At 38.7% G+C, this 144,179-nt stretch overlaps 4 protein-coding genes, 1 non-coding gene and 3 pseudogenes across 6 annotated transcripts; 5 read left to right on the top strand and 3 right to left on the bottom strand.

Moving 5' to 3' along the window:
* Positions 1-66,954: 66,954 nt before the first annotated feature.
* On the bottom strand, positions 66,955-69,690 carry LOC113282020 (purine permease 1-like). Of its 2 annotated transcripts, XM_026530949.1 has the most exons (3): positions 69,369-69,685; positions 68,806-69,056; positions 67,087-67,575 (listed from the first exon to the last, which is right to left on the bottom strand). In XM_026530949.1, exons 1-3 carry the CDS (start codon positions 69,511-69,513, stop codon positions 67,228-67,230), a joined length of 744 nt encoding a protein of 247 aa, XP_026386734.1. In that variant the 5' UTR covers positions 69,514-69,685; the 3' UTR covers positions 67,087-67,227. The 2 variants fall into 2 exon arrangements, with proteins under 2 accessions (XP_026386725.1, XP_026386734.1); XM_026530940.1 differs by having other exon boundaries at positions 66,955-67,575; positions 68,806-69,690.
* Positions 69,691-73,972: 4,282 nt separating this feature from the next.
* Positions 73,973-76,327, top strand: LOC113272697 (annotated as a pseudogene).
* Positions 76,328-98,770: 22,443 nt separating this feature from the next.
* On the top strand, positions 98,771-100,524 carry LOC113282011 (tryptamine hydroxycinnamoyltransferase 1-like). The gene has a single exon (XM_026530929.1). The coding sequence runs from the start codon at positions 98,973-98,975 to the stop codon at positions 100,323-100,325; it is 1,353 nt and encodes a 450-aa protein (XP_026386714.1). The 5' UTR covers positions 98,771-98,972; the 3' UTR covers positions 100,326-100,524.
* A 575-nt stretch (positions 100,525-101,099) lies between these two features.
* TRNAP-AGG lies at positions 101,100-101,171 on the bottom strand. The gene has a single exon. It is a non-coding gene; the product is annotated as a tRNA-Pro (tRNA).
* Positions 101,172-102,259: 1,088 nt separating this feature from the next.
* LOC113282004 (chlorophyll a-b binding protein, chloroplastic-like) lies at positions 102,260-103,271 on the top strand. The gene has a single exon (XM_026530920.1). The coding sequence runs from the start codon at positions 102,348-102,350 to the stop codon at positions 103,140-103,142; it is 795 nt and encodes a 264-aa protein (XP_026386705.1). The 5' UTR covers positions 102,260-102,347; the 3' UTR covers positions 103,143-103,271.
* Positions 103,272-104,199: 928 nt separating this feature from the next.
* LOC113272635 lies at positions 104,200-105,569 on the top strand (annotated as a pseudogene).
* A 6,688-nt stretch (positions 105,570-112,257) lies between these two features.
* LOC113272562 (tryptamine hydroxycinnamoyltransferase 1-like) lies at positions 112,258-113,760 on the top strand. Its single transcript, XM_026522397.1, has one exon. The coding sequence runs from the start codon at positions 112,258-112,260 to the stop codon at positions 113,641-113,643; it is 1,386 nt and encodes a 461-aa protein (XP_026378182.1). The 3' UTR covers positions 113,644-113,760.
* Positions 113,761-123,886: 10,126 nt separating this feature from the next.
* Positions 123,887-130,226, bottom strand: LOC113281994 (annotated as a pseudogene).
* Positions 130,227-144,179: the final 13,953 nt, after the last annotated feature.

Below are 144,179 nucleotides of genomic sequence, written 5' to 3'. Positions count from 1 at the left end.
CAGTTCAGCGCTATCACCAGAGGAGCGGACCGAGCTGGTAAAATTATTAAAAGAATATCAAGATGTCTTCGCCTGGACGTACGAAGAAATGCCGGGTCTAGACGACAAACTCGTCACCCATCACCTGCACATCGTCCCTGGTTCCAAAGTTGTCAAACAACCGCCCAGACAATTTAGACACGAAGTCGAGGAGCAAATCAAGGTCGAAATCCAGAAACTGTTGGCAGCAGGGTTCATCAGACCTATTCTTCATCCAACGTGGCTAGCAAATGTGGTACCTGTTAATAAGAAAAATGGTCAAATCAGATGTTGTGTCGACTTCAGGAACTTGAATAAATGTTGTCCGAAGGATGATTTTTCTCTACCCAACATTGACATGCTCGTCGATGCAACCAGCGGTCACGGTATGTTCTCATTCATGGACGGCTATAGTGGGTACAACCAGATCAAGATGTATGAACATGACGCCAACAAGACTGCGTTCCGTACTCCCATTGGGAATTTTCACTACACCGTGATGCCCTTTGGATTAAAGAATGCTGGTGCCACCTATCAACGAGCCATGACTGCCATATTCCACGACATGATGCACAAGCAAGTAGAAGACTATGTTGATGACGTGGTGGTAAAATCTAAGACTCGAGCATCTCATCTCGAAGTTCTAAGGAAGGTGTTTGAAAGGTGCAGAGAATACAAATTAAAAATGAATCCTTTAAAGTGCGCATTCGGAGTTTCTTCCGGAAAATTCTTAGGATTCCTGGTCACGGGTGAAGGGATCAAAGTCGACCCCGACAAGGCAAAAGCTATTACCACCATGCCTCCTCCATGTACCGTGAAGGAACTACAGATATTTATGGGCAAGGTAAATTATATTCGACGCTTCATTCCTGGATTAACTCAATTCATTGCTTCGTTCACGCCTCTGCTGAAGAAAGGAGCAAGCTTCGCATGGACAACTGTTCAACAAGAAGCTTTCCATAAAATACAACAAATATTATTGTCATCGGCCATTATGAGGTCTCCAGTGCAGGGACGAGCTCTGATTCTTTACAGAGCCTCCAGTGACGTCGCCATCGGCGCACTCCTTGCTCAGGAAGATGACGAAGGCGTCGAACGACCGATTTACTACTTCAGCCGCACAATGAGAGATGCTCAACTCCGATACCCAAAGGCCGAAAGGCATGCCTGGCATTGGTACATGCAATCCAGAATTCACACATTACTTACTATATAACAGGGTCGTACTCATCTCCAAAGCTGATCCCATAAATTTCTTGCTATCAAAGCCAACCTTGATAGGAAGACCAGCGAAGTGGCTACTTTAGATGTCAGAATTTGACATAGCTTGCACGCCACCTAAATCCATCAAAGGTCAAGCGGTCGCAGACTTACTCGCCGCTTTTCCAGAGGAAGACACAACAACACTACATGAAGAAGTACCTGGCGAATTCCCAGACATCTTGGTCATCAAGGAAGAAACATGGATTCTATACTTTGATGGATCTGCCACCCCTAGTACTGACACCGGAGGAGCGGGCATAGTGTTGGTGTCTCCATCTGGTGAAGTTTTCTCACATTCGTTCAAGTTGGATTTCCACTGCACCAACAACTCAGCGGAATATGAAGCCTTTCTATTAGGATTATCCTTGGCCAAGCAAGCAGGAGCAACACACCTCGAGATAAGGGGAGATTAAAAATTATTGGTCAACCAGATGAATGGAACGTATTGTCTCAAAGAAATCACACTTGTTCCATTCAGAACCGAAGCTCAGCGATTGTTGACCTATTTTGCTGACGCAACGATCGCCCATACTGGACGGACTAACAACAGGCATGTTGATTGCCTATAAACTCTCTCCTCCAAGCTGCAATTCGAAGGAGCACAGAAAACGATCACTGTACAGAGACGTACGGTATCATCAACTTGGCTCACTCAGCTCGAAGACATTCTAGCGAACGATTGGCGAGCACTCATCATTCATGAATTGAGCAGCTCTATTTCAGAAGTCCAAGTCAGCCTCAAGGAATTGAAAAACTACTTCTTGCTTCATGGAGGGCTATACTATCGAAACCCTGATGGATTTCTATCACAATGTCTTGGGAGTGACGAAGCGGAAGAATAGCTCAAGCGCATAAATGAGGAAGTCTGTGGGAAAACGTTAGTGGTAACACTTTACAGAAAGCTTCAAAGAATGGGGTACTACTGGCCATCCATAGAGACTCAATCGAGAGCTTTACAAGGATATTGTCCTGATTTCCAAACACCTCCTCATCACTTGGAGATTTTGACGGTCCACCATAATGGGGACTGGAGGGATCCTTACATCAAATACCTCCGGGACAACGAACTACCACTGGAAAATAAGCAAGCAGTCAAACTCATTCAGAAAGCTAAGATATTTTTCCATATCGATGGGATCTTATACCGCAAAAGATTTGGTGGATATTTACTAAGGTGCTTATCCGAACATGAAATCCCTACAATCCCGAAGGAAGTACATGATGGAGAACATCAAGGAAAGAAGAAACTATTTCTTCAAATTCATGAGAAATATTATTGTCCAACCATGGAAGATGATGCAGACGCACACGTTCAGAGGTGTCACCAATGCCAAACTCATGGTAATCTCATCCACACTCCTTGTCTCCCATTGAATTATGTGAATAATCCGTGGCCTTTCTACAGCTGGGGACTAAACATCATTGGGAAGATCAATCCAGCATCTTCAAAACAACATGAATACATCATCACTACGAAAGAGTACTTCACCAAGTGGGTCGAAGCTATTCCTCTTCGAAGCACCACTGGAGTTACGATTGCCGCCTTCATCAAAGAGCACATAATATGCAGATTCGGAGTTCCTAAGCATATCATCACAGATAACGGAACTCCTTTTGCCAATCAAGATGTTGAGAAGATGCTCAATAAATATGGGATCAAACAAATATTCTCCACGCCTTACTATCCACAAGGAAATGGTCAAGCAGAAAGTACCAACAAGACTTTGGTCAGGATCATCAGTCGGACGATTCATGATAATCCTCGATCATGGCATGAGCAATTACCCATGGCTCTATGGGCTTACAGAACTGCACCAAGGAGCTCGATCGGTACTTCGCCATATTCCCTTGTCTATGGAGCTGATGCCATACTTACAGCAGAATTCAAAGTTCCCTCAGCCAGGATTGCAGCGTCCAGTGGTGTACAATGGGATGAGGCCGAAATCTCCATATCAAGAATCGTTGAGCTAGATATGCTGGAATCAAGGAGGACCAAGGTGGAAAAATATGTGGAAGTTTACAAACAAAGGATCTCCATAGCCTACAACAAAATGGTAAGACCTCGAACATTTCAAGTAGGAGATTTGGTATTAAAGACGGCAAAGCACATTCAACAAGACATGTCCGCTACTAAGTTCTCTCCTAAATGGGAAGGGCCATATGTTGTTATTAAAGCAGTGTCTAGAGGATACTACAAAATTTTAGCAATCAATGAAGGAAAGGAAGGAAACATCATCAATGGAAAATGGCTCAAAGCTTATTATGCTTGATCCATGAAACAAACTACCTCTTCATCATTTCAAGCATTTTCAAAAAATGTAATTTCATTCCTCCAAAGAGCATACAAATGCTCCTTTGTTCATTAAAAATTTCATAAATGAGCAAAATTCGTTCATACCATGATCAACTGTTTCACCTAACTAGAAACTCAGATTTACTCAAAAAACAACAACCACAAATGCTCACTCAGAGAAAACCATCTAGCAACGGATAATCCCTGTAAGAAGCCTCGTCAAGCTTCTTCTGAAAAATCTTGGTCTTTGCCTTCAAGTCTTCGACTGATTTCTCAACCCTTTCCGACTCCAAAGCCAGTATCCTCTCCTCATCCAGTAAAGCTGCATTCATGGAAATTGCATCAGCAGCCTCTGCTGCCTTATGAACCTTGATTATCTCAAGACAATGACGGAGCCAGCTTACATTGAACTGCAGTATCTCAGAATTCGAGATCATTTCATCTCATTGGTACAGCTCATGGTTTTTGACGTCTCGCAAGTGCATCTGATTCATTTCCTCGATGATCGTAAATAACCCCGCTACCGTGGTTAAAAGGGTTGGAAGAAAACCTTTCCACACTTCTGTGGTGGCAATGTGACCATACTTCTTCCAGATCTTGGTGTACAGAGATACATGACATTTTGGAACCACGAATCCACCGACCATTTTATTTTCTGGGAAGGTATTAATCAATGGGGCTTCGAATAAAAGTCCAGCAGTTGGGTGTTATAGTTTTGAAAGTGGTAGTAAAAGTTCGTTGCTCGGACTTGTAAAGATAATGGATTTTTAGATTTAAAAATATATATACAAAAATATTAACAACGGGTGCGAGAGGTAACCAAGACACTAGATTCCATTATTAGGCAAAATTGATTGATAAATATTTCAAATCTCTATTCAATTCTTAAGTCCTCTTTTATCTTTAATTCACTATCAATCACACAGATTCTCAAACATTATTTGTAAACCTTAAGCATAGATTATCAAGAGATTAAACCAAGCATAACCTATCAAACTGAATAACAAATAATTAAAACAATCATTCAAACAATTTAAAACTCTACAAAAGCAGCGAGTAGGTGAATTATATAATTAAATGAAATAGTTACCCATTTATGTTGCGTGGATAGCTTCCTCCATTGCCTTGGTTACGAGGGAATTATCTCATCATAGTAAAAATGCTCTCAAAGAATTTCATTGATGCTCAAAAGTGTTTTACAATGAAGAGAAAGATAAGTAAATAGTATAAAACAGGATTCTGCGACCCACAGAAGGCGTCCAGAATCAACGACACAGATATAGTGTTGTTGGTACAAAGACTCAGTCGCGGAAAGGAGTGGAAAAGTGTCGCAATAAAGCGACAGTTTTTAACGACTTTCCTGCCTCGTCCAATGTTCTTTGTGTTCTTTAGTTCCAGCAGCAGCAGGAACTTCTTCACAACGTCTGGTTCTTTGATTTTTACGTCTCTAACTCTCTCCCAACTCTCTACAGCCTCTTCCCAATGACCGATACTTGTATTTATAGTGTTTTGGAGCAAGAAATCCTAACATCAATGCGTATAATTTTCCATTAATCCTCTAATTGTTCGCTGCCCAGAAATAGGAATAATTACCAAATTTAGATTCTCCACACGTTAACTCACTCCCTGTACGCTCCTAATCAGCTTCTCCACGCCTCAGAAGCTTTCCGCGCCTCCACATCACTCCATGCATAGCAGAAACACGATTGAGCTCGTGTTCAGTTCACGTTGCTCTGTTTTGAGCTCGTGAATTAAAACGAGCTTTCCAGCCAATGTCGATCAAATTCGATGCCCAAAATGTCTTCCCTATGTCATATCACATCTTTATGCCAATTTTCAGCGATTGAATCGCATTCCAACTTCTTCATTTTCTCGATCGAACATCATGCAGAACTGTTCTTCGTTTCCCGCCAATTCTCAGTTTTCAAACGAATAAGAAAGGGTGTCCCCCTATCATGAACTGGGTTGCGAATAGCAGCTGCCTTGGGGTGACCTGGGGGTTCTCCTTAGTAATTAGGTTACCCCTTATCCAAAAGCGAGATTCCGAATAACACTTGTCCTCCGGGTGCCAAAATCAACTTTTCGAGCCGAATTTTCCAAAAATATTTATTTCCAAAAAATACCTACAAATACATAAAATAACAAAATTAGTACAAAATCGAGTGCCAACAATATATAGTATTGAGATCAAATTAGACACAAAAATATGTCTATCATTGGGTATTCACGATCATGGACACCGTCTCCTGTCTCCACGGATCCTACAAAATCTTCACATGACTGGTTACTGCTTTCCTCAACCTCAACCACGGTCACATACTTCCCACTCTTTCTTCGTCTAGCATCGACGACGACACGGACATCCGCCTACGATGAATCGAAGAAGTGTTAATCCCGGGGCTCAGTATAATCTCAAGAGTCATAGGTTTACTTACAGAAGATCCAGCTTCAGCACGAGCCGATCCATATCGGGCAGGAGCTCTAACAGTCCGCTTAGGCCTTGCATTATGAGGAGTAGCATTCTTCTTACAGTCCTACAACAAATCATTCTCTTGTGATCAACAATCTCGATTGAACGGAGACAAGAAAGGAGAAAATAAGAAGTGCACAACTTACTGAGATAGACGATGCTATTTCACGCTTCGACTGAAGATCATCTTGAGAAGAAATGTTATTGCTCGACATGGCGGCAAGAGGGTAGGATCAAAACTTCTCTGCACGATGAAGCTAACTCAGGAATGGAAGAAATGTTTGCGTGGATCATAGATTTGGAGTCTTGAAGATATATATATGAGGAAATAGTCGTACAGTCAACTCAATTACGAGTTTCAATGAAACCCTAGGCTTCAAGGATCGATACCAAAGACGCGGAGGAAAATAACACACTGGGGACTGAACATCACGGTCAAGGGATGGGCCACGCGGCCTTGTACACGTCGTGAATTCTCAGCCGTGTTATGTTACTTCTCGTGAAATCGACAAGTCATGATGAATTTGGATATACGGACATTGGTCCATGTCATGGATAAGAGGAAATCGACGATTAACAAAATGTTCATCATTCAGAAGAAAAGTCTAATTGAAGTAAAGTATTTAAAAAAGTCAAAAGAAAGATATACACTATGAAGACTAAAAAGGGAACGCTCTACCATCTACAAGAAGATGGAAGTAAAACTACTCGTCAGACTCATCTGAATTGTCAGCTTCATCGTCACTGCCCTTCTCGGAATCATATTCTTCAGAGTCACTGTCAGGATCATTGGTGAAGTCCGATGGACGGAAGATAACATCATCATCTGAATCCGAATTATCTTCTGCCGCAGCTTCAGCTTCAATTTTCTTCATCGTCCTCCGATGTTCTCTTTCATATCGATCAGGCTTAATGTAACGCTCGGATGGTTCCCATGTGATCTTTCCTTCGGAAGCATCAGCATCAGAATCAGAAGGCACTCCATCCAAGAATTGACGCTTCTCCTCAACCCTCTGTCTCTTACGCCGGATGCGATCTTTTTCACGTTGACGGGCATCCTCCTTTTTGTCTTCGACTCTTTTCTTTTCGAGTTCAGCAAAAGAGACTCTTCGCTTACCCAAAGGAATATTAGTCTTCGCCACTTCCTGGATAACCCTAGCCTTCGATTTCGCTACAGGAGCGTCGAAATCCTCATCAGAAGAGACAGAGGAAGAAGAGGAATACCAGTAATCATAATTGTTGTTACTGTTGGTCGACATTTTCTGGAACCGGAAGATCAAAGATTACTACTATGTAGACAAACCAACATCAGCAAAAAATGGTAACTCTTAACTCTTACCTTTTATACTTCCACTAACTATAGTGATAGTAATGCTAGAGTTAACACCCCAAATCGTTCGTCTCTTCGAAAACTGCAAAAACGAACGAAACTTTATTTAATTTCCGAAACTGATTTTTTTAATAAAATCACGGAAACAATTTTCATAATGTGAACATTCATACAACTGACCTATGAAGTTTACAACAATAAAATATTTCATCGTAAATATATTGTCTATCTTCGAAAGTTCCTCAAAACCCACGTTTCTGATTTTTCGAAAAAAAACAGCAATTAATGCAACTTGCATATATAAATTCTCAAAGAATTTTATCTAATTAAAACAAATTCATGCAAATAGAATATACCATCATATTTTACACAATATATGTCACGGCTACATATATATAAAAAAAAATATTTTTCCTTCGTATCGTCGTTCTTTGTCTTTAAAACGAAGGTTTATTTCAAAAAAATATTATGAAAGCTCACATCTCATACATATGATAAAGTTTTGTATTTACATGAAAGCTCATAAGAAAATTTTTATCACTGGACACATGTTCATCATACATTTTTCCTTCGTGTCATTGTTATTTGTCTTTAAAACGAAGGATTATTCCGATTTCATGAAAATTCACTTCTTTTATGATGAAACCTTGGTATACATGAAAGCTCATACACTAAGTTTTATCACTGGACCTAGGTTCATATTTAAAAAAAAAATCTCTCCTAAATCAGGGATTATAGTTAGTTTTCAAAACTAACGATCGAATGAACATACGTTTTCAGAAAACGAGGGCTTTTTCATAAAAAGTTACACTAATATACACACATGTATATAACTTTATCATTATCAAAGAATGAAAAACTCATGAGGATCATAAACATCAGCAAAAAAAAAAAAAACGAACCTGGTCGGCCGGAATTTGGCCGACGGAGACGGACGGCGGCGACTGGCGGCGGCAGCGCTGATCCCGGCGGTCTTCTCCTGCTGCTGGCGTGAAGGTGCTGAGGCGGTGGAGAACTAGTTTTGGAAAAAAAAAGGATTAATCCCTTTTATATCAATTTTATTTCCAAAACCTAATTTTCTAAGGATTTCCTTATTGGGCCCGACCCGCGAATCCTAACCGACCACGGACTCGTCGTCCAAACCAGCGGTTCAACACCAATTTATGCTCATCAAACGACGCTCCAATCATGACATTGAATCCTTCATAAAGTCGTGACTTGCTCATGCTCTCTAAATCCGGTAACATCTCAACTTACGACTAAGCTCAATTACTGGTATTATTATTTATGGCCGGAAAATCACCATTTAATGCTGACTGAGGAACACAGCTTTCCTCAATAAGCAGGGGACCTAATGTAGATGGTGGATTTTCGACAAAGGCTAAGTTCGCAAACTCATAATTATACGAAGCTCTGATTCAGCAATCAGACTTGAGTATCGAGACATGGGTCTCTCATCGAATTCTCAACGGAGAGTACTTTCTCTCAGAGTACATGTAAATATGTAGTCTCACGACTGGACAACGGCATATCTCATGAATACTGAATACTTTCAGTGATTATTTCTATATAGCATCACGAGATGGACGGCTCCTAGAAAGCTTGATCTGCTAGTATAGAGCGATAACGTCTTCAGGAACAAACAACAAGTTTACCCTGAATATATAAAGGATATGACTTATCGGCAAGCTCGTATCAGGATAATTAATGCTCCTAGACATCTTGCTCTGCTAGTATAGATCCACAAAGTTAATTATTCCTAATTACAATCGCTCTTATTCCATGGTCGAATCCACGACTGGTCCCATGGAATGACAATAACAATTGTTTTGATTCTATGATCGAATCCACAGCTTGATCTCATAGAATAACAATAATTATATTATCTCATTACTCCGATTTTTTCATGATCGAATCCACAACTGGTCTCATAAATGGTAATAGATAAACCTTAATTACTCTGATTCTATGGTCGAATCTACGATCCCATGGAATGGTAATGCTCACTTTATTATTCTGAATTCGTAGTCGAATCCTCAGCTGATCCTATGAATTAATAATAAACATCTTATAACTTAGTTTTGTGAATTATTCTCCAATAAATTCCACAATTAGTAATAAATAATCAACAACTGGGCGTCTGAGCTACCTCTAAGTAAGCCCCGATTCAAATGGTGAAGGTGTATTCAACGATGATACACTAACAGTCACCGCACGAACGAGTATTTCAAAAATACAACGAAACGATGAACCTATGCAAAATAGAGAAGAAAATAATAAATAATTAAAAATATTGACCAGGGTGCTGGGAGCACGGACACACGACCGACCGACCGTGTCATGGTCAATCCCACGCCAGTTTTATATTTTTAATGCATTTTTATTATTTTCCATGATTTGATGAAAATCCTCTCATTTTATCAAATCTCCTTCGTCTCGAGGAAACTCCTCGGTTTCATGGTACTTCCATAAATCCATAAAAAATAATATAAAATTAAGGAAAGGAGTGTGGGCGTGACTATTGGCCAACTGGCCATGCCTTGGTCCCAACCGGCCTCACACCCGCGGTTCCTTATTATTTTATTATTATTATTATTATTTCTCTAATTTCATGAAAAAACTCCTTGATTTCATGGTATTTTTGCACAAATCATCAAATAATAATAAAATAAAATAAATTATGAAAACTTGTGGGACCGGGCCTTGGCCGGACGGCCATGCCCTAGCCGGTCCCACACGCCCCTTTGTTTTATTATTTTATTATTAGTTTTCCTTGAATTCATCAAATTCCTTGATTTCATGGTATTTTTCTCACATTAGGAAAAATTACCTCAAATCATCAAAAATACCTAAAAAATATTAAAAAAATTATGAAAACTCGTGGGACCGGGCCCAAGACGGCCGGTCATGCCTCCATGGTCCCACACGCCCTTGTTTTTATTATTTTAATATTTTTTGCTTCCCTGAACTCATGAAAACTCATTCAGTTCATGGAAACTCCCTAAATTCATCAAATTTCTCAAAAATCATTATAAAATTAAGGAAACTTGTGGGACCGGGCCCTAGCCGGCCGGCCATGCCTTCCACGGTCCCGCACGCCGTTGTTTTATTATTTTAACATCTTTTTCTTCCTTGAACTCATGAAAACTCCTTCAATTCATGGAAACTCCCAAAATTCATCAAATTTCTCAAAATTCATGAATTTTTCATAAAATCATCAAAATATTATAAAATTAAGGAAAAGGCACCACGGGACCGTGGGCACGACCGGCCGACCATGCCTTGACCACGGCGGTCTCACGCCTCCTCATTCCTTATTTTATAATTATTTTTCATCATCTCATGGTGTTTTCCTAGTTTCGTCGAAACCCTAATTTTGGCATATTTTCTTGAATGGATGCTCAATTGCACGCCAAAAAATATCAAAATTCTCAGGACTGAGACGTGGACGCATTGGGGACACGAGAACGCTATCTTGACCGACAAAGATTGGCTCTTTGGCTCACGGAAGCCGGTCCCATCAATTTTCACAGTTTTGACCTAATTTGCACAATTGCTCGTATTAGGTCCAAAACTCTCCCAAACACTTTGGATTTTCATGAAGTGATCGTCAGGCGGTCACGGGACAACCCAGGTCCGGTTTCATGATTCCATGGTCGGTCCCTCGCCTTGTCATAATTAATTAGGTTTTCTCACCTAAGGCTCAGGCAAGCATTTTGAATAAATGATTAAACCAGCATTTAATCATTCTTCCACCAACAAATCGTCAACTCTTCAGGAAATCTTCGTATTTGCTCACGTGAGCATATGGACACTACATGGTTGATCCACGATCCCGTGTAGTCGCTCCCTCCTTCGTCCCATGGTTGAAATTCTGACAACCATGAATTGATCATCAATTGATCAAATTAGGGTTTCTGAATCCAAGGAACATCATTCCAGATTCCAACCTTAATAATTTTACGACAGCCTCATGGTCATTAATTTTATTAATTATGCTTGGTTCAACAACCAGTATTCTAATTAATATTTTTTAGTACGCTGCCAATAATCCATCAGATGAGCAACACATGCTCAGACGATCAAATATTCAACAATTCATCACATGAGCAGCACTTGCTCAGATGAGGAATATTTTCTCAATATTGGTTCAACAATCAATATTCAACGATCCATCGAATGAGAAACACTTGATCACTTCATCGTAAGAACTATACCTCTGTCTCATGACATGTTCAATTCATGAGTTTCAGAACATCATGTTCAACTCAACGACTACATGGACTCATCGTCCTATCAAACCTCGAAGTCATCAATTGACTAACAAACCACGAGACGTCAATCGTGTCACTTGGGGGATATCACTTAGGGTTTTGGTCTGGCGGTCTACGGCACGTGTGTTCAAACACACGATGGAATGTGAGCAAGTCGTTCAATCATTTGTAGGAATTCACGAGGCAGTGGGTGGAAAATCGACCAAATCTCTACACGTTGAGTAACTGGTTTCAAACACGATCTCCACTTCCCCACTCCTTGATTCCATCAACTGTCACACTTCATGGAATCATGGTATCTACAATTCCAGAAATATAAATAAGTCTCTGAATCATGATTGAATCATCATCAGTATCATCAATCTCACGTCTCATTGACAACACGAGATCATCAACTCGTCAATTGAGCAACTACTCTCAATTGAGCAATTTCAATCAGTCAGAGCTTATCGTATTCAGAATTCACACACCCACAATCTTTGATTACCATCGATTCAACACATTTCCCAGCTTCCCTCCTACAGATCAACCTATCCTCTCTTGTGACCGAATTTACTATGGAACGGTCATTGTCTTGATTGAGGCCAGAGTACTACAGATTGATCTCTCGAATCTAAAGCACCCCCTTTGCAGCGGTGCATCTGTGTGAGTTTTAACATTTCGCTCGGTTCGAGGAGTCTCCTCCGTACGGTCGTCCCCTCAATTCCTTAAAAACTAGCAAATCGTTTTTCCCCATCTACACTAGGGTACCTTTTTTTAATGTGTCATATTCCACGACAGAACCCTTAACATTGACCGACATCATCTATGTCAAACCCTAATTCTCATGCTACCATGCCAAGGCATGCCAACCATGCCAGCCGAACCACTGTACCAATGGAAAACCGTGCCAGCCACATCTCCGCGCCAAGGCATGCCAACCATGCCAGCCGCACCACTGTGCCAATGGTGAACCGTGTCAGCCACATCTCCGCACCAAGGCATGCCAACCATGCCAGCTGCACCACTGTGCCAATGGCAAACCGTGCCAGCCACATCTCCGCGCCAAGGCATGCCAACCATTCCAGCCGCACCACTGTGCCAATGGAAAACCATGCCAGCCACATCTCCGCACTAAGGCATTCCAACCATGCTAGCCACACCATTGTGCCATTGGCAAACCATGCCAGCCACATCTCCGCGCCAAGGTATGCCAACCATGTCAGCCGCACCACTGTGCCATTGGCAAACCATGCCAGCCACATCTCCGCGCCAAGGCATGCCAACCATGCCAGCCGCACCACTATTCCAAGCCGTCCGTGCCAAACCCTTCGCCCCACTATACCAAGTCGTCCGTGTCATTTTCCTTGGCCCCACCATGCCAAGCCAACCGCACCTTTCCTTGGCCCCAACCATGCTAGCCGCACCATGCGCCAATGGCATGCCAAACCCTTGGCCCCACCATTCCAAGGCAACTGCACCTTTCCTTGGCCCCACCATGCCAATTCGTCCATGCCAAACCGTTGGCCCCACCATGCCAAGCCAACCGCACCTTGCATTGGCCCCACCATGCCAAGCCGTCCGTGCCAAACCCTTGGCCCCACTATGCCAAGCCGTCCGCACCATTTGCCTTGGACCCACCATGCCAAGCCAAACACATCTTGCCTTGGCCCCAACCATGCAAGCCGCACCATGCGCCAATGGCATGCCAAACCCTTAGCCCCACCATGTCAAGCCAACCGCACCTTGCCTTGGCCCCACCATGCCAAGCCGTCCGTGCCAAACCCTTGGCCCCACCATGCCAAGCCGTCCATGCCAAACCCTTGGCCCCACTATGCCAAGCCGTCCGCGACATTTGTCGCGCCATACAATGCCGACTTTCCATATGCGGATACCAAAACGAAGGCGTGCGACGATGAACGGACACCCTTCTATCCTAGATGCAAATCCTAGCCGTCCAAGGTTGAAAAACAACACATGGTAACCTTTGGCCCAAAACCCTAGTTTGGCTGCGTCTAAGCCGCGCCAAGGCATGCCGACCATGCCACATGTTCCAATGGAATGCCGCGCCTGCCACCTTGTCGCGCCTAATCCATGCCATGATGAATTTCCCTTCACGGCTGCTAAAACGAAGGCGTGCGACAATCGACGGCCACCCTTCCATCTTAGATGCAAATCTTAGCCGTCCAAGGTCACCAACCAACGCATGGTAACCTTTGGCCCAAAACCCTAGTTTGGTCGCGCCTAAAGCGTGCACAATCATACCGACCATGCCACCATGCCGCTGGCTACCAACATCCCTCCCGAATTCTTCCTGAGTTTTACTTTCAGGCTATTTTCACCTCTCGAAGGAGCTCAAAACCAAAATATTCCCGCATCGAGAGATAAAAAATTCTTTTCCGTACAGAATGGAGGGGCGTACCATCAATATCCGAATCCGCACGAGAATTCTACAATGATTCTAGTAAAGGGAGCTAATTATGGTTTCAACATACCAAACCCTAATTTAGACAAAGCCGCAAGCGCTTCCCGTTTTCCTTCCAAGCCGCAAGCGCTTCCCGCTTCCCTTCCAAGCCGCAAGCGCTTCCCTTCCAAGCCAAACGAAGGGTTGCATCAATCGACGGCTACCCTTCATTCTGAGATGCAAATCTCATCCATACAAGTTCGCCACCAAACGCGTGGCAACTTCTAGCCCAACGCCTAAACTACACGGTTTGTACCAAACCCTAATTTTTTGCTGCACCTAAAACATGCAAAAGCATGCCAACCGTACCACCATGTTGCTGGTCTCCAAACAAAAAGTATCCACGATTAACGGTTATCCTTCCTCCTGAGATGAAAGATCTCAGCCGTGCAAGTTCGCCACCAAACTTGTGGAAACTTTTGGTTACGGCACTATTTGGCTACGATACCCATTTTTTGGTCACGACACCAAACCCCAATTTTGGTCGCGCTTAACACATGCAAAAGCCATGCACGATGCTGGCTTCCAAAACGAAGGGTTGCAATAATCAACGGATGCCCTTTCATCTAAGATGCAGATCTTAGCCATCCAATGTCACCAGCTAACGCGTAGAAACCTTTGGCCACGCCCAAACTATGCCAAAACCCTAGTTCTTGATCGCGCCTAAATTATGCCAAAATCTTATCTTGGCTACGCCTAACCATGTCAAAGCCATGCCGACCATGCTTTCATGCCGCTGGCTACCGAACGAAGGGTTACAACAATCAACGGCTACCCTTCCTCTCAAGATGAAAAATCTCGACCATCGAGGGTCACCACCGAGCCGGCAAGTCTCCCAAGCTTAACTTGCCAAACAACAACAACATGCCTGTGAGTGGGGGAAAACAATTTGCTGGTTTTTACGGAATTGAAGAGTCGACCGTGTGGGGACTCCTTGAACCGAGAGAAATTTTGAACCTCACACAGATGCACTGCAAGAAGGGAGTGTTTTAAGTTAGATAAATCAATCTGTAGAACTCCGGCCTAAACCAAGAACAATGGTCGTTCCAGAGTTAATTCGGTCACAAGAGAGGATGGGTTGATCTGTAGGAGGGAAGCTGAGAAATGCGTGAGATCAATGGTGATATGAGATTGTAGGTGTGCTTTGAATTCAGCGTGAAAATGCTCTGAATGATTGAATTTTGCTCAATTGAGAGTAATTTCTGTGAGTTCGTGTAGACGAAAGATAGTCTGTATGAACTTTGATGAGAAATTGCTCGTCTTGGCGAATGTTGTTCGAGTGTTCGAAAACTTCTCCCCTTTAAATCAGGATTCAGAAACATTTTATAATGTCGGAGTTGAAAACACCATGATCCCATGAAGTGTGACAGTTGCTGGAATCAGAGAATGGGGAAGTGGGAAATCATGTTAAACCAATTTCTCATCGTGCGGAGGACTTGGTTAACTTTCCACCCACTACTTTGCTGACTCTTCCAAATGATTGCACGACTTGCTCACATTCTCATCGTGGGTGAATACACGTGTTGTAGACCGCCGTACCAAAACCCTAGTTAATATCCCCCCATGTGACACGATTGAAATCTCGTGATTTTGGAGTCAGTTGCTGACTTTATGGGATGATGAGTCCATGTATTGCTGAGTTGAACATGATTAGCAAATGTTCCGAAACTCATGAATTTAACGTGTCTGCTGAGATGAGGTATCATTATAACCTAAGACGAGCAAAAATGTGTTGCTAAATTGTTGAATATTGATAGTTGAACCAATATTCTTTGATTTGAGCAAATATTGCTAGTCTGAGCGAATATTGCTAATTGAGTAAATATTGCCGGTTTGAGCAAATTGTAGGTGCAGGAAATCCCACACTACACCCCTCATATTATTTCATTATTATTCAACCCATTTTTAGGTCTAAACTCTTAATTTTATTGATCAATCTTAGAATCTTCTTACAAGGAAAATTTCTTATTTTTTGCTCTAGACTTTGTCTCTCCCATTTGCTTATTTCTTACTTCAAAAAAGATCTCTCCCTCTTTTCACAACTCGAACGACTATTTATAAGGAAATACATAGTGGATGACAGCTAATCTGTCCTTTATTTTCGGGTATGGTCTGCGACATTTTCGCAACCTTACAAATGTTAATTTCGTAAACTCTCTAATCTTCGCAGGACTATCATATCTTTCTCGTGATCTTAGCTGACGTCATTTATTTTATCATTTCTGAAATTGTTCTGCGACGCTGTTGTGCCGTGTCATTGATAATTTTGCTGAAACATTGTCATTGCGAAATTCTGATCCTACATCTTGCCTCTTCTCATATATTCTCTGCAAAGTAGAGAATGATGTGAGAAATGCCGCAGCTGTTCATCTTTTCATATTCTGCATTTATCACACTATTCTTTCTTCAACTTGTTTCTTGACACATCTTCTGTAACCGCTACTTTTCAACCGTTCACGTCTCTTCGTCTTAATGGTGTTTATTTCTTCGAGTAAAAAAAATCTCCTTTATATACTCTTCTCACTCTTCTTTTCACTTTTCTTTTTACTTTCTCTTCTATTTTTATTCTCCCATCTCTGCAACTATGTTTTTCTTCTGCAAATTCTGCTGCTGTAATTTTTTCCTCCTTCAATTCTCTTATTTTTTTATTCATTCCCATACTCTATATTCAAACATGTCTCCAAGTGGTCATAGATATGATAAGAATTTACAAGATGTCCAAAAAGATCTTGCTGATAAAGGTTTCACTCTCTCTACCATTCCTGGTGAAAATGCCAAGTCAATTCTTTCTGTCAAACTTTTTTCTGATCAATATTGGTATGATCAATCAATCATAATTTCTCTACGTCAGATTCTCGCAGGTCTCCCTGTTCCTCTTTATAACCCAGATCTTCCTTTATTTTATGAAATTCTCGCTCATTCGGGATTTTCGCGAGCTATCTTTCAACTGAGTGGGGACTGCATCCGTCTAATGCTAGAGTTCGCTAATCGTGGTGCTGGTAAAGGATCTCTGTACTCCAAAGAACTTAGGGATCCTAAATTCGCAAACCTAGAGATAGTTGCTGAGAAATATACAGTAGCGAATTTCTTTGAGAACTATGAACTTATCTCCATGAAGAAAGAGAATACTCGCTGGGGTATTCGCTTAAAAAGGAAAGTTAACATTGATGAAGTCAAAATTCTAATGCAATATATTGACTGGCATTCTGGTAAAAACACAACTCCTCGCCAATCCAAAGATGATAAATGATGTGTTTTTCCTTTAATGCTAAAAGGACCCTACATTGCTGGGTCAAATGTTCTTCCTGCGAATTTCGCTGCTTATCAACCTTGGGTTTTCTCTTGGCCCGAGAAGGAGAAAGAGGTATGTTTCTTTCCATTTAACTCACTTTATATTTCTTTATTGATTCTTATTATTCTGTTCGCTAACTCTTGTGATATTTCGCAGATCCAAAAACTGAAAGATAGTTATAACAGAACTGGGAAATCTAATACTCTGTTAGCTCTTCGCTCATACACAGATGAGGTAAGAAATTTTCTCTTATGATTTTAAACAGTATACTGTTACTTCCGTGCTTCCATTTCTTATTTCTATCTGTGTGTGAAGATTATTGCTGAAGTAGAAGAATCTGCCGATGTAGTGAAGATTGGTGATAAAGGTAAAGGTGCTCTTCGTAGGGAAAAATCAACTGGTCCTCCTCCAAAGAAAAGGAAAGTTCGTTCTTCTTCTCCTTCAAATATTCCTTCTCACGAAAATTTTGAAAGTGACAAGGGTGATGAAGACAACGATGATCTTGCTGCAAGTGAAGATTCTCCACCTGAATCTTTTATGGCTAAGCTCTATGGCCTCTTTTCTGATTCTCTACAAGGAATGGGAGATAGAAAATTCGCAAATACCTGCAAATCTCTCGCTACCCTTTGCGATGTCCCTTTACTGGATGGTGATAGCTCTCTTCGTGGAGTTTCTAGATCAGTGACTCCCGACTTCTTGCATTTTCTCAATAGTCTGATATACTTTTATCCTTTCACTTCTTCATTGTTATGACTCAAAATTTCTTCCTATATTAATATTTTTTATAATTTTCCGCAGGCTGGAAAAGCTTCTTTTGCTGTTGCCTCAGATCTAGAGAGAAGACGCGAAAATCTTGAAAAGAAAAATCTTCAATTTTGCAAAAAGAATGAAGAATTGGAAGCTGAAGTTAAAGGTCTTCGCGAGAAAAATATACAATTAGAAATTGATTCTTCTTCGTATAAGAACAGCAAGCTAATAATCAACTTTACGGTATGTTACTTTTCTCTTTTCCCTTTATTCATTCATCCTGTTGTTTTATCTTATTTAAATGATCCTTTTTGCAGACATTTATGGTCTTTCTGATGAAGCTACCCTTCTTCGTTCATTTCCTAATGCCTTGGATAATGATACCCTTCTTGAGCGTCTTAAAAATTCCTTAAGTAGCTTTTCAAATGATAGAATTTCATCTCTTTCTCTAAATGAGCTTAGGTCTAAATTTCGCCTCTTGGAAATTGATCATAGATCTAGTTTAGGTTTAGCCAACCGATTTAAGCGTCTCCTTCTTGATTCTAAAGAGAAAACCAAAGAGTTAAGAACCAAAATTAGCGGTCTCATAGATGATAAAGATCGCATCTCTGATCAAGGTGCCAAGGCTTTGGCGAAATTCCAAGAGGCTCTTCTTGAAGTTCAACTTGAACGAGATGAAGCTAACCGCAAGAATATTGAACTCTGCAAAAAGGAAAATCAAATTCGTTCTCATCTTCTTATAAGTAGTGAGGATGAATTTGTTTGGGCTGCGAAAATCTTAGATGATGATAGGAAAGATTTAGGTGTAAATGTTAGTCTCCAAGTTGAGCATACAGCCTTGATTAGAGATGTGATTTCTGACAGAGAAGGTTACTAACTGCTCTTCTTTACTAATTTTTTGCTTCTTATGAATTCTCATCAAGTTAATAATTGATTGTCTTTTGTCTCGCAGATTCTGAAAATAGATATCGTGAAAAGATTGAAGAACTCGAAGCTAAAAAAGAGGAACTTGCAAAGAATCTTTCTTCTCGCAACGACAAATATTCTAGATTAAAGAATCAAATCAAGATCACTGTTGCGAATTTTAAGACTGATGCTATGCATTTTCGCAATCAAACTATCCAAATGATTTGTGACGATGATAATATCCCACATTCTGATTATCCTTGTCTCTTGGAAAAAATCCCACAGTACACTCCCAGTTTGATTATCTCTGATAGCGAAGCTGACGATGAAGAATCTGATAGTGATGGAATTTCTGTTGGTGATGAAGATTCTGACGCAGACGAAGAAGGGAACAAGTCTGATGAAGATAATGAAGGATTAGCTAAGAAGTAGTATTTATTTCTTTCTTTGAATTCTTTGTAATACTTGTACATTTATTTCTTCTTTCTGTATATTTGTGTTTCTTTCATTTTGACCTGCATTAATTAAAATAATTCTTCTTTGCAATACAATTAATCAATATAATCATTAATCTTTGAAGCTTTGAGTAAATCTATCATATGGAGACAAATAACATTTTATAATTTCATACATTCCCATACTTGCCTCTGTTATTTGAATCCAAATGAGAGATTTCATAAAAAAATTCTTATTGTATAACTTCGCAATCTTATGCGAACTAAATTTTGTTTCTTTCCAAAATCTCATTTTTGTGTGGTCTTATTTTGCCTCCCTAATTAAAGGTCTTATTATGCCACCTCTTGTCATTGCTACAAAATCGCAGGACATCCTTGCACTTTCATGCAAAAACCCATTGATTTTGCCTTAACTTTTTCTTTTGTATTATGGCCTCTTCAGGAATATTGCGACAATATGATAGGCCTAAATATTCTTGCGAAAATGAAGCCCCATGACATTTCCGTCTTGCGACGAAATAGCAGGACGTCTTCGCACTTTCATGCGAAAACCCATTGATCTCGTCTTATCCTTTTCTTTTGTATTATTGCCTCTTCAGGATTGTTGCACAAATATGACAAGCCTTAATATCCTTGCGAATAAAAAGCCTCATGACATTTGTGTCTTAAGACACTTATCATCTCCCTAATGGAGGGTGCCGCCCTTATCTCCCCCCTGGTTGCCCCTTCAAGGAGGCGTACTTCTACCATTCAAGGTTAGCTCCTCCCATCCAGTCTTAACGACAACCAGTTTTTTTTGCAGCCTCTTATCCCTTTTACCTATAGGGCTTATGGTTACGAGACTGCACCCTAAGTGGGGTTTTCTTCAGGCCGAGTGCAGTATAAGCCAAGACTTTTCAAGAATGGCAAAGTACACTTCAAACGTCTCTGGCACTCTTGACTCAACCGTGTACCTCGGTGCCTTGATCAGATATGCACTCCTTGGGAGAGTCCTTATTACCTTAGTCTCCCAACCTAAGTCATATGCTTAAGCTGGGAATCCAAGGTGCCTCTCCCGGATGGGATTCATTGACCCCAAATCTCCATGACTCAGGTTCCGGTGGCGGTGTAGCCTTTCCCTGAGTCATGCAATAGGTACCCCCTTATATGACGTACTTTAGGTCTTACATTCGCCTCTTGCGAAATTATATTCGCGAACTAGGGTGTACGCCATAAAGGTTCGCCTTTTTCTCTTTTGTCATTTTTCTCTGATTTCTTTCTGTAAAATTCATTATCTCTGCGAGAGTCTCGCAAATCATCATATCGTATCTGAATTTCGCAATATCAATTTTGTCATTCAATCAAATGTATTTTTGAGAATTTTGCTTATTGCGAGAGTATCGCAGCAACTTAATCCTCATACATTTCTTGTTTTTATTCTTTGCATCCTATGTTTCTTTATTATTTCTGCTATTGCTTCCTAGTAGTGGTTATTTCATTTTTTATTCTGAGCTAGCATTAGTTTCGCAACATCTCTTCTCCTTTCCTTTCGATTGTCCACCATCAACCTCTCACTTCTTGTGTATCTTTGATTTTGTGTCGCCAGTTTTCCTTCTTGTTTGCTCTTCCTTCGCAAGATTCTATCTCAGTTTCGTAACACCTCTTTCCTTCAACCCAATCTCCCTTTATGATTCCTACACCACTGGGGTGAGGGAATTTGATGCACTGGTGGAAAGTTGAAGCTACACCTAGAATCCCATGTAGCCAAGGTCGACCAATTAACGCATTGTAGGGTGATTCTACATCAACGACACAGAATAAGATTTCAGAAGATATTCCCTTCAATGGAATTCGCATAGTAACCTCCCCTTTAGGCTTGTTAGCAGTACCATTAAAACCATATATCTTATATGTTGATGGTATAAGATCATCATCTCTTCCACCCATGGTTTTATAAGTATGATAAAATAAGATGTTCACAGAGCTTCCAGTATCGATTAGAATTCTATTGATTGCCCATGAATCTTCAGCTTCATCATCCTCATCTTCTTTCGGTTTTGGATTAATTTCTAATTTTACCAATGGATTGTCATGCACCTCTTCTCCTTCGGGAATTTCTTCTGCGGTAAAAGAAATGATGTTTGTTTCCCATTCCTCTAGTGGCGAGATTTTCGCAATATTCATAATTTCTCTTCCATCATTATCTCTTGCGAACACTCTACTCAAAACATTATCATGAAAATCTTCAATTGTCTTATATGAATGTACGATAGAGTGACAGAATAGATTTTTTGCTTTTGCACCAACTTCTATGAAGAATGTTTCTTCTTTTTCATCGTATTCACTTTGTGATGTTCTGGTGGTGGTGGCAGTGGTTGAGATTGTGGATGCCCTACCAGAAAGTCGTTTAGTTTTCCTTGATCTATCATTCTCAAAATAATTCTTTTTACATTTCTGCAATCATTTGTGGTATGTCCATGAAAATGATGATAAGAACAAAACTCATGACTTCTGTGGTTTGGAGGTGGTTCCGTTCCCATGTTCCATGGTGTTGGTATATTCTCCATCAAGATTATAGCTTCCCATATCTTCTCCACACTTGCATTTAGAGGTGGCATCTTGATTTCTTCCCATACTACCTTGTGACCTCCTTTCCTCTATTATAGTTTTGTCTTTGACCTCCATAAGTTTCTTGTTGATCGAGTCTTTGAATCTTGTTATTTCCTCCACGATTGTAGAAATTTCTTTCTCTTTCATACTCTTCTTGATCTCGGCTTCCCATAGCTACCAGTTTTGTTGATTGTTTTGTCACCTTCTCTTGTTGTACTTGCGAAGTATTCGCCACTGTGTTTATTAGCTTGGGTAATAAGCTTGCATTCGCTGTTTGTGAGCTGGTGTTCGCAACTGGATATGATTCCATTTCATTTTGCCTTTCCTCTAGAGCAATGTATTCTTCTTGAAGTTCTCGCAATTCAGTCATTGTGATCGTATTCTTGACTCTGAAAATTTGGACATACAATAGGTTTGTTGCAAACATAGCATTGATAAATGATAATATAAGATATCTCTCATCTACACGGCCAGCCATTTCGCTACACATAGTTCTCCATCTTTTAGTCAGGTGTTTCAAACTTTCGCCAATCCTTTGTTTTAATCCAAACACATCTTCTATACCAGGTCGCGAGGAATTATTACTTATATATGCCCCCAAGAATGTAGTCTGCAAATGATTGAAGGAGGTTATTGTGTTCTTTGGTAGACCTTCAAACCATTTTAACGCTCTCCTGTTAAGCTGGATGCGAAATATTTGCACAATACACATCATGATTTTCCCATTGTAACATGCACCTCACATAGGCTTTAATGTGTTGAATTGCACAAGTTGTTCCATCAAAAATGCTGGTTAATGCGGGCAAATTGCATTTCGGTGGTATTCCTCCTAATTGTACTTCCCTTGTAAATGGAGTTTTCGCAGCTTCTTCTATTGCTTCATCCAATTGTCTTCTACCTACTTCTCCTCTATTATTTAGCATTCCTCTCATTTCTTCTAATTCTTTCAAGATTTGTTTATTTACACCTGAATCTTGATCCATTGGTCTCTTTAATTTCGCCTCTCTTCTTCTGCGTTCATGTCTATCTTCTCTCGCGAAATTTTGCATTTCTTCTTCATTATCCTCATCTCGTCTTCTTCTGCGATTCTCTTCCTCATCTCTATCTTGAATTCGCAATGATGATGCCTTTCATTTTCCCCTCCATGATTTTGTTCATTTCTTATCAATTCAATTCGCTGTCTTTCAGCCATCCTTTACTCTATCATACTCCTCATTGAGATTACCGTTATTCCGGTTTTGTGTACGCCTTCTTTCTCGATTGTCATGATTGTTCTGGCGAATTGTCTCCTGAAGCTCTTGTTCTTCCATTTCCGCTCTCAATATTTCACGTTCGCAGATTAAACGTGCTTGTTCATCATAATGTCTTTCAATTTCTTCTTCAATCGTCTGTTGATTTCTTTGAGTTTCTCTCACATGTAAAATTCTTCTTCCTTCCTCTCGATTTCCTTCGCCATCTTGGTCATTTCGTCTCTGATGTTGTCCGTTCTCTTGATTTCCACCATTTTTCCCATCATCAAAAGTTTCATTTTGTGGAACGTAACTATCATCAGCTCTTTCTCTATTTTCGCGATATTCTTCATTAGGATTTGACGTTTCTTCTTGAATATTGTTTCCAGCATTGATTATGGGTGAGTTTCGCCTCATTTCTCTTCTAGTCGATCTTGAATATGATTTTGTAATACTTCTTGATCTTCTATTCTGTAGTCTTATATTCTCCATCCTTAACTCGTGATTTTGCCTTGTTAAATTTGCACGTTCTTCTGCTTTAGCTCTTCTTTCTTCATGTATTCTTCATCTCATCGTTTCTAATGCTCCAATTAATTCATCTCCATGAATTATTCCTTCATCTGCTTCTTGATTTCTCTCTTCCTGTCTATAATTTCTGTTTTGTTGCTCTTCTTCTACTTCTTCTGCCGAATTTGATTGCCAAGTGTGTATGCTCACCCTATCATAATCTGTATTCCTTTCTTGAACTGCATTTGTTGAATTGGTGGTTGAATTTGATTTTCTCTATTACTTCTCATTCTAGTAGATTCTCCCATTTCACTTATTTCTCTTCCAGCAATTCTTTTGCTTCTTCTAACAGTAGTCGGTTGTTCGGATGTATTTCTTCTTCTAGCCATTTCTTCAACGTTAACAATGTTGTAAGAAATTATGGAAAATTCTTAATCAATCACTCTAATTTTTCACAAATCTCAATATCAATCTTCAGTTTTTTCTAGAATAATCTTCAACACCTCCATGTTTCTAGCGCCATTATGTAGTTGCAGGAAATCCCACACTACACCCTTCATATGATTTCATTATTATTCAACCGATTTTTAGGTCTAAACTCTTAATTTTATTGATCAATCTTAGAATCTTCTTACAAGGAAAATTTCTTATTTTTTGCTCTAGACTTTGTCTCTCCCATTTGCTTATTTCTTACTTCAAAAAAGATCTCTCCCTCTTTTCATAACTCGAACGACTATTTATAAGGAAATACATAGTGGATGAAAGCTAATCTGTCTTTTATTTTCGGGTATGGTCTGCGACATTCTCGCAACCTTACAAATTTTAATTTCGCAAACTCTCTAATCTTCGCAGGACTATCATATCTTTCTCGTGATCTTAGCTGACGTCATTTGTTTTATCATTTCTGAAATTGTTCTGCGACGCTGTTGTGCTGTGTCATTGATAATTTCGCTGAAACATTGTCATTGCGAAATTCTGATCCTACACAAATATTGATAGTTCGAAAAAATATTGCTAGTTTGGACAAATATTGTTATTTTGATGAATCGTTGGTAGATGGACCAAATAAAATATTAATTTAAGTTACTGACTGCTAGGTCGAGCAAAATAAATATGAATGTTAATCATGGAATCAACATAAAACTACCAGAGTGTTTGAATCTACTCATAATTACGTTTCAGTAGAACTCTGAATTCAAAACCCTAATTTTACCGAAATTATGATTTTATTGCAAATCGATGCGGGACCGGCTACATGGGATGACGGGTTCACCATACAATGTCCAGATGCTTGAATGACCAAAAAATACCAAAGTCTCTTGAGGACCAGTTGGTAAAATAATGATTAAATGTTGGTTTAATCATTTATTAAAATAACGCTCGTGTGAGCGACAAATAATAAAACTTGATGTAGACTTGATGTGGGACCGGCCAAAAGGTCATGGGACCGGCTCTTGGTGGCCTTGGGACCAATAAATGGTCTTTTGAGCGAACTTCCAATTGTTTGGAAAGAGTTTGAACCTAATATGCAACTGAGCAAATTAGGTTAAAATCATTAAAACATGCGGGACCAGCTGTTTGCAAGCCTCAGGGTCACCCTTGGTCGGTCAAGGGGATGTGCCCGTGTCACCATGATGTCCGCGCTTCAGTCCTGAGAATTTTGATATTTTCTGGTGCACGTTTGAGCAACATTTGGAGAAAATATGAAAAATCCATGGTTTTGCTGAAACTGGGAAAAATAAATGAGATGATGAAAATAATAAATAAAACAAGGAATTACAAAGTGTGGGACCGGCCACGGCTAGGGCACGGCCGGCCGACTGACACGCGGTCCCACATGCTTTTTCCCAGTTTTATGTGATTTTATATATTTTTCTCTGATTTAAGGGAAATTCCATGAAACTGGAGAGTTTGGCGAAATTAGGGAACTTCCATGAGATAAGAGACATAAATTAATAAATATAAAATAGAGAATGGGAATGTGGGACCGGCAATGGCCACGACATGGCCGCCCGGCCAATGGGCGAGGATCCCACCACTCTTCCCAATTTTACTAAGTTTTGCTGATTTTAGATAATTTTAATAAAATCAAAGGGATTTGTTGAAAACCAAGATATTTTGTTGAAATCATGGAGTTTTTATGAAATCAGGAAACAAAACACCAAATAATAATAAAATAATGGGCATGTGGGACCGGCTAGGGCATGGTCGGCCGGCTAGAGCCCGGTCCCACAAGTTTTCCTAATTTTGTAATATTTTCTATGATTTTAGAGAAAATACATGAAATTAGGTAATTTTAGGGAAAATTCATAAAATCAAGGAATTTTCATAATTTGAGAGAAATAATAAAATAATGGAGACGTGAGGTGTGGGACTGGCCACGGCTAAGGCATGACCGGCCGGACGGTCGGTGGTCCCATGACACCTTTCCATAATTTTATTATTTTTGATAAAATCATGTGATTTAGATAAAAATACATGAAATTAGGTAATTTTCATGATATTTAGGGAAAATTCATAAAATCAAGGAATTTTCATAATTTGAGAGAAATAATAAAATAATTGAGACATGTGGTGTGGGACCGGCCACGGCCAAGACATGGCCGGCTGGTGCTCGGTCCCGCGACACCTTTCCCTAATTTTATTATTTTTGATAAAATCATATGATTTAGATAATTTCTTTGAAATAAAGGAAATTTGCTCGAACGAGAGGATTTTCATGAGATCGTGAAAATAGTAAAAATATGATAAAATATATAAAATTGAGTGTGGGACTGGTCACGTCATGACTGGCCGGCTGGTGAGCCTAGTCCCCTGATGCTTTTGCTTAGTATTTTATTATTATTATTTTCCCTTCCTATTTTGCATAGGTTCCTTGTTCGTTCGTATTTTTGAAATGCTCGTTCGTGCATTCAAGATGCTGGTCTGTACATTATCTGCTAATTACACTTGCACCATTTTTGTCAGGGCTTATTCGATGCTCAGATGCCTGTTTCGTTGAATATTTATTACTAACCTGTGGAATTCTGCTGGGAAGAACCACAGATTGAAGTAACGAAATATAACGAAGAATCGTAGAATATTGCTGGATATTCAGGAGATTAATTGACGAATCGTAGAATATTTCTGGATATTCAGGCGATGGCTCGTAGAATATTGTTGGATGTTCAGACGATTTAAGATAATTAATTGCTGGCTCTATACTAAAAGGCTTCATATCTAGGAGCATTAATTATCTGAGGCTTGAGCAATATGAACTTGCTGGAGTGTCATATTCCTCTTGCATAGTCGGGGAAAACCTGGTTACATCCCGAAGACGTTATCGCTCTATACTAGAAGACATGTTGTCTAGGAGCCGCCCAATCTTTCGATTCTATTCAGTATGAGATGTGTCGTGGCCTCAGCTGAGAGACTACACATCTACATCTTCTCTGAGAGACTTTCTCCATCAGAGGTGGCATGAGCTTTCATGAATAGAGACATGAATCTAAATTACTCATCCGATTGCCGGATCCAGAGTAATTACTGAAATTGCTCAGTATTCATGAGATGTGTCGTGGCCTCAGCTGAGAGACTACACATCTACACATACTCTGAGAGACAGCCTTCTCAGTCAGAGATTTATGGCATGAGATTTCATGCTTTGATGAGAGACATGAGCCTCAATACTCATCCGGTTTCCGAATATGTAGTATAGTTTTACAATTTTACCCTTTGTCGAAAATCCACCATCTATATTAAGTACCCTGCTTAGTGAGGAACAATCATGTTCTTCAGTCAGCATTGAATGGTGATTTTCCAGGTACGGACAAAAATAAGTAATTGAACTTAGTCATAAGATAAGAAATTACCGGATTTCGACTGAATGAGCAAACCATGGTTTGAGCAGAAACCTATGTGGCATAATAAAAAATCATCCAGTGAACATAAATTGATGTAGAACCGCTGATTCGATGGTGGAACCTTGGTTGGTTTAGGATTCACGGGCCGGGCCCAAAAGGAAATCCTTATGGAATTAGGTTTTGGAAATAAAATTAGGTATAAAGGGGAATTAATCCCTTTGTTTTTCTTTTATTTCTCTCACGTCCACCACCTCCTTCATCTCCCTCACGTCCGTGCATCAGGAGCAGCAGGAGATTTTCCGCCGGGAGTTGCCGTCGCCGCCGCCGTCCGATCATCATCCTGTCAGTTTCCGGCCGGCGCCGTCAGGTGAGTCGAATTTTTTTTCTTTTTTTCAGAGTTTGCTGATTTCACGAGTTGCTCATGTCGAAATTCCATACATTTGTATATGTTAGTGTGAGTTTTGTAGAAAAACCTTATTTATTAAACATATGTTCGTTCGATCGTTAGTTTTGAAAACTAATAAAAACCCCTGATTTATGAGAGATTTTTTTTTATATATGAGGACTTAGGTCCAGTGATGAAACTTAATGTATGAGCTTTCATGTGAACCAAGGTTTTACCTTAATAGATGTGAGCTTTCACAAAACCGAAATAAACCCCGTTTTAGAAGATAATGCTCATTCGAGGAAAATAAACATATATATTTTTAAGTATGTAAACTTATGTCCAGTGATAAAACTTTATTTATGAGCTTTCATGAGAATTAGTATATTATCACAATAGGTGTGAGCTTTCACAAAACTAGCATAAACCTATGTTTTTAATAAAACGCTAATACGAAGGAAAATAGATTTTTTTTTTATATGTAGCCGTGACATATTTTATGAAAACATGATGACATATTTTATTCACATGGATTTGTTCTTATTAGATAAATTCTGAAAATTTATATGAACAAATTGCTTTAATTATTGCTTGATAATATGTCCAGGAGGATGTCGTCAAAGACTTGAAGAAGAAGTCACCGTGAGTAATTTCCTTTATAATCGGACATAAATGTTTCATGTGAAAATGATAATTACTTGATAATATGTCCAGGAGGATGTCGTCATGGAGGTGGAAAGTGCTGATGTTCGATCTTCCTCTAAGAATATAGAAGAAGGCACTTCCAAAGATTCGGAGCCAAATAGAAGTAATGAGCCCCTTGTCGTTAATACGGACAATCATAATTCCTTGAGTACTTCGGAGACCCCAAAAGTAAGTATATACCCTAATATCCTCTTCGTAGAAGTATGAAAGTGCTGATTTGTGAATGAATGAGAATCCATGTATATATACGAAAAACTTGGTCGAACTTCGTCGTCAGAAAATTCAGAACCCAGGTTTTTACCAAAAACGCCGTAGAATCTTCATCTGGAGTCGGATTTTTATGATCTGCATATGCATATTTAAGCCTGGAAAATTTCCAAGCTCTAGCAGAGAAGCTTTTTAAGTTTTGAGAACGTTTATGGCCTTAAAAAGACAAAATAGTAAACTTCCAGGAGACTTTCAGAATTTTTTCAGATTGCATGTTGCCCGATGTTTTGACCACACCTCCTAGCTCGTTCGCACAATTGCCATGAAATTTTGACACGTTGTAGAGGACTTCCATACGAAGAAAATGGTATATAAAAAAACTCTAGAATTCACACCCATTTCTCCCAGTTTGTCATTGAACATAGGGAAGTGTAAAATTTCTTCAGCCGAGTTTCTTTGAAAACGTGCTTCATGACTTTGATGCTACTTGTACACGTCTTAGATGCATGATAACGAACTTAGATGATGTTAGTTCACTTACTTTCTTAATTTGATGATTGTATTGGATTTCCACCCTTGAATCATTATAATCCCATGTAATCTTCGCATTAGGTGCCGAACAACGAAGTTGGGAATCATGAATCCAGTAATGATGGTTTGGGCAATCCAGGAGTTGTTGGTGACAATGCTTCCATATATGTGCCTCAAGATGATGAAGTGTTGGTCGTTGATGTCGTGGAGGTAGAAGAAACTCAAATTGTGCCTCAGACGGTGGAACCCGAACCCGAAATAACAGAAGCTACTTCCTCTGAAATCGTTTCTATGATTATTGATGCTGCTCCAGTAGCTGAGAACCAGATGATAGTGCACGAGTATCCTACTGCAGGGGTTTCCTTTGATCCTCAATTTGGTGAGTTACTCCCATATCACCAGCTTGTTGGAGGATTTAGCGTTCCCATTGGATATGCTGCTATGTACGAGGAACTGTGGGAAATGTATGGACACCTTGTTGTTACTCAGGATCCAGGACGCAGTTATTTCTTGACGAGACAAGTAGAAGTCATCTTGCGTGTTATAAATGATATCCCGATTACAGCCAGAAATGTCGTTACCCAAGATGTACTCTTTGATTGGGAGTACAACTTGAAGACTGCTGAAGATCTTGGCTTCAATGTGAAGTGGCTCCGTAAAAGACTTGTAGTTATCAGGAAAGCACTAAAGGGTGATGTTCCCTTCCCTACTAGTGATGCCGTGTTGAAGAAGATGAATGAAGTTGTCGAACTAACCAGGAAGCTGGAGGCGGAAAAGGCAGCCTTGAAAGTCTTGGAGGAGGCAGAGGAGCAGAAATCTTTCTTTGATGGCTTTCTTTAGTTTCTTTTCCATGAGTTTCTGAACTTCTGAGAGATGTGAGGTTTACATTTGGGTTTTGATATTAGCTGGTTTTGGATTGCTAGATGGTTAAGGACTTTCTTTTGGATTTGATTGAGATTTTCTTTTAAGTAAAGTGAACTGAATTTATGATAAATTGCTGAATTCAAATACTGATTGCGAGTATTTTAAACGTTTTGGAGAAATTGAAATACACTGAAATAAAATCCTAAATGCCAAGTCCAGACATCATGAGTGATCAAACGCCCAGTACCTCAAATACCCAATAATTTTAGACAAACGCCTTAAGCCAATTATCGTGAATTACTGGCAAGGTTCTACCATCTGTGTTGATCAATTTGTAGTATCCTCCATTTATGGACTTAGCAACCATAAATGGTCCTTCCCAATTGGAGCTCCTTGCAGAGTGGAGATCTCGTTTAGCCTCCTTGAAAACCAAATCCCCTTCCTAGAATTTGTTTGGTTTAGTAGTTCGCGCCTTGAATATCTTTTGCTGATTCCATGGTTGTGGAACGTATGGACATTCATGTAGAGGAGAGTACCCAGCATATTGTCTGTCGTGGTTAGCTAGGTCCTCAACAATAAACCTCTTGATAGAATGACCGACTTGGAGAAGCTCTGAACCCAACCATTGGGTATAATATTGGCGAGGTGAAGTTATCCATTCATAACTTTTGGTAATTGCAAATCGTTTGTATGGAGAAGTCCTTGAATCAAAGTATCATATTTGAACATTGGTAATATTGGAGCATGAAGATGAATAAGACTTTCCTGAGCTCGAAACCTTTTGACAAAGGTATGTGGATTTTCCCCAGGTTCTTGTGTAAGTCCCATCAAGGTTTTTACTTCCTCCAGATGCTCAAACGGTGGGGCGTCCTCTGCTTCCTCTTCCGACTTGGAGTCCTTGTCGGCGACAGAGTGTGTTGAAAGCTTTGAAGTTACCCTTCCAGCATGAATCCAAGTTCTTCCAAGGATCATGTCATATCCAGGATCTTCTCGAATTACGTAAAATTTGGTCTCAGTGCAGACCAAATTCTCTGTGACTTTGAGAATGATAAAGCCGTATGCATCTCTGGAGATTCCTTCGTGGTCTCTGATTGCTAAGGGAGCATGAGTAGCCTCTTTTCGAGTAATGCCAGCGGCTCTGAGAGTTTTCAAAGGGATGATGTTGACGGCAGTGCCGACATCAACAAATGCTCTTTTGAATTCATTTCCTTTAATATGCACGGTGGTGAGCAGTCCCAAGTCATACATTTCTTTGTCGGTGGTTGAAGGTTCACGAGGTACTTCTGGAATCAGTAGGCATTTCCCAGACACTATGTGGTTCAAAGCTGTTAACATGTCTCCCCTTTGTGCTTTTGATAGATGGAGCAATTCACAAACATGCTCTATCAATGACTGAATTGCTTCCTTGACTGGTGCTTCAGAAATGGAGAAATTCTTGACAGGAAGAGGATCTCTGTGTACTCCTTCGGCTCCAAGGTTAAGTTCTCCTGATTCCACCTTTTCTCTGAATATGTGTTTCAAAACTTTGCAGCTACTTGTGGATTGATTGACGAACCTGTGGAATCGGCAGTAACGAGGATTTTCCATGTTTTACTCAGTTGGGTCTCTCCTGACATATGGCAATTTGATTGTACCATCTTGGATCCAGGCGTCTAATAGTTCGAGCACTTCTCCAATGGGGAGAGGAAAATCAGGTGCATCATCAGAAGCCTCTGTGCGTTGACCAGGAGCCCGTGTCTCTGGTTTGTCTTTCTTTTGTGTCTTTGGAGGAGCTGCAACATGCTTGTTCGGGGATTCATCCTAGCGCTTGCTCCCTTCTGCAACAACGTTTGTAGAGGGCTGCAGGTTGTACTGCTTGTTGATCAGGCGTCTGCTTCCTCGAGTGTCACGTGATTCCTCAGTCTTTGTGGACTTTGTTCTTTCTAACATGGCGGGTACAATGGTTGCTGATCTCTTCGCGGATTCGTGAAGCTCTGAGAAAGTCTGGAATCGAAAATTCTCCAGTAGAGCTCTGTAAACCGGGAGCATGCCGTTAATACACAAATCTACCAGCTGCTGCTCTGTGACATTTGGGTCATGACAGTCCAGGGCCTGTACTATGAATCTTTTCACGTAATCATTGGGATTCTCACTGACCCTCTGGAACATTCTTCCAAAATCAGAGAGAGAGACTTGCTCTGACACGAAAAAGTACTTCCTGTAGAAGGCGTTGATCATTTCTCCCCAATTGTTTATAGTCCCCGGTGCAATGTTGTTGTACCAGGTGTATGCTCTTCCTTTCAAGGATTTTGAAAACTCCTTGAGACGAACAACATGGTTATGTTCATGCTCTCCCAAGTCTTCGAGGAAACGAGAGACATGTTCTCGAGCATTGCCAGTTCCGTCATACAGGGTGAAAGTTGGAGAAATATAACCTTTTGGAAGGGGAATCCTCTGCGTAGCGGCATGATAAGGAGGTTGGTGACGATGGACATGTGATGTCTTGTCTTTTCCATGGTTCTCCAGAAGGCGCTCCATGTCTTCCCGAGTAATGAAATTTGATGGTTCCTTTGCTGATGAATCTGCAGCTTTTCCAGTTTCATCATCATCCACTGTATGGATTGGGATTACTTCAGGATCAGCAACATATGAGGATTTCTACTTCTCTTTTCCCTTTTCTTGAGTCTTCTCTGTCATCTTACCATTAAGAGTTTTGAGATAATTGCACAGCTCCTTCTGTATAGCATATATGTCAGTCTGATTCTTTGCGAGAGTCTCCTACACTTTGATAAGATCAGCAACGGTAGGTGGTGGATTTCCTCTGACTTCTTCAGGGTGTCGACCGAACAGGGGATGACCTTCAGCGTGAGGAGGAGTAATGTCACCACCGTCAGTGTTGGAGGACGGAATCGTTTCCGGGATATTCTGATTGTCATTGTTGTTGTTGCTAGGACTAGCGTCGTTTGTGTTGGAACCTGTAACTAACCCAGACCTAAGACCAGCCATCTTGTAAAATCGTGAGATTGCAACCGAAAAATTAATCTCCCACTGTGGTCGCCAATCTGTGAGTGGGGGAAAACGATTTGCTGGTTTTTACGGAATTTAAGAGTCGGCCGTGTGGGGACTCCTCGGCCGTGTGGGGACTCCTTGAACCGAGCGAAATGTTGAACCTCATACAGATGCACTGCAATAAGGGATCGCTTTAAGTTCGAGAGATCAATCTGTAGAACTCCGTCCTAAACCAAGAACAATGGTCGTTCCAGAGTTAATTCGGTCACAAGAGAGGATGGGTTGATCTGTAGGGGGGAAGCTGAGAAATCCGTGAGATCAATGATGATCTGAGATTGTAGGTGTGTTGTGAATTCAACGTGAAAATGCTTTGAATGATTGAATTTTGCTCAATTGAGAGTAATTTCTGTGAGTTCGTGTAGACGAAAGATTGTCTGTATGAACTTTGATGAGAAATTGCTCGTCTTGGCGAATGTTATTCGAGTGTTCGAAAACTTCTCCCCTTTCAATCAGGATTCAGAAACATTTTATAATGCCGGATTTGAAAACACCATGATCCCGTGAAGTGTGACAGTTGCTGGAATCAGAGAATGGGGAAGTGGGAAATCATGTTAAACCAATTACTCATCCTGCGGAGGACTTGGTTAACTTTCCACCCACTACTTTGTTGACTCTTCCAACTGATTGCACGACTTGCTCACATTCTCATCGTGGGTGAACACACGTGCCGTAGACCGCCATACCAAAACCCTAGTTAATATCCCCCCATGTCACACGATTGAAATCTCGTGATTTTGGAGTCAGTTGCTGACTTTATGGGACGATGAGTCCATGTATCGCTGAGTTGAACATGATTAGCAAATGTTCCGAAACTCATGAATTTAACGTGTCTGCTGAGACGAGGTATCATTATAACCTAAAACGAGCAAAACTGTGTTGCTAAATTGTTGAATATTCATAGTTGAACAAATATTCTTTGATTTGAGCAAATATTGCTAATCTGAGCGAATATTGCTAATTGAGTAAATATTTCCGGTTCGAGCTAACATTGCTAGTTCGAACAAATATTGCTAGTTTGAACAAATATTGTTCTTTTGATGAATCGTTGGTAGCTGGACCAAATAAAATATTAATTTAAGTTACTGACTGCTGGGTCGAGAAAAATAAATATGAATGTTAATCACGGAATCAACATAAAATTACCAGAGTGTTTGAATCTGCTCAGAATTACGTTTCCGTAGAACTCTGAATTCAAAACCCTAATTTTACCGAAATTATGATTTTATTGCAAATCGATGCGGGACCGGCTACATGGGATGACGGGTTCACCATACAACTCCCAGATGCTCGAATGAACAAAAAATACCAAAGTCTCTTGAGGACCAGTTGGTAAAATAATGATTAAATGCTGGTTTAATCATTTTTTATTAAAATAACGCTCGTGTGAGCGACAAATAATAAAACTTGATGTAGACTTGATGTTGGACCGGCCAAGAGGTCATGTAACCGGCTCTTGGTGGCCGTGGGACCAATAGATGGTCGTTTGAGCGAACTTCCAATTGTTTGGAAAGAGTTTGAACCTAATATGAGCAACTGAGAAAATTAGGTTAAAATCATTAAAACATGCGGGACCAGCTGTTTGCAAGCCTCAGGGTCACCCTTGGTCGGTCAAGGGGATGTGCCTGTGTCACCATGATGTTCTCGCTTCAGTCCTTAGAATTTTGATATTTTCTGGTGCACGTTTGAGCAACATTTGGAGAAAATATGCAAAATCCATGGTTTTGCTGAAACTGGGAAAAATACATGAGATGATGAAAATAATAAATAAAACAAGGAATTACAAGTTGTGGGACCGGCCACAGGTAGGGCACAGCCGGTCGGCTGACACGCGTTCCCACATGCTTTTCCAAGTTTTATGTGATTTTATGTATTTTTCTCTGATTTAAGGGAAATTCCATGAAACTGGAGAGTTTGGCAAAATTAGGGAACTTCCATGAGATAAGAGACATAAATTAATAAATATAAAATAGGGAATGGGGATGTGGGACCGGCAATCGCCACGGCATGGCCGACCAGCCAATGGGCCCGGATCCCACCACTCTTCCAAATTTTACTAAGTTTTGATGATTTTAGATAATTTTCATAAAATCAAAGGGATTTGTTGAAAACCAAGATATTTTGTTGAAATCAGAGAGTTTTCATTAAATCAGGAAACAAAACGCCAAATAATAATAAAATAATGGGCATATGGGACTGGCTAGGGCATGGCCGGCCAGCCAGAGCCCGGTCCCACAAGTTTTCCTAAATTTTTAATATTTTCTATGATTTTAGAGAAAATACATGAAATTAGGTAATTTTAGGGAAAATTCATAAAATCAAGGAATTTTCATAATTTGAGAGAAATAATAAAATAATGGAGACGTGAGGTGTCGGACCGGCCACGGCCAAGGCATGACCGGCCGGTCGGCGGTCCCATGACACCTTTCCATAATTTTATTATTTTTGATAAAATCATGTGATTTAGATAAAAATACATGAAATTAGGTAATTTTTATGATTTTAGGGAAAATTCATAAAATCAAGGAATTTTCATAATCTGAGAGAAATAATAAAATAATTGAGACATGGCTGGTGCTCGGTCCCGCGACACCTTTCCCTAATTTTATTATTTTTGATAAAATCATATGATTTAGATAATTTCTTTGAAATAAAGGAAATTTGTTCGAACGAGAGGATTTTCATGAGATCGTGAAAATAATAAAAATATGATAAAATATAAAATTGGGCGCGGGACTGGTCACGGCATGACTGGCCTGCTGGTGAGCCTAGTCCCCTGACACTTTTGCTTAATATTTTATTATTATTATTTTCCCTTCCTATTTTGCATAGGTTCCTCATTCGTTCGTATTTTTGAAATGATCGTTCGTGCATTCAAAATGCTGGTCTGTGCATTATCTGTTAATTACACTTGCACCATTTTTGTCAGGGCTTATTCGACGCTCACATGCCTGTTTCGTTGAATATTTATTACTAACCTGTGGAATTCTGTTGGGAAGAACCACGAATTGAAGTAACGAAATATAACGAAGAATCGTAGAATATTGCTGGATATTCAGGAGATTAATTGACGAATCGTAGAATATTGCTGGATATTCAGGAGATGGATCATAGAATATTGTTGGATATTCAGACGATTTAAGATAATTAATTGTTGGCTCTATACTAGAAGGGATTCCTGTCTAGGAGCATTAATTATCTGAGGGTTGAGCAATATGAACTTGCTGGAGTGTCATATTCCTCTTGCATAGTCGGGGAAAACCTGGTTACATCCCGAAGACATTGTCGCTCTATACTAGCAGACATGTTGTCTAGGAGCTGCCCAATCTTTCGATTCTATACATCATGAGATGTGTCGTGGACTCAGCTGAGAGACTACATATCTACATATTCTCTGAGATACTTCCTCCATCAGAGGTGGCATGAGTTTCATGCATAGATACATGAGTCTCGATACTCATCCGATTGCCGGATCCAGATTAATTACTGAAATTGCTCAGTATTCATGAGATGTGTCGTGGCCTCAGCTGAGAGACTACACATCTACACATACTTTGAGAGACAGTCTTCTCAGTCAGAGATTCATGGCATGAGCTTTCATGCTTTGATGAGAGAAATGAGCTTCAATACTCATCTGGTTGCCTAATATGGAGTATGGTTTTATAATTCTACCCTTTGTCGAAAATCCACCATCTACAATGCTACACGTTTTCCATGAAAACGCTCAAGACATCAACACATGTCAAAAACTGGGGGATGCTTATTAGGGTTTTGGTTTGGAGGTTTACAGCATGCGTCAACACATGTCCAAGCCGACCGACGCCTGCGGCTCCCATTCCAAACCGACTGATGCATGTGGCTCCTATTCCAAGCGACCAACGCGTGCGGCTCCCATTCCAAGCCGACCAACGCCTGCGGCTCCCATTCTTAGATGACAATCTACATCTCACCACTTCACGATCTAGCCATCAACACCATAAGTAGAATCTATGTAAGGCCTCCAACACAAGAATCACGAACTCGCCTTACCTCTCGAAAAAGGTTATACGGGTGTTCTTGACCATATTTTCACGACTTGCCATTTCGATTTTGTCCTCACCTGTCACCATCTTATACTTACCTCGCAACAATGCTCTTGTTCCGAGCTAAGCAGGGGACTTAATGTTGATGGTGGTTTTTAGCTTAGGGTTAAAATCGTAAAACCGCACATCCGACATGACGTCACTATGACCTTTAGCACATTTATTGAATCGATCAACATACCTACGTAAGAATAACCAGGGTACCTTTCTTTTATGTGTCATGTTCTACGGCAGAACCCTTAACATTGATCGACATCATCTATGCCAAACCCTAACTCTCATGCTACCGCGCCAAGGCATGCCAACCATGCCAGTCGCACCACTGTGCCAATGGCGAACCGTATTATCCACATCTCCGCGCCAAGGCATGCCAACCATGCCAGCCGCACCACTATGCCAAGCTGTCCGTGCCAAAGCCTTGGCCCCACTATGCCAAGCCGTCCGCTCCATTTGCCTTGGCCCCACCACGCCAAGCCAACCGCACCTTTCCTTGGCCCCAACCATGCGCACCATGTTCCAATGGCATGCCAAACCCTTGGACCCACCATGCCAAGCCAACCGCACCTTGTCTTAGCCCCACCATGCCAATTCGTCCGTGCCAAACCCTTGCTCCCACTATGCCAAGCTGTCCGCGCCATTTGGCTTGGCCCTACCATGCCAAGCCAACTCACCTTGCCTTGGCCCCAACCATGCCATGCCGTCCGTGCCAAACCCTTGGCCCCATTATGCCAAGCCGTCCGCGCCATTTTCCTTGGCCCTACCATGCCAAGCCAACCACACCTTGCCTTGTCCCCAAACATGCTAGCCACACCATGCGCCAATGGCATATCAAACCCTTGGCCCCACCATTCCAAGACAATTTCACCTTGCCTTGGCTCCACCATGCCAAGCCGTCCGTTCCAAACCCTTGGCCCCACCATGCCAAGTCGTTCGTGCCAAATCCTTGGCCCCACAATGCCAAGCCGTCCGCGCCATTTTTCGCGCCATACCATGCCGGCCTTCCCTATGTGGCTACCAAAACGAAGGCGTGCGACGATCAACGGCCACCCTTCCAACCTAAATGAAAATCCTAGCCGTCCAAGGTTTCCAAACAACGCATGGTAACCTTTGGCTCAAAACCTTAGTTTGGTTGCGCCTAAGCCGCGCCAAGGCATGCCGACCATGCCACATGTGCCAATGGCATGTCGCGCCAGCCACCTTGCCGCGCCTAATCCATTCCATGCCGACCTTCCCTTCACGGCTGCTAAAACGAAGGCGTGCGACAATCAACCATCTTAGATGCAAATCTTAGACGTCCAAGGTCACCAACCAACGCGTGGTAACCTTTGGCCCAAAACCCTAGTTTGGTCGCGCCTAAAGCGTGCACGATCATGCCGACCATGCCACCATGCCGCTGGCTACCAACATTCCTCCTGAATTCTTTCTGAGTTTTACTTTCGGGTTGTTTTCACCTCCCGAACGAGCTCAAAATCTCAAGATTCCCTTTTAGGGAGATAGGAAATTCTTTTCCGTACATAATGGAGGGGTGGACCATCAAAATCCGAGTCCGTACGAGAATTCTACAGCGATTCTAGTAAAGGGAGCTAATTAGGGTTTCAGCATACCAAACCCTAATTTAGACAAAGCCGCAAGCGCTTCCCGTTTCCCTTCCAAGCCGCAAGCGCTTCCCGCTTCCCTTCCAAGCCGCAAGCGCTTCCCTTCCAAGCCAAATGAAGGGTTGCATCAATCGACGGCTACCCTTCATTCTGAGATGCAAATCTCAGCCGTACAAGTTCGCCACCAAATGCGTGGAAACTTCTAGCCCAACGCCTAAACTACTCGGTTTGTACCAAACCCTAATTTTTTGACGTGCCTAAAACATGCACGAGTATGCCAACCATACCACCATGTTGCTGGTCTCCAAATAAAAGGTAGCCACGATCAACGGATATCCTTCCTCCTGAGATGCAATATCTCAGCCGTGCAAGTTCACCACCAAACTTGTTGAAACTTTTGGTCACGACACCAACTTGGATACGATGCCCATTTTTTGGTCACGACACCAAACCCCAATTGTGGTCGCGCTTAACACATGCAAAATCCATGCACGACGCTGGATGCCAAAACAAAGGGTTGCAATAATCAACGACCGCCCTTCCATCTAAGATGCAGATCTTAGCCGCCCAATGGCACCATCTAACGCATGGAAACCTTTGGCCGCGCCCAAATTATGCCAAAACCCTAGTTCTTGGCCGCGCCTAAACTATGCAAAAATCTTAGCTTGGCCACGCCTAACCATGTCAAAGCCATGCTGGCCATGCTTTCATGCCGCTGGCTACCAAACGAAGGGTTGCAACAATCAACGACTACCCTTCCTCTCAAGATGCAAAATCTCGACCGTCGAGGGTCACCACCGAGCCGGAAAGTCTCCCAAGCTCAAATTTCCAAACAACAGCAACATGGTACACGTTTTCCACAAAAAAACTCGAGACATCAACACATGTCACAAACTGGGGGATGCTCATTAGGGTTTTGGTTTGGCGGTTTACAGCGTGCGGCGTACACTATGCCTGTTACAAGAAAGTGTCATAAGAATGAGTCGGTTAGTAAATACAAGGAGTAATGGGGAAATGTTTCTTTCATTATGGAACATCAATTCCATGCGTTACCCGTTACCACCTCCTTCCACTTTACTCAGCAATTTCCATTTCTTACGAAACCAGAGTACGTTTTGTTACAACTTGTATAAATAGGTCTTACCTATTTCCACTGAACAACAAGTTCAGGTAAGGAGCATATAACACTCAGAAAATATTTGCTAGCTTCACATCTGTTATCTTCCCACTTTCTGATACAAGTCGTAAAACAACTACTCTTCCAGAATCAACTATTTTGGTCTCAACACTCTCTTCGCTTCCCTCCCCAAAACCAACCCTTCTCCTTCACTTTGTGACCGAAGCAAGTCTTGAATGGACATTTCTTGGTTTAGGTCGGACTTGTACAGATTGATCTCTCGAATCTAAAGTACTTCGTTACAGTATATTGTTTAGGGTTTAAACTCGCTTCTCACCCACACACCCGCAATTACCAAAATCAGCAGAAATCGCTTTCACCCTCAAACAATTGGCGACCACAGTGGGAGATTGATCTTTCGGTTACAATGTCAATTTTCAATCCTCGATCTCATACTTCGACCCAGACGTCAGGACAGTAGAGGCAAACGATCCGCTCAGGGATCGACGACTCAGCTACCAGACGGCCCGATACGATCCGCTCAGGGATCGACGACTCAGCTACCAGAAGGACCGATACGATCCGCTCAGGGATCGACGACTCAGTTACTAGACGAACCGATTACCAGTCATGACACCGCAAGGGGAGACTGGGGACTTCCCAGAGGTTAAAATAAAACGATCCGCCCAGGGATCGACGACTCGATTATCAAGTGACTCAGAGACGACTGGGGACTTTCCACAATCGCGGTGCTTCCAAAAAAACTCGTACTTGCACCTGAATCATTTTTCGTTAGCAGATCCAAAATACCGAGTAAGTCTTGCCTAGAAAAAATACATGGTTTACTATTTCAATTTTTCACGGGAATGATAAAACCGATAGCCATATTATGTTTCATCCCATGTCATCTACCGACACGCAACGTTCACGATTTCATATCTTCTCTGGGATGTTTGTGTCAGTTACAATCATAACCAAAAACGGCATCATCCTAAAACAGTTCATCCCGAATAATAATCCAAAACCCTCATAGGTAACACTTGTCTATCAACCCAAAAATCCAGAAAATCAAACCATAAACCAGGCGCTTTGTTTGACTTACAAATAAAAAATAAAAAATAAAAAATAAATAAAAGGAAAACCCTAACGCTCGGTTCTTCGTGGAATCAGTCACCTACCCACACGTACCCACTTTGCATAATAATGATTACCTGTCACTATTCATGAGGTAGCCGACGCTACTACGGTGATATTCGAAGAGGAATTATTTACGATGAATTATTTCTACAAATTTATGAAAGGCATTCCTACGGCTAGGGTTTACATCAGTTCAGAAGAACAATATTTCTACAGATATGGAAGGCATACCTATGGCTAAGATTTGCACCAACACAAGAAAAACAAGAAAACAAATTGAAAGAGAAACGCTGGATTACATAGCTGGAATATGCTTTCCCACTCTATTGCTACCGCGACACGCCAAGCCAGTGCCATGCCAAGTTAGCGCCTTGCCATGCCAGCGCCCACGCCAAGCCAGCATCCATTCCAAGCCGATCTAGCGCTAACAGCTTGCATCCATCCAGCGCTAACAGCTTTCATCTTTCCAGCGCCAGCATCTTGCATCTCTTCCAACGCTGACATCTTGCATCCTTCCAGCGCTAACAGCTTGCATCTTCCCAGCGCCAGCAGCTTGCATCCTTCCAGCGTTGCTCTTGAACGCTCAGTCACACGTAGAGATCAGGAACGACTTCTCCAAAATCGAGGCAAGGAGATCAGCAACCCCCATGAGTTCACAAAGATTCTCTTCCTGTCAGAAGATGCATGATTTCGGGGGACTTCTCCCACAAAATTGTGCAGTTTATGGTGGAACATTTATGAGAAATTTTATATTTTACCAAGGTGCAACGTCAAGACATATTTGCAGCCCTCAACCGCGCTGTGTCAGGAAAACATCTATTTCCAGCCAAGAAGTTGTTCCCAAAAACATCTATTTCCATCCAAGAAGTCGTTCCCAAACCCTTACCTCTCTTGGAAAGCACGATAGATGGAACTGGGGACTCCTAACCACTGTTCGCTTGAAGGGTGTCCAGTTTGACAACACATTGATTGACGCAGCCTCTCCGCTTCAACTTCCTCCAGCAGCGGCTCAGCTTCAACGTTCACTTCAGCAGCCGCTCTGCTTCAGCATTCTCTCCATAAGCTGCTCCAGGATCGAAGACTAAGCTTCAACGTTTGTCTTCTTAGGTTTCAACATTCTCTCCAAGAGCCGAAGCCGTCTCAACGCCGCTTCCTCCTTCCAAGGATCGTACCGGGGCCGCCACTCCTTCCTGCAAAGGGTCGTGCATCCACACTCTCCATCTCAAGGATCATGATTGCAGCCATCCAATCTTTGTTGTCATGACCTCTTTTTGATCCATCCCGCCAAAACTCATGATCATGGAAAGTTTGCTCGCTTACACATCTATCCAATCCTTTTACTTCAATGAATTCCCATACAATTCCAGCCAACCTACTTTGTTACCACGACAATATAGTCTCTTCTAATTACATCTGCTACCAAGAACTATTACCACTCATTTGTTGATACCATCCAGAGCTTCACCACAGCAGCAATCGCTACAAAAATTAAAACATGTAAACCATACTTGGGGACTAAGGATATACACGGAATCCCTTCACTGTCAAAGCTCAGAAGACACAGTCAACCAAAAGGCCATAGACACAACAAGGTCATCTACTCTTCAAGGGTGCAACGCAAGAATATCATCACCTCTCTATCTAGAAGACGCCTTCAACACTTTGCGAGGCCGCGGAAGATCCCAAGCCTGCTTAGAGGAAAAAAACTTCAGAAACTAAATAAAAATGCGATTGGGAGATCAACGACCATCAAAAACTCATGAGATAACTCCAGAGACGCGGCTGAAACATTTTCTTGTAGATATAAAGGAAGCCACGATAAAAAACATAACTCTCCCATTTCTACCTCTTCGCTATCCAGAATATTTCTTCCATGTGATATTCTGAGCATCCCAGCGTCGCATCCAAAAGAATACAATAATCTTGTATCAAACCCCGTGGACGTGGAGTCAAGACGATGCAATGAAAGTAGGCTACACATGGGGACTACCAGCATGGGACGCTTTCACTCCCCTCAACCCGGTTATTTCTGATTTCAACATTATAAGTGTCGAAGTTTTACGAGCCACGGGAATTTCTCAACACAAAACCGTACATATGCATCGAATACTCCAAACGCACGCCACGGAGATACATTCACATGTTCGACCGTGCCATCGGATCTAACAAAAATATAACTGGGGACTGCTCACCGCATCTCATTCCATACGATAGTCCAAGATTCAGAATATGGTTCAAAGGATGTCTCTTGGAAAAAATTCCTTGAAGACTTGATAGCAGCACGTCGGTAACGAAACGTCTCCCAACTCATATATTTCATCCGGTGGCTCCGGAAGATTTCGACCATACAAGCATCCACAACATACTGTCATCGCGAGCAGAAGGTCCAAGCACTGAACAACCTAAAATCAAGGATGGACCGACAACACAACCACATCCATCCGTCCTAGGAATGCAATGGAGTTTGGTAAATTTTGGAATCCACTGGAGAGACACTGCAGACGAAAGCACGGATCCGAACGAGCGACAGAAAAAAGAAGAAGGTCAATACCCATACAGACGGAGTTTCTAGAGTTTGCACAGAATAACGTTTCCTTCTTGCTCCATGAACGGGAATAGATGACTCGGCGCGACTATGTTACCCCAGGCCCGCAAAATCCCTCCTGAATTCTTCCTGAGTTTCACTATCGGGACCTTTTGACCTCCTAAACGAGCTCAAAACCTAAATATTCCCACGTGGGGAGATGGAGGGAGGACCGTCAAAATACGAGTTCGTACGAGAAATCTACAAAGATTTTAGTAAGGAGCGTTAATTAGGGTTTCGGAATCCCAAACCCTAATTTAGACAAAGTTGTCAGGCGCCATCACTACCATTTAATAACGGAAGTTCCAGCGTCATCACCATCGTTTGGTAGCCAAAGTTCTGAAACCAGTTTATACCATTCTGCGGACTGAAGAAAGTTTCCACCATTCCGCTGACTGAAGTCAGTTTCCTCTCATTCCAAGCCGACCGACGCGTGCGGCTCCCATTCCAAGCGGACTGACACCTGCGGCTCCCATTCCAAGCCGACCAACGCCTGCGGCTCCCATTCCAAGCTGACCAACGCCTGCAGCTCCAATTCCAAGATGACAATCTACATCTCACCACTTCACGATCTATCCAGCAACACCACAAGTAGAATCTATGCAAGGCCTCCAACACGAGAATCACGAACTCTCCTTACCTCTCGAAAAAGGTTAGACGGGTCTTCTTGACCATATTTTCACGACTTTTCATTTCGATTTTGTCCTCGCCTGTCACCATCTTATGCTTACCTCGTAACAATGCTCATGTTCCGAGCTAAGCAGGGGACTTAATGTTTTGGTGGTTTTTATCTTAGGGTTAAAATCGTAAAACCACACATCTGACATGATGTCACTATGACCATTAACACATTTATTGAATCGATCAGCATGCATACGTAAGAATTACCAGGGTACCTTTCTTTTATGTGTCATGTTCCACGACAGAACCCTTAACATTGACCGACATCATCTATGCCAAACCCTAATTTTCATGCTACGGCGCCAAGGCATGCGAACCATGCCAGCCGCACCACTGTGCCAATGGCAAACCGTGCCAGCCACATCTTCACGCCAAGGCATGCCAACCATGTCAGCCGCACCACTGTGCCAATGATAAACCGTGCCAGCCACATCTCCGTGCCAAGGCATGCCAACCATGCCAGCCGCACCACTGTGCCAATGGAAAACCTTTCCAGCCACATCTCCGCGCCAAGGAATGCCAACCATGCCAACCGCACCACTGTGCCAACCATGCCAGCCGTACCACTATGCCAATACATCCGTGCCAAACCCTTGGCCCCACTATGCCAAGCCGTCCGCGCCATTTTCCTTGGCCCCACCATGCCAAGCCAACCGCACCTTGCCTTGTCCCCAACCATGCTAGCCGCACCATGCGTTAATGGCATGCCAAACCCTTGGCCCCACCATGCCAAGCCAACCGCACCTTGCCTTGGCCCCAACCATGCTAGCTGCACCATGCGCCACTGGCATGCCAAACCCTTGGCCCCACCATGCCAAGCCAACCGCACCTTGCATTGGCCCCACCATGCCAAGCCGTCCGTGTAGTTGCAGGAAATCCTACACCACACCCTTTATATGATTTCATTAACATTCAACTCATTTTAGATTGACAATCTTAATTTTATTGATGAATCTTTGAACAATCTTACAAGAAAAGATAAAGGAATCAAGAATAACCATTGCTCTAGATTTTCTCTCTCCTATTTACTTGCTTCTCACTCCGAAAAAGACCTCTCTCCTTCCTTTACAACTGAACGACTATTTATAGGGAAGTACACAGTGGATAACAGCTAATCTGTCCTTTATTTTCGGATATGGCTTGCGACATTCTCGCAACCTAACAAATGTTAATCTCATGAACTCTCTTATTTTCGCAGAACCATCACATTTTTCTCATGATTTTAGCTGACACTGTTTATTATGTTGTGTTGTTGATAATTTCGTTGAGGCATTATTGTTGCGAGATTCTGATCCTACATCTTGCCTCTTCTCATATCTTCTCTTCGAAGTAGACTAGACATTATTTCGTCTCTAACTAAAGTCACTAAAAACTTATGAGTGATGAAACCCTAATCCCGTCGCGGAAAACCTAACAACAGTGACAAAAATTATTTTGGTCACAATAACTAAGCTTTAGCAATGAAATATTCTTCTCCGCAAAAATTATTGTCACCAAAGCCATGTTTTCTTGTAGTGTGAGAAATGACACAACTGTCCATCTCTTCATATCCTGCATTTATCACACGTATCCTTTCTTCCATTTATTTCTTGACACGTCTTCTGTAACCGCTGCTTTTCAACCGCTCACGTCTTTTCGCATTAATGGTGCTTATTTCTTCGAGTAAAAAAATCTTGTTTATATATTCTTCTTACTCTTGTTTCCATTTTCTTTTTACTTTCTCTTCTCTTTTTACTTTCTCATCTCTGCAACTTTTTTGTTCTTCCGTAAGTTCTGGTACTGTAATTCTTCCCTCTTCAATCTTCTTACTTTTTATTCATTCCCATACTCTATATTCAGATATGCCTCCAAGTGGCAACAAACATGAGAAAAACTTAAAAGACGTCCAAAAAGATCTTGCTGAGAAAGGTTTCACACTTTCTACCATTCCTGGTAAAAGTGCCAAGTCAATTCTTTCTATCAAACTTTTCTCTGATCAATATTGTGATGATCAATCAATCATAATTTCACTAGGTCAAATTCTCACAGGTCTCCCTATTCCTCTTTATGACACAGATATTCCTCTGTTCTATGAAATTCTCGCTCACTCGGGATTCTCGCGAGCTATCTTTCAATTGAGTGGGGATTGCATCCGTATGATGCTAGAGTTCGCTAACCGTGGTGCTGGTAAAGGATCTCTGTACTCCAAAGAACTTAGGGATCCTAAATTCGCAGACCTGGAGATAATTGCTGAGAAATATACAGTAGCGAGTTTCTTTGAAAATTATGAATTGATCTACATGAAGAAAGAGAATAATCATTGGGGTATTCGTTTGAAAAAGAAATATAACATTGATGAAGCTAGAATACTCATGCAATACATTGGTTGGCATTATGGTAAGAACAAAACTCCTCGCCAATCCAAAGATGATAAATGGTGTGTTTTTTCCTTGATGTTAAAAGGACCTTACATCGCTGGGTCAAATGTTCTTCCTGAGAATCTCGCTACCTATCAACCTTGGGTATTCTCTTGGCCTGAGAAGGATAAAGAGGTATGTTTCTTCCAGTTTTGCTCACTTTACATTTCTTTATTTATCTTTATTCTTTTGTTCGCTGATTCTTGCGAAATTCTACAGATCCAGAAACTGAAAGATAGCTATCACAGGACTGGGAAGGCTAGTACCTTGTTAGATCTTCGCTCATACACAGATGAGGTAAGAAATATTCTCTTATGATTTTAAACAGTATGTTGTTGCCTCTATTTCTTATTTTTATCTGTGTGTGAAGATTATTGCTGAAATAGAAGAGCCTGCCAATGTTGCGAAGACTGGAGATAAAGGCAAAGGTGCTCTTCGCAGGGAAAAACCAACTGCTCCTCCTTCAAAGAAGAGAAAAATCCGTTCTTCCTCTCCTTCAAATATTCTTTCTCATGAAAATTCCGAGAGTGATGATGATAATGAGGATAATGATGACCTTGCTGCAAATGAAGATTCTCCATCTGAATCTTCTATGGCTAAGCTCTTTGGCATCTTTTCTGATTCTTTGCAAGGAATGGGAGATAGTCAATTCGCTAATACCTGCAAAGCTCTCGCTACAATTTGCGATGTTCCTTTATTGGATGGTGATAATTCTCTTCGTGGAGTTTCTAGATCAGTAACTCCCAATTTCCTACATTCTCTTAATAGTATGGTATGCTTTCATCCTTTTACTTCTTCATTATTGTAACTCAAATTCTCTTTCTATTTTAATACTTTTTATATTTTCCCGCAGGCTGGAAAAGCTTCTTTCGTTGTTTCCTCGGATCTGGAGAGGAGACGCGAAATTCTTGAAAAGAAAGATCTTCAATTTCGTACAAAGAATGAGGAACTGGAAGCTGAAATCAAATGTCTTCGCGAGAAGAAAAAACAACTAGAAATTGATTCTTCTTCGTATAAGAAAAAAATCTCTAGTCTTCAGCAAGCTAATAATCAACTCTATGGTATGTTACTTTTCTACTTTCACTTCATTCATTCATCCTGTTGTTTTATCTTATTTAATTGATCCTTTTTGTAGACATTTATGGTTTTTCTGATGAAGATACCATTCTTCGTTCATTTCCTAATGCCTTGGATAATGATACCCTTCTTGAGCGTCTTAATAAATCTTTAAATAGTTTCTCAAATGATAAAATTTCATCTCTTTCTCTGAATGAACTAAGATCCAAATTTCGCCTCTTATAAATTGACCATAGATCTAGTTTAGGATTAGCCAACCGATTTAAGCGTCTCCTTCTTAATTCTAAAGAGAAAACCAATGAGTTGAGAACCAAAATTAGCGGTCTCATAGATGATAAGGATCGCATCTCTGATCAAGGTGCTAAGGCTTTGGCGAAATTCCAAGAGACCCTTCTTGAAGTTCAACTTGAACGAGATGAAGCTAATCGCAAGAACATCGAGCTCTGCGAAAGAGAAAACCAAATTCGTTCTCGTCTTCCTATAAGTAATGAGGATGAATTTGCTTGGGCTGCGAAAATCTTAGACGATGCCAGAAAAGATTTAGGTGTAAATGTTAGTCTCCAAGTTGAGCATACAACCTTGATTAGAGATATGATTTCTGACAGAGAAGGTTATTAATTGTTCTTCTTTACTAATCTTTTGTTTCTTATGAATTTTCATCAAGTTATTAATTGATTTCATTTTATTCGCAGATTCTGAAAGTAGATATCGTGAAAAGATTGAGGAACTTGAAGATGAAAAAGAGGAACTCGTAAAGAATCTTTCTTCTCGCAACGACAAGTATTCTAGATTAAAGAATCAAATCAAGATCACTGTTGCGAACTTTAAGAATGATGCTATGCATTTTCGCAATCAAACTATCCAAATGGTTTGTGATTACCATATTATTCCTCATTCTGATTATCCTTGTATCTTGGAGGAGATCCCAAAGAATATTCCCAGTCTGATTATTTCTGATAGCGAAGCTGATGATGAAGAATCTGATGGTGATGAAGGTTCTAATGGAGATGAAAGTTCTGACGCAGACGAAGAAGGGAACAAGTTTGTCGAAGATGATAAAATATCAACTAAGAAGTAGTCTTTGTTTCTTTCTTTGATCTTCTGTAATACTTGTACATTTATTCTTTTTTTCTGTATATATTTGCGAATTATTTTGGTTCCCCATATTCCTTAATATATGAGTTTCTTTCATTTTGACCTGCATTCATTAAAAAAATTCTTCCTTGCAATACAGTTAATCAATATAATCATTAATTTTTGAATTTTTGTGTAAATCTATCATATGGAGACAAATAACATTTTCTAATTTCATTTATTCCCATACTTGCCTATGTTATTTGTATCCAAATGAGAGATTTTGCAGATTTTTCTTATTTTGTGCCTCAACTTCGCAGTTATTTATGTATAATTTCGCAATCTTATGCGAAGTGAATTTTGATTATTTTCAAAATCTCATTCCTGTGTGGTCTTATTTTTCCTTCCTAATTAAAGGTTTTATTATGCCACCTCTTGTCATTGCGACAAAATTGCAGGACGTTCTTGCACTTTCATACAAAAACCCATTGATCTTGCCTTAACTTTTTCTTTTGTATTATGGCCTCTTCAGGAATGTTGCGACAATATGACAGGCCTAAATATTCTTGCAAAAATAAAGCCTCATGACATTGTCGTCTTGCGACGACATCGCAGGACGTCTTCGCACTTTCATGCGAAAACCCATTGATCTCGTCTTATCTTTTTCTTTTGTATTATTGACTCTTCAGGATTGTCGCACAAATATGACAAGCCTTAATACCCTTGCGAGTAAAAAGCCTCATGACATTTGCGTCTTAAGACACTTATCAGCTCCCTAATGGAGGGTGCCGCCCTTATCTTCCCCCTGGTTGCCCCTTCAAGGAGGCGTACTCTACCATACAAGGTTGGCTCCTCCCATCCGTCTTAACAACAACCAGTTGTTTTCGCAGCCTCTTATCCCTTTTACCTATAGGGTTTATGGTTACGAGACTGCACCCTAAGTGGGGTTTTCTTCGGGCCGAGTGCAGTATAAGCCAAGACTTGTCAAGAATGGCAAGGTACGCTTCAAACGCCCCTGGCACTCTTGACTCAACCGTGTACCTCGGCGCCTTGATCAGATTCTGCACTCCTTGGGAGAGTCCTTATTACCTTAGTCGCCCAACCTAAGTCATATGCTTAAGCTGAGAATCCAAGGTGCCTCTCCCGGATGGGCTTTATTGACCCCAAATCTCCATGACTCAGGTTCCGGTGGCGGTGTAGCCTTTCCCTGAGCCATGCAACAGGTACCCCCTTATATGACGTACTTTAGGTCTTATATTTGCCTCTTGCGAAATTGTATTCGCGAACTAGGGTGTACGCCATAAAGGTTCGCCCCTTTCTCTTTTGTCATTGTTCTCTGATTGTCTTCTGTAAATTCATTATCTCTGCGAGATTCTCGCACATCATCATATCGTATTTGCATTTCGCAATCTCAATTTTGTCATTCAATAAAATGTATTTTTGAGAATTTTACTTATTGCGAGAGTGTCGCAACAAATTAATCATTCATATATTCTTTTTATTACCTTTGCCATCCTCTGCTTCTTTGTTATTTTCTGCTACTGCTTCCTTGGTAGTGGTATGTTCATCATTTTTATTCTGAGCTAGCATTAGTTTCGCAACATCTCTTCTCTTTTTTTCGATTGCATCCACCATCAACCTCTCACTTCTTTGTGTTCTTTGATTTTGTGTCGCCAATTTTCCTTCTTGTTTGCTCTTCCTTCGCAGATTCTACCTCAGTTTCGTAACACCTCTTTCCTTCAACCCAATCTCCCTTTATGATTCCTACACCCTGGGGTGAGGGAATTTGATGCACTGGTGGAAAGTTGAAGCTACACCTAGAATCCCATGTGTCCAAGGTCGACCAATTAACGCATTGTAGGGTGATTCTACATCAACGACCATAATAAGATTTCAGAAGATATTCCCTTAAATGGAATTCGCATAGTAACCTCCCCTTTGGCTTGTTAGCAGTACCATTAAAACCATATATCTTATATGTTGATGGTATAAGATCATCATCTCTTCCTCCCATAGTTTTATAAGTATGATAAAATAAGATGTTCACAGAGCTTCCAGTATCGATTAGAATCCTATTAATTGCCCATGAATCTTCAGCTTCATCATCCTCATCTTCTTTCGGTTTTGGATTAATTTCTAATTTTACTACCAATGGATTATCATGTACCTCTTCACCTTCGGGGATTTCTTCTGCGGTAAAAGAAATAATCTGTTTCTGCCATTCCTCTAGTGGCGAGATTTTCGCAATATTCATAATTTCTCTTCCATCATTATCTCTTGCGAACACTCTACTCAAAACATTGTCATGAAAATCTTCAATTGTCTTGTATGAATGTACGATAGAGTGACAGAATAGATTCTTTGCTTTTGCACCAACTTCTATGAAGAATGTTTCCTTCTTTTTCATCGTGTTTACTTTGTGATGCTCTGGTGGTGGTGGCAATGGTTGAGATTGTGGGTGCCCTACCAAAAAGTGGTTTAGTTTTCCTTGATCTATCATTCTCAGAATAATTTTTTTACATTTCTGCAATCATTTGTAGTATGTCCATGAAAATGATGATAAGAACAAAACTCATGACTTCTGTGGTTTGGAGGTGGTTCCGTTCCCATGTTCCATGGTGTTGGTATATTCTCCATCAAAATTATAGCTTCCCATATTTTCTCCACACTTGCATTTAGAGGTGGCATCTTGATTTCTTCCCATACTACCTTGTGACCTCCTTGTCCTCTATTATAGTTTTGTCTTTGACCTCCATAAGTTTCTTGTGGCTGATCGAGTCTTTGAATTTGTTATTTCCACCACGATTGTAGAAATTTCTTTCTCTTTCATACTCCTCTTGATCTCGGCTTCCCATAGCCACCAGTTTCTGTTGATTGTTACCCGTCACCTTCTCTTGTTGTACTTGCGAAGTGTTCGCCACTGTGTTTATTAGTTTGGGTAATAAGCTTGCATTCGCTGTTTGTGAACTGGTGTTCGCAACTGGGTATGATTCCATTTCATTTTGCCTTTCCTCTAGAGCAATATATTCTTCTTGAAGTTCTCGCAATTCAGTCATTGTGATCGTATTCTTGACTCTGAAAATTTGGATATACAATAGGTTGGTTGCAAACATAGCATTGATAAATGATAAGATAAGATATCTCTCATCCACACGGCCAGCCATTTCGCTACACATAGTCCTCCATCTTTTAGTTAGGTGCTTCAAACTTTCGCCAATCCTTTGTTTTAATCCAAACACGTCTTCAATACCAGGTCGCGAAGAATTATTACTTATATATGCCCCCAGGAATGTAGTCTGCAAATGATTGAAGGATGTTATTGTATTCTTTGGTAGACCTTCGAACCATTTTAACGCCTCCCCTGTTAAGCTGGATGCAAATACTTGCATAATACGCATCATGATTTTCCCATTGCAACATGCACCTCACGTAGGCTTTAATGTGTTGAATTGCACAAGTTGTTCCATCAAAAATGCTGGTTAATGCGGGCAAATTGCATTTCGGAGGTATTCCTCCTAGTTGTACTTCCCTTGTAAATGGAGTTTTCGCAGCTTCTTCTATAGCTTCATCCAATTGTCTTCTGCCTACTTCTCCTCTATTATTTAGCATTCCTCTCATTTCTTCTAATTCTTTCAAGATTTGTTTATTTACACCTGAATTTTGATCCATTGGTCTTTTTAATTTCGCCTCCCTTCTTCTGCGTTCATGTCTTTCTTCTCTCGCGAAATTTTGCATTTCTTCTTCATTATCCTCATCTCGTCTTCTTCTGCGATCTCTCTTCATCTCTATCTTGAATTCGCATATGATGATGTCTCTCATTTTCCCCTTCATGATTTTGTTCATTTCTTATTAATTCCATTCGCTGTCTTTCAGCCATCCTCTGTACCTATCATACTCTTCATTGATATTACCCGTTATTCCGGTTTTATGTACGCTTCTTTCTCGATTGTCGTGATTGTTCTGGCGAATTGTCTCCTGAAGCTCTTGTTCTTCCATTTCCGCTCTCAATCTTTCACGTTCGCAAATTAAACGTGCTTGTTCAGCATAATGTCTTTCAATTTCTTCTTCAATCGTTTGTTGATTTCTTTGAGTTTCTCTCTCATGTAAAATTCTCCTTCCTTCCTCTCGATTCCTTCGCCATCTTGATCATTTCGTCCCTGACGTTGTCCATTCTCTTGATTTCTACCATTTTGCCTATCATCAAAAGTTTCATTTTGTGGAACGTAACGATCATCAGTTCTTTCTCTATTTTCGCGATTCTTCATTAGGATTTGATATTTCTTCTTGAATATTGTTTCCAGCATTAATTGTGGGTGAGTTTCGCCTCATCTCTCTTCTAGTCGATCTTGAATATGATTTTGTAATACTTCTCGATCTTCTACTCTGTAGTCTCATATTTTCCATCCTCAATTCGTGATTTTGCCTTGTTAGATTTGCACGTTCTTCTGCCTCAGCTCTTCTTTCTTCATGTATTCTTCGTCTCAACGTTTCTAACGCTCCAATTTCCTCATCTCCATGAATTATTCCTTCATCTGCTTCTTGATTTCTCTCTACCTGTCTATGGTTTCTGGTTTGTGCTCTTCTTCTACTTCTTCTGCTGAATTTGATTGCCAAGTGTGTATACTCACCCTATCATAATCTATTCCTTCCTTGTACTAGTGTTTGTTGAATGGTGGTTGAATTTGATTTTCCTTATTCTCATTCTAGTAGATTCTCCCATTTCACTTCTTTCTCCAGCAATTCTCTTGCTTCTTCTAACAGTAGTTGGTTGTTATGATGTATTTCTTCTTCTAGCCATTTCTTCAATGTTAACGAATTTCAAGAAATTATGTAAAATTCTTAATCAATCACTCCAAATCTTCACAAACCTCAATATTAATCTTCAATTTTTTCTAGAATAATCTTCAATGTTTCTCTGTTTCTAGCGCCATTATGTAGTTGCAGGAAATCCTACACTACACCCCTTATATGATTTCATTAACATTCAACTCATTTTAGATTAACAATCTTAATTTTATTGATGAATCTTTGAACAATCTTACAAGAAAAGGTAAAGGAATCAAGAATAACCACTGCTCTAGATTTTCTCTCTCCTATTTACTTGCTTATCACTCCTAAAAAGATCTCTCTCCTTCCTTTACAACTGAACGACTATTTATAGGGAAGCGCATAGTGGATGACAGCTAATTTGTCCTTTATTTTCGGATATGGCTTGGAACATTCTCGCAATCTTACAAATTTTAATCTCTCAAACTCTCTTATTTTCGCAGAACCATCACATTTTTCTCATGATTTTAGCTGACGTCGTTTATTATGTCATTTCTGAAATTGTTCAGCGATGTTTTTATAATGTATTGTTGATAATTTTGCTGAGGCATTATTGTTGCGAGATTCTGATCCTACAGTCCGTGTCAAACCCTTAGCCCCGCTATGCCAAGCCGTCCACGCCATTTGCCTTGGCCCCACTATGCCAAGCCAACCGCACCTTGCCTTGTCCCCAACCATGCTAGCCGCACCATGCGAAATGGCATGCCAAAGCCTTGGCCCCACCATGCCAAGCCAATCGCACATTGCCTTCGCCCCACCATGCCAAGTTGTCCGTGCCAAACCCTTGGCCCCACCATGCCAAGCCGTCAGTGCCAAACCCTTGGCCCCACTATGCCAAGCCGTCCGCGCCATTTTACGCACCATACCATGCCGGCCTTCCCTATGCGGCTACCAAAACGAAGGCGTGCGGCGATCAACGACCACCCTTCCATCCTAGATGCAAATCCGAGCCGTCCAAGGTTGCCAAACAACGCATGGTAACCTTTGGCCCAACGCCGCGCCAAGGCATGCCGACCATGCCACATGTGCCAATGGCATGCCGCGCCATCCACCTTGCCGCGCTTAATCCATGTCATGCCGACCTTCCCTTCACGGCTGCTAAAACGAAGGCGTGCGACAATCAACGACCACCCTTCCATCTTAGATGGAAATCTTAGTCGTCCAAGGTCACCAACCAACGCATGGTAACCTTTGGCCCAAAACCCTAGTTTGGCCGCGCCTAAAGCGTGCACGATCATGCCGACCATGCCGCTGGCTACCAAAATCCCTCCTGAATTCTTCCTAAGTTTTACTTTCGGGCTGTTTTCACCTCCAAAACGAGCTCCAAACCTAAATATTCACTCTTCTGGAGATAGGAAATTCTTTTCTGTACAGAATGGAGGGGCGGACCATCAAAATACGAGTCCGTACGAGAATTCTACAGCGATTTTAGTAAAGGGAGATAATTAGGGTTTCAGCATACCAAACCCTAATTTAGACAAAGCCGCAAGCGCTTCCCGTTTTCCTTCTAAGCCGCAAGCGCTTCCCGCTTCCCTTCCAAGCCGCAAGCGCTTCCCTTCCAAGCCAAAACGAAGGGTTGCATCAATCGACGACTACCCTTCATTCTGAGATGCAAATCTTAGCCGTACAAGTTCGCCACCAAACGCGTGGCAACTTCTAGCCCAACGCCAACACTACACGGTTTTTACCAAACCATAATTTTTGGCCGCGCCTAACATATGCACGAGCATGCTAACCATACCACCATGTTGCTGGTCTCCAAACAAAAGGTAGCCACGATCAACGACTATCCTTCCTCCTGAGATGCAAGATCTCAGCCGTGCAAGTTCGCCACCAAACTTGTGGAAACTTTTGGTCACAACACCAACTTGGCTATGATGCCCATTTTTTGGTCACGACACCAAACCCCAATTTTGGCCGCGCTTAACAGATGTAAAAGCCATGCACGACGCTGGCTGCCAAAACGAAGGGTTGCGATAATCAACGGTTGCCCTTCCATCTAAGATGCAGATCTTAGCCGTCCAACGTCACCATCTAATGCGTGGCAACCTTTGGCCGCGCCCAAATTATGCCATAACCTTAGTTCTTGGTCGCGCCTAAACTGTGCCAAAATCTTAACTTTGGCCACGCCTAACCATGTCAAAGCCATGCCGGCCATGCTTTCATGCCGCTGGCTACCAAACGAAGGGTTGCAACAATCAACGGCTACCCTTCCTCTCAAGATGCAAAATCTCGACCATCGAGGCTCACCACCGAGCCGGCAAGTATCCCAAGCTCAACTTGCCAAACAACAGCAACATGCTACACGTTTTCCACGAAAACACTCATGACAACAACACATGTCACAAACTGGGGGATGCTCATTAGGGTTTTGGTTTGGCGTTTTACAGCGTGCGGCGTACACTACGCCCGTTATAATAAAGTGTCATAAGAATGAGTCGGTTAGTAAATACAAGGAGTAATGGGGAAACGTTTCTTTCATTATGGAACATCAATTCCAGGCGTTACCCGTTACCACCTCCGTCCACTTTACTCAGATGTTTCCATCTCTTACGAGACCAGAGTACGTTTTGTTACGACTTTTATAAATAGGTCTTACCTATTTCCACCAAACAACAAGTTCAGGTAAGGAGCATACAACACTCAGAAAATATTTGCTAGCTTCCCATATGTTAGCTTCCCACTTTATGATACAAGTCGTAAAACAACTACTCTTCCAGAATCAACTATTCTGGTCTCAACACTCTCTTTGCTTCCCTCCCCAAAACCAACCATTCTCCTTCACTTTGTGACCGAAGCAAGTCTGGAACGACCATTTCTTGGTTTAGGCCGGACTTGTACAGATTGATCTCTCGAATCTAAAGTACTCCCTTGCAGTACATTGTTTAAGGTTTAAACTCGTTTCTCACCCACACACCCGAAATTATCAAAATCAGCAGAAATCGCTTTCACCCTCAAACAGTAACCTACGGGAACCTAAACCTTAAAATTTGGACTAGAACGACACCGTAGGGTAACGAGCTTAATAGGAAAGTCGTTCGAAAAATATTGGTTGCTCTATTAAGCATTCTTCGAATTTCATGATGGTTAATGTAAGTTGAGCATGCCTCCTTGTAACTCGAGGAAACGTTTTCCGGTGAGGCATGGGTATCAAAGTTCTACTGAGCTTCTCTTGTCTCCATTTAACTTATTTAACTCAGATTGATTCCAGAGAGATTTGATGAAATTGTAACGAATTTCCTTTCAAAAGAATAGAAGATGGTCTAGAAACAATCTAAGTGGAGCCACCATGTTTTTTTTTTTGCTAGATTAATCTTGGTCGAGTCAGCCTTGTTTGTGCTTGTGTAGAATTCCCTTGCAGTTAGGATGTCGAACTAGTATTAAAATAGCCAATACAATGAATATCCGACTGAGAAACATGGACATCATTATTTTTATGACCATAGTGAGGCCAATTACTATCCACACGCCCACCGGTCATACGAGAAAAATTCGGATGATTCCTCTTTACTAGAGTCGACACGTAAGCTAGCTGAGTCGACATGTAAGCTAGCAGAAATGAATAACTTAGTTATGGACGAAAGCAATGCAACGAGTGAACCTTCTTTCCTAAATTTAATAAGGACGTCACGTGAGTTGACCCAGAAGCTTTTGTTGGAGGCCCAGAAAAGAACTACTCGAAATAATCTTAATTGCCAATATAGTGTTTCCAATATTACTCTTGAGAATGAGGATAGTTATTAACATAATCAAGATGACGAGGTTAGAATTGGTAACATTACTTGTTTAGATAAGGTTCAACCATTTTCATATTATTATAATGATGATTATTATGAGGATAATGTTGATGAAGAATCATACATATGTAGGATAGTGTTGATGAAGAATCATACTTGAAATTCATAATGATAGTATTATTTCAGGTTCAAATCCCAATAATTTTAATGATTATTCACCTATTCAAAAGGACGAGATTTGAATAGAGATATCAATATTTTAGACGATGTAGTATTTCCTTTTGATTACAAATCCAATGATGGTTCAGAGGGACGAGTTTATTCTGAGAATATTGTTTTAGAGTCTAGAGATTTAGAAACAATATCCCTTGAAAAATAAGATGAACTCTTAGAGATGAGTAAACATGCACTACCTGATAATAACTTAGAAGAATCAAGTGATCATATTCAAGAATCTGATGATATAGAAATTAGGGAGATTGTGACTAGTCTATTTAGAGACACTGAAAACTCTAAGTTTGGGGGTGATTATCACTTTCCTAGTGCCTTACCTTTAACACTTAAAAATTTCCCTCACTTGGGACTTGACGTTTGTCCCTCAACCTTCTTACAAGATTATCTTCATATACGTTTTCCTAAACCTAATGATGTCCACAAAGAAGCTCAATTGTTATAAATCCATCCTCTGATTGATGTGGTTAACCCAGGCTATGATACCAAGATTGACTTTGTTTTCTCACTAAAAACTTTTCTTCCAATTGTGGGAACATATTATTTTCAGATGTGTCGGCTATTAAGTTTTGAGACTAAACATAATTACTTTGGGAAAATAGGGTCGACACATTTGCTTAAGGAAGACCACCACTTTCATTATGCTTAGTTTTCTGAGTCAAATCTATTTGACTTAGAGGATCCCCAATTATTCAGGTTATTTTTTTGTGTTTCTAAGTTCTTAGTTGAGTATTTCCAGACTTTACAACCTGATCTTCAGGATCCGACCTTTGAGGAAATCCATCCCATGAAAACATTTTATTTAGACCCTTTTATAGGGCTTGAACCTGAACCACAACTTGATGTAGTCGCCTCTTCTTGGTCTGTTGCAGTTTCCTCTTCTTGTGGTTAGCACTTTATATCTATATGACCCACAATTATTCCGGATATTGCTATATGATTTTATGAGGTGACTAATTCCTACCAATGTCTGGCTGAAGACTTTAAACTTAGCACTTCTTGAGAGGTAACCGACGCTCATGCGACACTGTAATATCTTTCCTTTCTCTTTTCCTTCAAGTGGTAACAGTTTCTCATTGTTCATGTTTTAGTTTCATATTTAGAACATTGAGGACAATGTTAGATTTAAGTTTGTGGGTATGGGAGAAAATTTTAGTTGCATTATAAACTCCAAAGCCTAGAAATTTGTGTCAATTAAGGATATCACTAACCGATCTAAGTGGATAGAAGCATTTTGGTTGTAGGAGTCGAGGAACCCTGAAAAAGCGGGGGTACAACAACCACACTCAATAATTCGGTTAACAATCTGTATGGAAAAACTCCAATATACTTTCTAGAGAATCAACTAGACAGTCAGACTCAATCTAGAGAAAAGTATATCAAAGAGTTTATATCTCAATCTCTTGATTTTATTTTTACCCAAGAAAATACAAATCTGCGAGTCTTTATCAAAGAGAGATAACTTGGATGGTACCAAAGACCAATATCCAAGTGTCAATCAATTTAAATCAACAACCAAAAGGTCATATATTTTAATTGATTGAACAACGCACAACCTGTGATATTTCAATTATATAAACAAATATTATGCGAAATAGAAATAACACAAACACCAGAATTTTGTTAACGAGGAAACCGCAAATGCAGAAAAACCCCGGGACCTAGCCCAGATTGAACACACACTGTATTAAGATGCTACATACACTAGCCTACTCCAAACTAACTTTGGTATGGATTGTAGCTGAACCCCAATCAATCTCACACTGATCGAAGGTACAGTTATGCTCCTATGCCTCTGATCCCAGCAGGATGCTACGTACTTGATTCCCTTAGCTGATCTCACCTACAACTAAGAGTTGCTACGACCCAAAGTCGAAGACTTTAATAAACAAATCTGTATCACACAGAAAAGTCTACGGTAATAGATAAATCCTTCTCCCACGAATATACCTACGAGTTTTGTTCCGTATTTTGATAAATCAAGGTGAACAGGAACCAATCAATAACCCGAACTTATATCCCCGAAAAACATCCTAGTATTATTGATCAACTCACAATATTCTTAATTGACGCAGCGAAAAAAGATATTGTAGAATCACAAACGATGAGATGAAGATGTTTGTGACTTCTTTTCTATCTTGCGTATCGGAGATATAAAATCTCGATCCAATTATTTCAATTGTACTCGTAACCATAGAAACAACAAGATTATATCACCCAACTACGATAAAAGTAGTATCGGTAGGACTTCACAATCCCAATGAAGTTCTTAAGTCGTTAATCTGGTTTAGAAGAAGAAACCAAAGGTTAAAAGAGAATCGACTCTAGCTTAGCACAACTAGTACCACACAGAATGTGTGGGGATTAGGTTTCCCAGTTGCTAGAGTTCTCCCTTACATATTCTTTCAAATTAGGGTTTGCAATCAATGTTAGCTTGGTAACAAAGCATTCAATATTCACCGTTAGATGAAAACCTGATTAGATTCAAGCTAATATTTCTCAACCGTTGGATCGAAAACTTACCTTGTTACACAAATGAAATGTCCAATTTTGGGTTTATGAACCGAACCCAAACACTAAAATTTGTTGGTTCAACAATAATTGACCAATGGTTAGCCATATGATCACTTTCATATCAACCATATTCTTCTTCACCATAACTAGTTCAAATGACTCAAATGAACTAGTTAGAGAGTTGTTCAATTGCAAGGAAATCTTATGTAACTACACAAGACACAATCGAAGCAAAAATGGTTTGATTCACTCGAATCGGTTCATGAACTTTATAGACACGGTTTGCGAAAACATTCCTTAGTTAATTTAAACATGAGTTCAAGAACAACTGGTTTTAGATATAACCATTCAAGTTCGCGGACTGGGTTCGCGGACTTGAGCTCATAGAAGGAGTACATAAACTCCAGCAGAAATTCTCATGTTTGAGAACTTCGCCAGTTCGCGGACTGAGTTCGCGGACTTGACTCACGCCACTTCCATTTCTCTTGATCAACAAAGTTTGCAAACTTTGGTTCATGGAACAAGGACGTATACATATATGTGTTTCCACAACAATGCTTATATCCTACCAATGGTCATGTAATCTAAACTCTCATTTCAATCATTTGAAACATTCTCAGAGAATGTTATATAGCCGTTATTCACAAACCATTTTTCGTCAGAGCAATTTCCAAAGTGATTGAAACATTACATGACTTTCGTCACTGGGCAAAGATGAATCTGGCTAAAGCGAAAGCTTACCAACACACATTTCGAGAAATAGATATACGAGATAAACTCGGCTTGAAATAGCAAATGTGTGTAATGAAAGTCTATACCAAAACAACTTTTGTCTTAATAGTAGGATATAGAGTAAATAGACTTTTGAGTGATAGATAAGTTCAAGTCTCCACATACCTTTTAGTCGATGAAGATCCACCAGTTCCTTGAGTAGTCCTTCATCTTGTATGATGATTGTCGTGGAGTCTTGAGCTCAACGACACTTTCTATCCTATTCCGAGACCTATAGCTATATAGGCTAGAAATCAAGACTTATAGTTTTGATCACTAACATTGACAAACATGCTTGAGATGGCAACGCATGCGAGTTCGACCGAGCAATGCTCTAACAAACCCATAAAAGCATCTTGGATGGAAACATCTTGGTTGTAGAGTCTATTCATAAAAGCACAGAGCTCAGATGTTAGAAATAACATGGTAGTTTCGCCATATCTTGTTGAGTCATTTTCACTTTTTGTTTTTGTTTTATTTTAAATATGTTTCTCTAAGTGATTTGGTGGGGCACATGCACCGAATTGTTCCCACTGCTAGGGTGAATAGAGTAATTGAGTACCAAAAAAAAAAATGAAAAATAAAAGAAAAGTTATACCAAACTATTATACCAACCGGAATAAATTCAATAATATCGACCACCGGTTCCCTTGTATATGCCAGCTGAGTTGATATAGAGTTAGGATTATCGAACAATGGTTCCCTTGTATATGCCAGTTGTGTTGATACTAGTCAGACCAGTATCTCAGTCCATTAGGATAGGTTCGTCTTGGCAGTGACCTTCACACAGATATGGGAAACACCATTCACCTTAGCCAACATCTAGAACCATCTACGTTTTTTCTCTATATCCATATTCTTTATCTATTCATGTGATTTGTTTGACTCCGGGTATTGATGTCCATAGTGCGACTATCTGAGTAGAACTCTGTCACTTGTATATGAATTTTAGTATGCCTGAATGCAAACTCGTGTACAACAATTGGAATTCGCATCAGGGTACTTCCTCCTGTAGTCAATGAGAGTATGCCAACCAAGGAGATTCTTTAGTGCCTTCCAAGGTTCTGCATAGATATCTAGGGTTTGGATTAAAGGTTTTGTGGGTATACCTCTGGTAAACCCTCCCGAGACTAGGTATAACTCGGCCACTAGGGCCACCTAGGGGTTCAAAGGCTTGTTGCACACGCTAAGTGCAATCGCGATGCCTGCGACAATGAGTTAGGATTTTTATTTTCTAGATTATATTTTCTCGGGACTAGCGAATAATAAGTTTGGGGGTATTTGATAGACACATTTTTATGACTAGGTTGTCCTCAATTTTCTGTATTGTTGGTACTCGATTTTTGTACTTATTATGGATTTTTATGTGTTTGCAGGTATTTTTGGAAATAAACATTTTTGGAAAAATCGGCTCGAAAAGTTGATATAGGGACCCGGAGGACACTTGTTATTCAGACTCTCAGTTTTGGATAAGGGGCACCTCTATTGATACGGGACACCCACCTGATATTCACACCTAAGCACTTTGGATACAGGGCACCTTTATCCCCTTCGTTTGAATTTCCGGCTTTGGCGGGAAACTGTGTATCATCAACAACAGAGATTAGGGTTCGTGTTTTGGAAGAGATTTAAGTAGACTCAGTGGTTGAAACTTCTTGGGACGACTTGATTAAGCTTAACATGCATGGTATGACCAATGTTTTGGATTAGAACTGGCTGGAAATTCAGATTGAACAACTCAGGGAGTTGTTTATTTCGAAAAACTCGATATTGTTGTTTTGGTTTTGGACGACTTCTAGGGAGATTAAAACACTGCAATTGATTGGATTGGGCCTGCTTCATCTGAACAGGACTGGTAAGTCCATTAGAACCGGTGAATTCGGGCTATATCGTCGGGATGAAGAAAACATAGGGGTGTGTTTTTTCCGAGAGATATTTTTGGGACTTCGTGTGTCGGCGTTTGTTTACAGAGTGCTTCACACCATCTGAGTCTTGTACACAACCTATTCTTGCGTGTTGGAATGAAGATTGGCAGTTGCAAACACATAAACATGAAGAAAAGGAAACAAAAATATTCCAGAGATATTGTATATACTGTGAGAATATTTTGGAGTGATGAGGAGTTATTATTGTTCCTGTCGACTATATATGGAGTGCTGAGGAGTTGAAGTGGGGTTATGGAGAGTTAGGGGAAGAAACAGAGCATAAAATAGGAAGTTGCAGAGTTTTCTCTGCTGCTGCATGAAGAAGAAGAGAAAAAACACAGAACAACACATGTAAACGGTCGCAGGAACCATTACCTATACTTTCAAATTCATATCTTTGTAACAATTATTTCGAATTCGCAACAGTCTGTTAGTGTTTCTCTGTAACAGTTGCTTCTGTAACAATTATATTTGTTACAAAGACACTCTTTACACCTTTTCCTCTTGCAAACACCTTCTTGAGCAATGAAATCAACTTTTGAGCGTGTTTCCTACATGAGAATCTAGACCCCATCACTGGGACGACGGAGGAAGCCGAATGTCATACATGGGTAATTTTAATTAATTCTTTCTATGACTTTTGCACTAATTAAAATTGAATTATGATTTTTATTAATTAGTTGTCATTTCATTTGATGGGTCATGCTTGCTTAGATGTTTTGATGTCCCATGCTTAGGATTTACAATTAATATTTTGAGAATATGCCTTGGCAAAAATAAGAGTTCATATATTTATTTATTGAGCTATAATTATTAAAAGAATTAATAATTGAACCTTATGTTATGAGTTTGGCTGAACCTTACTACCATTATTTGTATATATTTTGTTGTTTTTAGTGTTTTCTATTTTCAATTCTTAAAATGAATCTCATCAAGTCTGAGTGAACGACAACCTTACTTACCACTGTAAAAATCCCATCAGTTATACTTAAAGGAATAACTAAAGTAACAGATAAGACTTAACCCCAATATCTCAAAGATGAAGATAAATCTGACACTCCTAATACACAAATTACTAAAGTAAAAGATAAAAGAAGTAAGGGATATTTTGATCTTCTTCGTAAGATGGTACACCTTTGCGTTTGGTTCCTAACTTTGTCCAAATTTGAGTTTGGTGCCAGTTAACAGATTGACTTTGATTGACCGTGTTGACCATCCAATTTAGAGTTAAAATCGTAAAATGACTAATAAAAATCTAAACTTTATTTTATTACTAACTTACCTTATCTTCCTTAATATATGTTTGAGAAAGGAAAATTGTTGATTTTCATTCACGGGGTTTTATTGTTTTAGGTTCCACTCTTATTACCATCGCCATCTTCTTCATTGCTTATCTCAAATCATACTCTGAGCCATTGTTAGTATCGAATATCACCACCAATTTAAGTAAAATTAAATCCAAATTATAAGCATAATTCCCTTCATTCTGTATTCCCAAATCATCCAAAATCTATCTCTCACGCCCACAATGATCACTTCCTTAAACCTTCAAATTAATCACTATTTTAATGAACAAATGAATCCCTGTAATTGACTGTATTCATCTTTCTCGAAGAAAAATAACTAGATATGACAACAAATGAAACCATATATACATTCTCCACACTATCTAGGAGGAATATTTACCTTGGCGTTGATGATTAATAATAGCAAACTAATTAGTAATTCAGGAGGATAAGAATTTCAGCTACTAATGGTTCAATAAAATGATAAGAATTTGTTCGTGGGTTTTACTTCTAAGCTTTTATATTTCTTTTTGTTTGTAAATCCATAGTTTTCATGGTCTAAGTTTTATCCTTCAGCTTCGTCTTTCTCTTTATCCGTTTAATTAAAAAAAAATCGCTTTCTTTTTTTAGTTAATCTATCACATTATGTCAGCCTAATTTGTTTAGAATGCTCGTAAGGTGTTTGAAGAAATGCTCTAGAGATATTCCACTAGCTACTGTGTTATTAGTGAATTAGTTAAATACTTATTAATTAGAAATAAAATCTAAATAATGAACGGTCAACTAGTCATCCGTTAAGTTAACTGCTTGATCGGGACTCACTGGGCACCAAACTCAAATTTGGACAAAGTTAGGCACCAAATGCAAAGGTGTACTATTATATAGGCACCAATCTCAAAATATCCCAAGAATTAAAGACACTTATACTTCTAATACTCTCCCTCAAATTGAAGTAGGGAGTAACTACATCAGTTTGCTTAAAGTGAAAACAAAAGTGAATAAAATCTTGCTGCAAGTTGTATGAAAATATTGAATTTGTTCTTCATCTGAAATGTTAATGCAACCAAAATGCAATTTGAATCAATATTTGATTTAACACCATACATATTTTAACATATGTAGCACTCGAGGAACTTGCAGTTTAGAGGTTATTAGAGCTTGGAAATTCTATTTGTTATAGGAGCTTCACAATATCATCATTTGTGGTTGTGAAAGAAATATTAACCAATACCAGTAACCAGACCGTAATTCTCAAAGGATCCATTGAAGAAAATGAACCAATACCAAAATGTAGAATAGTTAACGAAGGTAAAACTTGCTCAACTGTAGTCTTAATACCAGATGAAACTTGGTCAACTTTGGTATTGTCGGGTTCATAAAGTTCAGTCACATATCAAGCTACAAACTTTAGTAAACTAACACTTCTAAATTCGAGTTTGATTTGAGCAGTGAAAATGAAAAATTGGGATGCAATTGAATACCTAAGTTGATATGAGAACACACGTTGGACATAAAATATCAATGCTGAAAGTTGTTGGTAGAACTTGTTGGTGAAAGTTCCAACTAAATTGTGTAAATTTTGATAAAATTTGTTGTAAAACTTTGAAATTATGATATCAAAGTTGAAACTCATAAAAGTTGAAGTTGAAGTTGATATATGTTGATAAGGTTTCTGAATGTTGCGCAAATAATTTTAAAGTATTAACCTCCATAAAAGGCTTGATCATTCAAAATAAGTCCACGAACAAATAAATATTGAGTAATAGAACGAGTAATAGAACAACTGTTTTAATAGGTCTGAAATTACCTTAATGTGCAGTGAATCATCGGAAGAACAAGTAATGGAAACCTACAGAGGTTATGACTCTTCAACAAAAATACAATACTCTTCTTCTCGGACGCTTTGAGAAATAATTTGATGTGAGCAAAAAAAAAGGTTTCAGATCTGATTTTGATTCAGATATCTATATTGAAAAAGAAAGAAATGGGTATTTGAGATTTATTAGGGTTGGGGTGTTAGGATAATAAGAAGTAATTGAAGGTTGCAGTGGTGAACTATTGATATAGAACGGAAACAGATGGTAAAATAATGGTTTTAATTGTTGTAATTGAAATTATGCAGAAGAAGAAAGTGAAGCAGATTTATTCGTCCACAAAGTAATAACGGTGAGATGTGATTTGGATTTCCAACTTCGTGACTTGATAAAATTCAGGAAAACAGTTAAGAGTTTTAGAGGATTTGATATGATTTTAGAGTTTGTAGAGGTCTCAGGATCGGATAAGGTCTTGGGTTTCTCCCTGTCTCTTGATACCATGAAAGAGTTTGTAGTAAAAGGTAAAAGTGTTTTTTATTGATAGTTTTTGAGAAACAGAACTTGTTGTTCTACTTATAGGAACAACTTAGATAAATCTAACACTTGTAATACACCAATTACTAAAGTAAAAGATAAAGAAAAAGACACTTATACTTCTAACATACTTGTAATGAAATCTATAGTTGTCAAGAATCAGTTCGTCCAGAATCATTTCCAAAAATATGGAGATATGGATTTAGACTTCTTCGAAATATCATCACGATTCACATTCTCACCTCCTAAAAACTGAGGTGCACATTTCCCATCTCAATTAGTATTTGATAATTATTTAAGTTTTAACAATTGATATATAAATTGGAAATATAAGAAAGAATAATAACAAAGTGGTTTACAAATGAGTTCAGTGATTTTGCGGAGAATGTGCACCCTAGTTTATAGGAGTGCAGCAAAATACTCTCAAACAATAAATAACCTTGTATTAGATTACTGCAAGTTGGTTTCTGGAGGGAGGTTTTCACCTGGACCTAATTCTGAACTCCGCTTCTTTGCTTTCATGTAGTCACCACAAAAGTAGGACATGAAACCCCAGAGTGAGAGGAACAAAGCAATGCCTTTTTCAGATTTAAAACTCTCGTGGTAGAATAAAATCGCTAGAATCTCTGTAATGGGTACCATAACGGCAACAATAACACCAGCAAGCAAAGATGTCGAACAGAAGATAACTCCTGCTGTTCCAATGAAGTAAATCTGCCACAGAATTGCAATAGCTACTAAAACTACGTAATACTTGACCTCCCCAAGCTCGTATTCTTTGCCTTCTCTTGGAATTGCCTAATTCAAATTGAAATATTAACATACAGATATATGTATTAACAAAATGCATGACGCAAGCATGCACCTTTCATGTTTGGAAACGATTTCCAACCAACAAAACGTGAACCATCTATGGTAAAACCTCAATATATTGATATTTTGTATATTTCTGTGTAGTCTCTACAATTTAATATAAACTAATTGCCCTAATTAACTTGGGTCATTAATAAAAAATAATATTTTTCATATTTTAAGATAGATAAGTTTTTAAATTTTATATGTGATAATGACCATTACACCTGAATATTTTTAGATCTAGTTTCATCAAAATTTATAATGGAGTGAAATATTTATCTATTTTAATTGAGAAAAAATGTAATTTTTGGACCCATCTTATATATAACTTGCAGATGCATGATATCTCTTTTATTCCCTAGTAATATTTATAACAATCAAAAACATCATATACAGGTTTGTAGATCATCAAGTAGTATTTAAGATACACTAAACCTGTAAAATATTGTATGATTATAATATAATTAGTACATGTATGTATAAAACTTCTTTATAGGAATAATAAATTATAATCTCCACATACTAATAATCTTATGTAGTTTTTCATGTATATTGTAATATTGCACACCCTCTAAAAACCAGAATGCATGTTTTACATCCTTTCATCGGTTGTTCATTTGACTAATTTAAGTATTTTTACATTTTAGTTTGTTAAATGAATTTGAAACATGAGTAATGATAATAGAGGGAAGACTATCTCGCACTTTGAACAACATTTTTCTAAAAAAAGAAATTCAACGGTGAAGAATTTGAATCTAATATTTTGAGGATATGTTCCTCTTATAAGGGTTTACATACCCACAGTAAATGAGCAAGTTCTGAAATGCCAAACCTCACTATCTGTCGGTCTTAATTTCAACGGTTGAGAATCCGCTGATTTTCAATGTAGTAGATGGTACCATCATAAGTACGGAACGTGCTCATATTTGGTGGGAACATAAATATTTGTAACAAAAACACCCCGAAATATTAGTTTCAAATTCGCTACGGTTTATGTTTTATTAAGAAAATTATCTCTCAAAATGTGAATATAGTCACATGAGTGGATCCTCCCTCGTGATAATAATGCGGTGGTTTTGAGGAGAGATAACAAAAAACTAAACAACTAAAGCGACCAATGGAAAGCTGACGAAATAACCATTTAATGTAGTAAAATTCAGAAGAATATGATACCTTGAAGTCGTTGTTGACAAACATCCCAACAATGCAGAAAAGAGAAGCAACCACAGACGACACAATCTGCATTTCTATTAGTAAACTGTAAGTTAAGCTTTGCTTAGTTTTTATATACATCAATTCCACCAAGGGAAACAACAATCCGCTGGTCACAGCAGCTCCAACCGTGAGAAAAAAGCCCAAGTAGTAATCTTTGTTGGACTGATTTACAGCACCATCCGAATGAAAACCCAGAAGTACAGCTCCAACTGTTAATAACACAATTGCATTTACAGAATATCGAGTGAATTTTTGCTTGACAATAAAATATGTAAAACAAGCCGTAAAAGCCAAATGAGTCGACAAAATTAATGTAGACGTCGAGACAGGAAGAAGAGAAACCCCGCGACTGTATAAATAATCATTTAACCCCATGAGGAGACCAATGGAGGCGCTAAATATAATTAGAGGTGGTGTGATGCTGAAAATTTTATACCATCTTTTGTTTCTACCATTTTCAAGACCACCACCGCGGATGAAGATACATGAAAAGCAGAGAGGAAGATTCAATATTGGCCAACCTGCACTTCCTAGCGCACTCGAGAGCCATATTCGTTTACCGCCACGGATAAAGTAGAGACGGAGAAGAAGAGGACCACCGGTGAGACCAGTTGCAAGCAAGATACAGTTGAACAACATAAGGTATTTTTTCTTGATAGCTTCCATCTTTTTCTAAGGAATATCAGTAATGCCTTGGAAACTCTTTAAACACATTTGAAATCCGTACCAAGAAAATAAGAAAACGGAAGGAAAACACCCCCACACAGAAGACTCGCCTATCAAATTCAAGAGATCATTAAATTGAAAGGTAAAACCTCATCCTCTACTAAAAGTTGAAAGTTATATTTGAAGTACCAAACAATTTATCACTCTACATGCAAATTTATGAGTGAGTTAGTTCGACACAAATTTGCAACTCCTACATAAAGTGCGCTTTTCCCCCCAAATTTCTTCCTGTGAAGTAGGTGTGAAGGGGCCCACGGTGGTTGGTCTAAGTGAGATCTTCCCATCTTCCATTTTGAATCACATGTTCCATACAAAATACCTATTGAGTAAAAAAAAAAGATCAATTATGAAACATTCAGACGAACCAACTGAAAGTTACTTGGGAATTGTAATGAATGTAAATTTCTTCTTGCTTTCATGAGTGAGCAATTAACCAAACATCGATAGGTAGGTCTGCCAATAGATAACCTGATATTCGATATTTGTCCGAATCATCCGAAAATTTAGGATAATTTTCTTTTTATGGATACGGGATCACTAGTACTATCCTAATTATCTGACAACATAAATTTTAGCAACTTTTATTTTTAGATGTGTCAGACGATTTTGCTCGAAAGAAAATGAAGGAATGACAAATTCATCAAGATTGAGTTTGCTATAATTTTAAAACCACGAGAGGAGAGAAAAAGGCGATTAAAAACATACAACCAAATTAGATGTTCTTTTCTTTTCTTATATAATTCCGGCTGGTTATAGGATCATCGCTATCCGTTAATCTTAGTGGATTCGGATACATAATTTTTTTTGATTAGTCTCAACTCGGTGAGTGTCCCATGGACCTCTGGAGTCCAGCTTCTCAGACTCAAGCTGCCAACTCTTGCCATTGGCAATTCGGATACATAAAAAATCATTGAATGATTTTTAAATAAGAAAATCAGGTAAAAATTAACAGGTTTGGATACGTGGCAACCATTGATAAAATGCAACGTTCATACCCTTGGACCAATTGCCCAATTGATGCACCATTAATCCACCCTCACCCACCTGGACTCCCACTACATAAATCAAAATCAGGAAAATGAAGCCGCAACTAGAGAGGTACCAAAAAGTGGGGACAAAGAAACGATTTTTTTTTTCTTTGTCTTGATTTTCATTGAAAAGGATTGATTGACATTAGAACTTACAGATAAAACTAAATACAAGAAAGTACAATTTTAAAAAATGAACATGCGAATTTATCGTAACACCAAAGTACCAACCTGATATGAACTCTAGGAAATCCCAACTAATAACAACTCGGGGGCCTGTTATGAAAAGCTTCTTTCGGGGATGCTAATTTTCATGAATGTGGCTAGATGGTAAAACTAGTACATAGAAAATGTCTAAATTACCTCTTGACTAATATTTTGTACCATATTACTCTCCTACGACTAATTAAATTCAAATTTATTCATCACAATTCACAAATAAAAATAAACAAACAAAAAAATATATATTCTTTTTCTTTTCAAATTGCTTAGATTTTTTAATTTCTCCCCTCCTCTATTTTCCTTTTCAAACCTCAATTAATTGTCGTTTCTCAAAATTATCCGTCGTCGATTAAACTGTAAAAGAAGGTCTTGCTAAGAGATTATGTTTGTACCATGAGTAAAAATGCCACAATATTGGACCAGATTGCCACTGGAACCACCATTTGGCCCTCATTCAAGTTTGTCATTCAGCCAACCAACTCAGTATGCAGGATACCGAATCTTCCGGCCAGTCAATGGTCAAAGTCAACGACCGTCGATAGTAACAATCAATGGTCGAAGTCAACCATCAGTCAATGGTCAAAGTCAAATGTCGATCATTGTGAAAGTCAACGGCCACCAACGGCACGATTAATTGTCAAAGTCAACCACCAGTCAATGGTCAAAGTCAAACGTCGGTCACCTGTCGAAGCCATGTTGTCAGTCGTGCTTCCAGTCAGTATCCAACCAAGTTGCCAGTCACGCTTCCAATCAGTTTCCAACCATGTTGCCAGCAGTGCCGCCAACCAGTTTTTATCCATGTTGTTAGCGGTGTTGCCGACTAGTCTCTAGATAAGTACTCAGCCGCGCTGCCAGCCTCCATCCATGTTGCCAGTTGTGATGTCATCCATCCTCCATCCAGTCCCCAGCTATGTTTCCAGTCAAAGATCGATAATCGCAGTCAACAGCGAAAGTCAACTCTGGCAGTCAAAGTCGAGGTCATTGGTCAAACCCGCAAGCCCTTGTCGATTTGGCCCGTTTCCACCGATCCAGTGCAAAAACCCTAGAAGAAGATTCTAGAAGTTTCTGGATGACTTGCTGACCAAGTTATTGGAGGGAAGTTTTGGAATATTCCAGATGATTTGCTGGCCAAGTTACTTCCAAATTCGTCCGTGGATGTAGGCAAAACTTGTTGAACCACGTAAAATTCGTGTCTCTCACCTTTATGCTTGTTTCTTGTTATTAACCCTAATTTACATCATCATCACAAATCAATCGTGTTATGTGCCTAGAAATATTTTTGGGTAGAAAGAGATTCCTTAGACTCAAGAACGCAAATCCGAAAGAAGGATCAAATGCGTTTAATTCACCACAGTTCCAAGAAAGTACTAATGAGCCATTAATTCAAGAAGTTGAAACACCTCAACAACAAGATAATCTTCCGGCGATGACTTCTATTAGATAAAAACCGAAAAACCTACAAATTTGTGTTTTTGTTGAATGCTTACACAACATCACAGCAACATCAACCGAAAAAATCAAAGAACATCAACTTTTCCGGCTATTAGTTTAGTTTGATGCTTATCCATCCTTCTTTTTTACTTTCTTATTTGGATAAGGGTGTAAACGGATACATACGGGTGCAAACAAGGGATTATCCGTATATGAATCGAAAATTTCACACACTCTCCAAATACGATTCTAAATCCGAATGATTATAATATTTTTCACTTCGAATTCGTACCTGAACTTTTATTCGGATATCTAATAATTGTCTGATCTGAAATCATAAGAACATAAAGCATCGAATTTTCTGTATTTTTGTAACAAATTATTATTACCTAGTAAAAACAATAGGATGAAGATATTTAAAAATGATTTTTTAATAAACATAAAAAATAAATAAATAAAATATATGTTTTCCTAGGTTTAAAATATAATATATATTTATGCATAAAATGTGGATAATAATATTTCGAATGTGGGGTACCTTCGTATCTGAATCCGTATCCGGTTAGTTAAATTTTCGGATAAAAAAAGAAAGGATGTCCGAATTCGAAAATTATTTTCGAACAATATTTGGAATTTCGAACGCAACACGTATGAATGTTAGAGTTTTCGGACATAAATTGACACCTTACATTTGGATCTTGTGATCTTCTCTGTAATGGGTCTCTTAAGTTTGGGTCACAATTTGATCCAATGACATCAGCTCCAAGCTTGGTGATGATTTTCTACGGCAGGTACAAGAGCTCTGATAATCCGTGGAGTTTACTGTTTTCCGACTGAGATATTTTCGGTTCAGCCATCTTTTTAGTTGTGGTCTTCTGAATAACTTTAAAAAATGTTCTTGGGTTGTGGATCATGTTTCACCGCTCCAAGCTCTCCTTATATAAGCAGGCGTTATGGTTACGGCTTTAAATTACTCGTGATTTTGTTAATTGAGATTCCATTATTAGAGATTCATAACTTGATCAGGTATGAGATTGTTTTGTCGTTTTTCCAATATGTTATTAATTGTCTTGTCTTGTCATGTATCATCCAGGTTTAATACCTGTTTATTTATTTTTCTTCAAAAAAGCTTAAGATGTTGTTTACGGTAATTCTAGTCGCCAATAAAGTTGCTTAAAAATAATACCTGTTTATTTACTTCTTTTTTTTTAAATAAAGGATTAAGATGTCCTTTTTTTTTTGCTAGACACAACCCCACTAAATCCCTCTATATAACTAATTTAAATACAAACCTCTATTAAGGTGGGAATCGAATCCCATACTTCCTCCTACTGGAGTTGATGGGATACCACTGAGGTATGTTCTTGGAACCATCAATTTGCCGTTGCTAGTTTCTTCATTGGAAACCGATGTTGATCCAACCAAAATTGACTAATGTGAAGAAGAAAAAAAAAAAAATCTTATAACCCTGATGGAGAATCTTACCACTAGAAAGTCCAACCGGACATCATCTTTACCCTTTATCTATTTTCAGGCCCACCTAAGCATCTCGATGGGGACTCTTGCGAAAGGAGCATGAAAAATGAAGCCTCAACCAAAGCCTCGAGGCCCTTAACCAACTATCTTTAATTATATAGTAACACCAATCAACAACCAAATACGTAGAATCAAATAATCATAGCATATTTTACATTTTTTTAGCTCTTATTGTTATCAATATGGCAAATGCATTGATGATCAGCAATGCCATCTGGAAGCACCACTCTTTCTCTTCAGCATCATCTAGTGTTGACGAACAATCAGTTAATATGCCTACTCATGAAACAGTTCCACTTACAATCTTTGATAAAGCTACTCATGATTGTTATGAGGATGTGTATCTTGTATTCAAACCACCTATGCCACCAAATGAAGTTCTCGAAGATGCACTTTCAAAAGTTCTTGTTCATTACCCACACTTGGCAGGAAGATTCGTAACTGATAATCTAGGCCGGCCTTGTGTCATTTTAAACAATGCTGGAGTTCGCGTAACCGAAACTTTCATACCTACCACAGTGGCTGAGCAACTCTCACTCGATATGTCAAAAGTGTTGAGATTATTAGTCCCAAATTATATGAGCAATTAAGATCTTGCAGTTTATAATTTCTTAGGGCCTCTCCACTCATTACCAATTGGTTTTGAGTTGGATGGCCGTATTCTAACAAAAAGATATTAGGCATCTTCTTCCACCTGTTAAAGGAGTTGAAGAGTTGTGTCGAGTTCAACTCAATCGTTACCCATGCGGTGGTCTAATTTTGAGCTTCACTTCTCATCATCGCGTTGCTGATGGCAATCAATCTTAGGTTCTTTCATGGTTTCATGGTCTAGAATTGTTCGTGGTCTTGACATAGAATTACTTCCTTATCATGATCGACTTGTTGTTTGTCAACCAAGAAACCCACCTAGGGTTGAATTCGATCATGGTTCAATTGAGTTCAAAAAGACTACTAGTAATCTCTCCACTCCCCCAGTGATCTATTCACCTTCACTTGAAACTATAGTTGTCAATTACTCTAATGAGTATATAAACAACTTGAAAGTTATGGTCAATAATAACCCAGATGAAAGATGCAGTATTTTTGCATGTTTGCTTTCGCATGTATGGAAGAAGGTAACTCAAGTTAGAGGACTTGGCCTAGAAGAGTCGAGTCAGGTGAGGATAGCAGTGAATGGAAGAACACGAATATCTGAACCAGCAGTACCCATGGAGTATTTTGGTAACTTGGTACTTTGGGCTTACCCAAGATTGAAGGTGAAGGAATTATTGTTGGGAATATATTTTCAAAACATAAATTTATTCCCAATCAATATGTTTTTATAGCCTTTATTGAAAGAAAATTTTTTGTTATAATTAATTTGACCGTTTCATATTTTTAGTTTTAATGGTGTTAGCTACATCATTATAACTTTGAGAGTTTCATTTTGTGGTTTTTAATGGTGTTAACTCAACCATAATAACAATTTTTCATGAACAGTTAATTGTTTTGAAACTCTTGACTATAAATCAGAATTTTGGTTGGAAAAATAATAAGAGAGAGATTTTTCTTTTATGTTTTGGTGTTAAAAAGAACTTGGAGAGTTGTTGATATCTTTTTTAGTGAGAGAGTTTTTCTTTTTTATGACTTGAGTATACATAAGAAATGAATTTTAGAGAAAGAAAAATAAGTGTGTGAACATCTCTTATTTTTCTAAATGAGTGATTCTGAGCAAGAATGGAAGTGTAAAAGTTTCACATCCTCTCACCTTGCAAGAGTGATTGTGTAACAGATTGATCTCGGCTATTTTATCCTGGGGACGACGCGCCATTGAAGAACTGCTTGCACAATCTTGGGCAGAGCCGCGAAACGTCTTAAAGAAAGCGACCTAGTCCGCGACTCAGCCATAACATTTATTTTATCGTGTTTGATTTTATTTGTTGTGCAGGCATAATTCGGAAATTGTTTAACAATTTTAAGACGTTGATTCTGCTATACATATCGAAAGAAAAACGATTGCTGAAACGCGATAAGTATCATTGTTAATTTTGTTTATTGAATTATTAACGGTATAAATTTTGTTTAACAACTATTGAATGAGAGTCATGCATATATCTCCAAAGCAATATGTGATGAAGTAAATTGTGTACTTCAAATCATTTATCGATTTTGGATCGACAATATATCAAGGTAATGGAGATGGTCCTAAAAGTGACGAGCTGCAACAGACGACACCTGAGTTTGGAAGCACTCTGTGTCCAAATTTGGAAGTGGATAGATGGTTAGGGTTTCCGGTTGATGGTATTGATTTTGGTAGCGGAAGTCCTTGTACAATAATGCATCCCAGAGCCCCATTTGAAGGTTTAGTGATTTTTATACCTGCAGGCACCGAAGATGGTGGTGTTGATGTAAAAGTTACATTATTTGCCAAGCATGTTACTCTCTTTAAGAAGATTGCTCACTCCTTGGATGGAAAACTCACCCATGTTACTCTCTTTAAGAACATTGCTCACTCCATCATGAATGGCAGCCTAGCCCCAGCTGAGATAGCAATTTGAAACGGTTTTAATTTGTAACTTTTGTTTGCGTTCTTATTTTTTGTTCAATAATGTGGTTGAACCTAGGCCGTGGTTGAAGAACACCAGTTACAAAATTTTCTTGAAAAAACTTACAAAATTAGTTGGGTAGGGTTTGCCGTTTTGGGGCAGTTAAATTTTACTGTGGTTTTAGGATATCTCTTCCTTATTTTTTTTGTATGTATGTTTTGGTTTGGCAAGAAGGTCGATCTTTATCCCTATCTCAGCCATTGTATTTGCATTCTAATGTGTTCCTGCCCTCTCCTTCTATATTTCTTCTTTTTGTGCTTCTTTGTACTTTTAATAAAAATTTTAACCTTGGCCTTCAAAATAAAAATAAAAATAAGAGAAATTGGGACAATTGCTCAAATATTTTTAAAACATGGTTCCAATGGACGAGTAAAAATTAGTACCAAAAAAAAAAGCAAGAATGAATCCGGATTCATCTTGGCTTAAACTTAAAAAACAGCGAGGGTAAAAATGGATGCATCCTGATGTAAATTAAAAATACAAAAAAAATATTTGAAAATGGGTAGGATGAAACTGTTTACATCCTATCTATATTTACATGGCTTCTCTTAAATATAGTCCATATTTTAATTAACTATAACCCACATAAAATATGTCAATAATCTAACCAAACGTATTTCTTATAATTATTAACATAACCCATAAAATTAAACATAATTTTCATATATAGCCCAAAATAAATTTTCAAATCCCTAAGTCAAAAAATAAAATAAAGTTAATTATATAATTTTCATAATTAAAGTTATGTAAGATCTATGGCATAATTGATGATTTTTATGAATACTCCATTTAATGTAATCATGATTGGGAGAAAAGAACATCATGTTAGAATTTCTTTTATAGAATAATACTGCTTATGCAGTTTTGAAAAATTGATTTTTTGGAAAAGAATCAAAACTTTAGTAGATTTCATTTCGTTTTCGATTGATATTGTTGTGGAGAATTTTTAAGGAAGGATTAGAATATATAACCTCGATTGATATTACTATAATCATGATTTAGGAAAAATAACACCATTTTAGAGAAATAGTGTTATTTTTCCAAATATTTAAAGTTGGGTTTAAATTGTTTTAAGGGATAAGTAAAACTTATGATTTATAATCGGGAAATTTGTAAGAAGAATGAGAGAACAATTAAAAATAAATTGAAGTATAGCTTAGTTTGGATATTGAAAAGAAAAAGTTAGGGTTTATATTTTGATTTTGGGGAAGAAGTAGAATTATTAATAAAAAGATTAAGACATGTTTGGTAGATTTGATTTTTCATTTTAGCTTAAATTTTTTGGGCTATGGTTAATAAAAGTGTGGGCTACATTTAAGAAAAGCCTTTTACATTCTCGTTCATTTAAACAGTATCAAATTTCACACGTCTTTTTCATCCTGGAATTATCGGGTTAATTGATCAAAATTGTGTAAAAATAATGTGGTTGAAAATGAAGTATGTCGAAAAAGTCCAAGCAATTAGACAAGATCAGCGGCCTTTAATTCATGAGACTCTCCTTTAATTCATGAGACTCAGATTATAGAAGCATGACTGAACCTTGTATATTTAGATAGTTCTTAATTTATTTTTTTGACACAGGAAATCAATCTTATTCATTGTACGTATAATAGACTCGTAAAATTCGGGTGATTGCAGCTTCTGTGCATCTCGTTTGTGTCTTTTTTATTTATACGACTCTGTGTAAAACCTATTAAGGACTCCTGGTTAGAGTCCAACTCTAAATCTAAAGTCAATGGTTGGTATGACTCAAATAACCAAACAAATACCCTATAGCCCCTATTTGGCAAAGAAAGAAGAGAAGATCGATCTAAGCTGAAATGGCTATGCGAATCTCTGAGTTTGGTTCAATCTCTATTTGTTAGTGCAAAAAATAATAGTTAATTCTAGTTCTAAGTGCGGTAGAAATTTGTGAATAAATAATAAGATGAATGTTGTTGTTCCATGCATGGGGTGGATTCTATGTTGGAGAGAGCTACTTGGATTGGCAACTACAAATACTAAACTAGATGATGATGACACTAATCTCGCCGTGGCTGATAAGCCTCTTATCAAGCTCCATGCTGATCTTCCCGGGCTGCCACATGCTACAATAGAAAACATACTTGGTAGACTTTCATGTAAGTGTATCTTCCAATTGCGACGTGACTCTAAAGTATTAGAGGTCTTAACCAAAACTAGAAATTTTTCTCGAATGCAGTTTAATCGATCTTCTCCTTCTCCGGTGATAATTCTGCAACCTATTCCGGAATCTGTTTGCAATGGTACTATGGAGCTCTACTTTATCGACCTGGAATCTCATAATATCGAAAGAAAATTTGTCGAAATTGACTCTTGCTATACGCAAAAGCACAATCCTATACTGCTTATGGGTTCTCATGAAGGGTTTCTTTTATTTAGAGACAAATACAAATACTCTCCTGGTTTCTATCTGTGGAATCCTATTAACAATCAAAAGGCTAATTTTCATCATCGAAAGCCTATTTTTGGTCCTCCACGTTCAGATTACCATGTATGCGGTTTTTATTTTTGTCCTCTAAGAAGGGAGTATGTATTGCTGTATGTTTCCAAGAATGGTACACCGTTTAAGTTTAGAATGTTTAACTTGGGAACAAAATCATGGGAAAAGGTTGGCAGCTGCTCCTACCCTCCATCCTGTGATAGACCTCCTGTAATCGTGCACAAGACACTTTACTGGATTGTTGATCGAATCTCTTTTAGGGTTGAAACTGGTGATTACCCTTCTCATTCACATTTGATCGTGTCATTCGAATATGAAACAAACAAGTATGGGACGATAGGACATGATGGACTTTCTATGTCAATGTCAGGTAAACTACAGGTGCATCTATTTGAGCTCGAAGAAGAATTATACATATGTGATATTATAAGATCAACGCGAATTAAACTATCGGTGCTAAATCATGAAACCAAGAGTTGGGTTAAGAGGCATACTGTGATTCTTCCCTCAGGCGACTCTCATATCCCCACTGGGTGTTGGGCAAACAAATTGACAGTGGAAATCCTTCATTACAAAAGAGGTGAGTTGTTGGTGAGACAAAGGGGAAGGCTATTCCTTTACAATATTAATTCAAGTACATGCAGAAGAGTTGAGATAAAGGGACTCAGGAATTGTTATTTTCAAGCGATAGTTCATTTTGATAGTCTTATTTCCTTTTGGGAAGAATAATTTGTTTTTCATTTTATTAATCGTCCTTTTCTTCAACTATTTTGAGTGTTCCGTACTACAATCGCAGGCTGAACTTCATGCAACGAGTCCATAATTGCAAACCTATTAAAGATAGGAGCACTATTATGCTACTCTTGGAATCATGGTCGTTATAAAATACCGTTGCAAAGTTTTTTGGCAACAAATTAATAATAATGCAACAGCCAACAAGGTAAATAATAAAACTGTTCAGAATTTTTTTGTTGCCTTGCATTAATTTTTCATTGCTCAACTGGCGATCATCAGTACCGGTTATTGGCTGGTAGTGCTGGAAGAAGTTCGGCCAAATAATGAGGGGTGGAAGTTATTGCCTTACGGCATGTAGGGGCGAAATATCGCACATAGCAAGTCCATAACCTCGCCCTAACGAAGACAATCATCAACACGAAGAAAAAAGAAATTAGGCGAAGAGTAATTACGCGACAACGAGGAAGAAGCATGAAGAGCAACTACACGATGAATACAAGGAGACATTTATCACGAAGAACATGAAGTAGCAATGCGAGAAGACAGTGACATCTTCCCAAAGCCTGGCGAATAAGACAAACTGAAATAAGATCAGCTAACAGAGATTTTGCATGTGATCATCAGTTGTCTTCTACTGATGTATTTTCCTATATAAGGATTCAAATGACAATGAGAGAGGGGCAGATTGTTGGTGATAGAATTCAGTCAAGTAAGAGAGCTAAGAAACACCCATAGAAAAAAGAGAGAAGCCATTAAAGTTCACTCCAAGTTTTATTTCTTCCATTGTTGTATATCAAATACCTTTGTAATCATTGCAAGAACATCACACATTGAATAGAAAGTGTTCACGAAAGATCATACTAGTGTCAAAGTGGTGTATAATTTCATTAATGTTTAAGTTGATTCTCATGGCTTAGGCTTTGTGTTATTATCATCTCATTGGGTGTAGTTGTGGGATTTTCCGCAACTACATTTTGGCGCTAGAAATAGGGAGGATTATCCTCACCTGCTAGCTAGTAGCTAGGAATCATCATCTCCAAAAGAAACTTGTTATCGCTCAAAGAAATCCCGTCTTCAAAAGATCACCACCACCATGAAGTTCCAAGAAACACACCACTGTCTAGTTTGAAGAAGTTCTGACTAAAGAATCACTCACCTCTCAAAACTCTGATAAGGAAACTTTGATAAGTTTCTCTCATAATACTTCCTCAAAAACAACAAAACAACGGAAAAAATCCAATCAAGTTTCCTTTGGTAGCTAGAAATCTTGTCCACCAGCACATCTGATTAACAAAATGGTGTGAATCGCATCAAGAACAGGGCACGTCATTGCTACAATAAGAAGCAACAGAGTGGAAAATAGAAGAGGAGCCAAAGGCGAAGCTGAAACTTCATCTGCTGGAGAAAGACGAGAGTTAGAGCAACAGAATCGCAACCGCAGTCTACACTCCATCATAGAAATGGGTCAGCAGAATAGCGATGTCGTCCCTCAAGATCCAACACAAAAAACAAAAATGCAGAGAGAGTTATCTACGAAGAGGGAAGTATGCACACGATCGATCTTGATACCATGGAAGACGAAGAACATGCAACACAAGGAAGAGGTGAGAATCCTAGCGAAGAGGACAACCTAACCATTAAACAACTGAGGGAACGCCTTGCACGAGACAGACGAATTGAAGAGAACTGAGGCAGGGGCTCGAGCGAAGTAGAGCAAGAGATGCAGAGTTAGCATAAGAGAAAGCAAACTTGGCGACACAAAATGCTTTGTTAATGGAAGAAAACAATCGGCTAAATGAAAACATGCAAGCGCGAACTCATACCGGGGAAATAGAAACTCAAGCAAGCAGGAGTTCATCAAGGAGGAGGAGAGGACGCCATAGTGAGGAAAGGGAAGCCCAAAACGACCATGCTGAGTACGAATGAGGCGTACGCGAAAGAGAAAATGCTCGCGATCTCGAAAGAAGACTGGAAGAACGCAGAGAAAAAAGAAGAAATCATGGAAGAAGAGAAAGCCTGGAACATAAGTGTTGAGGTGTGATGGTAGAAGAAGAAGTAGCTCGGAGCGTGAAAGCCAAAGATGTAGGAGAGAAACAAGTTTGGAGCGAGATACCAGGAGAACCATAGAAATAGCACTAGAGGAAGTCAACCAAAGAGAAAGAGAACAGACTGACGCGAACCAAACCATACTCCTACAGCTTGAATAAATGAAAGTGGCAATGAAAAACAATAATAGGCGAGGAGGAAAAATAAAGTTGGCAGAAGCCATAGAGGAAGCAGAGAGATCGTCATTTTCACGCGAGATATTACAAGCACCTATCCCCGCGAAATGTGCTATACCGACATTCTCCATCATCTTTGACGGGACAGGGAATGTTATACAACATATGAAAGCCTATAATCTCACATTAATGCCATGGGCCCAGCATCAGGCGGTGTTGTGCAAATATTTTCCAGCCAGTCTGACTGGAGAAGCTTCATTATGGTTTGATAATTTGTGCGAAGGATCGGTGACTTCATTCGCGCAACTATAAAGGCTATTTTTGGGAAACTAGCAACCGGTCCAAAGAAGGGATTTAACACGCTTTTAACTTAAAGAAAGCTCATGGAGAAAGTATGTGAATTCTGACCACGCGATGGAGAACCATGTGCAGCGAATCCGCAGGACAAGTATCGGAGAGACATTTGATCCTCTCCTTCGTCAATGCTTTATACTCAACTGATCATTTGTACGTAGAAATCTTCCGACACAGAAACGAAATCGATATGCAAGAACTAAGAGAGTATGAGGAGGAGTTCATATCATTAGATGAAAAGCAAAGGTAAATGAATGCTAGTATGACAGCCATCACAGCTGCGAAAGGATAAAGTTCGACACTCATGCCGCGAATAGCAAGTAATGTTGAAAGTACCTCAAATGTCGAATGAGGAAAGCAGACAAAGGAAAGTACTGCGAAAGAGGTAGCTATGTCAAGCAAAGATGAGGAATGGTTTCATAGAGAATACGGGGATAGACTTCACGCGTACAATTATCCAGCAAAGAGATACGACAACCAAGGAGGACGATTCAACAATGACCGAAGAACAGGATATAATGATAACCAGCGGTTTAAGCGAAGACCAACTATCCACCGTTCAATGACGCGAAACTTCCCAGACTAAACGCCCCAATAGAAAAAAAAAATTGGAAACTGTCCTATTGACTGAAGAAATACCGCTACCATGGAACATGGGGAAAGAACCTTCACGAGGAGGAAGAGGTGATGATTTCTGCATATCACCGGTGTTGGATCATTGTACTGTTGAATCCACTAGCGTTGGTATGTCAATTTAGTTTGTCAATTTTATTTTCCAAAATGCATTCTTGATTTAGTATACTAAAGATAGTTTCAGACTAGATTAGGTCTAAGAAGAACTATTCTTAAGGATGAAGACTGAAGATTACAAGAAGACATCAACAAGGACTTCATCAACAAATGTATGTGGTAATTGATTTCATTTGGATTCTTGTTCAATTCTACCTTTCTAATCTATCGAAACAAATGCTCACTCTATGGAACAATTCCGATGACGGTTAATGTACATTTATGTATATATACTCGAGGTTATTTAAGAAACGACTTTTGTGACAATAACCTTTATCCCTGGACAGATTCTCGTATTACAGTGAATGAGCTTACAAATTCAACGAGCCAAGAATCACTCAATTCTGAGTTATAACGATGAAGTTATGAGTGATTTATTAAAGTAACAATTATAAGTGTTGCTGTAATTGTAACAGTTCGTTATTAGGAAACAATCCATGGACTGTTTGTAACGATTCACGGAATTGGGCCCAATTACGTGACTAAAAGGCATTTTTGGTCAAGTTGGTGATGTTTCCTTATCTATGCAAGATGGCTATTAATCCAAACATATTTGATTACCATATTAAAGTGTTTGTGATAACTTTTAATTCCTGCCTAAGTTAAAATGTGATTTATTCACATAAATACAATATTTGCTAATTAATTAATTATTTAATTATTTGGCAAGAGTTTGTAACTTAAGAAAGACTCCAAAAATTAGGAGAGTCTTGAAAAAGGAAAATATCTTTGCGCAGCTTCCAAGTTATTGTTCACTATAAATAAAGGGTTCATGAGTGCTACACGTTTTCATCCCCTTTGGAAAATTGGTGTAAGCTTCATAAGGTTGTTTTCCATGTCTTCTATTCTTCGTGAACAAGAGTGAGATAAAAGTCTTTGTATTGGGGATCACAAAGCCGAGTTGGATTAATCTTTGTGATTGATTATACAACTTGTAATCTAGGGTTTTCACCTCTTGTCTATTTTAAGGTTTTCTCTTCTGATATAAAACCATTCAAAAGTTGTTGATCATAAACCCTAGGTTTTGATAGATTTCAGTTTCCGATCGTATACCAACACTTGTTAGTCGAAATCAGAAGCTAGAAAGAAAACTTTGATTAAGGTATCTCGTATAAATCCTTAAGAAGTTTTAACCAAGATATCTCTAGATTTATTATAGTTGTTATTTTTGTAGAATCATTAGGTTTCTCTTCCTTTATTGAAGAGTATAATAATCCCTGATCTACAAGTTTGTTTTGATATTACTTTTACCTAGTAATTTTTTTTATCAAAATAAACACAAGATTTCCAAAACCTTGATTTACATCTAAAGGGAAATCAAATCGGTGTTTTGTGCAAACAAAATATCGAATCGTATCAATCGTGTTGTTGTATCTTCTAAAGAGAGCCTTGGGTTTTGCTAGAAGATTTACGAGAAGAATTCCTAAAGACAATCGGTGTTGTGCTAAGAATTCTATTTGTGCTGAAGCATGTATTACATCTAGTCCGAATAGGTAGTAGTAAATTGGTGTAATATCTTATAATCAGTGTGTGTTTATTCTGGACTAGGTCCCGGGATTTTTCTGCATTTGTGGTTTCCTCGTTAACAAAATTTCTGGTGTCTGTGTTATTTATTTTCCACATTATATTTGTTTATATAATTGAAATATCACAGGTTGTACGTAAGTTCAATAAATTGTGAATCCGACCTTTGGGTTGTTTATTAAATTGATTGACACTTGGATATTGGTTTTTGATACCGTCCAAGTTATTTCTTATATTCAATCAGGCTCGCAAATTCCTATTTGTTTGATTGCGGATTGAATTGAGAAATTGAGATATAACTATTTGATATACTTTTCTTAAGATTGAGTCTGACTGTCTAGTTGATTCTCTTGAAAGTATATTGGAGTTAGCCCATACAGATTGCCAAACGAATTATTGGGTGAGGTTGTTAGACCCCCGCTTTCTCAATTGGTATCAGAGCAGGCAAACACGTTAAGACATCATAAGTCTGTGTTTGTAGCAATCTGATTCTATGGACAAAAGTGTTATCTCTATAAATGTACCGCCAGCCTTCGATGGAACGAACTATTTATGGTGGAAAATTTCTATGCGTGCTTTTATTCAAGGCGAGATTTTCAATCATGGGTTCATGTTGTCAATGGCTATAATCCTCCATTAGTTACAGTAGACGGTGTAACTGTTGCAAAGGATATTGGTGATTATGATGATCTTGAGATTCTTGCTGCAAAGCAAAATTCTGACGGATTAAATGCTATCATCCATGCCATTACCCCAGATCTTCAGCACCACGTTACTACGTGTAGTAAGTCTAAAGATGCTTGGGATATCTTAGAAACCGTATTCGAAGGGAATGCCGCGGAGAAAGAAGCAAGGCTTCAAAATCTAGCTTCTGACTGGGAAAACCTTCGCATGTCTGATGATGAAACCTTTAATGAGTTTAACCAAAGACTTTCTCAAATAGTTAACTCCTGATATTCATTAGGAAGAACTATTCCGGAGAAAGTTATTGTGTGCAAAATTCACAGAGTCTAAGAAACATGCCATTGAAGAAGCAAACGATCTTTTCTCACTCTCCAGAAATACTCTTGTTGGAAAGTTAAAGATCTTTGATAATGAACACGCATCTAGAAAAGAGGTGATTTCTCTTAAAGCTGCAAACAATTCTGAATCCCCTAAGGATAAATATGGTTCGCCAGATACTAAGGATGTTACTCCACGAAAATTTAGAAAACTCTTGAGAGACAGGAAAAAGAGTTTTTCTAAAGTTACAACATCTCCTAATGATGATGTACAATGCTATAACTGTCGTGGTTTTGGGAGCTTGTCTTCACTATGTCCTAGCTGGAGTCGTAGACAAACGGCATATGCAGCAGCTTTGCCTACTCTTTATGATGGACCCAAATATTATAATCACCAAGAGTACGCAGGCGAGGTTGCATTATCTTCTGGAAAAATTCTTTCAGATACTGATTCTGATTCTGACGAAGAAGTGTTCCATGTTGATCCAGTTTCTAATAATCTTCTTAAATAATGTCATCAGAAACTCTCAGAAGCTGAAAGCACCATTTTTAGTGAGAAAGTTAAATATGACAGACTTCGTTGTCGGAATAAAGGCATGCAAGACCAACTTGATTCTATTGGTGCAGGAGGTTATCTTAACGAAATATGAAAGCTTAAAGAAGAAATTCCCGAAGGTCGAGATCGGGAAATTGCTCTTCAAGCAAAGCTAGATAACTTGGAGAACATTTAGATGAACTTGTTATTTGATTCGGAACGACAAGATCTCAAAGTTCAATGTGAATCATCCAAGAATGATCTAGTTATTGCGCTTTAAAAGGTCAAAAGGTTGGAAGAATAAAACTCAAGCTTAAAAGAGAGTTTGTCTAGAAATAGTAGCTCAGATAAATTAACCTCAATATTGGGAGCATGTATAATTCATCGTGATACACGAGGATTGGTCTATGAAGGAATCGACGCTCCTAGTATTTGCAAAGAGGTAAAATTTGTCAGAGCTAAAAATTCTTCTTAACAAAAACCTTCTACGGTTGACAAAAGTGAAGTATCTCTGCCAACTGCCGATGAAGAAAATAGAAAATTCTTTCAAGCTCTAAAGCAAGCACATACACATTCAGGTAACACTAAACATAACTTTTTCCATTCTACTAAACATTGTTATTGTGGAAAACCAGGTCACTTGCAAATGAATTGCAGATTTCTTAAACGAGATAAAACCAGATCTAATTCTGTTAAGATGACAAGATCTGATGTTCCAAACTGGAGAAAAACTGAGTTTCATAATATCAGTTCTTCTAGTATTCCCTCCAAGAAATTTCATAATTATATTGGGGAGAAAAAGAAATACGTCGCCCCAAAAACTACTCAGAAATGGGTACCAAAGAAGATCAATAAAGCAACGAGTACTATTAAGAATGATCTCCCAGACAAGAGTTCGACAAGGGATAACATCTTAAAAAGGTATGGAACAGTTATTGAAAGTTTCAAGGAAGTTGTTAAATTTCTAGAGTTCATGCATGATTTTGTTTCAAATACCTGTGGTGAGCAAGATTGTGTTCACCTCAACACAACCTGATGGTGTTGGAAGTGCATCCTCACCAAGAAGCCCTAGTAAATATGTGTTGGTAAGCTTTCGCTTTAACCAAGTTCATATTTACTAGTGACGGAAGTCATATTAGTTTCAATCACTTGAAAATGGCTTTGACGAAAAATGGTTTGTGAATAACAACTATATAACGTCCTCTAAGAATGTTTCAATGATTGAAATGAGAGTTTAGATTATATAACCATTGTTGGATATAAGCATTGTGTGGTAACTCATACATGTATAAGTCCTTATTCCTTGAACCAAAGTATGCGTACTTTGCTGCTCAGGAAAACCGTAACTAGAGTATGCATACCAAGTACACGTACCCAGTCCGCGTATCTCGGAGGTTCTCTTCCCGAGAAAATATGCTGGAGTTTGTGAACTATTTACAAACTTATTTCGGGTACTTAAGTCCGCGTACCAGTCCGCGTACTTAAGTTGGTTATTTTCTAAAAACGATTATTTGTGAACTTTAACTTATGTAAACTAAGGAATGCATAATTGCAAACCGTGGGTATAAAGTTCATGAATTGATTCGAGTGAATCAAATCGTTTTTGTTTCAATTGTGTCTATTATAAAGATCTAAGCAATTGAACAACTCTCTAACTAGTTCATTTGAGTCATTTGAACTAGTTATGGTTAAGATGAATATGGCTAAATACCACACGTATGATTCTTAATTACCTAACTTGATTTGTGATTTAAATTCTTAAGCATAACAGGTTAGAAGCAACAATCAAAGCCATTGGATGCTGGTTTTTATTGTCAAAGACACTTTTCATACACTTATGGTAACCATTCTTGGTGTAAATCCTTGTGGAAAAGGTTATTCTTCCTTCTAAGCATATCAATTCTTGTTTATACAAGTTTGTATCTTAGAATATATGATCACAATACTTGATCTTCATGATTACATATTGTGTATTGCGTAGTTCAATTTTTTTTAGTAACATGATCTCATGAAAGACTTTCAATGATTGGTCTTTAGCTCGTATCTCCTTGTGGAATTTCTAAAATCCAATATATAAATCCTTCTTCTTGGAGAAAGGTCACGCTTGTTGTTTTTTTCGGGAATGACATTTTTATGGGGGGGAGTTCTTAATTGAACTTGTGATTAATTGCTATATCTTCGAGGGGAGAAGCGGTTGTGGAACATGTAGGGGTTAACTTGTATCTTAATAAACTCCTTGATGAAGTCACTAACTTTCGACTCTGTGATATCATCTAAAGTAAAGTTGATATGTTCTCTTTTGGTCATGAAGTACCCCTATGAAAATTACATGAGGATTCCACTAGTTATTGTACCTTTGCCAATTTATATTACAAAACGGGGGAGAATTAATGTGTAGTTCACACTACAATACATATGGTTTCCGGAACATTATGTAAGGGGGAGTGGTTTCCGTGTGAGATGGAGTATTGACTTAGGGGGAGTGATACATATCACCGTAGTATTATTGTCAAATTTGTGATACAATTGAACTTTGATGCTATGTAATAATACTATGATGGATCCTCAACAAGTACAGGATGAACACACGCATTGTTGAAGAACCAAGGAAATCAAGCATGTTGGATTTTGGAGCTGTAATGGTTTTAACAAGTACAATCCATATGTAAAATGGTTTTGTCACTAAAATTGACAAAGGGGGAGATTGTTTGAGCATTGCTCGGTTGAACCCACTAGCGTTGGTATATCAAGTTAGTTGTCAATTTTAGTTGTCAAAATGCATTCTTGATTTAGTATACTAAAGATAGATTCAGACTAGATTAGGTCTAAGAAGAACTATTCTTAAGGATGAAGACTGAAGATTACAAGAAGACATCAACAAGGACTTCATCAACAAAGGTATGTGGTAATTGATTTCATTTGGATTCTTGTTCAATTCTACCTTTCTAATCTATCGAAACAAATGCTCACTCTATGGAACAATTCCGATGACGGTTAATGTACATTTATGTATATATACTTGAGGTTATTTAAGAAACGACTTTTGTGACAATAACCTTTATCCCTGGACAGATTCTCGTATTACAGTGAATGAGCTTACAAATTCAACGAGCCAAGAATCACTCAATTCTGAGTTATAACGATGAAGTTATGAGTGATTTATTAAAGTAACAATTATAAGTGTTGCTGTAATTGTAACAGTTCGTTATTAGGAAACAATCCATGGACTGTTTGTAACGATTCACGGAATTGGGCCCAATTACGTGACTAAAAGGCATTTTTGGTCAAGTTGGTGATGTTTCCTTATCTATGCAAGATGGCTATTAATCCAAACATATTTGATTACCATATTAAAGTGTTTGTGATAACTTTTAATTCCTGCCTAAGTTAAAATGTGATTTATTCACATAAATACAATATTTGTTAATTAATTATTTATTTAATTATTTGGCAATAGTTTGTAACTTAGGAAAGACTCCCAAAATTAGAAGAGTCTTGAAAAAGGAAAATAGCTTTGCGTAGCTTCCAAGTTATTGTTCACTATAAATAAAGGGTTCATGAGTGCTACACGTTTTCATCCCCTTTGGAAAATTGGTGTAAGCTTCATAAGGTTGTTTTCCATGTCTTCTGTTCTTCGTGAACAAGAGTGAGATAAAAGTCTTTGTATTGCGGATCACAAAGCTGAGTTGGATTAATCTTTGTGATTGATTATACAACTTGTAATCTAGGTTTTCCACCTCTTGTTTATTCTAAGGTTTTCTCTTCTGATATAAAACCATTCAAGAGTTGTTGATCATAAACCCTAGGTTTTGATAGATTTCAGTTTCCGATCGTATACCACTTGTTAATCGAAATCGGAAGCTAGAAATAAAACTTTGATTAAGGTATCTCGTAAAAATCCTTAAGAAGTTTTAACCAAGATATCTCTAGATTTATTCTAGTTGTTATTTTTGTAGAATCATTAGGTTTCTCTTCCTTTATTGAAGAGTATAATAATCCCTGATCTACAAGTTTGTTTTGATATTACTTTTACCTAGTAATTTTTTTTATCAAAATAAACACAAGATTTCCAAAACCTTGATTTACATCTAAAGGGAAATCAAATCGGTGTTTTTTGCAAACAAAATATCGAATCGTATCAATCGTATTATTGTATCTTCTAAAGAGAGCATTGGGTTCTGCTAGAAAATTTACAAGAAGAATTCCTAAAGACAATCGGTGTTGTGCTAGGAGTTCTATTTGTGCTGAAGCAGGTATTACATCTAGTCCGAATAGGTAGTACGAAATTGGTGTAACAACTTATAATCAATGTGTGTTTATTCTGGACTAGGTCCCGTGGTTTTTCTGCATTTGCGGTTTCCTCCTTAACAAAATTTCTGGTGTTTGTGTTATTTCTTTTCCGCATTATATTTGTTTATATAATTGAAATATCACAGGTTGTACGTAAGTTCAATCAATTATGAATCCGACCTTTGGTTTGTTGATTAAATTGATTGACACTTGGATATTGGTTTTTGATACCGTCCAAGTTATTTCTTATATTCAATAGGGATCGCAAATTCCTATTTATTTGATTGCAGATTGAATTGAGAAATTGAGATATAACTCTTTGATATACTTTTCTTAAGATTGAGTCTGACTTTCTAGTTGATTCTCTTGAAAGTATATTGGAGTTTGTCCATACAGATTGCCAAACGAATTATTGGATGTGGTTGTTAGACCCATGCTTTTTCAACCGGTTCCATGGTCATGGAACTGCAGTGTGCAGAAATGTGCGACGAATTTTGCTGGGATTAATTGAGAGAGGAAGGTTGAATCAATTTCTAGAGACACGTGAACTACTAAGGGCGCCGCCACATCAGCATCCAGCTACCATCCATCGCATTGAAATTGGACAATATTCAAGGAAGATAAATTCAATCATTCTCTCCACTAAAGACATCAGCAACTTCCACAATAATGTTTTAAGCCGGGTTTACAAAAGGGATCGAAACGGCGAGGAAATTCAACTGGTAACCAAGAGCTGCGCACTCGAAGAATGGCAGAAACAACCAATTTCCTTCTCAACATAGGACACGCCAACAGGAGCAGGAATGTACTCTGATCCTCTAGTAGTCACCATGACTATGCAACCACACTCCAAATGGGAAGAAAGTGAAGACGAGAAGGGGAGACCATGGATAATTAACAAAATCCTAGTGGATAATGGAAGTTCAGTTGATATATTGTCCTACCACGCGTTCAGAACTATGGGATACAACGATTATGACCTGATTCCATCCACATACACGATCTACAGGTTCAACAGTGTCGCATCGAGGCCAAAGGGAGAGATTACCTTGGTCATTCCCGCAGGAACCCTAGAAACGATAGTCACATTCTGTGTCGTGAATGTAGAGTCTCCATATAATGCCATCATCGAGAGACCCTGGATTCATGGGGTTATGGGAGTCGCGTAAACCTTTCATAGACATATTCGATTCCCCATGCCGTCAGGAATTGGAGAGATCATGGGAGACTGCATCAACGCGAAGAGATGTAACGAAGCGGATGTGAAACAATATGAGGGAAAGAAAAAATTAAAAGAGAAACAGAAGAAGAATGTGAAAGATGATAAGAGAGCAGAGAGGCTGATGATCAATATAATAAGGATGGGAGAAGAGAATCAGACTACGAAGAATGAGCATCGGAGCAAAAATCTAAGGCAAAAAGCAAAGGACCAACCCGAATCTGGGACGACTGGCGCGAGCGCATACTTGCGAAAGATAAAAAAAAATATTGAAGAATAGTGAAATGAGAATGCCTCGCAAAGCTAATCAATCACAAAGTTTAGTCCCCGAAAAGATGATGGAATTGAATGAAACAACAGAGTATGAGCACCATCAGAAGACTAACAACTCATTGCAAGAAATGTTAATGAATACTCTTGCACAACTCGAATTGCTCAAAACGGGAAGGAACATTCTGTTCAATCTGAAGAGAGAACGAGGCGAAAGCCTAAAATATTTGGTATCAAGATGGAAGACACGGTATGGCGAAACCATGAGCCACACTGTCAGCAACCACCCAGTCAACAGCAAAGATAAAGGAGAAATCGTGGAGCAACAACAAGAAACTAAGGTTGATATCGGAAAAAAAATAGTTGAAGGCGAAAGCAATGAAACATGTCATGCAAAAGCTATTGTCTGAAATATCAAACACAATGGCGAAACGATGTAACAAAGAAAGCAAGCTATGTATCGATTCAAAGAAACTTTAATATGAAGCAAAGTTCTTTATATAAGAAAGAAAGCAAAGGAGAAACAAAGTCTCCGCGACAAAGCTACTCGTAAGACCTCAATAGGGGCATCAAGTTATTATTATAAAACCTCTAACTAGCTAGGGAGGCTGAGAATACGATTGTGGCGTGTCAACTTAGTTCACGTGGTCGTGCGACGGCGTTTTAGCACGATCACGTAAGAGGCGACCATAAGCCCTAACGCGCGTCACATTTGGGGCATCCTGGAGAAGTTACTTATCGGGGTGAAATGCCTCTGCGTTGGAAGCCACTGAGAACGAACCACTCAACGAAAATTTCTCCGGTAAGGGGTGTCGAAACATAGCCAGTGGAGATAGTATATGGCATGGCATGGTTCTGCACTTGGTCCAAAGAAATCCCACTTAGGGTGTGATCTCGCGCCCAGAGCCACATAGGCGAAAGGCAAGAAATCATGACAACACTGGTCGTTGCATAACTGGATGAGATGATCCCAACTGAAAAGGTTAGGGGTGACTTCTTTGAAGGGGCGATTTAGGGGGAATATAAATGGACGACACCCTCTACTAGGGAGATGATTATGTCAAAGACGACAATGTATTGGGGCTTCTTAATCGTGGGAGTATCTAAGGCCTGGTATATTGTCGTGCATACAACCTGAGGAGGTAAAATACTAACACAGTTAAGGTGAGATCGATGGCCAATGACTCACAAGAACACATGGAACTGAGATTTCGTATTCCAATGTTGAAAACCCTACCCAAGGCGACCATAAGTCCTTTAATTTCTCTATATGGGGAGGCAATAAGACCTTAATTAGGAGGAAAATAAGACCTACGAACTCGTACAAGCAAAAGGAATGCGAAATACACAGAGGCATGAAGGAGACACATCCCTCGAGCTAAGTATTACATAATTTACAAGTTCAAATATTCTAGTGACCACAACATAACAGGAAACACCTGAGCAAATATCTACATCGTCATATAATTTAGTATACATCTTCTTCGCACACACACACACATTAAGCTCCTAATATGCGATAAAATCCCTCGCACACACAAGTCGCAGAATAAATAGTTAGCATACATTTAGTTTTTGTTTCTGGCATTTATTGATATTTGCGAAAACTAAAATCTATTTCTCACATGATGTTCCCTTTAGAAAGCATGATATAACTCGCAAAGAACAATGTTTGCACGATAAATTGAGATGTTTAACTTCCCTCAGAGGTGGGAAGCAGAGGCAAGTATGGGAATACTAAAACTTATATGCTTCCCACCCCCTCAGTCAAATATTTAGAAACATGCTAAGATTAAATAAAAACCAAAATCACTTGTTTCATATCTTAAGTACATAAATAAAAGAGATAGTCAAAGCCAAATCCCCCCCCCCCCCCCCCACCCCAAGCTTGGGAGCACCCAGAACAAAGAACAAGTTGGAGATGATTGCGAATAGGGAAAAAAAGGAAACCTAAGAAGAGACAACATCAAGAACATCCTGTGAAGAGTTTGCAACCTCGGGAATATGAGCAGCTTGAGCTGAGGTATCAACAACATCAGAGACTCGCTGGCTTAAGACATCCCCTTTGTTAGAGCATTGCTCGGTCGAAATCGCATGCGTTGCTATCTCAAGCATGTTTGTCAATATTAGTTATCAAAACTATATGTCTTGATTTCTAGTATACTTATGACTAAGTCTCGGTCTAGGATAGTTAGGAATAGTTGAGCTACAAACTCCATGGAGATTATCTTGCAAAGACGAAGAACTACTCAAGGAACCAGTGGAACTTCATCCGACCAAAAGGTATGTGGAGACTTGAACTCATCTTGTCACTCAAAAGTCTATCTGCTCTATCTCCTATTCTTGAGACAAATGTCGTATAAGTATGATAGTTTTCATACATACACATTTGCTATTTCGAGACGAGTTTACTCGCCTATCTTTTTCTCGAAATACGTGTTGGTAAGATTTTGCTTTAACCATCTTCATATTCACCCGCGACGAAAGTCATGATAACGTTTCAATCTTGAAAATAGCTTTGATGATGATAGTCAATTTTTTATGTCTAACGACTGTTATAACATTATAGAAGAATGTTTCAACGATTGAAATGTAGAGTTGAGAATATGTAACCACCTATGGATGTAAGCATATAGTGTGTTCGCACATTAGTGTATAAATCCATGTGCCGAAAACCAAGTGCGTGCCTATATGTGCATGCGGTATTGGTGAAGGAGATAGGTTGGGTACGCGTACTAGCAGAAATTCACGTCCGTGAAAATCTGCTGAGTTTGAAGTTTACGAACTCAAAAACCAGACACCTTAGGTACGCGTACCCGTACGCGTACTGGCGGAACTTTTTCACCCGAAAAAGTCTGCTGAGTTTGGAAACTAAAACTAACACAAAATTCGGTAGCTAAGGCACGCATACCCGTACGCGTACCCAAGCTAGTTATTTCTCAAATTGGTAGTTGATGGACTAAAAACAATATATTATAAGGAATGCAATCTTTGCAAACCGTGGGTATATTGTTCATGAATTGATTCAAATGAATCAAACCGATTTTGTTTCAATTGTGTCTATGTATAAAAACCTAAGCAATTGAACAACTCTTGAACTAGTTCTTATAAGTCATTTGAACTAGTTATGAGAAAGATGGATATGGTTAATATGAAAGAACTCATATGGCTAACCATTGGTTAACCATTTGTGAATTAACCATTTTTGGGTGAGATCAGATAAGGGAATCAAGTGCGTAGTATCATGCTGGGATCAGAGACGTAAGGAGCGTAACTGTACCTTGAATCAGTCTGAGATTGATTAGGGCTCAACTACAGTCTAGATCGAAGTTAGTTTGTAGTATGCTAGTATCTGTATCGGCTTAATACAGTGTGGTGTTCAATATGGACTAGGTTCCGGGGTTTTTCTGCATTTGCGGTTTCCTCGTTAACAAAATTTTTAGTGTCTGTGTTATTTCTATTCCGCATTATATTTTGTTATATAATTGAAATATCACAGCTTGTACGTTGTATCGATCAATAGTGAAATCAAACCTTTGGTTGTTGATTGGATATTGATTGATCCTTGGATATTGGTCTTTGGTACCATCCAAGTTTATTTCTCTTGTATTTAATCGAGACTCGCAGATTGCTTGAGTAAGATTTAAATCAATAGATAGAGATATTGACTCCTTGATATACTTTTTATATACTTTTTATTAAGATTGAGTCTGACTGTCTAGTTAATTCTCATAAAAGTATATTAGAGTTAGTCCATACAGATTGTTGATCGAAATATTGGGTGAGGTTGTTAGACCCCCCGCATTTTCACCCTTCTTTCTCGACATCGCCAGCTCGACAGGACCAGATTCCCCAGCACGGTCATCTAAAGGAGAAGCCCCAGTCATATTTTCCTCTTCTTCATCGTCACTAACAGGAACTTGAGGATAAACTTTATGTGGAAGCCCATGCTTTTCGCACACCCAGTTGACTGCGACCTGATATTCTTCGTTTACGCGACGCTGGGTCACCTTGGAGTATTTCCTATTATCCCTTTCCACGAAATATTGATACTCTTGATCCAAAGTAGAGTAAGAATGCTCCAGCTATTCCTTGGCCTTTCTCAAATCATCGCGCTCCTGTGAAACTTCAGCTGCTAAGCGAGAAGATGAAGAAAATTGTCGAGAAGCAGAATCCCTCTCCTTAAAAGCTTTAGCCAGACCCTCCTGGGAGGTCGCGAGATTCTTCTTCAACACGACTACTTCCTCTGCGAAAAACAAGTGTCAGAACAATAGAAATTAAGAAGGAAAGCAAGACTGAGGAAACAATTATGGAAGCCTTCGCGACTACCTTTATTCTGCAAAACAACTACACGAAGATCATGCGAAATTACAGGATGATGGTTGGCATTTCGAAACAACTGAAGATCTTCTAAAGCTTTATCTCTGATCTAGCAGGCTTCATCCTTTTCCTTCGACAATCTCGCTAACTTTGACGCCAGATCGTTTGACACATCCTTCTGAGATTGAAGGGAACTCTCCAATAAATTACGGTCCCTAGAAAGCCTATAATACGCACCATCAAAAGAAAGCTTGTTATTCTTCAAACTGCGAACGTCATCAGACAAGGTTCGATTCTCGTCAAGAATAGAGCGATTTAGCATATTGGACACCTCTAGAGACCTGGCAAGCTGACCAGACAAGGAACAATGCTAATCCGAACGAGCACGCCAACCAGAATTATCAATTTGGAGACCCACCACTCGATCACGTAAACTCATACGATCACTCTCCAACTGAGTAATTTGAGCTTTAAGGGCGTCGCATTCACCTCGAGCGTCATTTGCGGCAAATTCAAACTCATATCGTTAAGATGTACGTTTTCGGTTTAAAGCTTAATTACGAAAGGCCTAAGAATCAAGAAGGATGGTGCGAAAGAAAAGCATGCGAGAAAATAAAGAATACACAGAATCTCACCTTTAAGATCTTCATTCTTCGTACGGAGCTTAGCAACATCACTCTCTCCAGAAGATAGCTCGGATAACTGCCTCCTCAAGCCATCAATGATCTCCTCAACCTTGCTAAGTTTCTCAACTTGAACCAAACGACGACGAAAATCCTACAATGCCAAAAGCATCAGAACCAAGACGAACGGGAAAAGAAATAAACACAAAAAAGAAGAACAAACCTCAGATTCGACAGTAGTACGTTTATCGCGCCTGGAAAGTTGAGACGACTCAGACTCAGTCTTTAGAGGCGACAAACCCAATGCAATAGAAATTAAGCTAGACCATTGCGAAGCTTCAGCAGCTGCATTAGTCGCACCAACTCCTGCTACCTGTTCTTCTTTTGCAGCAACAGTCTCAGGAGAAGAACAAGATATGGCATAATTTTCCAAAGCGCGATCAGGAGCCAATGTAGATAAAGGCTGAGGAGAAAAACTAGTTGTCATCTCACCTTTAGCTGGCGCAGCAGCAGCGACAGGCATCATTGTCAATGGACTCACAATGTGTACGAGAGACCCACTACTCCTTCTTTTTTGAAGAGAGCCCTCCCTACCATGCGACAACTTCCGCTTGCGAGGATCATTCTTCGCAACCTTTTTCCGATCACCAGCAGGGTTTACCGGAGGCTTGGACAGAATGGGTCTAAAGCAAAAGATTCGAGTATGGGAATACTAAGATTAGGATAAACACCAAAAACACTCACAACGGCAGCAGAAAAACTCAAAACAGCTCAACTGATCGTTAGAAATTCAAGCAAAACATAAGTACTTAACGGGGGGTGGGGGGATTCAGTAGAAGAAGGAACAGCGGATTGGCTTGACATAACGACAAATCTTGCAAAAGAAAAAATTTCACAGGGGTAGGTCCTTGAAACAAAGAAGAAGGAGAAATAAGATGAAAGAGACGAAGATGAGTTTCTGTCTCTCTCCAGAAGTATTTATTAAATCATGTGAACCGACTGTAGCAGTAACCGGTCAAAATGGAAACCTAGATGTGTCAATCGAGAAGAGGAAGAGTTACTGCACGTGGAAGTAATTATACGGGAAAACCGGAAAACTGTCGGGTAAAAAATCACAAATACGAAGCTGGGATTCTCACATTATTCCACCTTATAAGAACAATGCGAGAAGAGGCAAAATGTAGGGGCGAAATATCGCACAGAGCAAGTACATAACCTCGCCCTAACTAAGACAATCATCAACACAAAGAAGAAAGAAATTAGGCGAAGAGTAATTACGCGACAACGAGGAAGAAGCACGAAGAGCAACTACGCGATGAATACAAGGCGACATTTATCACGAAGAACATGAAATAGCAACGCGAGAAGATAGCGACATCTTCCCAAAGCCTGGCGAATAAGACAAACTGAAATAAGATCAGCTAACAGAGATTTTGCAGGTGATCATCAGTTGTCTTCTACTGATGTATTTGCCTATATAAGGATTCAAATGACAAGGAGAGAGGGGCAGGTTGTTGGTGATAGAATTCAGTCAAATAAGAGAGCTAAGAAACACCAATAGAAAAAAGAGAGAAGCCATTAAAATTCACTCCAAGCTTTATTTCTTCCATTGTTGTATATCAAATACCTTTGTAATCATTGTAAGAACATCGCACATTCAATACAAAGTGTTCACGAAAGATCATACTATATCAAAGTGGTGTATAATCTTATTAATGTTTAAGTTGATTCTCATGACTTAGACTTTGTGTTATTATCATCTCATTGGGTGTAGTCGTGAGATTTTCCCCAACTACACGACACAAGGTCTTGACATGAAAGTTATCAGCTCGGTGCATTAAAGGAAATTAAAATTATGGGGGTCCCTTTTGTGCGGAGGCTTTAGGTGCTGTCTGGTGGAGTGTCCTCTCAGTCCGGCCCTCAACCACCTATCTTTATACAGTGAAAGCGCATTAACTCGAATGAACTAACAAATACGGCTGAACCCCAAATTAGTAGATCTAAAGAACCATAGCATTTTATCTTTCTTAGCTCCTAGGTTGTTTGTTTTTTTCTGAGTCACAATGACACGTTGCATTCTATTTGCAGTTCTAGTTCAAGGGAAGCGTCGGTGGGGTGGGTCTGCTTTGTGCATGTCTAACGCGTCTAGAAGAAAAAAAAATCAAAAGATAATGCATCCTTTGTGTAGACAAGTATTTTTCTCGATTTAAAGAATCATAGTTTCTTACATCGCACCTTTTCTGTTTTTTCAAATATGGACAAGGCATTGACCAGCAATGCGATCTTAAAGCACTATTCTTCTTCTTCAACATCATCTAGATCTAGTGTTGAACAGCAATCCGATAATATCAGTTCGTATGAAATTGTCCCGCTTACAATCTTTGATAAAGTTACTCATGATTCTCATGTATGTTTTTATTTGGTATTTAAACCCCCAATTCCATCAAATGAAGTCTTGAAAGATGCACTCTCAGAAGTTCTTGTTCATTACCCACACTTGGCCGGAAGGTTAGCAACTGATAATCTACGCCGAACATGTATCGTTTTAAATAACGCCGGAGTTCGCATAATTGAAACTTACTTTCCTACTGTGCTGGCTGAGCAACTCCCATTCGATACATCAGAAGCTAGCAGTCAGCTTCTTCCACCTGCTAAAGGAGTTGAAGAGCTGTGTCAGATCCAACTTAATCGGTACGCATGTGGAGGCCTAGTTTTGGGCTTTACTGTTCATCATCGTGTTGCTGATGGCCAATCCATCTTTGGTTCTTTCTTCGTTTCATGGTCTAGATTGGTACGTGGTTTTGACATAGATCTACTTCCTTATCATGATCGACTTGCTGTTTCCCAACCAAGAAACCCACCTAGAGTTGAATTTGATCATGGTTCAATTGAGTTCAAAAAGACTAGTATTAATCTCAAAACTACTCCAGTGATCTCTTCTTCACTTGAAACTGTGATTATTAATTACTCTGTTGAGTTTATAAACAAGCTTAAAGTTATGGTGAACAATAACCCCGATCAAAGATACAGTACTTTTGTGTGTTTGCTTTCGCATGTATGGAAGAAGGTAACTCAGGTTAGAGGACTCGGCCTAGAAGAGTCGAGTCAGGTGAGGATAGCAGTGGATGGAAGAACACGAATATCTGAACCAGCTGTACCCATGGAGTATTTTGGTAACCTGGTACTTTGGGCTTATCCAAAAATGAAGATAAAGGAACTATTAAATGAGACTCATGCATATATCGCCCAAGTGATTTCTGATGAAGTCAGTCATGTCAACGATAGGTACTTTAAATCATTTATTGATTTTGGAGCAGCGGTATATGAAGATGACGAGTTGCAAGAGACGACATCTGAACCGGGAAGCACTCTGTGTCCTAATTTGCAAGTGACTAGTTGGTTGGGCTTTCCAGTTCATGATATTGATTTTGGTAGTGGAAGTCCTTGTGCACTAGTTCCGCCCATTACTCCATTTGAAGGAATGGTGATTTTTGTACCTGCAGATGGAAGGGTGGATGTAAAACTTACTCTATTCGCCAATCATGTTTCTCTTTTTAAGAAGATCGCTCACTCTATCGATGGCAAACTCTCATGTTCCTCTCTTTAAGAAGATAGCTAACTACATCGATCGCTCACTTTATCAATGGGAAACTCTCTCCAGTGGCCGGTATTGCAAATTGCTGTGTTATTTTTATTTTCTTTGTTCAATAATATATTGTATTCAATAAAGTGGTTAAGAACTTAAGGTTGTCTTCTCCATGATCCGGAAACTATATCAATTCTATAGACTTGATTCTCCTCAAAAACTGGCATCATGGACACCTGTATCAGGACTAGGTACACTGAGTACAACCTTGTTTCTATATTACAAACTACTCGAGCTTGATGGCTGAGCAAAAGCCTCTGAAAATATTGCAGCCATAGGCACGAGATATTCAGGTCAATGAAACTCTGGTTAGTACTCCGCGGCTATGGAGTTGCCGACATATAAGATTTCGTAAGGATTCATGTTAAGATGGCTAAGCATTTTGGAGGACACATTATACATAGGGTGGCACCAGAGATTTGAAATTATTGTTCCTCGAACATTTTCTATGGTGTTTTCTCGGCTTATAGGAGGGCAAAGACAAAGGAAGGATTTATTGAGAAAGAACAAAGAAAACATACAGAAAATGTAGGGTACATAAACCTACTAGACCTCCAACTTTAAAATCAAAAAACTACATGAATCAAAAGGGATGAAGACCGGGAGGATCTCACACCATATAAGGTTTCATACTTTCAGTTCTTGGGAATATCTTGCAGCTGTTTGCCTTCATTCTTAGTGACCAGAAGTTTGGGGCCAACAAGCCAAAAAAAAAAAAGTAATAAGAAGAAATTGGGGGCAATCAGAGAATTGAACTCGGGACCTCTCGCACCCTAAGCGAGAATCATACCACTAGACCAATTGCCCTTTGTTGGTATTATTTCAGTATTAATATTTGTTAGTCTAAATATACAAGCTGTGCTAAATCAAAATCCCTTTATCTTTCTTAGTCTAACTTTAGATAGGGTATGTATATTCCCTCTATGACTCAAATAACCAAACCAAAACAGCGCGTATATAAATAATAACGTAATACGGACCCTATTATTTAGACCAGAAAAAACAAAATAAAAATCGATCTAAGCTAAAATTAGGGTTTCTCAAAACTCTGCAAATCTTTGAGGTTTGATTCCATCGTCTCTCTTGGCAAGTAGAAGAGAAAAATGGATCAGATGAATGTTATTGCTGTGCCATGCATGGGGTGGCTTCTATGTTGGAGAGAGATACTTGGATTGTTATCTACAAATACGAAAGTAGTTGAAGTTGACGATGACACTGAGCTCCTTGATTTCGTGGCTGCTAATAAACCTCTGAACAATCTCCAAGCTGATCATCTCCCTGATCTGCCACATTCTGATTCTTCCCTCATGCGGCTTTCCTATCCCCATCGGGTATCCGGGAAACAAACTGATAATGGAACAAGTCCATCATTAATTGCATAAGAGGTGTGTTGCTGGTGAGACAAAATGATCAAGGCTATTCCTTTGCAATCTTAATACAAGCACATGCAGAATTGTTCAAGTGATAAAAGGACTCATGCATGGATGGTTACTTTCAAACCATGGTTAGTCTTATTTCCTTCTTCGGATGGATTATTTTTTTATTTTTTTTTAATAATTACCTTTACCTTACCTCTATATTGGGTGTTCCAAATTATGAGTTTGTTTCCGGTGCTTTTACCAATGGTTCCCTGCTTTTTTTCTTGCAAAATCCACGAGGCATATCTATAAGAAACGTGTCACGCTCCAATAAGCTGATCAACCCCTTGGTCTGTACTGAAGCAGATTTTGGATATAATGTCAATTTGGAACCAAACATCTGTACACAAAACAAAAGAGTTATGGCCAACTGGAGATGAAAATCTAGCTCAAAAATCGGTCACAACCAATAAAAAAGCAGTTTAAGATCTCTTATTCAAAATACATACCATTTTGAGTGCTATATTTAAACAACCCAACAGCAACAACCACAAACATCATCTCTCTTACTGTCTTACAATCTTTAGCACTTCAATTTCGCTCATCCATTCAATATCAATTAACCATGGCAGCGTCTACAATGGCTTTATCTTCACCCGCATTGGCCGGTAAGGCACTTGTTCCTTCAAGCTCTGAAGTTTTCGGTGAAGGAAGAATTTCCATGAGAAAAACCGTTGCAAAGCCAAAAACTGTTTCATCTAGCCCATGGTACGGACCTGACCGTGTTAAGTACTTGGGACCATTCTCTGGTGAATCTCCATCGTACTTAACCGGTGAATTTGCCGGTGATTACGGTTGGGACACCGCCGGGCTTTCTGCTGATCCAGAAACCTTCGCCAAGAACCGTGAGCTCGAGGTCATCCACTGCAGATGGGCTATGTTGGGAGCTCTTGGATGTGTCTTCCCCGAGTTGTTGTCTCGCAATGGTGTTAAATTTGGTGAAGCCGTTTGGTTCAAGGCCGGTTCACAAATTTTCAGTGAAGGTGGATTGGACTACTTGGGTAACTCAAGCTTGGTTCATGCTCAGAGCATCCTTGCCATTTGGGCAACACAAGTTATCTTGATGGGAGCAGTTGAAGGTTACAGAGTTGCAGGAGGACCTTTAGGTGAGGTGGAGGACCCACTTTACCCTGGTGGAAGCTTCGACCCATTAGGCTTAGCTGATGACCCTGAAGCTTTTGCTGAATTGAAGGTGAAGGAGATTAAGAACGGGAGATTGGCTATGTTCTCCATGTTTGGATTCTTTGTTCAAGCAATCGTGACAGGCAAGGGTCCTTTGGAAAATTTGGCTGACCACTTAGCTGACCCCGTCGCCAACAATGCCTGGAACTACGCTACAAACTTCGCCCCTGGAAAATGATCTGAGTAATCGACAATCAGATGAAATGAACGTGTTGTCTTTGAATTTGCATTTTGAAGAATTGTTTGACGTGCGTTTGTAATGTACATTTTCTTTATGTGTATGAAATTCTATTTGCATCTTTGATTATTTTTTTTTTCTCTGTGTTCAATAATACTCTACTCAAGTTAAGTAATGTGGTTGAGAATATGGTGAAACAGTCCAAACAATCACCCAAGAACAACGGCCTTTTGATGTGGTATTCAGATTCTTCCCATCTAGATACCAAATGCTCGAAGGTAAGACGTTTAAAATAAGCGTACGTTGAGTGTAGCAATGAATATTGTATACAAATGCAATATCTAAGTAATTATACGGAAGACTGTACAGAACTGACCATCCAGTGGACCATCAATAAAAAAAAAAGTATCCAGTGAATTAAAGACTTGTTCTGCAACAGGAGTAAACAAAAGCATTCTCTAAAGCTCTTAAAAAGGGTCTTAAAAATGAGGATAAGATCTTCCAAAACCAATGCATCCCAAGTGGCGCCTCCCTCTTAGAATCACCAAATTTGATTGGTTCATGAAATGAGTTGAAAAGTTTAATTAATAGATAATTCTTTTTTCTATTATTACGGAGTATTATTTTGGAATCTATATCAGCCAACCAAACTGTAAGTTACTTGTTGTTGCTGGAATTGTCATGCATCCAAAAATGGTACCACCTCTTTCATTTCTTTTTTCGTTCATAACTCAGCTTTGACTTCCTGACAATATAATTGATCGAAATTGGTAGGTACCCTAAATGTCCAGAAAAAGAAAGAAGAGAAAAAGAGATTTATCCTATAACCCTAAGGGAGAAATCCTATATATAGTTTTAATTAGAAGAATTGCCCAACCAGGATTCCCACTACCCAAATCAAAAATTCAAAATCATGAAAATGAAGCCTCAACGTATCTTTATATAGATGCAATTTAACACCAATCAGCAACCAAAACTAGCTGAACCCCAAATTAGTAGCTATAAAGAATTATATAGCTTTTTACATTTTTCTTAAATCCAACTTCATTTTTTCAATATGGAAAATATATTATTGATCAGCAACGACATCTTGAAGCACTATTCTTCCTCTTCAACATCAGCTAGTGTCGACGAAAAATCTGTTAATATCCATTCTCATGAAATAATTCCACTTACAATCTTTGATGAAGTTACTCATGATGGTCACATAGGTGTGTATCTTGTATTTAAACCACCTATGCCATCAAATGAAGTCTTGAAAGATGCACTCTCAAAAGTTCTTGTTCATTACCCACACTTGGCTGGGAGGTCCGTAACTGATAATCTAGGCAGAACGTGCATCGTTCTAAATAACGCAGGGGTTCGCACCGTTGAAACTTGCATTCCCACCACGGTGGCCGAGCAACTCCTACTTGATGCATCAGAACACACTAATCATCTTCTTCCATCTGTTCACGGAGTTGAAGAGTTGTGCCAAGTTCAACTAAATCGTTACGCATGTGGTGGCCTAGTTTTAGGTTTCACTTCTCATCACCGTGTTGCTGATGGCCAGTCCATTTTAGGTTCTTTCTTTGTTTCATGGTCTAGAATAGTTCGCGGTCTTGACATAAAATTACTTCCTCATCATAATCGACTTTCTCTTTCTCAACCAAGAAACCCACCTAGAGTTGAATTTGATCATGGGTCAATTGAGTTCAGAAAGCCTACTACTAATCTCGACACTACCATGGAGTTTTCTTCATCTTCAGTTGAAACTGTTTTTGTCAATTACTCAGTTGAGTTTGTAAACAAGCTGAAAGTTATGGTCAATAGTCGCCCAAGTGAAAGATACAGTACTTTCGCGTGTTTACTTTCACATGTATGGAAGAAGGTGACTCAAGTTAGAGGACTTGGATTAGAAGAGTCGAGCCAGGTGAGAATAGCAGTGAACGGAAGAACAAGAATATCTGAACCAGCAGTACCCGTGGAGTATTTTGGTAACTTAGTACTCTGGGCTTATCCAAGATTAAAGGTGAAGGAACTATTAAACGAGCTCATGCATATATCGCCCAAGTGATCCGAAATGAAGTTAGTCATATCAATGATAGGTACTTCAAATCATTTATTGATTTTGGAGCCACAATAAATCGAAGTGGTGACGAGCTGCAAGAGTCGACACCTGAGTTTGGAGGCACTCTGTGTCCAAATTTGGAAGTGGATAGCTGGTTGGGGTTTCCGGTTCATGATATTGATTTCGGTACCGGAAGTCCTTGTGCAATGGTTCATCCCAGTTCCCCATTTGAAGGTTTAGTTGTTTTTAAACCTGCAGTTACTGAAGATGGTGGGGTGGATGTTAAACTTACTCTTTTCGCGGAACATGTTCCTCTCTTTAACAAGATTGCTCACTCCATCGATGGAAAACTCACCCCGGCTGAGATTGCAATTTAACAAACGTTGTTTGCTCTTTAAGTTGTGTGTTCTTTGTTCAGTAATAATATATTGAATAATGTAGCCTTTTGGGGCTGCCTTCCAATTCTTCCCATCTACGTACGTACCAAATGCTTAAATGTAAGACGTGCATGTAAAAGAAGTGTACATTAGCAACCATGATAAAGTGTGTACACCATCATCTGTATTAACCAGGAGTCCATGCTTTCTTTCTTATCTTTGTAAGCATAATATTGTATATATAATTTGAGTCCGGATTACTGGCTTCACAGTAAAAATTAGGCCAAAAGATTGAATACTGGCTTCACAGTAAAAGTTAGACCAATAAGAATAAAGGGTTTCAATTAAATATCCGCCTTTCGAACACTCACGCCTGGGTAGGTGATGAGTACCTTCCAAAAATAATAAATAGAAATTATTTTCGCTTTTTTCTCCGTCTTTTCCCATAACCCTAACTTTTCCATCTTCTCTTCCGCTTCCTCTGATAGCCGCCACCACCTCATGCTTCACCACCATTTTCTTTTGATGATCATCTCCTGATTCAGTGATACTGAGAAGAACCATTTAGTTTATATGCGTTTTAGATTCTTTTTTCCTGGCTCTGTATTAAGAAAATTTTGATTGTTTGATGAAGGTACTGACAATTTTAATTGTTTGATGAAGGTGTTACTGCTGATAGCGGAGAATGGAGATTATGATGTAGCTATTCGTGATTGTTGAGGACTCATTATTTGAGATTGAAGATCAATAAAGTCCAAGGTAGAATCAATCTGAGAAATCCTAGGTTTTATGCTGGATAAACTTTTTTCATTTCTTATTCGAGTTTTTACAACCCATTCGAGTTTTTACTACCCAATTGATGGTTTTGTTCAATGGTTTATCTTATGGGATCATAATCTTTATTTAGTTATATTTTAGATTTGTTGTAATGTTCAGTTCTAACAAGTTCCTTTTTAGTAAACTTTGGTTGTTACTCTGTTTCATTATGTATTCTGAAGTCTATTGTTGATGTTTTATTCTATAATTCTTCTTGCAGCAATCTTCTGAAGAGGACATTCAAATAAAGGGCTAGATCTGTTGATGCACATGAGGTTGTGTTGTTTTTCTACCTGGTAGAATTGGTTAGTATCCACTTCAGTGGTCCCCTGAATGAATTCCCAAAAGTTTCTCAATATATAATTCAGGTATTAATGATTTTCTTGATTGCATCCTATAATGAACTAAAATAGGTGTAACTGGTTTATTGCTTATTTTTATTTTGAAGTTCAAAAAGAAATAACATCAAAACACTGCATTGCGTAAGTGGTAGGAATTTATCTCCATTATTTTGATATTTGGTCTATACAGATAAGTGCTACTCCAGTAGTTTCTCAATAAGAAAATGTATGGGCTTACTTAGTCTGATCTGTTTGTATTCAGGAGCAATGTAGTGAAAGAAAATTCATCCCGAAAATGGAGTTGTCGCATCAAGATCGTATCTCAATTTCCCAGGTATTAAACTTGGTTGTGTGTATTACGTGGTTATATGAGAAAATGTATGGGCTTATTTAAGAACAGTATTACGTGGTTATGTGAGAACAATTGCCGCTTAATCATACTTCTTATTTAGGTCATATAACCAATCACAACGATCTCATGGTTATTTGGAGAAATGATTAAAAAAATTCAGTGCTATTTTCCATCAAATAGGAGGTACACCACAAAGAGCGTGGGTCGTGTGGGGGTGTTCGCGGATCATTTTGGGAGAAACCCTTGCTTATTGACTTTTATAGGTTAGCATCATTTGTAGATAATGATTTTACAGAAAGGTCTTATAATATATTCTATGAGGCCTAAAAATATAAAGAAGTTAACTGTATATAAAGCTTATGAACCGGAGGGTACTTTACTTCGAAGAAGTGAAGCAGGAACGGACAAGAGGAGGAAGAGGAGGAGTTCTATGGGTTAGCTAATGTCAGGAAACACTTACTTGAATTCATATTCTACTTCTCATAAGCCTTAATCTTTTTCTCAATTATACAAAATTCAAATCTTCCTCATAACACCTTACTTTTTATCTAATATGTAGAATCCTATTTTTTGTGTGATTACTGCCTCTTTTCCTTTCCCAAGTATACTACCGCCTCTATACAATTTAATTAATCAGGTCTACTTTTGTTCGTTTGTGTATGTGTGTTGCAGAAATTAATATTGGTTGTTGGTCATGATAAAACACTTTGTTAATCAAATAGATTATCATGGTGGAGGGCTTGCAGAAGTTTTTTTGTCAGATACTAATTATCTTTTATGGTAAGTTCATAAATTTTCTGATTTAGTCCGTTAATTAGTTTTTTGATATATATTGCTCGTATATGTGGGATTACCAGCTGCATATTATATATTGTGGATAAGTGCGGAGCCAGCTGAATTTTCAGCTGATCGCTTTTCCCGTCTCACTACTAAGTACTAACCTTCCCATCCGTGAATATATATTTACCATCTTTGATTTGAACATCCTTCGATAGTAAAAAAATTCCTCCTCAATGCTGTCATCCGTTGGTAGATTCAAAACCAATATTGATTATACTATTAAATTTGGGTTCACCCTTTAGTAACTCAAACTGCAAAGGGCTTCCCATTACGCTTCTAGGAGAGACTCGGCATACTCGACTTTTAGAGGATACATAGCATCTTTAAGTTGTCGCCTTCCTTTGAATATATCCGTTAGTGGCGATACATGCATACAGAAAACATACATATAGGTTGTGGAACCTTGCAAGCAAGGAGGTCAGGGCAACCAAAAAGTCGGTGTCCATCTTGAGCCATTAATCACGGTCATCATTCGTACTCATAGTGATGGCAGTGTTGGTGAAAATAATAACTATGAAGCTGGTGCTCCAAATTTGGCTGCTTATGAGCTGAGCTGGGTGATCTTTATTTTATTTTATTTTATCTTTATTGCAGGGATAAGCCTTATGTCAGGTAAATATATCTTTCTCAATCATTTCTGTATTATTACCAACTAGATAATCATATACATGTTAACTGTTCACTACATAGCCAAGTGGTTAAGATACTTGATTATGTTGTTGCAAGTTACATCCCAGATCCACAACTTGAAAGCAAGAATATTTTGTTTTCTTGAATATGACATATTATCCATTCTTGCGATCAAAGTGTAGGACTAAAAAATGGCATGCTTGATTTATGGTAACAAATTAAAAAATTTAATACATCTAGAGTAGTGGCACAAGGAGTTCACAATGCATCTTTCTTCATTATTTATATCAGGTGAAAATTACAAAGTAAAAACATATCCAGACAAAAATATTTAAGAGTTCTTCGCTCATGTTCTTTTGAGAAGTCACAAACTGAATTGGAAAAACTGAGTGTTTCTTTTTTTTTTTTTGGTTTTTTCAGCGGCGGTGGTGGTCGAGGTGGTTATGGTGATACTGGGGACATCATGCTACAAACAACATCAAAGATGGAGGATGTGGGTAGGAAAGACATCAACAACAGGGATGTCCTTTGCAGTGTGTACTATAGAATCTGTATACACTTTGCTGCCAAGCTGTACTAAGAAGCAACTGTGCAAACATTGATATAGAAGGTCACGAAAATATCCATGTAGTCACAAAATGTTGAATTCAGTTACTTTGAATTGCAACACTTAATTGAAAGAGCTTAATGAGTTATGTAGCATTCTTGACGCCAATACCTTTGTATTTATGAAAGAGACGATTATATTGAAAAGGGGGAAATAGAGTAACAATTTACAGAGAAAGGAGAATCAAAAAATTACGATCATCACATTGGTAAAACTGACTCCCACTGAAAAAAAAATTTGATTCACATTAATATGGAATGTGTCTTCCTTTGTGCTCCAAAGAACGATTGCTTCCTGATGCCAACTTCAAAAACTGTAAACTATGTCAGTTGTCAACTTCAAAAACTGAAGATTGGCAAAAGATTGGGCCTTTTGTCTATATGGGGTTCTATTTGATGTGCTAATACTCTGATCTCTACATTTTTATCTAATATAGTTGGGACCAAATTTTTCACCCAGTCGTTTAAGTTGCAGCTACAACTATACGAGCTGCTAATACTCAGCAAAATCTATGCATGTAGTCCATCTCTACATTTTCAGCACAAAATAATAATGTAGAGAAAATTATCTAGCTCATTAATTTATCCCCGTGCAACGCACGGACAAGATACTAGTATAAGTAAAACCAGAGTGATTATGTAAGAATTTCAATCTCTCAATACAAGAATTTTATGCACCCAGCTAGCTTGTTAAGAAAAGGAAAAGATATAAAGAATGCACAAAGTCCGAAGCAGAAGGCAGAGAGTTCAATTTTCCTTCTCCTGACATGTGCTTGAAGTATAACATCAATGGTTTAGATTTGCTTTCTCCCGTTAGAGTCCAAATACAGTCCAATCCTACATGTCAATGAACTACTGGCGGTGCATAACATTCAGCGGGAACCCACAGCTTTCAAAAGCGTTCATTATTCCTAACCTAGGGTTTTTTTGGTATCCACGTAAAGCCCGAACTCAAAGGTCATGAAGGATGTCTAGAAAATGAGGGATAAGATATAAGAAAAGTTGGAAGAGAAAAGTGACAGGATATCTCTCTTTGACTAATGATCATTTTCTTCCAAAACCAATAGTGGAATATTTGGTCAGATCTACATTAATAAGTTGATGACTAACAGGCAATGCTCTCACCATCACCAATTTGATCGGTTCAAAAGTCTAAACTTTATGACTCCGCCATGGTTTCATTTCTAGCTTACCCCAACTTGTTTGGGACTAAAAGGTTATATTGGATGTATATTCTTGTAAATATTTTGTAAATATTCACTTCCTTGTTCTGAGAAGATTATTTCCTGTGTTAGATATTTTCATATCTTATTGTTTGTAATCCCACTCCTTTATATAGGAGTTTCTTTGAGAGTGAAACAACCAGAAAAGTTTAGCAATTATTCTCGTTTCTTCTTGTAGTTTTGTTCATCTCGTTGTTTCTTTTCTGGTTTATATAAACCTTCATGGTATCAGAGCAGGCTATTTGTGTCGAATCAGTTTACCGCACATTTACTCCGCGTCACCCGATTTAATTGTCCACGTGTTTGTAAGACCCGCAGAGGCTACACGTGAGGGGGCGTGTTGAGATTATTAGTCCCACTTGGTTGGGTTATTTAAGATCCTGCGGTTTATAATCTATTAGGGCCTCTCCACTCATTGTCAATTGGTTTTGAGTTGGATGCCCGCAGACTTTAATATGGTATCAGAGCAGGCTATTTGTGTCGAATCAGTTGACCGCACCTTTACTCCGCGTCACCCGATTTAATTGTCCACGTGTTTGTAAGACCCGCCGAGGCTACACGTGAGGGGGCGTGTTGAGATTATTAGTCCCACATGATTGGGTTATTTAAAATCTATTAGGGCCTCTCCACTCATTGCCAATTGGTATTGAGTTGGATGACCGCAGACTTTAATAGGTTAAAGTTTAAAGTTTCTAAGAGTCGGCAATTTTGTTCTAAATGATCATTATCAATGTGGATTCTGTTTGACAAATGATCATTCATTATTTTTCAAAACCATTTATGTGCCTAGCTAATAGCATGCATACACCCTACGATAATGGGATAGATCCACATTAATAAATTATCTCTTCTTCTTCTTTTTTTCTTGAATGAAAGAAGAGAAGATAATTTATTACGGAAAGAAAAACTAAAAGCCAGCTATAAATATGAGAAGTGGAAAACAGAGGAAAACTAGAAGGCATTTACATGGTGTAATTATCTCTGTTCTGTACTTCTATTGAAAAGTGACAGGATACCTCTCTTTGAAAAATGATCAAGATCTTCCAAAACCACTAATGCGCCTAGCTAATAGCATACACCCTACGATAATCGGACAGATCCATACTAATAAGTTGATGACTATAGCCAATGCTAGCTCTTCATTCTTTTCTTGAACAAAAGAATTAGAGGAAATAATTTATTACATGGAGAAAAACTAAAAGCCGCATTACAAAAAAGTCCATGAGAAGTGGACATGCAAAGAAAGACACAACAGAAAACAGAGAAAAGAAAACGTAAATAGCATCCCAATTGAATACAGCATTAACTAAGTCCAATTTTCTCTCCCGAGAAGTAACATCTGCCTATTCTCTCACCATCACCAATTTGAGTGATTGACAACATAGCATATGGCTTAAAAAAATGAATGATTGACTATAGCATATGGCTTACAACAACGTCACAAGCATGTGGTGGATAGTTTCTCCTATGGGCACCGATGTTGATCCGAATTAAGATAACCAAAGAAATAAGAAGATCCAACATATGAGAATGAGCCAACCAAAACTGACTCATGCATCATGCGTGCAATCTTTCGTTTCTTCTTTCGTTCATAACAAGGATTTAACTTTCGAGAATCATACAACTAAATGAACCGCCCACCCGGTGATCATTTTACCATTTATTTAGTCTTAGCATCTCGATGGGGACTCTTGTCTAAGGAGCGTGAAAATGAAGCCGCAACCAACTAGAACAAAGCCTCGAGGCCCTTAACCAACTATATATCTTCATATACTTACGACGCATAACACAAATAGCCTACCAAGCTGAACCCCGATTTAGTAGATTTAAAGAAACTTGGTGTTTTACATATTTCTTAGCAACTACTCTTTTTTATCAATATGGCAAATGCATTGATCACCAGTGCCATCTTGAAGCACTATTCCTCTTCTTTAACTTCATCTACTGTCGACGAAAAATCTGCTAATATCCATTCTCATGAAATAGTTCCACTGACAATCTTTGATAAAGCTACTCATGATTGTCATGAAGACGTGTATCTTGTATTTAAACCACCTATGCCACCAAATGAAGTCTTGAAAGATGCACTCTCAAAAGTTCTTGTTTATTACCCACACTTGGCTGGAAGGTTCGTAACTGATAATCTTGGCCGAACATGTATCGTTCTAAACAATGCCGGTGTTCGCATAACTGAAACTTACATTCCTACCACACTGGTCGAACAACTCCCATTCGATGCATCAAAAGATGGTAGTCATCTTATTCCATCTGTTAAAGTAGTCGAAGAGTTGTGTCAAGTTCAACTAAATCGTTACAAGTGCGGTGGCCTAGTTTTAGGCTTCACTCCTCATCACCGCGTTGCTGATGGCCAATCCATCTTAGGTTCTTTCTTTGTTTCGTGGTCTAGAATGGTCCGTGGTCTTACCATAGAATTAGCTCCTTATCATGACCGTTACGCTATTTCTCAACCAAGAAACCCACCTAGGGTTGAATTTGATCATGGTTCAATTGAATTCCAAAAGAGCACTATTAATCTCGACAACACCGTAGTGTTTTTATCGTCTTCAGTTGAAACTGTGATTGTTAATTACTCTGTTGAGTTTATAAACAAGCTTAAAGATATAGTCAGTAATAACCAAGATCAAAGATACAGTACTTTCGTGTGTTTGCTTTCTCATGTATGGAAAAAGGTAACTCAAGCTAGAGGACTTGGACTAGAAGAATCAAGCCAGGTGAGGATAGCAGTAAATGGAAGACAGCGAATATCTGAACCAGCAGTACCCATGGAGTATTTTGGCAACTTAGTACTTTGGGCTTATCCAAGATTGAAGGTGAAGGAACTAGTGCATGAGAGTTGTGCATATATTGCCAAATCGATCCGTGATGAAGAAAATAGTGTCAGTGATAGGTACTTCAAATCATTCATAGATTTTGGCGCAACAATACTCCAAGGTGGCAGAGATAGTGATGAAAGTGACGAGTTGCAACAGACGACACCTGAGTTAGGAAGTTCGCTATGTCCAAATTTGGAAGCGGATAGCTGGTTGGGGTTTCAGGTTCAAGATATTGATTTCGGTAGTGTTGGTCCTTGTGCAATATTTCCGCCCAGTATCCCGTTTGAGGGCTTAGTGGTTTTTATACCTGCAGGCACTGAAGACGGTGGTGTGAATGTAAAACTTACACTATTCGCCGAGCATGCTAGTATCTTTAAGAAGATTGCTCACGTCGTTGATGGAAAACTCACCCCGACTGAGATTGAATCTTGAAATGTTTGCATTTTCTTTTTTCTTTGTTCAATAATGCTGTATTAAAAAAATGTTTGGGCTGGAATGCTCAAATGTAAGACGTTTAAGACTTTTGAAATAACTAAATAAGCGTAGATTGATGCGCAGTTGAGTGTAGCAATGAATCGTGCACAAAAGCAATGTCTAAGTAATCATCCAGAAAGTAAGACAATAGAAGACCTGGCTATTTTGAGGGCTGCTCCAAAATGATCTGGAGCTACTAATTTATACTCATTCAGTAGAGGTGGCAATGGGGGTGTCTTATAGGAGTGAGTAAATATCATTACTACCTTTACACTAAATTTAAACCTAATTCGTTCAATTTTATTATCATCTTCGAGAAAAAATTCTCTTCTCTTTCTCGCCGATTATAATGGCAAATCTTCTATTTCTTCTTTTTTTTTAAAAGAAAATAAATCTTAGTCGTTACTCGTTTGGTTAAATTCAAGAAATTGGTCGAAAATTTTTATAGGGATTACAGTTGTAAAACATAACCAATACATAAAATTGAATATTAACTATCGACTATGGTTGGTGTTCATCATTTCTGAATAATGTCGTGCATAATCAGTAGATAAAATTGATTGTTATCCACCGAATGTGTCTTGTAGTTGCGGAAAATCCCACAACTACACCCAAAGAAGTGATAAGAACAATAAGTCTAAGTCATGAAAATAAACTTAAACATTAATGATATTATACACCCCTTGACATTAGATATGATCTTTACACAAGCTATGTATGGAGAAAAATGACGTTCTTATTGATATTACAAAGATTTATACATATAAGGAAGATGATGGTGATAAGATAACTCTAGTGTTTTTTCTCTTCTCTAGTGGTGATTTTCTACTCTTGTTCTTGACTGAATTCTTTTCCCACCTGCCTCTCTCTTCATTATTTGAATCCTTTAGCCGGTCATCATGGTAGAAGATAACTGGGTGCACGTGCAAATCTTTGTTAGCTGATTCCTGTTCATTTTGTCTTATTCGCCAGGATTTGGGAAGATGTCGCTATCTCTCGCGTTGCAGCTTCGTGCTCTTCGTGTTGTGCTCGTCGTATGGGTGTTCTCGTGTTGGTTTGTTTTGTCGCATTGTATACCTTCGCCTAATTTCTCCACTCGCTTATGCTAATAGTCGTCTTAGTGAGGGCGAGGTTGTGGGTTAACTCTGTGCATATTTCGCTCCTACATTTTCCTCTTCTCGCGTTATTCTTGTGCAAGTGGAATAATGCGAGAATTCTTGGTAAATCTTCTTTATTCAATGTATCTCCGTGATTTTCGCATATTTATTACACGTGTTGTCAACTTCCTTCATTTCCGGCGATGCGTCTTTATTGCTTTCCCTATATAAATACCAGAAGTGGTGAGGAACGTTTTCTCATTTTTTTTCTCTTTGTCTTTAGCTTTTAGGGTTTTATGTGCTTTTCAAAACTTCATGTTTTTGATGGTAGATTGTGGTATGCTTCTTCCTGCTGCTATTGTATCACTTTTCTGGTAAATCTTTCCCTCAGTCCTCCATGCTTCGTAATTTTTTCTTGCTTTATGAAATTCCATATCTCATTTTGGTGCTTTTCCTCTTTTGCAGGTCTAGATCTTATTTTCATCATGACTGGGGCCTTTTGTAGATGTGTTTTTGTTCTTTAAGCATGACGGTATTTCCTCTTAGTTGTAAGTTACCCAATTTCATCCTCGGGTCATTATTCGGAAAGAATTGTTAGGATCACTCTTCGGAAAGGGCTATCCACCGATCCTGTTGGAAGGATCTACATCACTGTGGTTCTCGCCTTGAGCTTGGAATCATCTATGGTCACTCTTCGGAATGGTTGAGCCGTCGGGTCTATTGGGAGGACTTATTTTGTTGCTCGCGTCCTAGTTTGGAGTCACCTTGTGGTGCTGATCCTAATTACTCCGGTGATACTAATCCCAGTTGCTCCGGCGGGTTTGATGCGCGGATGGTGATGTGACTTCGCGGATGGAGATCTTAATCGCGTGCTTTTACGTGTCTTTGTTTATATGTTGCGGTTGCTTTCTGTATTCTAACCTTATAAACGAGCATGTATCTGAATAATCTAAATAATAAATTAATATTTTGATCGAATTTTTAAATTCTGTTTGTTTCATGTTTGTGTGAAAATATGGTTTGGGTATCTCCCAAGGAGGTGGGAAGCACTTCTCACCTATCTGCCCTCGCTTTCTATCTCCAAGGAAGATTTTTAAATTTAGTATGCGAATGTAATTTTTGTTCATCAGCCTATGCTTTTAAGATGGTCAGGTATAGACATGCGAGTATGCAAATGCGAAGATTATATAAACTCTGCGACTTCCTATATTGACATCTATATAAAATAAGTTTTTAAAATGCGAACCCTGTGTGCGTGAATTATGGTTGTGCTCTTAAGTCATGCTTTGGTTATTATAATATTTAAATCTGAGAGTTGGGTATACTTAGCTCGAGAGGAGTGTGTTTCTTTCCTGCCTCAGTGTATCCTTTTTGTGCGTCAATGTCCGCTCGCGCTCCTTAGATTGCTTGTCTTCGTGTGATATTTATAGGTCTTAATCGCCTCCTAAGTAAGGTCTTACTGCCTTCCCTAGATATAACTTTAAAGGACTTATGGTCGCCTTGGATAGGGTCTTCCACCTGTTGGGCGACGACATCTCAGTTCCATGTGCTCTTGCGAGTCATTGGCCATCGTTCTCGCCTTATCGGTGTTAGTATTCTTACCTCCTCAGGCTATTCTGCGACAATGTACCAGGCCTAGGTACTCCCGTAAGTAGAAACCCCCAATAAATTGTCGTCTTTGACACAAACATCTCACTAATGGAGGGTGACGTCCATTTATATTTCCCCTGAATCGCCCCTTCAAGGAGGTCACCCCTAACCATATCAGTTGGGCTTCACCCATCCAGTGATACAACGACTAGTGTTGTCGCAACCTCATGCTTTTAGCCTATGTGGCTTATTAGGCACGAGATCACACCCTAATTGAGGTTTCTTGGGACCGAGTGTATCACAAGTTCCAGGCCATCTTCAATCTCCACTGGCATGCTTTTACACCCCATACGGGAGAACTTATTCGCTGAGTGGTTCGTTCTCAGTGGCCTCCGATGGATAGGCATTTCTCCCCAATATTAGTAACCTTTCTGGGATCAACAGCAATGACGCACGTTAGGGATTAAGGGTCGCCTCTTCCACACTGTGCAATCCTCCGGTCGCACAGTTTTATGCGATCTAAGTTGACACGCTATAATTGTAGTCCAAGCCTCCCTAGGTAGAGGTTTTAATAGTATCTCGCAGCCCCCTATTGAGGTCTTATGAGTAATCTTTGCAGCTTCGCTGTGTAGCTTTTGATTTCGCCTTTGGCATGCTCGCTTGCTTTTCAGAAGAACTTGTTTCATATCTTCCGGGAATAGATGTTGAGTACACGAGTACATTACATATCTTACTGATTCATGGGTAGTATTTCTTGAGATAAGTGTTATTCCATGGATGTGTGAGCGTATGTTCCCCGTCCTTATCTGTTAGCTCATAGGCTCCATTCCCCACAATGCTCCTCACGATATAAGTCCCTTCCCAGTTTTTCGCGAGTTTTCCTCTTGACTCTCTTTGGAATAGTGGGATTTCGCGCAACACCAAATCCCCAACTTTGAAGTGCCTTGGTTTGACTTTTTTGTTGTATTCCCGCGATAGTCTTTTGTGGTAATTGATCATGTGCTGCAACGCGATTTCTCTATTTTCTTCTGCGTCATCGAGTTTCGCCAATATGAGATCTGTGTTTAAATTCTTCTCCCATGCTTCGCGCTTAGTGGTTGGTATGATAACTTCTGTTGGTAGCACATCCTCTACACCATATGTTAGACAGAAGGGCGACATTCCAGTAGCTTCCCGTCATGTCGTGTTGTATGCCCATAGAGTGTTATGGAATTGTTCGCACCATTCTTTATGATGACCATCGAGTTTTTTCTTCAGAATGTCTGCCAGGGTCTTATTAGTTGCCTCTGCCTGACCATTGCTCTGGGGGTATAGTGGAGTAGATTTTCACTCTGGATTTTGAATGCATTGAGTAACATGGCAATGTTTTTTCCTTCGAATTGCTTTCCATTGTCTGAGACCAACTGTACCGGTATCCCGAATCTGCATATGATTTGTTCGAATATGAAAGAGAAGACGTCGGAGTCTCTGATGTGTTGTGTCGCCCTTGCTTCAACCCATTTTGTGAAGTAATCGGTTACTACAATCAATAATCTTTGTTTTTTAATGCCTGGTACGAGGGGTCCTACTATATCCAGGCCCCACTTTGCGAAGGTCCAAACACTCAATACGGAACTCAAGGTTCTTCCTGGTGCATGGATGTGTTTCCCGTATCTTTGGCATTCCTCGCATTTAGTTGTGATATCCTTTGCATCTTCGTGGATGTATGGCCAATAGTAACCTTGCCCTCTAGTTTTGAGAGCCAAAGACCTTGTTCCTATGTGATTCCCAGTGTCCCCATAGTGTATAGCTTTCATAATCTCGATGCCTTCTTCTGGTGATAAGCATCTTAAAAGTGGCCCTTGGAAAGATCTTCTGTATAATATTCCATCGCGTAGTTCATAGTTTGTAGTTTTACTTTTGAGTTTATGTGCCTCCAACCCATCGCGGGGTGTCTCTCCATCTTGTAGATATTTGTGGATTTAGATCCTACAGTCGGTCTTTTCGACACTTCTAGTGTCATTTTCTACATTTATAACCTCCGCAGCACATCCTCGAATGTCGATTGATGGTTGTCTTAAACTGTCAATGCAAATGAATCTTGTTTCAGGGTTCACCATCATTGAAGTGATGAAGGCGAGATCATTTGCATGTCGATTGTTTATCCGACCTATGTGTCTCCATATAACACTTGGAATACGATCAGTGTATTTTTTTGCGAGTTGTGAATATCTTTGTAGCGCGAGATCGTTGATTTTTTATCGCCCATCCAACTGGCGGATGACTAGCTGTGAATCACTAGTAAGCCTGATGTCTTCCAGCCCCATTTCGACTGCCAACCTCAATCCGTGTATGACAACTTCGTATTCAGCCTCATTGTTCGTAGTTTCGAACTCCAATCTGAAACAGTAGACTATTCTTTCCTTGGCTGGTGAGACAAAGACAATTTTTATCCCATTTCCCTGACTGTTCACTGGTCCATCCACAAATATTTCCCATCTTTTGGGGTTATCCGCCTTAAGTAGGTCTTCCGGGTCAGGGCGTTCTTCGTCGATATCCATCATTTCGCTCACATGATCATCTTCTTCTAGGGGAAATTCCGCGATAAAATCTGCTATTACTTGAGATTTTGGTGAGGATAAAACTTCGTAACTCAACCCAAATTGTTCGATCTGTTTATTCCACCTCTCGATTCTTCCCACTCTTTTGGAGGATTTTAACACTGACTCAATGGGTGTTTTGGTGAGTACTTTGACTTTGTGCGCGTGGAAGTAAATTCGGAGCTTCTGAGTTGCATAGACTAACGCGGGAGGAGTTTTTCTATCTTAGTGTAATTTCGCTCGGCACAGTTGAAAGTTTTGATGATGTAGTAGATTGGTTTTTCTACCCCTTGGTCTGACCGTAGCAGCACAGCGCTTAGTGCATAAGGGGTGGTAGTCAGGTATATCAGTAGTTCTTCGCCTGGCTCAGGTTTCTGTAGCATTGATAGATTTTCCAAGTAGTTTTTTATGCTTTGCAAAGCGTCTTCGCACTCCTGTGTCCACGCGAATTTGCTTCCTTTCTTCAAGATGTTAACGAAATTCCTGCACTTGTCAGACGAGCGTGATACGAATCTTCCTAACGATGCAACCAGGCATTTAATTTTTGTACATCTTTGATGGTGGCGGGTGAGGGAATTTCACGCATAGCTTTTACTTTGATGGGATCGACTCAAATTCCTTCCTTGGAGATGATGTATCCCAAGAATTTTCCCGACGCGACTCCGAATATGCATTTCGCCGGATTTATCTTCATTTTAATTTTTCACATTTGCTCGAATATTTCTCCCAGATCCTTCGCATGATTAACATACTTTTTTCTTTTTACTAGCATGTAGCCAACGTAGACCGCTAAGGTGTTGGGTATCCATGGCTTAAACACTTCTTCCACCATTCGCTGGTAGGTGGCCCCAGTGTTTCGTAACCCAAACAGCATTCGGTTGTAACAGTACAGGCCTCTTGGTGCGAAGAATGTTGTATTCTCCTGGTCTTCTTCCGCTAACGGTATCTGATTATACCCTGAATAGCCGTCGATAAATGATACCCTTTCGTATCTGGTGACAGATTCTACAGTCTGTGGGATATCGGGCAGTGGATAGTTTCCTTTTGGGCACACCTTATTTAGATCGGTGAAATCGATACAAATGTGAATCTTCTTATTCTTTTTAGGGATTATTACCATATTTGCAACCCATTCTGCGTACTTTGCTGGCCTACTAATTCCCTCGTCGAGCATCTTTTGTAGTTCGATCTCGATTTGCTCGTGATACATCGTTGCTATCTTTCGGATCCTTTGTCTAACCGGTTTTGCAGCTGAACTAATAACTAATTTGTGGCAGGTGAGAGAAGGATTTATGTCAGGCATCTCATCCATATTCCATGCGAAGACATCTTGGTAGTCTTTGAGCAATTGTATGAGATTTTTCTCTTCTTTTTCCTCCATCGTGGTTCCTATCTTTATCATTTTAGGTTCATCCTTTGTTCCTAGATTGATGTCTTTTGAAGGTTCTTCAGCTGTGAAATTTAGTGTAGGCTCCCCATGTGGTGTTGGCTCTCTTATCTGTTGTATTGGGTCTCCTTCCTTTTCGGGGATTTCACTGGGGATTCTTTTGCCTTCAGCTGCTTTTACCATGTAGACTTGGAATTCTCTCTCTCGTTTAACTTCTCTCGTCCTTTTCTTCTTATCTTTCTTTCTTTTTTTTCGCCCTTCTTAATGTCGCACGTTCAAATATTTACATTCCTTTGCATATATGATGTCTCCCTTGATTTCTCCAATCCCATCTGGTACGGGGAAGCGAATGCACTGGTGGAAGGTGGATATGATTCCTCTCACTCCATGTATCCAGGGCCTCCCTATAATCGCATTGTAAGGGGTATCCACTTCCACGACACTGAATGTCACTATTGTTTCCAACGTATCTATTGGTATTGTCGGTGTGATCTCGCCCTTGGGTCTTGTCATTGTTCCGTTGAAGCCGAATATATCATATTCCACTGGTGCGAGGTTTATGTCGCCATATCCCATCGCCTTGAACGTATGGTAGAATAACACATCTACAGAGCTTCCACTGTCCACCAAAATCATGTCAACTTCCACGGGTGGTATCGCATTGTCTACATCTCGACAGTCTGATTTCATTATTAAGGTCACGACCAAGTTTTCTTCGTGTGGGGCTCCTTCTTTCGGGGCATCTTCTGCACAGAATACTATTTGTTGTTTCTGCCACTCCTTCAAGGGTTCCTCCTTTCCCTTCGGGTATATTTCTGCTCCATTGAAGTCGCGTTTACAGATTCGCCTTAGCACTTTGTCGTGAAACACCTTAACATCTTTTGCAGTTGATATTATGGCGTTGCAGTGTTGATATTCGTCATTATTCCTTCTTATCCATACTTGGTGTCGATTTGTTCTTCCCCCATCCTTGCAATGGTTCATTCGCGCTGATCTTCTCATATCCAGTCGCTTTTGTGTATTGTTTCGTATTTGTTCGTCCAGTCGTGCTTCTCTTTGAACTCTCTCAGCAATTTCTCTTTATCTACGGTATCGCTTGTAGCTTTCCCCGTACTCTATTTCCAGTTCATATTCTCGCACCTTTCTTTTCAGGTTGTGAGTTTCTATCAACAATCGCATGTACTTAACCGTGAGGTTCACCCGTTCTGCAATTATTGCTCTTTCCCTCTCTTTCCATTGTGCGAGTCTTCTTTTATACTCTCTTCCAGTGATGCTGGCTTATGTTTGTTCAATGGTAACTCCAACTCGCCCCCCCTTCTTTCTCATGACCTTTTCTGACCATTGCATGTTTATGTGGACAGAAGATTCTTTGGTCATCCTTTTGCTTTCTTCTACATCTGCTTTCTCTCTTCGTGTCATCATGAGATTTTGCTTGGTAGTACTGCTCCTATCGTCCTACCGCCTATGAGATCTGATTAGCTTTTCGACAAAGAGAATTTTCTGAAGAAGATGAAGAGTTTGGGCCTTCTTGCGCACTATCTGCTTGATCTGCAAAATGGATCGAGTGTCGTAAACTTTAGGAGGATAACAGTTCCCACCAATCAATCAGCAAGTTTTTCACGAGGGATAAGAGATGGTGGTGGTGAAGCTGGTTTTAGTTTGAACGGGTGGTGATTTCGGTCTGAACACTAAAAGATGAAATACATTTGTAGGTAAGGATAGACAGTTGTTTTCTGAGATGATGGTTTTTAGACACTAGCTAGCAGGCGAGGATAATCCTCCCTGTTTCTAGCGCCAAAATGTAGTTGTGGAAAATCCCACAACTACACCCAAAGAAGTGATAAGAACAATAAGTCTAAGTCATGAAAATAAACTTAAACATTAATGATATTATACACCCCTTGACACTAGATATGATCTTTACACAAGCTATGTATGGAGAAAAATGACGTTCTTATTGATATCACAAAGATTTATACATATAAGGAAGATGATGGTGATAAGATAACTCTAGTGTTTTTTCTCTTCTCTAGTGGTGATTTTCTACTCTTGTTCTTGACTGAATTCTTTTCCCACCTGCCTCTCTCTTCATTATTTGAATCCTTATATAGACGGTCATCATGGTAGAAGACAACTGGGTTCACGTGCAAATCTCTGTTAGCTGATTCCTGTTCATTCTGTCTTATTCGTCAGGCTTTGGAAAGATGTCGTTGTCTCTCACGTTGCAGCTTCGTGCTCTTCGTGTTGTGCTCGTTGTGTGGTTGTTCTCGTGTTGGTTTCTTTTGTCGCTATACGTTCGCCTAATTTCTCCCCTCGCTTATGCTAATAGTCGTCTTAGTGAGTGCGAGGTTGTGGGTTAACTCTGTGCGATATTTCGCCCCTACATGTCTTGTAACTTCCTTTGTGTTAATTCTTCCAATCACCCCAAAAACTAATAAGATTTTCTGTACATGAAAATCTAAATAATCGGCACATAATTATATTTCTTTTCTACCAGTTGTATAATTCAAAAATTTAAATTTGGAATCTTTATTTTAAATTTGGGGCTTATCGAACTTGACGAACCTATCCATTCCCGCTCACACATTTTGCTGAAGGAGTTTTAAACAAGTTCTTTAAATTTGTCAAAACTCAAAAGTGATATTTGGAGTAGCATACTAGCTCAATGGTGCCCTGATTATAATGCAAGGGACTCCCCAATAGGTCTTCTCTAGCACATTAGGAAGGGTTTTGGGTTTTCCATTTCCAGTATAACTTATTTTTGGCATGTATTGGGTTATATAAACTTCCTTGTAGATTGGTTTTGCAACAGCAACAAATCAATCTGCAGACGTACCAGCATCTTACCCACCAACTCCTTTTAAAGATTCTAAAGGTAGAAAATCACAATATATAAAATATGTCATCAGATGATGATGACATTGTTATGTTCATTACTTATATTGTGCCTTGCATATTTGGTTTATGGATTGGCTTCTACATTATCGGCTATGTACTGCATTGTATTTTACGTTCTTTCTGTAAAAGTCCAGCCAGCTTGTATGACCATGTTTGGCGGGAGGAACCATCTCCTTTCCAGAGAGTACAACAAGTTATGCATCCTCCTCGACCAGGTGCAGCACGAAAAGATCCATATGCTTATCAACTTGAAATCATTATCATAAATGTGAGTGACAATGCTGAGGATGATGTAGAGCAATCTTACGGAGGAAGAACTTGTAGTGACTGCAATGTGGATTCAACTTATTTGATAAATACTCATCAGAGACCACCTCCTTCCGATTATATAGATTTGGTATTGGTAGATAGGTTGGCTTCCTGCCCTATATGTTTGGAGGATTTCAGAGACAGTGGTGATAATAGCAGCAAAATTTGTAAGCTCGGGAGGTGCAAACACTTTTTCCACCTCAATTGCATCTGTCAATGGTTAGAATACGGACGCTCAAAAACATGCCCTATTTGCAGAGTTGACATCCTTCAATGGTGACTTCTTTATGCAGTTATGCTAAAAAAAAGTAAAAAATTGGAACCGTGGGTTTATAATTTTGTGACTTATTTACGTAGTTCTGCTAAAAAATGTAAAAAATTGGAACCCTGGGTTTACAATTTTGAAATGTTCCCTGCCCCGTAGTTCTTTAAATGAAGCTCCAAAAACACAGGTTTTACATTAAATGAGCTTGAATTTGAATATTTGTTGTTCTCTATTATCCTTCCAAAGAAAGAAACAGAGAACAAAAAAACTGCAAAACAATAGGCAGGGTTCAATTCTCTCCTGATGTTAATAAGATTACCTTCTCCTGTTCTGACAATTACATAGACTTCATCCTCCTGAAATTTTGCATCATCGGCCCTGGTATTGGGACTTGGCACACTGTGTACAACCATGTTTCGATCTATCACACCTGCCTGAGCTGATGGCCGACCATGGACCTTGAACAACCTCTTAAATAGCTTCTGCTGCTTCTTTATTCTGCCACAACACAGGAAAAAAAGTACATCAGTTGACAAATCAATATGATGGCACAAGTGAATAATCACAATATCATTCGAGACTTCACAATACAAGTACATCAATAAACTGTAAGAAAGTGAAACTTAATTGCGTCAAAAGATACTATCAAGGTTTAAGCCACACATGTTCACAGAATGAAGAGCCTCACTCTGCACTGACACAAACAAATTATCTAACTTGCCCCATCAGAGTAACTATGACAAAAGAGCCTCATTTGGATGTCAAACGACTCAAACCCATAGCTTTTGATAAGTATTCATCACAAGGGCATAACTAAGAAAGCGAGCATCAGCAAAAAAAAAACAATATGATGGGGAATCATCATAATAGGATTTCAAGAATATAAATTGCAACAAACTGATACTTTCTATGTCAAAAGGCATTATCGAGGTTAAGCCTTTCACTAAGAAAGCGAGCATCAGCAAAAAAAAACAATACGATGGGAAAGAACTTGAATAATCATAAGCCAAAAGGCATTATCGAGGTTAAGCCTTACACTATAAATAAAAAACATCAATCAGAAGTCTGTGCTTTTCTGTCCTATTTTTGTGCTTTTCTGTCCTTTTCTGTCCTATTAGGGTTGATTGTTATTTAATAAAGACTATATAAATAACAATCAGAGTGGTCATGACAATTTTCAATCTCTCTTAATTCAAAATTTTATGCACCTAACTAGCTAGTCAAGATCCTGTTTTAATACTAAAAGACAGGGTTCCAGGTGTCCTTTATGTGGCAATGCATCAGGAAACTCCACAACATCTATTTTGAGACTGATTTCTAAGAGTTAAGAACAGTGTGGACAAAAATATTTCAGATGATATTGGTAATGATAACATTTTAAAATGGATGCAGGGTGTGGTGGATGGTCTTCATAATTCCTCTCTTCATATGCCAACTAGATGCCATTTCTAGTCACATATCCAACAGTAAAATAAATAACCAACCTTTTTCATTCGATTTAAGTTTTAACTAACAATACAAAACAAAGCAAATCAAATCCCAGATTTTGTGATTCAGGAGGCATTTAAACTACTAAAAAGATTTCTAATGTCCTACATGGTTCATTCAATTTTATTGTATTTGAAGTGGCTATAGGACAGCATTGTAAAAAAACAATCAACAAGCCATCCGTTTTCACCACTATCATCACAGAACCAACAATATATGATACGAACCAATAAGTTGATGAAGACAGATAGCAGCACATACATGTTTATAAGAAATGGAGAGTAACTTTTCTAAGCCTTACACATAGCATTAAATAGTAACTTGCCCCATCAGAGTAACTATGACAAAAGAGCCTCATATGGATGTCAAACCCATAGCTTTTGATAAGTATTCATCACAAGGGCGTAATCAACAAAGAAAGTACACCAATATAATGGCAGAACGTGAATAATCACAATATGATTTCAAGAATAAATTGGAACAAAATGACACTTTCCTAGGTTGAAGGGCCTCACACACGTCAACACAATGAAGAGTGTCACTCTTCCCTAACAAAAACACATTATAAACTAACTTGCCCCATCAGAGTAACTATGACAAAAAAAGCCTCACTTAGATGTCAAACCCATAGCTTTTGATTAAGTATTCATCACAAGCGCATAAGAAAGATAGTGAATAAACTACAAACTCTAATGTGAAGCATACAAGAGTGCATGTGTGAACATCAAAAAAGTGACAGTGACCAAACAAGATAGTAGTATAGATAGGTTTAAAAACTAGATTCTAGAACAAAGACAAAACTAAACAAGTTGATATCAGATATCATAAACTAGGGTAAAATCTGCAATGAATTTCATAACAGGTAAACAAAATAAACTTGTATATTATACAGAAAAGCAGTGCATTTATACCTCACCCAGTTTGCAATGATATTGAGGTTCAGAAAAGTAAGAAACTCCAAAGTTCCCATTCTCTAAATCCCAAACTGAACCTGAAAACCATTTGAGCATACTCAGCTCCTCACTGATCTCTTCTGCAAATCTGCATCATAATGAGTAAATGCAGCGTCCAGAGCCTGCACCATTGGTTGAACTAGGAGAAAAACTTGATGCCTAAAATCTGATTGTGCAGATTCCTTAACTCCCTGCAGCTTGGGATAGATATCCGCCATGGCATCCTTCAGAGCAACTGCAGTGGTGCGATCATAACCAAAGACCAAAGACCAAAAAAAACGACCAAATTTAAGTTTAGTCCGTGGTGTTACACTAGGGTGGAAGAGTAAATTTGGTCGCTAGGAAAAAGTATACACCAGGATCACATTATATGCCCGCCCCATCACCAGGATCACATTATATGCCCGCCCCATCACAGGATCACATTATATGCACGCCCCATCAGCCATCAGGCGAACTTCATATGTACGCCTCATGAGGATCACATTATATGCCCGCCCCATCACCAGGATCACATTATATGCACGTCCCATCAACAGGATCACATTATATACCCGCCCGGTGACAGACGAACATTATACGTTCGCTCGACTATATATAGTTTTGGTCTTGGTCCCAGACCAAATATAGTCTGGAATTTGGTTTTGGTCCGGCTTTTAGTCTTTACTCCGTCCCGCTGTGTCTCGTCTCTGGACCATAGTTATAGGTTTGATCATCCACTGTGGACGCTCTCAGTCTGCTTACCTTGGTATGAAGGTATGTTGTTGTAATAGGATACGATGACCAGAAATGCTTCAACAATTCTTGAATGGATATCCAATAGTGCAGTAGCTCCTCTTTAGTTTTCTTCGGAAATATATCCAGAATGTTTTTCTGTGGATTCTTCCCAAGATTATATTTGGTACTCGATAGCTGCTGAGATGATCCAATAAGAACCGTACTAGCAACTTCTGGCTTAATTAAAGGATCACTCTTCATCTCAGAGATTGACTTTCTTAAAAACCCATATGCTTGCACCGTGTTCACATTACAATTGATTGTTTCTGTATCTCCTAGAGCTTTGAGTGCATTAGCTTGTTGAGCATCGGAGTACTCCCGTGGGTCCTTAATAAGAAGAGGTGCAAATGGAAGGTTATGTGGTGGTTGAAGATCTTCAATCACAGCCATTCGATAAGCCCTTTCCGAACGATAGTGATTTGCCTTCTCATCAGATATTTGGGCAGCAAAGTCAGCCTTTTTGGACTTGGCAAGTGCTTCTGCTACAGTTCTTGTGTCCCCTAGATCCATATCCAAAGTCTGTCCTTCCAAAACAACTGTTGCATGTCGGTTAAGATCTTGTGCCAGAGTCCTCTTATACTTGTCATATTCGGAATCAGTAAACTCCTTGGATCCATCACGATAAATTCCATGATCCAAAAGATGTATGTAATCGTCCCCTTCATCAGCTTCCATATCTAAACTTGGATCAACACGCCTGATCTTCTGGCAAGCTTCACAGGCTAATATTGCATCCTGCTTCAAGAAGACAGCCAGCTCCTCATCTTCAGCAGCTTCAGCCGCAGCAGCAACAGCATTTTTTGTTCTATGGAGAAACTCTGCTCTACAGTACTTCGTCCAAAAATCCATTTCAGTCATCTTGCTTGGGACAAATTTCAGAAATGCCTGGTGAACAGCTGGTTTTTCAGTGAAAATCTGCTGAATGATCTCTGGAGTTAGGCTGAAAGTGACTTTGTTTGTCCGGCCATCTGTCAGTGGCCTGATATCCGCAAGCATTGCGGTTTAGACATCTTGTTGACATCAACAGCAAGCAATTTCTTTCGTGTGGCCCAGAATTCAGCTTCGCGCAAAACACCACCGATAACAAATTGCTTATGAAGCTTCTGCAACTCGCTATTTTCAGCTAGCAGTTTCATCCGAAGCTCCATTTCTTCTGGACTGAGTTGTTCATCATGCAGTGTAGTTGCAGAATTCTCAGAATCCACTTTGGCATCCAGTGCAGATGATTCCCTTGCTTGGATCTTTCCAAAGACCTTTCCAACAAAATCTTGGCATATATCACGTTCAGCAAATTTATTTAACTCAAATGTGTAATTACCACTCCCAGTTGTAGGTTCCTGTATAAGCATTAGCAGCGCTTGTTTTTGGCTAAATCTCTGACGTTCAATGGATCTAAACCCTACATTGAGTCTTGCAGATGGCTTACGATCATCAGGCAAGAAATCAAGTTTGTCCTCTGTCATAGTTAGAACTCCTTGAACACCAGGATCCTTGACACCATTGTTCTTATACCTAGCACACATAACTACCTGACCGCCCGCCATAGTTTCTGCACCAATTTAACAATGTTGACTTCAAGATTCCGATCAAGAGAATGAATTCAAAAGTTGAATTAGGATTAAAAGCTTATTTCAACAGGGTTTTTCTCATGCTCAATTTTTAAATAAAAATCAGAGTGGTTAAGACAATTTTCAATCTCTCTTAATCTATAACACCAAAAGAGCAAGAAATGAAAGAAAGAAACACAGGACAAACTGCAAAACAATAGGCAGAGTTCAATTCTCTCCTGATGTTAATATTGAGATCTACTTGAAATATACATCAATGGTAAAAATTACCTTCTCCCGTTCTGACAACTGTATTAAATATACAAATATCTACTTGGTACAGTACTACAGCCTTGTTTCGATCTCACAAACTTGCTTGACCTGATGGCTGACTATGAGCCTTGAACAATTTTGCAGTCGTGCAACAACCTTCTGAATCTTGCTTCTTAATTCTGCCACAACACAAAAACAAAAAACAAAAAAAGTAAATCACTAAACAAATGAACATGAAGGCACAAAGTGAAAAATCACAATATGATTTCGAGAATAAATTGCAACAAAGTGAAAATTTTCTATGTCAAAAGGCATTATCAAGGTTTAAGCCACACACATCAACACAACGATACTCCCCATCAGAGTAACTATGACAAAAGAGCCTCACTTGGATGTCAAACCCATAGCTTTAGATAAGTATTCATCACAAGGGGCATAATTAAGAAAAAAAGTACACCAATATAATTTCAGAATGATTTCAAGAATAAATTGTAACGGAGTGACACTTTCTATGTCAAAAGGCATAACAAGGATTAAACCTCATGCAGATACACACAATGAGGAGTTTCACTCTTCCCCAACAAAAAAAACACATTGAAAAAACTGAGTTGCCTTGCCCCATCAGGGTAACTATGACAATAAAAAGCCTCACTTGGATGTCAAACCCATAGCTCTTGATTAAGTATTCATCACAGGGGGATAATTAAGAAAGAAAGTACACCAATATAATGGCAGAACCTGAGTGAATAATCACAATATTATTTCAAGAATAAATTGCAACAGAGTGACACTATTCTATTTCAAAAGGCATAACAAGGTTTAAACTTGATGCACATCAACACAATGAAGATCATCATTCTTCCCCAACACAAGTACATTAAAAACTGACTTGACTTGCCCCATCAGAGTAACTATGACAATAAAAAGCCTCACTTGGATGTCAAACCCATAGCTTTTAATTCAGTATTCATCATAAGGGCATAACTATGAAAGATACTGGAAAAATTACAAACTCTAGTGCAAAGGTAATAGTGACCCCTGAACCCTGAACAGAAAAATACATAGAACTGCTTACAGGAACAAATTAGATCTGCAAGCAAACTGGCGAAACTCAACTGACAAAATTCAGGGGAACTTAGTGCAGAGATCAATCAAATTCACCATTAAACAAACTAAACAAGTTGTATTCAGATACCAAAAAGCAAGAAATTCAAAAACTATAGGGTAAAATCCAGAATTACTCAACTTGCGATTGTATTGAGATTAAGCGATTGTATTGAGATTAAGCGATTGTGATGAGATTAAAGGAAGAAGGAAACTCAGTAATTTCCCAAACTAGTAGACGCCAAAATTGGACGCGATAGCTGAGATTGCTCACGAGGTAAAACCCTAGAAGTTTATATTAGGATCAGTGGATCACCGATTCACTGTCTTATATATATGACGGAACTCTAAGGGTAGACCTACCCGCCCACGAGGGCTAGTCTACGGCCCACCGGGTAGTCTGAATGAAACCTTATATAAGGGCTTATGAAACAGTAGAGGGGTTTTACAAGGAACCTGTTTTGAGGCATGCTGATTTTTTTTCAGGCATACCAAATGGTGACAAAATAGGGTCACTAGATAAGGTATACCAAATGGTGACAAAATAGAGTCACTCGATAAGGCATACCATTTGGATCCAAGAGCATAGTTCAAGGGTATTCCATCAACTCCAGTAAGGATGAAGTCAGGGGTTCAATCCCCGCCGCCGTAAAGGTTTGTAATAGATTAGTTGTATAGTGGGTTTAGCGATGTTGGATCTGGCAGTGGGGACAGTCCAACTGGCTGGGTTCGGGTAGGGGCATGAGTCCAGTTTTCGCTTATCAAAAAAAAATGGTGACAAAATAAGGTCACTAGATAAAAATGATCATCATCCCTTATCCACCCATTTTTAATAATGGCAAGTATACCCTTATTTAATTAGTGTTAATGATAATGATTATGATTAATTAGTGTTGTTAAAGATTGATTAAAGTTAAGTAATTAGTAGAAAAAATTTGTTTTCTGTGAGAGAGTTTGGAATTTTGAGAGGAAGAAGAAGTGAAAAAAAAACCTAGATTTTAAAGATTTATGAGAAATCTGAGAATTTTATGCTAATTACACACAAGTATAGTTTTATAAGATGTTTAGTCTCCTTTCTTTAGGTTGGATTCATCAAAAAATTTGATTTTTCAGAGATCTGTTTTAGGTTCGGCTGAAAACTAAAGGCGGAACTTTACGCGCGAAGAACCATTTGGCTTCTAAAATTAAAGCCGAACCCAGGAATTTGAATTTTTGTTTATGGTTCGGCTCATTCGAAATCTATAATTGTTAGCCGAACCTTAAGATTATTCTTTATAGTTTAAGAGGCGACTTACAGTACAATGTTCGGCTCAAATATTTAGTAATACCAAAACCAGTGGAACATCAATGAATCTTCTGCCGCAAACCAACCAAAGTCGAATCAGACGAACCTAATATTTTCCTAAACAACAACCTAAGTTCAGCTCAAATTGTATTTGCAAGATCAGCCGAACTGATCTTCTGAAGAAGCAAAAACGGACAACAAAGCTAGGTTCGTCTGATAATTTTGGGTCGAACCAATATCTGTAAACCCTACTTTTATCTTCTAAATCTAAACAAAACAAAAACAGTCAAAAACAAGATGAGTTTGTTCCAAATACCTTCTAATATGCATCTGAGAGCAATCGCGATTTGGATTTCGCACTCAAATGTCTCTAGTTTTGGTTTTACTTGATGATCAAAATATTTTAATCGAAAAAAATTAAACTGTTTTTTTTCCTATTAGTTCTGATTTAAGTTTTTAATTTAGTTAAAGATATTTAAGTAATTTAATTAGTTTTAGATTAATTTCTTAATAAAATTGAAGGGTATTTAAATAATTTAATCTAATTAAAGGGTAACCTAGTAATATCATCATGGCTAGGACACCCCTTATAAGCATACCCTAAATGGTATCATCATTTAGTATGCCTCAAAACATTTTATTATGCCTTAAAACAGGTTTCTTTTGCAACCCGTAAATAAAATTAAAAGCCCATTATTTAAATATTTTTATAATAGCTAAATTGTCTTTGTTTGAGTAATGTTAAACGTTTAATTAAGTTAGTTAATATATATAGATTAGATAATAAAATTGAGTGATTCTTGTGAGAAATTTGAGGTGGATGAATACTTGTATGATAGAAAAATCAAGTTTTACGTACGTCATGATGGAGATCAAGATTCACCCAACCAAAGATTGAATTTTTTAGCTTTCCAAACCAGTATTCCGTTGGGTTTTTATCTTCGTAGCCAACTGTAAAACAAATACTATAGATACTGTATAAGAATACTCCATATATGAATAACCTCCATATAAGAATACAAGTTTCTGGTCCCGACTTGGGCCAGTTATATTTAAGAATAAACTTCATATTGGAATAAGTCTTTTCTTTTATCCTGTCTTAAGGAACTTTCCTCCATATAAGAATAATTGACATTATAATACATAAATATAATACAGATCTTGTCATACATCATAGTTTGACATGAACAGATTCTTGTAACCATTTTGCAGGATTTTTTTACTTCTAAGTGGGATTGATGCTTTGTTTTGCATAAATCGATAAAAAAATTGTATTGATTGTATTTGTAAGGACCCTCAAGCTAGTCAACTCTATTAGACTGGTCAAGAATTGATCTAGAGATGATCAAGAGCCGAATTAGCCGATAATGATTCGATTAGTTTGACACGAACGTTAATTAATAGAAATTAACCCAACAACGATCTAGGCACGAAACTAGTACCAATAGATATATCTCGAAAAGTTGCGCGATGTGGACTACTCAAGCGTGTCATTCGGATACCGGACGAAGAGGATAACATCATAATTGTATGAGGGGAAAATAGTCATTTTTTTGTCAAACCGCCTGGATGCATGTATCAATCTTCTGGGTGCCTTCATAGTTCTGGTCGGTCTTATCTACTGTATCGAGAGGATAAAATCTCATTTTCTCTCTTTATTTCTTCTTCATTCTTCTTTCCTCTTCTTTTCTGTCTCTCTTCTTTCCCTTCTTCTGCGAATTTCGACTGAGAGAATCGATTGGTGATGTTGTGTAGATGATGAGGGGAGACGTTATTGTCGTGAATCTTGAAGGAGAACAATTAGAGATTGTTAGGGTTTGATTGAAGTGATAAATCAAAGAGAATCAAAGAGATGGGATTCTGAGTTTGAGTTCGTATGCAATTGAAAAGCATAATGAGTCATTGACAGATGTAAAACAAAGGGGTTGATGTTCAATTGATGTTCTGAAGTTGTTCTGATGATGAATCAAATAGAAAAGGTAAATCCGAGTTTTAATTAGGGTTTCTTTTTTGATATTTCTTTATGAAATTGTTGTTCTTTCATCGATTTATTACATGGGTTTGTTCATAATTGAGAGGAGATAGTTGTATAGGGATTTAATTTTAGTTTATTTATCAAATCAATTTGGGAATTAGGGTTCATGAGAATTAGGGTGTTTGAATCGGGAATCAGCAGACGAAGAAGATGAATTGGTTAGAGGATTGAAGTTGGGTGTTGATTTTAAGATTCTGCAAATGAGAAATGGAAACTAGGGTTTGATTTTGTAATTGGAAATTAGTTGAATAGTATTGGGAGGAAGATGAATTGAGAATTAAGGCAGTTATTAGTGGTTTGGAATTAGAATTCTGTGACTGTGTTATTGAGAAAGAGAAGTGGTAATGTTGTTGAATGATGATTATCAAATAAGGTTTGATGGTGTGTGACTGTCGGGCTGAACTTCAATGGCAGAAGTGAAAGAAGCTGGGTTAGTGGAACTAATAATGTATAAGATGTTATAAGGACAGTGTCGAAGACTTAAATGGGTTAAGAGGATGATTGCAGTTGTTGCAGTTTAAGCTAGTGAAGATTTCATTAAGTAGTTGCAGCTGTTGAAAATGGTGATTAGGATTTATATGTAGAATGCAACTTAAGTGAGAAGTATTGGACCTGGTTGTGGTTGTAGTTTATGTGGAGGAAACTTTATTCTGATAAGAATTAGATGAATGATTTAGGTTGGTGAATGAGTTGTTGGTGTTCATTATGCAGAAATAGAACATGTTTACTATTGTAAATGATGATGAAGTTGTTTGTGTTGGTAGAGAGGGTTTAGATTCGGGTTAATCTTTGCTTAGAATTTTCTTTCTTAGTGTTTTAAATAGATGATTTAAATCGTTAGTGCCTCATTTTATAGTTAATCTCCTGGATTAGTCAGCTGCTAGCTTAGGAGGCGCTACAGTATTATTTGTAAAACTAAACTAAGTAGTTATGTTACCGAGGTAAATTTTGATGTTTCCTATGCGTATGTATATATTTTTCCTAGGTACATATTTAACAAAATTTTATCGATATTTTCAAGGTAGACCTCCATATAAGAATAACATCTATAGAATATTTTTTTGTAGTCCCTATTATATTCTTATATAGAGGTTCTACTGTATACAGTTAGATGATGATGATGGACTCCCAACCGTAACTTGGTAAAATTGGGAAAACCCAATAGTAAACCACCCAGGATTGGGTTTTTGGTTCTTCAAAGACAACCGTAACTCACTATGTATGTCATCTTCTTGGTTGAGAGACAGCAAGTCGATCATGATAAGGAAATATATTTATGTTAAGACATGAACTATTCTAAACCATGAAACAAAGAAAGATCGATTGATTGGCCTTCAATAATGCTATGATGAGAGTGAAGCCTAAACTAGACCACCACACTCGTACCGATTTAATTGAACTTGAAACAACTCTTTAACTCCTTGTACAAATAGAAGAAGATGACTATTATATGTTGATGCATCGAATGGGAGTTTCTCTGTCACTGTTGTGGGAATGCAAGTTTCAATTATGCGAACACCGGCGTTATTTAGAACGATACATGTTCGGACTAGATTATCAGCTACAAACCTTCCAGCCAAGAGTGGGCAATAAACATGAACATTTAAGAGTACATCTTTCAAGACTTCATTTGATGACGTAGGTGGTTTAAATACAAGATAAACACTATGAAAAGAAGGGGTACCAAGTACACCACTAGCTTTTTCGTCCGATAACCTGTATGGATAAAACCTAATACAATTGCAAGTAGACCAACTTAGTGATCCTTGAACAATATGTATATAGATTTTATATCTCTTTTTATCCAATATCAGAAAGTCAAGACAATAGAGTTCATGAACCTAACTGTTTAAAAGAGTGCTTGGATGATCTTAAAACTCAATATCCAAGATCAATCTAGTCGTATCCAAATAATCGGATCGGAATTCTGCCAAATATGAAACTTGTTATCTATTCTTTCAAGATACGAATTCTACAAAAACGAGTCTTATACAATCAATATGGACTTATCTACTAAGATTGATTACGTAGTGCTTGTGCCTTTTCTATTATAAAGATAAATATTAAAATTCGGAAAGGGAAAAACACAAGACACCAGAAGTCTTATTAATGAGGAAACTTCAGCTGCAGAAAAATCCCAGGGCCTCGTCCAAAATTGAACATCGAACTGTATTAAGCCACTACAGACACTGGCTAAAAGATCCACCACCAGATGGATCTACGTGATACGAGTTCCAACAACCTAAACATATGCTATTTTAACCTCGTCTCGCTCTAAGGAGAATAAGATGTTAGAATAACCCCAGTCTCAAATGATAACGCTATCCTCACGAAATGCTTACATCCCATGGTTCATGTATCACCATCAAAGTATAGAAAAAATAAAAATAAATTTGATTACTATGATCCAATTTATAGATTCAACTCATAATAATCCAGTCAAACTACTAAGACTGAACAACCAAGCCATAATATGCATACAACTAGTCTCCCTAATAAAATAAGTATATATAATATTGAGAGCCTATTCCACCCCTAATATCTTATTATTGGGTCACGTCGGACCGATTTGATACTATTGAGCGCCAATTCCACACCTAATAAGTGAGAAGATATGGAGATACACAGATACTCTCCACGAGGAGACCATATCACACATATCAAGCAACATACTCATTTCAATTTCATACAAACTTGTTCAAAAGAATCAAAGACTCACCATGCTCGCAGATTAAACGGAAACTTAATAATTAGAAAAATACAAGTAACTTAATGATTATAAGAAAGTTACAAGAGTTCCCACCTGTTTTGTAGGCAAACCATGTCTACCTCGAAATCCACAATCCACTGCCTCATCTTTTGGATCGATATTTTTTAATAATAACCGAATGTTAATCACACAAGCACTCTAAGAGCTTAGCCAAAAGGGCTCACATAATAATCATACAAGTTCCAGTTAATGGCTAGGTAAACTATCTAATGTTTCTAAACCTATTTATGGTTTACAATTTCTACCTTTAGCATATCTAAGAGTTTACTAATCCAATTATGTTGGTTTCGTAGTCCATTTAATAAGTCTTAAAAAGATATACAACTCTATAGAAGGAACCAAAGACTAATTCGGACCATAAGGGTCCACATCATCAAAATAAGAAACTAGCCCTAAGCCTAAGTAACCGGCCCGATAATCTAAGGACCAGTCCATTCGGGTCAACTAACGGTCACTAATAGTCAAAAGGGTCAATTAGCGGTGAACGTCTGTCAGGGTCAGAGTCAAAAGTCAAGTCTGGTCAACAGTCAAGTCCTGGTTAATGCACTGAGTCAAATCAGATGGTTCAACACCTGGTCACATAATCAACTCAGTTAGACAAACTGAGTCAGACAAGGTAAATCAGTCAGACATCTGACCGCAGAGAATGACCACTGGCCTGAGCCGTTGCACATGCCATAGGCACTAAAGATGGCTCATCACAAAACAGAGAGGATTAAACCAAAATGATTATTACCATCATGCCTGAGGTGCAATTCTTACTCCATCCACAACAATCAACACTTTCACTTCTTTTAGTCACCGACATTGAAACTATTCTTCTTTGCAAGTTCTGTCAACTCAATTTCATTATTACCTACACATACAGAGTCCATAGTTGTAGCTAACCCATGAGTTGCCTCGGACCACTTCAATCCAACGCTAACTCGTCTTACATCCCTCAAACAAACAATCATTCATCAACGACAAGACCAAATCCTCTTACTTAACTTCCACCTGCACATCCAAATTTCAACAGATGCAACCCAACCATGTTGTTTCTAATTAAATTCAGTTTATCACAATTACAAACTACTTAACAAGTTCTCTTATTCAGTTCACTACAAATCAACACAGCTCCATGAAGCCAACATCAATACTAATTCAAAAACTCAATTTTTGTTCCATCTACAACTGCAGTTGTATTCTAAAGTCATTCACAATTGGTTCAAATGGACTCAGTGCCCTCCTATATCCTTTCCATGTGATCAGCACAAACCTAACCACAATACAGCTCAAGCACATACCAACCATATCCATTTAAATTCACCACCAATTTAACTTTTCCCTGCAATGGTATCTAAACTTAACAATCATCTAACTTCTTTGTAAGTCTGAGTAATCTCAGTTACACCAATCACAAACCACCACTAGATTAATCAACCTCATATTCTTTCAACACCACAGACTCACTAGTCACTAACCTAGAACAATATCTTTATATTCACTTAATCAATTTCAGCTACACATATTCTTGTATCTTATATCCACAATTCCATGTGATTCAAAAACCCTAACTACAAATACTTTTACCAGTGAGAGAAATTAAACATCTCCATTATATTAACACATAAAACAAATACCTCAAAAAAGATTCCACACGGGTACTTGAAATCAAACTTCTCTTCTTGGTTTTAACTTCTCAATCCTCTTTCCCCTAATTCGAGCTCAGAGCATCAACTCAAATCTCTAGATCATGAAAACCCATCTTATCCAAAATCCCCAAGAACAGAACCCTAATTCCTAATTTGGGGAAGAAAATGAAACCCTAGTTTCAATCATCAACCTCAGCTTCAAATTCAACCTTAACCCTTAATTCGTGTCAAAACCCACCTTCAATTAAACTTCTAAACCCTCAATTTCAGCTTCCTTGATTTTTCTTACAAGCCCTAATTTCTCCATATCTTCTGTGAAATCTGAAAATCGACTTTTAATTTTCACTTCTTAACTCGCAATTATGAAAACCCATCATTAACTCCTCGATATCATCCTATGCTATGTATAAATCCCCAATCAATTTCTTCTCTCCGAAACTCTAACCCATGATTCTCTCCAATCTTTCGTTTCTTCTTCATCCAGAGCTAAATCACCTCAACTCCTTCATCGTCCATACAACTTCATCAAAAAATTCTCTTCGATTAATTCTCTCACTAATCCTCAATCATATCGGCAGAAGAACAAGCAGAGAAAGAAAAGGTAAGAAGAACAATGAAAGAGAAAGAAAAACAAGATAAGAAGAGAAATATGATTTCTCCACGAGTTGGTTTTGGATAAAACCAAATAAACTTACTGAGACACCCAGAAAATGCGATAAAGGCAGCCTGAAGATAAGACTAGGTTTGTTAGGGGTGCCCTGAGAAAAAGTCTTGGTTGGCTTGATAACGATTGCTTGAAATGGCCACTTTGCTCTTCTCACTAATCAGATGATATCTTCTTCGTCTGGTATCCGAAAGACGCATTTCAGTAGTCCATTTTACATAATTTTTCGAGATCTATCCAACGGTAATAATTTCGTATTTAAATTATTGTTAAATTAATTTTTATTAATTAACTTTCATAACTTATCAATAGAGTCATTAGAGGCTAAATCGTCTCTTGATCATCACTAGACCGGTCAAATAGCGTTGACGTTCTTGAGGGTCTTTACACGACTAGTCAATAATAAGTCTATCAAAAGATAAACTAGATTTTGTCGGATCCCAGCCGATCAAGTTTGTGCACGAAGCAAATCACAAAGATACAAAACCAATAAGAAAAAACTTCTTGTGTTCAATCTTCAATAGTCTTATATATATACCTTCAAAATAACAAACTTGATTCATAAATTACATAAGAAAACTCGACAGAAATAAAAAGAAGTTTGATTGACATAAATCTAATTAACGTTTTCCTTAAAAAAATTGTCGAAATTATTGTCTCTGAAACCACTTTAAAAAACAATAACATCAGTCATCAAAAGGTTGCTTGAGAGTCGAAAATAAGTAGAGTATGCTTTAAAGACAAAACATTTAGTCTGTAGAACGTATTATTGAAAGGAATGTATTATTGTCATTAATTACTGAGGAAGTTTTTCCCTTGTCAAAAATAATTCTAACGAGATAATTTTTCGTCATTGACTTTATTTTTAAAGACAAATTATAGTAGTCGTTGAAAGAGTTACACAATGACACAAAATTTGGCCTCATTAAAATAATTTCTTACGACCATCAAAAGTTTCCACGACGATGTTTAGATGACAATTTTTTCACCATCCCAAATCTCTTTTGAAGACTAAATATTGTGGTTTTGTGACCAAAATATTTACCTCTAAAAGTGATTTTTGTTGTGGTGAGTTCTGGTTCCAACTAGAGAAAATACTTTTCAAGTTGAGAAGCAATTTCATGAATCCGCACTCAAGCTTCGTACACTATGTATTTATAGTGGTGTGTCCATACAACAAAAGATGCATATGATTGATCTCGTAAGTATTCATTATTACCAGGCTATCTTCTCTTTTATTATGTCACTTTACACACCCAGAACTAGAACCTCATGTATTATTGTTAACATTTTTACACATTTCTAGTTCACCCCTCCTCTTTTGTACATGACGTACAAGAGGTTTAGCAGAAACATTCTGTGGTTCACCTCTCTATTTGGTTTCAAAAATAATACAGTTCCAGGAGTATGACGCAAAGGTGACACGTAACCCTGATATGAATGACATCCCAATCGTTTTGTTTCTCCATTTTTTACAGGATTTATCTTAATCTACATTGTCAGAGCATAGCTCGGTCAACCTCGCATGCGTTGCTATCTCAAGCATGTTTGTCAATGTTAGTGATCAAAACTATAAGTCTTGATTTCTAGCCTACATAGCTAAGTCCCGGACTATGATAGAAAAGTGTAGTTGAGATCAAGGACTTCATGGCGATTCATCATACAACAACGAAGATCTATACAAGGAACCGTGGAACTTCATCAACAAAAAGGTATATGGAGACTTTAACTTATCTATCATTCAAAAGTCTATCTCTTCTATCTCCTACTTCTTATGACACAAAAGTCGTATACTATATAGACTAGATCATACACATTTGACATTTCGAGCTGAGCATTCATTGCTTATCTTTTATCTCGAAATCGTGTGTTGGTAAAGCGTTTCGCTTTGATCAAGTTTATCTTCATCTAGTGACGAAAGTCATGAAAAGTTTCAATCACTTTGAGAATTGCTCTGACGTGAATCGGTCTGTGAATAACGGCTACATAGCGTCCTCTGAGAATGTCTCAATGATTGAAATGAGAGTTTAGATTACATAACCATGTATTCCTTGAACCGAAGTTTTCGAACTTTGTTGATCAAGAGAAATCGGGAGGATTGTGGAATTGGATTGCCAAGTCCGCGAACCTAGTTCGCAGACTCAGTCCGCGAACTGTCGGAAGTTCTCGAACGAGAATTTCTGTTGGGATTTTCTAAAACTCGTTTGTGTGCTAAGTCCGCGAACCCAGTCCGCGAACTGGCGAAAGTTCTCTTTCCGAGAATTTCTGCTGAGTTTGGAAAACTCAACCGATTAAGTTAAGTCCGCGAACTTGTTTGTGAACTTAAGAGGTTATGATCTAAAGATGTGCTCTGAACATGAAACATTAAATTACTAAGGAATGTTTTATGCAAACCGTGGCTATAATGTTCATGAGCCGATTCAATCGAATCGAATCATCTTTGTTTCAATTGTGTCTTGTGTAGTTACATAAGATCTCATAGCAATTGAACAACTCTTTAACTAGTTCATTTGAGTCAATTGAACTAGTTATGGTGAAGAAGAACAAGGTTAATATGAAATGCTCATATGGTTAACCTTTTTGGGTTACTATGTTGAACCAACATACACGTACACGTTTGGGCATGGTTTTCACGAACCCAGTAAACGTCTGCCAAAATGTGTGTGACAAGCTAGGTTTTTCGATCTAAAGGTTGAGAAATATTAGCTTGAATCTAAATCAGGTTTTCATCTAACGGTGAATATGGATTACTTTGTAACTAAGGCAAAACCCTGATTTGAAGGCTATATAAAGGAGACATCTAGCATTGTACAAAACTAATCCCCACACGTCTGTGTGCTACTAGTGCGCCCGCAAGAGTCGATCTCCATTAACCTTTGATTTTCTTCTCTAAAATCAAGTTAACGACTTAAAGACTTCATTGGGATTGTGAAGCCAGACCGATACTACTTTATCGTAGTTGTGTGATCTGATCTTGCATCTTCTATCGTACGAGTACAATCGATTGATTGACTTGAGATCGTGAGAGTTCTCCGATAGGCAAGATAAAGAATTCACAAATATCTTCGTCTCACTGTTTGTGATTCCTCGACAATCCGTTTGTGTAGTCAGGAAGGATTGTAGAGAGGTGATTGATTAATCTAGGCTGTTCTTCAGGAATATAAGACCGGATTATCAATTGGTTCCTGTTACCTTGATATCTAAAGACGGAACAAAACCTAGGGTTTATCTGTGGGAGACATATTTATCCTCTTATAGACTTTTATGTGTGAGACAGATCTGTTTATTATCAAGTCTGTGATTTTGGGTTACAACAACTCTTGGTTGTAAGTGAGATCAACTAAGGGAATCAAGTGTGCAGTATCCTGCTGGGATCAGAGGCGTAGGAGTACAACTGTACCTTGGATCGGTGGGAGACTGATTGGGGTTCAACTATAGTCCAGTCCGAAGTTAGTTTGCAGTAGGCTAGTGTTTGTAGCGGCTTAATACAGTGTGTATTCAATCTGGACTAGGTCCCGGGGTTTTTCTGCATTTGCAGTTTCCTCGTTAACAAAATTTCGGGTGTCTGTGTTATTTTTTTTCTGCATTATATTTTATATAATTGAAATAATACAGGTTGTGCGTTCATGATCATCAATTGGAAATCCAACCTTTGGTTGTTGATTGATATTGATTGATCCTTGGACATTGGTCTTTGGTACCGTCCAAGTATTCCTTGTATTTGATAAAGACTCGCTATTGTTTTTAGGTTGAGTAAATATCAAATCAAGAGAGAGATATTAAATCCTTGAGATACTTTTATCTAGATTGAGTCTGACTGTCTAGTTGATTCTCTAGCAAAGTATTTCGGAGTTAGTCCATACAGATTGCTAATCGAAATATTGGGTGGTGTTGTTAGACCCCCGCTTTTTCAATTGGTATCAGAGCAGGCAAACACGTTTAAGACCTAACAAGTCCGTGTTTGTAGCGATCTGACTCTATGGACAGAGGTGATATCTCTATTAACGTACCACCAGTCTTCGATGGATCTAATTACTTATGGTGGAAAATTGCTATGCGAGCTTTTCTTCAATCGCGTGATATTCAATCATGGGTATATGTGGTGAATAGTTATGATGCTTCCGTTGTTGCAGCTGGAGACGGAACTGTTCCCAAGAATATTTGTGAATATAATGCTGCCGAGATTCTTGCTGCAAAGCAGAATTCTGAAGGGTTAAATGCTATCATACATTCCATTGCCCCAAGTCTTCAACACCATGTGTCTAATTGCACTAGGTCTAAAGATGCTTGGGATATCTTAGTAACCGTATTTGAAGGAAACTCCAGTGAAAAGGAAGCTAGGCTTCAAAACCTTAATTCCGATTGGGAGAACCTTCGTATGGCAGATGAAGAAACATTTGATGAGTTTAATCACAAAGTGTCTGAAATTGTTAATGCATCTTTTGCATTGGGTAAGACTATTCCTGAAAAGGACATTATGATGAAAATTCTCAGATCGCTGCCATCTAGATACGAGTCTAAGAAGCATGCCATCGTTGAGGGGAATAACCTCAATAATCTTTCCAGAAACACCTTGGTTGGGAAGCTAAAGATCTTTGACCATGAGCATACATACAAAGTCGGTAAGGATGTTCCCTTTAAAGCACATAAGAGCACTAAATTACTTGCCAAAAGTAAAAGTGTTCATGTATCTGAGGATGATCAGTCTGAGAATGATTTTTCAAATGAATACCTTGACAAGTCGGTCTCCTTGATCACAGGACAGTTTAGGGATCTTATGTTGAAGAGAAGTAAACGGTTTTCAAGAGACAAACCTAGGTCATCAGACAAACCTCACGGTCGCGCACCTCCTAAAAACAGGGATGCTGACGAGACTGATGATGAGGACATGCCTCGGTGCTTTAAGTTTAAGGGTTTTGGCCATTTTGCTAACGAATGCCCAAATCGTAGAAAATACACTGGAAACAAAGGTCTAGCTGTAACACTTGATGAAATGTCTGAAACCTATGATTCCGATGAAGATAGGAAATCAAGTGTATGGCTCCTTGGTGAAAACATAGATTTTGATACTTGTAGAAATACATATATCAACCTCAATGGGTTCGGAGAAGAAGGAAACCCAATCAAGATGGAAGATTCTCTAACTGGAAACCCTGTCAGTAATGTTTCATGATCTACTGTATGTCTAGCTGCTTGCACATCTCAGATGCGTAAATATTATCCAAGTTTGACGTGCTCGTTTTGTTCGATGAAGGGACAAGAACTATCAAGGTGTTACAAGTACAAGCATCAAATAAGGCACGCCAGCAAACTTCAACGAAGTGCAGATCGATTAGCAAGGAAGCTGAAACTTGCTCAGAAGACCGCCGAGGTATGTAGGATCTTATCTTCGTCTAAGAAGTTGGTTTCCAGGGATAGAGTAAGACCATTTGAAAAGAAAGTATGGTCGAATAGTTTTGATAGACAGAAGTCTGAAAATTCCTCCCTTGAGGAAAAAGATGGACAAATCGTTGTTCATCGCAACACAACTTGATTGTGTTGTTGGGAAAATCTTGTCTCATGTGCCTGACGAAAAGAGAAAAGATTGAGTGTTGATTCAGGCTTCAGTAAAGTTTTTCCTTCTTTTCTTAGATTTGTTATTTTATGTCTATCAAATAAAATAAAGGGTTATTATTGACAATTCTACTCTTTATAGGGTTTTAGAGTTGGGCGTATACGAACCTGTCAATAGGTTTCGAACCCTACATTTCTTTTTCCTTTTTGACGTCCTATATAATATTGCTTGTTGAGTTAGGTGATTCAATCACACAAATCCAGTTGTTTATAACTGTTCTCAAAG

The sequence above is a fragment of the Papaver somniferum genome, chromosome 1 (assembly GCF_003573695.1).
Source record: "Papaver somniferum cultivar HN1 chromosome 1, ASM357369v1, whole genome shotgun sequence".
Taxonomy (NCBI): Eukaryota; Viridiplantae; Streptophyta; class Magnoliopsida; order Ranunculales; family Papaveraceae; genus Papaver; species Papaver somniferum.
Note: the sequence above shows the minus strand (reverse complement) of the source record. Positions and strands in the feature narration are given on the sequence as shown.

Excerpts from the sequence above, each read along its gene's own strand:
- LOC113282020 (XM_026530940.1), bottom strand. The coding sequence starts at position 69,513 with ATGGAAGCTATCAAGAAAAAATACCTTATGTTGTTCAACTGTATCTTG. Across the intron at positions 67,576-68,805 it reads TTGTCAACAACGACTTCAAG|GCAATTCCAAGAGAAGGCAA; the intron begins GTATCATATTCT and ends AATTTGAATTAG.
- LOC113282011 (XM_026530929.1), top strand. The coding sequence starts at position 98,973 with ATGGACAAGGCATTGACCAGCAATGCGATCTTAAAGCACTATTCTTCT.
- LOC113282004 (XM_026530920.1), top strand. The coding sequence starts at position 102,348 with ATGGCAGCGTCTACAATGGCTTTATCTTCACCCGCATTGGCCGGTAAG.
- LOC113272562 (XM_026522397.1), top strand. The coding sequence starts at position 112,258 with ATGGCAAATGCATTGATCACCAGTGCCATCTTGAAGCACTATTCCTCT.